Source organism: Oreochromis aureus, linkage group 6 (genome assembly GCF_013358895.1).
Source record: "Oreochromis aureus strain Israel breed Guangdong linkage group 6, ZZ_aureus, whole genome shotgun sequence".
Lineage (NCBI taxonomy): Eukaryota > Metazoa > Chordata > Actinopteri > Cichliformes > Cichlidae > Oreochromis > Oreochromis aureus.
Genome location: NC_052947.1, coordinates 34651350 through 34767732, shown reverse-complemented (window position 1 = coordinate 34767732; position 116383 = coordinate 34651350). Strand labels below are relative to the sequence as shown.

At 39.9% G+C, this 116383-nt stretch overlaps 8 protein-coding genes across 16 annotated transcripts; 7 read left to right on the top strand and 1 right to left on the bottom strand.

Annotated features, from left to right (window-relative positions):
* The first annotated feature begins 34139 nt into the window (after positions 1 to 34139).
* On the top strand, positions 34140 to 40441 carry ptger1a (prostaglandin E receptor 1a (subtype EP1)). Its single transcript, XM_031752892.2, has 3 exons — positions 34140 to 34482; positions 36177 to 37087; positions 39331 to 40441. The coding sequence occupies exons 2-3, from the start codon at positions 36218 to 36220 to the stop codon at positions 39598 to 39600; spliced, it is 1140 nt and encodes a 379-aa protein (XP_031608752.1). The 5' UTR covers positions 34140 to 34482; positions 36177 to 36217; the 3' UTR covers positions 39601 to 40441.
* A 2775-nt stretch (positions 40442 to 43216) lies between these two features.
* LOC116331509 (interleukin enhancer-binding factor 3-like) lies at positions 43217 to 55551 on the top strand. 2 transcript variants are annotated; one of them, XM_031754227.2, is made up of 20 exons: positions 43217 to 43370; positions 43777 to 43920; positions 45138 to 45249; positions 45912 to 46105; positions 46251 to 46419; positions 46531 to 46699; positions 48571 to 48662; positions 49082 to 49177; positions 49293 to 49404; positions 49494 to 49591; positions 49681 to 49789; positions 49893 to 50033; positions 50457 to 50647; positions 50899 to 51018; positions 51142 to 51273; positions 52616 to 52774; positions 52875 to 53004; positions 53113 to 53151; positions 54424 to 54735; positions 54846 to 55551. In XM_031754227.2, the coding sequence occupies exons 2-20, from the start codon at positions 43808 to 43810 to the stop codon at positions 54950 to 54952; spliced, it is 2595 nt and encodes an 864-aa protein (XP_031610087.1). In that variant the 5' UTR covers positions 43217 to 43370; positions 43777 to 43807; the 3' UTR covers positions 54953 to 55551. The 2 variants fall into 2 exon arrangements, with proteins under 2 accessions (XP_031610087.1, XP_031610096.1); XM_031754236.2 differs by having other exon boundaries at positions 43227 to 43370; positions 43753 to 43920.
* A 1458-nt stretch (positions 55552 to 57009) lies between these two features.
* Positions 57010 to 59455, top strand: acp5a (acid phosphatase 5a, tartrate resistant). Of its 2 annotated transcripts, none has more exons than XM_031754214.2 (6): positions 57010 to 57033; positions 57535 to 57625; positions 57708 to 57907; positions 57998 to 58122; positions 58218 to 58563; positions 58656 to 59455. In XM_031754214.2, exons 2-6 carry the CDS (start codon positions 57535 to 57537, stop codon positions 58893 to 58895), a joined length of 1002 nt encoding a protein of 333 aa, XP_031610074.1. In that variant the 5' UTR covers positions 57010 to 57033; the 3' UTR covers positions 58896 to 59455. The 2 variants fall into 2 exon arrangements, with proteins under 2 accessions (XP_031610074.1, XP_031610066.1); XM_031754206.2 differs by lacking the exon at positions 57010 to 57033 and adding an exon at positions 57320 to 57387.
* A 6237-nt stretch (positions 59456 to 65692) lies between these two features.
* On the top strand, positions 65693 to 68351 carry LOC120440653. Its single transcript, XM_039613516.1, has 7 exons — positions 65693 to 65743; positions 66867 to 66950; positions 67141 to 67187; positions 67467 to 67611; positions 67709 to 67785; positions 68010 to 68100; positions 68238 to 68351. The coding sequence occupies exons 1-7, from the start codon at positions 65693 to 65695 to the stop codon at positions 68349 to 68351; spliced, it is 609 nt and encodes a 202-aa protein (XP_039469450.1).
* A 6650-nt stretch (positions 68352 to 75001) lies between these two features.
* Positions 75002 to 77755, top strand: syce2 (synaptonemal complex central element protein 2). 4 transcript variants are annotated; one of them, XM_031752874.2, is made up of 5 exons: positions 75002 to 75167; positions 75643 to 75751; positions 76563 to 76642; positions 77103 to 77217; positions 77329 to 77755. In XM_031752874.2, the coding sequence occupies exons 2-5, from the start codon at positions 75677 to 75679 to the stop codon at positions 77509 to 77511; spliced, it is 453 nt and encodes a 150-aa protein (XP_031608734.1). In that variant the 5' UTR covers positions 75002 to 75167; positions 75643 to 75676; the 3' UTR covers positions 77512 to 77755. The 4 variants fall into 4 exon arrangements, with proteins under 4 accessions (XP_031608734.1, XP_039468946.1, XP_039468947.1 ...); XM_039613012.1 differs by having other exon boundaries at positions 75002 to 75253; XM_039613013.1 differs by having other exon boundaries at positions 75003 to 75318.
* A 173-nt stretch (positions 77756 to 77928) lies between these two features.
* LOC116330517 (glutaryl-CoA dehydrogenase, mitochondrial-like) lies at positions 77929 to 81719 on the bottom strand. Its single transcript, XM_039613011.1, has 12 exons — positions 81339 to 81719; positions 80922 to 81030; positions 80695 to 80727; positions 80432 to 80572; positions 80203 to 80265; positions 79917 to 80087; positions 79689 to 79818; positions 79196 to 79412; positions 78993 to 79096; positions 78747 to 78872; positions 78453 to 78613; positions 77929 to 78251 (listed from the first exon to the last, which is right to left on the bottom strand). Exons 2-12 carry the CDS (start codon positions 81022 to 81024, stop codon positions 78178 to 78180), a joined length of 1323 nt encoding a protein of 440 aa, XP_039468945.1. The 5' UTR covers positions 81025 to 81030; positions 81339 to 81719; the 3' UTR covers positions 77929 to 78177.
* Positions 81720 to 83126: 1407 nt separating this feature from the next.
* Positions 83127 to 104777, top strand: slc44a2 (solute carrier family 44 member 2). Of its 3 annotated transcripts, none has more exons than XM_031754186.2 (22): positions 83127 to 83317; positions 93286 to 93334; positions 93443 to 93516; positions 94787 to 94871; positions 95724 to 95808; positions 95912 to 96031; positions 96126 to 96186; positions 96272 to 96398; positions 98145 to 98228; positions 98382 to 98494; positions 98574 to 98705; positions 98792 to 98891; positions 99577 to 99669; positions 99803 to 99887; positions 100063 to 100325; positions 100519 to 100613; positions 100794 to 100897; positions 100989 to 101062; positions 101164 to 101234; positions 101340 to 101428; positions 101516 to 101600; positions 101846 to 103977. In XM_031754186.2, the coding sequence occupies exons 1-22, from the start codon at positions 83281 to 83283 to the stop codon at positions 102346 to 102348; spliced, it is 2529 nt and encodes an 842-aa protein (XP_031610046.1). In that variant the 5' UTR covers positions 83127 to 83280; the 3' UTR covers positions 102349 to 103977. The 3 variants fall into 3 exon arrangements, with proteins under 3 accessions (XP_031610046.1, XP_031610027.1, XP_031610037.1); XM_031754167.2 differs by lacking the exon at positions 101846 to 103977 and adding an exon at positions 103984 to 104777 and having other exon boundaries at positions 83130 to 83317; XM_031754177.2 differs by lacking the exons at positions 83127 to 83317; positions 101846 to 103977 and adding exons at positions 89997 to 90216; positions 103984 to 104777.
* A 1044-nt stretch (positions 104778 to 105821) lies between these two features.
* LOC116330504 (coiled-coil domain-containing protein 151-like) lies at positions 105822 to 114960 on the top strand. Of its 2 annotated transcripts, XM_031752855.2 has the most exons (13): positions 105823 to 106005; positions 106229 to 106350; positions 107656 to 107733; positions 108438 to 108629; positions 108760 to 108861; positions 109805 to 109930; positions 110295 to 110417; positions 110731 to 110874; positions 110955 to 111115; positions 111662 to 111818; positions 111951 to 112100; positions 114455 to 114542; positions 114625 to 114960. In XM_031752855.2, the coding sequence occupies exons 1-13, from the start codon at positions 105942 to 105944 to the stop codon at positions 114756 to 114758; spliced, it is 1641 nt and encodes a 546-aa protein (XP_031608715.1). In that variant the 5' UTR covers positions 105823 to 105941; the 3' UTR covers positions 114759 to 114960. The 2 variants fall into 2 exon arrangements, with proteins under 2 accessions (XP_031608719.1, XP_031608715.1); XM_031752859.2 differs by lacking the exon at positions 107656 to 107733 and having other exon boundaries at positions 105822 to 106005.
* Positions 114961 to 116383: the final 1423 nt, after the last annotated feature.

Here is a 116383-nt window from a genome sequence, read left to right as displayed (position 1 = left end):
GTTTAATAAGGCTATCTGAAGACCAAAATGCAGAGACGCAGGGAGTCAGTGTGCAGAATACAAACAGAACCATTTATTAAGGCTGGATACAGGATACAGGATAAAGCAGGAAACAACAGACTGCAATACAACAAAAAACAGAAACAAACTGAAACAAACAACAAAAAACAGAAACAAAGAAGCAGAAACAGGTGGAGAACTAAACACAGCTGAAACTAACCAAGGATGACAAGACAAGGAAGGTAAAACTAGGAACAAGACATGGAAGATAACAGCTACCAAAATAGAACAAGAAGTGACACATCAGAGAAACGCTTAACAGAGACGGAGACTTAACAGGATCCAAGGGAAAACAGGATAAACTGAAACTCAAGGAACCCCCAAAAAGTTAATTCTGTTCATCTGGACGTAGCGTTTTTAGTGGGAGAAACGTTTAGTCTGAAGTGACTTCTTCAGTCTCAGGTGGCTGCAGGTTTCCCCAACCTTAAACATAAACATTGCATTTGCATTTACATTACTGAGGAACAATGGACTGTGAGGTCAGTTTCTTGATTATTAATATGCAAATTGTCATGACCATTGATCAACAACCACTGATCAAAGCCCATTAATCCATGAACAATGACCATTGAGCCATGGCTATGAGTAACATTCACAGAGAGTTAGGGAATGGCTGCAATCACAGCATTGTACGATGATGAAAGATGTACCCTTAGGCCCCCTCCTTGATTCAGAGATGGTCTTTCCCTTTTCACGTAAATGGCCTCCTTGACTCATCTGGACAGTTGATTCTGTCCAGATGCACAGAAACAACTTTTTAAGATTTCCTTAACGTGATGATTGAGCATGCATCATGAAACTCAAGGCTTTGAATATAAACTCTAACAATGAAATAGAAACGTCACTGTGAAACACAACAAAAATGAAAATAAGAAAATCTAAACTGAGAAAATAACCCTAAAGAAACCAACCAGACAATCTGTAACATAATGAGAACACAAAATTCAAAAAGAACTCAAAACAAAACCTTGCAAAACCAAGGGTCCATGACACCTGTAATGTCACAACATTTTGAAAACTACAAAGGACAGATGATTAAAAATCGGATGAGTCAAATGGAAGACTCCAAAAAACAGGTTCAACAAGGTGGCAAAAGAGTTCAACAAGGTAAACATCACCAAAGGAAACAGGCAGGTTCAAAATCCAGAGTCAAGCAGCAAGCTGGAACATTCAGTTAGAAGAAAAAACTTCTGGACTGCTTAACATGTGATGTAAAGACGCTCTAAGAGGGGATGAAAAAGGTCTAATCCCAATGCAGCCTGTAACCGTGTTTGCTTCATTAGTGTATTAGTGTTAAACGGTCCCCTACACTGGATGCTGTTCTATATTAAAAAGTGTTAAGTGGATATGTTAAGTCCTCCAGTGTGTTGGTGCAGTGCCTGTTTTGTGTCCGATATAAAGGAAAGTCCACACAGTAAAAGATACAAGTCCCATGTGTTTTTTTCAGAACCGGGTCCTTTTATAGAAAATAAAATAACTAGTGCTGTCAGCGTTAATCTCGTTAAAATGACGTTAACGCCATAACCGCATTAATGCAGCAAATCTATGTTAGCGAGTTACCACGGATCGCCCTGTGCGTGGGGCTGGACAGCATCAACATGTTAACGAGCTAACCGCGCTAACACGACTTTGGTAAGCTACAAAGCCGCACTGCTTGATGGATTGTCGGAGCATTACGGCTACTGTAGTCAGGAGCCTCGCGGAGTAAAACGTACTGTGCTTCAACTTAATATTATCGTATTGTGTGTGTATAAGGACCACAAATGGCACCTGTTAAAATCTGTACGTTAACGAGCTAACTGTGCTAATGCGTTGACACCATGCAGCCCCACACACGGATGATCCGCACTAACTCGCTAATGGAGATTTGCCGCGTTAATGTGGTTATGATGTTAACGTCATTTTAACGAGATTAACGCTGACAGCACTAAAAATAACTTAAGATCCTTTTTCTGTTTGAGAAAGGCAAAGGTATCCTAAAGCTTGCTGCTTATATCCCTCCCCTACATGTTAATTAAGTAGTAAAATAATCCAACACCGCACCAGCTGCAGTGTTGACTCTACACCAAGTTACACTTGTCACAGAGCGGGAGGGTGTATGGTATGGACTGGAATTGGGCCACAGACTATAAACACACAGAAGGATGGCAATTAGGCACATGTGCAACACATTAGAATAGGAGAAAGCAATCTTCCTGGTGGGAAACACAGGAGGACAAAAACTGGAGGATCTGAAACCAGAGGAGTGCAGCGGTGTTGGGTAATAATAGAAATAAAGGAAAAGAACCATAATTTACGATGGAAATAGTGTCTGACTCCGAGACAGACAGACAGCTGATTATTTTAACTTCACAGGTGCAGCTGACATGTGTCAAGTAGACTTTTTAAAAAAGATTTAAATACAGCATTGTGCTAAAAGTCTGTGACTAAAACAAAATATCCCACAATGAAAATTTGGCAGCCTTGCCAGCTGAAGACCTTAAAAACAGCATTGTTCTTATAAGTAATATATATGTAGCAATCTCATATCATCACATCATGATGCTGCCTCACATAACTGTTCAGTGAGTTCATAACTGGCTCCTGTATAATGTGAAACTACTTATGACTGGTTGAAACTAGTTAATGATATTAACCATGGATGTACTACTGAAGTTAATGATTGCTTACATGAGAGAAGATGAATGTGTATCATATAAAAATATGCACTCTTCCTTCCAATGGCAAAACTGTTTGCATGCAGTTTTCTGCCTTGACAACCTCAGGCATACAGTGTCAACATGAGGAGAAACTGAAAGCATCTGCACTTTTAGGCTAAAGTATCTAAGACAGGATTGGACCACTTAGTGCAACAGATATGGATTGATACATCTGTTGTGAATTGCTAGCGCAGCCTTTTAGGTTGTCAGCACTTCCATTTAAGTTTTAAAGCAAGTGGCAATACTGTTTCTCAAGAGGGATCTGTGGGACATCTAATGGGTTTCCAAGTAATAACTTGGATATCCAGCAAATGTAGGCCAGGAAACAAACTATATTTCCTTACTGGTTTTACCGGCAAAGTCTAAAAGTTTATTCAACTGTTTCAATAAAAAAAACACTAATTTAGATTCCAGATGTTTTAATAAAATCAACTAGAGCAAGTAAAAACAGAGGTAGCTCACAATTGGCTGCACAGCTCATTTCCTCTTCTCGCTGGTCATTTTAAGGGTGAGGCATAACCTGTATTTCAAGTTAATGGATATGTACAACATGAAGACTCAAACACTGAAAACCAGTGCTCTGAGATGGGCCTAAGTTCAAAGGAAAAGAGATTTAGTCCAGCCAGACTTGCTAATGGTACGCAGATGCAGATTAGTCAATTGTTCAACAGTCTGCTGAATGTCATAGCCAAGGTTTTCCAGCACTAGTTCTTTGGAACTATACTTTGGAACTATTTGGTATTTATTTCAACCTTTCCCTGATGACAACTGTAAGAGGGCTACAGATGTGGTGGAGGAAACGCACTTGGAGACAGGAATTCTCATTATTTACAAATGCTGATAACAAGGCAGCTCAGGTATACAAAAACACAAAAGCATAACAAAGAAATTCTACTTAACACAAGTCTCTTCTCACAAATACACAAGTGTATTTGTGATGTTTAAAAGACTATCGCTCTGTGTTAGCCAGTTAGTAAGCTCCAAATCCCCCCTATTTTAAAAATGTTTGGACCACGCCACTTCCTGATTGATAGTCTGGACCTTGAGGATGGCAACAACCTCCAAGCATTTTGGTGATACTAATAATTTAAATAACTTTGCAATAATAAATTATTTTGGATGCGTGAGCCCACTGTTTAGTTATATTTATAGTATGATTAGTATGACATGAATTCTGTAAAATTACAGCAAGTATATATCACATTTATTCTAGCTAAGTCTCAAAGCAAACCAATGAAGGATGGCCCACAGCAGCATTAGCCTCACATTCACAACTAAAACAACTCTGTTTTGCCTACTAGATGTAATAGAGCAATAGAAACTGCCATTCTAGTGCGCACACTTAGTCACCTAGAGGTCATGAGTTACCTCCTGATAACACAGAAAACATTAAGACACATTTTATTTGAAACTTAACAGACAGAGTTGAAAGAAATAAGTCACCGCTGTATGCTGACCGTCTCTGCTGCACGAGCCTCCGGTCATGAGGAGTTTATAATTGCCAGTGCCAGCACCGTGTTCACTTAACATGAATTTGCCTGGTTTAGTTCAGTTTTCTTTCAAAAGCAGTATAAATCAGCACTTGACCTACTTTGAACTGGCATGAACATATCTGAAAATTGCCAACAGATGTCTGACAGGAACTATAACTGTTGTCACGCATACATAAATATCTTATTACTAAATATTTGTTATTACATGTAATAACACTGTTGGACAAACTGGCTTTTTAAATGTAAGCTTAAAACAGAACTGTCACCATCATACAACTCTTATGTTCACCATCCATCCATCTGTTTAATCACTTATCCAGGGTAGGCTAGTATACACCATGGACAGACCAGTAGTCCGTCAAGTCCATCACAGCCATAGACTGAATAAAATAAAATTTCTTTCTTTCATAACTATGAAATCTAAACCAGAACTCTGCATTTAAAAATAAATGATTTAGGCTGCTTCTTCATGGTAGTTGTGGTGTTTGAAATTATTTCCTTTCTTACGGCATGGACACATTTAACACGGTAACATTGACTGCATGAGAATTCAGTATGAGAAATTCTAACAGAGAAATCTTTAAGTGACAGAAAGTTGGCACCAGTCAAGTCACTCTTCATAAAACTTTGTCTTTCCTTTGTTCTCAGTATTAAGGCTGAGTTCTTTTCTTTTTGCGCTTTTCTTTTAAATTTTCCTTTCTTCTTCTTCCATTTATTGCCAAATGACAATTTTATTTACACACACACTCGGCTCATTTGTTTTGCTTCTGTTTTTAGAGAAAAAAAAAAATCCAAGAATCATTTTATTTCTTCACTAAATTTAATCTGCAATATGTAAATATGTTGGGAGGAAAGAACAGCCATTACATATCCAATAATTTAATCTTTAATATTAGGAAGCAATAGCCACACTTTTACACAATAACTATATACTTCAGCAAAGTATGTACATGTACTGTAAGCTGAGAATACTAGAATGTATTTTTATTTTACATAAAATAAATATTTTAAATATTTTACAATACAAATATTTTACAATACATTTAAATTAGATTATAAGTGACACTATTAGGAATTATCAAAGGTTTTATATATATTTTAACAAAAAAGCACATTATGGGCTGAGGGACTTGTGTGGTTGTGCTGTAGCTAAACAAATACGCTTACCTCCTGTCAAAACAGACAGAAAAAGGGAAGGTCATCTCATGTTGGGTTAAAAATGTGCAACTGAAGCGTCCTTTGAAATGTTGCCAAATGATACAAAGTACTCATAAAAAACATCCATAAGCTTCCTTAACGTCAAAGTAGCTAAAATGAGGGTAAATCAGACACTGCTAGTACTCCTGATTTGTACCCCTGAAGACCCTACTTTTACAGTTAAAAAAAATGGCTGTGATTTTAGACAACTTTAAAAGCTCTGTTGTTTTTTAAGGTGGAATCTTTTATAGACCTGCAGGTAGTCATGCATGCTTTTCACTTCATGTAGACTTGACTCATGAAAGTTTGGTAGGTTATTTTTAATATTTCACGTCTTGCACATCTGCAGATGGTACAAAATGCAGCAGCCTGTCTTTTAATAATTTTAGCCTCCAACCAGATGCTTCTTGTGGTTACCTAACAGGAGGATCATGCTTTTCAGGTTGCCGCCATAAAGCTTGAAGCATGAAGCAATTTACTGCTTTTTATCAGATAAGCCAAAATATTGTCTACTTTTAAATCAATCCTTTAGACCTGCTGTTTCCAGCAGACATTTGGTCCAGCTTGAGTTGAGACTTTTTTTTTTTTTATCCTGCTATGAGTAAGCAATAACTTACTTATTAACTATTATTTGTGCCCATTGTTTGAGATAGTCAGTGTGTTTTTCTGTGTGTGTTTGTGTTTTTAGATAGCCTTTTTTTCCTAAAAGTTATGCGGCACTGCTGTAGTTTTGAAATAAGGTCTTGAAGTACACTTTGACTTGACTTGATCACATACACGGTGAAAGGTCAAACAGAGGCCAGCCTCAGGTGCTGTTGACTCTTAAATACTTCAGATGTGTTATATATTCACATTAGTGAATCAAGATGATCAAGAAATCCCAAATTTCATATTTAACAGTGTTTAAACTATTATCCATTATAATATTTATGACTGACATCTGCTCTCAGTATGTGCAAAATGTGAAAAATCCACACTCTTGCCCAGATCTTGTAAAAAATACTTAGCTTACATGTTATTGATTCCAGATGATTCAAAGTCTGGATTCTCATTCATTCTTTAATCAAAAGGCTGTAATATATTAAGAAAAACTCACATTTCTGTTTGAGTACTATATTTATATTGAGCTATGGGAGAAAGTATGTCTGAAATTCAGTGTTGGGGAGTAACGGAATACATGTACCGCCGTTACGTATTCAGAATACAAAATATGAGTAACTGTATTCCGTTACAGTTACCGTTTAAAAAGGTGGTATTCAGAATACAGTTACTTTGGTGAAATAAATGGAATACACGGCGGTACTTCCCTGTTTCATATTGTCGCGGGTCAGGACTGTTTAGGTTTGTTTGACAGCTACGTAATGTTGTTCCAGGCGGCAGCGTTACGGTTGCCATGGTTACATAGTGACGCGCTCTCTCTCTGCGTGTTTCCTGGGTGAGAGAGCGCTTTTTTGTTGTTGTTGTTGTGCTAAGCTAATAGACAGAATGCTACAGGCATAGCTCTAAAGCATGTAGCCTGATGGGCAGTGTAGTCCGTGCTGCAGGAGAATGGACTGCCATACACGTTATGTGTCTGTGAGCGAGGGAGGAGAGAAAGGAAAAGTCCGAGCTGTCACGGAGCAAAAACGGGAGCTGGAAGCATGTAAATATAATAATAACCACTGCAGCCAAGAAGAGTGCCTGAGGAGCCCATTTGTAAGTAAGCTATTAAGACTCAACTGTACACTGTGTTCGTGTTTTCCTCCGGAAACAATAAGGTCCGTTGGAGCAGCCTTTCAACGCCTCTCTCTGTCTCCCACAAGCAAAGTTGACCCAGACAACAAAGTAAGCTAGTTTTCGCTACCAGCCCGACACGAACCCGACGTATTAGCCAGAGGTCCCTTTACTACGTTTCGGACCTTCAGTAACAGTAATAAATCACAGCAATAGTACATTCACGTAGTTGTAAACAGCATGATAATATATTAAGTATTCCAAAGTATTCAGAATACGTTACCCTCATTGAGTAACGTAACGGAATACGTTACAGAATACATTTTGGGGCATGTATTCAGTATTCTGTAGTGGAATACATTTTAAAAGTAACCTTCCCAACACTGCTGAAATTGAATTTTAGTTAACTTTTTTTCATTTATTGCTTTTACAGTAATTCCTTCTGATGTCTAACAGATGCAAATTGAGCTCAAACTACTTTTTAACCCCGTAAAATGTGTGCCGTAGTGCCCTAACATGGATAAAGCTGTGACAGTATGTGGTTATGAAAAGCGGCTGTTTGTGCCAAACATGTGGTTTTGGTTCAGTGTATGAGGACACGGGGCCATTCAAACATGCACTCATGCGCTGTTAACACACCATGCGTACAAGCAGGAGTTGTGGAGACCTTGCTATTTTACTGCATTTCACTTAGTTTGTCAGTTTATTGTGTAAATAAGAAAAACTTACAGAATTCAAGCTGCAGTGTTTCCAATGCAATAAGAGGAAATTACAATATAGGTCACAAAGTCAAGTCGCTCTTTTATGCCAACTACATTTCATGGCCAGCAGCTCTGTCTCTACCCAACTCTCCCATGTTTGTGAAATTGCGCTGTAAGGAGTGATGTAATGTGCTTCTTTTAATGCCCTTGTATCTAAAAGTAGTGCTATCATTACCATCCATATTTTTCCATCAAGCTTCATCCTCAGATATTTACTGCAGATATTGTAGCAGACGTCCACCTACACAGAACAAGCTCCATGTTACTAAGTGGAAAATTCCACATCAACACATCCATCAGAAAAATGTTGTTCAAGCACAGCCAAAAATCAGACTGCTGGGATTTATGTGCATTTTTGGCTGCATATGTCAATGAATATGTTTGTGTATTTATTTGTGCAGTGCGCACGTGTATCTATAAAGCCAGCTCACCCAAAGCATATTTATAATCATGTTTAGTTGCTTATGACTAAAAGCCTTGTGTGATATTTGGTCTCTCAGTGTTTCATTAACAACACAGGACTATGAACCGTGAATATATACAAACAGTGAGACATGCAATAATCACACCAAAACATTAAAACCATTAACAGCTGTGAACTTCCATTTTTAAGCTGGCAATGAAAGTATTAGTGATCCATGTCATTTCTCCTAATGATTCACATACCATAATCAGCTACAGTATCTTACATGAGCTTTTAAAACCCTTATTGGTCCAGTTATTTTTCTAATACTTATTCTTTTGAAGTGCAGGAGCTTCTGAAAGATGTGTACCGGTGCTGTGTTTCTCAAATGCCACTCCACAGTTTTATATTTGTCTAAGAGGAACCGACTGGAAGAAAATGTGTGATACCATCATATCAGTTTGAGCCCACGCTGTAAAGATGCTGTGGAAACGAGGCTCGGTGATGAGCCCTTGATCCTCCATAAAGCCTTGTGAAAGGGTGGAACAATGACTGACCTCTCCTGGCTCTCATCCCAGCTGTTAGAGAAGAGAAAATAAACAGACTCCTCAGGACAGACCCTGTAATCAGAAACGGTGTTTGTCTTTCTGGGCAAACCGTAAAGTGTTGATTTAGTTGCCTGCATTTGCAATCCGTTTGTTGGACACAGTGAAAAGCTCGGAAATTCAAATTTTATCGTGTTATTGATGAATTTCCAAAATACCTCTTTTTTACTTTTGTGATTTTTATTTTATTTTAATTTTTTTTATTATGGTGCAAATTGAATTATCTACATACAAGCAAGTTGGTACAGAAGACAAACTGCACCGCCCAGCAGCATGACTGTTAAGCCTTGCAAATCTAAATGTATTTTTTTCTATTAAAGTGACTTCAAATCCACATCTTTTTAATTACTTTATAAATATCAGGATAAGGGTAAGGTAAGTTTGTATGAACCTGTAAATCTATAAGAGATTTATTTATCTTTATTTTTTTTTATTAAGAACATACGATCATTAACAAAGGCTGACATACTTCACAGCAGTACATTCTATTTGAAGAAAAAAAGTAAATAGATAAGGGACAAACAAAACTACCATAGCCCCCCGACCCCCTCTCTAAATCATAATGTATACATTAAAATTTACTTTAACAGTTCCATTTAATGCAAACATTTAGGAGGCAAAATCAAGTAAAATAGAATAAAGATACATAAGTAAAAGCTGTAAACAAACCAGAAAAAAGTAGCACCGATCAGTCCATCAAATCTAATTGTGTTAGAAAATTCAAAAAGCGAATCCATGTCTGCCCAAACTCTGTTCATTTCCCCTGTGCTAAATGGAGGATTTTTTCGGGAGTGCAGTATGATGACAGCTCGTTAATCCAGTGTTTCTGGGTTGGAAGCGCTGTTGATTACCAGTTTTTTAAGTATACACATCTTTGCTACAGTAGATGCAAGCAACACAAAGTATCTCATCCAGATCTTCGGATCAGAGTTCAAATGATATCCACACACCTCTGAGGTTATTGTGATCACAACGTTCCAGTAGGACTGTAACTGCACACAACTCCAAAGCCTATGAACAAGATCCCCAACAGACATTTTACACCTTTTGAACTGGTCAGAGATACCATCTCTCAGTTTACTCAGTCTATATGAAGTGTAATATTCAGTGAATAATATTAACTGTGTTGAGTAGATACCAATCCTGTCTGAGATGAATTTAGCAAACTGCTCCAATTACCGTCTTCATATGTGCTATTTAAGTCTAATTCCCACTTGATTTTTTTGAACAATTATCATAGGCTGGTAAATTGTCAGTGACAATTTTATAAATACAAGAAGTAAGGCCTTTTGTGGAGTTGTGTTTGGTATCTAACAAGAGTGTCTGAAGTATGATTTCCTCTGGTTTATTTGGGAATGTCCCTAATGTTTGGCTCCTGACCCAATGTCTAATCTGTAGGCATTTAAAAAGATTATGTCTGTGTTGACTATAGAATTCGGATAGCTGTCTGAAGCTAGTAAACATATTATTAGTATATAGGTCTCCAGCTGAACTAATGTCTTTCCTCACCCAGGTTTGTAATATAGCATCTGCTAAAGCTGCAGCGATATTGGGGTTGTCTTTAAGTGGTGTGCTGACAAACAGCTGTACATCTAGGCCCAAGGCGGAGTGTGACTGCTGCCATGCATCGTAAGTAGCTAAAATAAAAGGGTTTAAAGGTTAATGTGGCAAGCTGCTTTTTAGAGCTGAGATAGGGGATAATTGCTAATGGTATTGACTTTAATTCCTGATTTATTTATCTTTTCAAAAGAACTATCTTTTGTTTTAACCTCTTTATGAGGGTTTTATTGCTGAGATCTCATGTTTATAAAGAGGAAAAGTGTTTGTTTTCAGGATTCTACCCTGACAGGATTAATAAATGGTCAGATGGAGTCATGGAGCAACAGATGGCCCGGAAAAGCTAGAATTGATTTTAAAGTAAATGACTTACACTGCTTTAAATAGTTATTTTAAAATGATCAGTATTTCAGTTTAGTGCTGGATTTTCCTAAATTTGCAAATTTCATATTTCATACATAGATGACATGCTTTGCTATAATAAAAATGAACAAACATTAAGGAACCTCTTTTAAGAGGCAATAACCTAATGTTAAACCTTTGGCTAGAAAGAAAGGCTCACGTGTTGAAAGACTACCTATACATCCGTACATACATACTTAGTCGGACTAAGGAACAGGATCGTGCTTTCAAGCCCCTCATTATCGAGCGGCCTATCCAAAAATTGGTGGTTCTTGTTCAAAGGGAATAATAATGAACATGTTAATTTCTGAGATGAACTGACATAAATGATGTAACATTCCAAGTGACAACTGATCTACGATGGTCTGTACACCTTTGTTGAACTGGTTCATTTTTTGTTGTCAAGAATCATGTATGATTCACTTAGTTTGGTAATCATAGCATGATTGGTGGGAGTGTAATGAACCGCTGGTCAGCTCTATAACTTGTCATTACTGGAGTTGTTAGCTGTGTGCGCAGTAGCGTTAATCACGGACATGCTCATAGGCGTGCCCTGTATAGAGCAGTCTGTGGTGCACAGGAATAAGCTGCATGACGCCTTTGTAAGTTCCAATAATGCCTTGATAAAATTCAGTGTTAGGTCTGTTTGATGAGGAGAAATGTTTCCAGTCTGTACAGTTAAAGGTGCAAATATCTAAGTTCAGTATTAATAAGTTGAAGCCACCACTCAACCCATTTGAGTTCAGATATATACACATACAGGGCAGGTGCACCAAGCTAAAAAAAAAAAATTAAAAATGTTTTCCTCCATTGAAGAAACAGACAAATCTACAGAGACACAACAGCCCAGGTCCTGCTCCAGAGAGTGAAGACTAACAAAAAATGGGCAGGAGATGCATTAACAGGAAGCCAAGAAAAATGAGAGGTCATTTAGGAGGGCTTATGAGTCCTGGAAGGAGTTAACAAGAGGGATTTGACCGAAACTAAAAGGTTTTTGCTCAACAGAAGACCTTATTAGAACACAAATTGACATTAAGGCTAAAGAAGCATTAGTGCATCAACTGTATGAGCCTATCTGCCGTAATCATACATCTACTCCAGATGTTGTCGAGAGAATGGATGTGTGTGTTGCCCTAACAACAGAAATTTGTGATCTTATTAGTAAATGACTAGAAAATATAGATAAGACCTTTAATGACAGGCTCAAGAAGGAGCATGTAAGGATGATAATAAGTAAGGAAGAGCATGGATCTGTTTTTGGGGAAAACTGAAACAGAAACAGTTTTTTCAGAGCATTCAGATTCTCAGGCTCAGATTCATACTCCAGAGCCACCTCTATGTCTTCTAGCAAACATGTGAATGCAGAAACTGACCTTGCAGCTAAACTAGAACAGGCAATAGCAATGCAACAAATACATGAACAGCAAGCAAAGTTGAGTAGCCTAGCATGAATGGAAAATCAAAGAAGCACAAATGATTGCAGAAATTACAGTAAAAGTAGAGGAAGAGAGAAATAAACTGCAACAGCTACAAGCAGAAAATGAGGTAAAAGTAGCAGCAGCAAGAGTGAGAGCTTACAACAACTGCAATAGATTGGAAGCAATGTTCCCTCTAAGCTGCGCACGTGCGCAATTGCGCACTGCTGGCACGGTCTCTGCGCACAGAAAATCTGCGTTGCGCACAAAAAAATCTAACCTGAATTGAAATTAAAATTAAAACTTTAACAATTCTGTTTTGCAGTGTTAGTCAGTGAGTGACTGGCTGCTCCTGTATGGGAATAGAACGATGCCACCTTATCCTATAGTCCAGCCAATAATGCGATTCACATTCGTATATACGCAGCCAATCAACGTCGCTGACAGGCTATGACAGCGTGCCGACACCGGTGTTTTAGCTAGCAAAGCGGCGTGGCTGATGTGCAGTGAAGCCACATTAATGACAACGTGTACAACCATTGGAGATGTGAGCAGGACAGATGGAAAAAGTGTGGACTTTATACCAGTTTTTAAATTGTGTTGATAGGCCACGTAAAACCAGAGTTATGATAAAAATATATGCAATGTTTGGTTTTCTTCCTGAATACTATCGTTATTTATATTTACTGCGGGAAGAAACGGTAAAAACGGCGTTTTATAAGGAAAACGCTCGAAAGCACTCTCCGCCTGTGAGCAAAAACAAAACCAAAAACCCCCCACCCTTTCCTATTGGTCGAAAAAAGTACCGTGTCGACCAATCAAAAAATGATATGGCAACGTGGCATCTAGTTGTTAAGAAACGGGGGGAAGTTTTAGGAGTGACGGCGGTGCTTTGATATGTGAGAGATTTGAGACGTTTAGCGCAAATCTTGTGTAGTTAGTGTGTAGTGTAGTCAATAGTTTTGTTGGTGTGTCAGAACAATGAGGTGGCTGCTGAATGTTACAGGTGTTACAGGAGTGATACATCTCCTGTTGTCAGGCCTGCAGGTATCAGGCTGTTGTTCTCCTTTATCTCATAGTGGACAGAAATTATTTTTTGGAGTGGCACAAATAATTTGTGTGGCATCAGATTTGATGCAGAACAGCTGATTGTTTTGTAAATAGTTTGAAATGTTTATTTAAAAACGCCTTGGCTGCATTAAAAAAAAAAATAGCTGCAAAAAGCTTTGTTGTTTGCCAAACTGAGTTACTTTTTTGAAGTAGTAACTATATAATTAATTGCCCAGCATTGGTCATTATATACTGTATTTGGCAGACAGAGAGTTACAGGACTCTCCCAGACCACAGACTCATAATAATACAAGTCAGAGCTTTATAAAAAATAAAAAAAAGAAAGAAAGAAAGTTGTGTTTTCAAAATTGGAGTTAAAGTTATTTTTACTTCCAATAGTGTTAACATACTACACAGGTCATGAACAAGATTTTTTAAATTTTCATTGTAAGTGGGCTAAAGCAGTTAATTAAAAGTAGTCTAACATAAATGTAAATGCTGTAATTTGATTATTTTAATAAACCATGTAACTTGGATGGATTAGATGCTGGCGTGACCACAGTGCACACGTCTGATGTCGCTCACAGTGGTCCAAGGGATCGCTCAGGGAGTTTGTGTGTTCGCTCAGACACATGAAAAATTAGAGGGAACATTGATTGGAAGGCTTTAAGGATGAGGCAGATGACCAATCACAGCCTTCCATCTAAACCCATTGATCCCACAGGCCAAACCATTTCAACCTCAATGTGCACCACCTGAGATTTTGTGAAAGCAGGAGGAGGTCAGCCTAACACAGGAGCTTACAAACTTCTCTTCAACCGTCTGCCTGCACCTGAACCCAAGGTGTTCACTGGTAAACCTTTAAAGTTTATAGACTGGAAGATATCTTTATGGCATTGATTGGCCACAAAACCCCTCCCTGCAGGAGAAAAACGTTGTACTTGAAAAGTTATCTTCCAGGTAAGGCGCAGTGGAAGCATTCTTCTATCAAAACTCAGAAGACACATATTAGGCTGCCTTGGAGATTCTTCAGGAGAGTCACAGAAGTTCATTTGTGAAAACCATCTTTGCTTTAGTTGTTCAAAAAGGGTCACACTAGTAAAGAATGCAAGAGAAGGCACACATGCACTATATGTAGTCGAAGCCATCCAACCTTATTGCACATAGAGAGAAATGAGGGAGCCAGTGAAATGTCAAAGTGATTCCCCATCTGAAGGAAATGAGACAAAGGAAGTCCACAATGTCATGTCGCACACATTGACAAGATACTTCTCTGCTACATCTAGTATTGTTCCGGTTTTTGTGTCATTGGCAGCAGACCCCCACAGAGAGATTCTCACATATGCTCTGCTTGACACACAGAGTGACTCAACTTTCATCTTGGGAGATCTGGACTCTGCACTAAATGTGAAGACTCAGCCAGTACAGTTAAAGTTCAGTATACTGACATAGGCAGTCATAGTGAAGTTGCTTGTGGATTGCAAGTTCATGGGTTCAACAGTGAGTTGCATGTTCAACTACGCCAGGTATACACAAGTGATTCCATCCCAGCTGATAAGTCTGACATTCCTACAAAGGATACTGCACTTTAGTGGCCACACCCAGGGCAACTGGCAAAAAAAGCTACAGCCACTTCAAGACTGTTAAGTGGGACCTTTGATTGGCTACGATTGCCCATCAGCACTGCTTCATCTAGAAATAATTGCAGGATCAGAAAATCAGCCTTTTGCTCAAAGAAAAGTGCTTGGATGGAGCATCATAGAATGGGATCTATGTCCTACCCAACAGCCTTTGTGAGTTAAAATAATGCCTTAATAAAATCCACTGTTAAGTCTGTTTCTAACATAAGGTATGCTACTGTGTTTGCATCATGAGATATCTGTAAACTCTCTCGTTCTATACTTACGTTGAATGCATCCATTTGCTATTTTTAGCTCAAACATGTGTGTCACTCAAGCTAGCAGCGCTCCATGAGAAAGGGACCAAATTTTTAAGTGTTCACGGGAGTTTGCCCCCTTGGCAAGCGGAACAAGGTATGTGATGTGATGTTATATTTTATTTGATTAACCTGTGAAGCACCTTGATGCAGTTTAAAACACCATTTGTTGTTTTATTTAATCAGTGACTGAATGTACATCTCAGAAGTACTTATTTTTGAATTTACCTGACTTAATTTAAACTCATTTTTTGTTATTGTTTATCGGTAAAGCATAATTTAAAAGTGTGAGTAGCAATTTTTTCTTATTTTGTAGTTTTCACGGTGCTCCATGATGCCCAGAGAATGAGCGTATGTGTTTTGATTAGGAGAATAAATTGCAGCACCTGTTAGAGACTCTTCTGTCATTGTTGATGCCAGGCGCTGCTACACTTACCTACATATATACATACATCTATCTATCAGGTAGGATACATCATGAGCAGACAGCCAGTCTCTCAAACAAATACTGGTTTGTTTTTATATAAATCCCCCATCAACTTGCTTTTAGATGAGTTACAGATGCTTTACAAGCTTATAAAAACAAGTGCTTGAAATTGTATTATCCTATGTCGTATTCATCATCTCTTGGTTTTCTGTAAATGTTATATGGGGTGTTAAAGAATTTATTCCTGCTATTAAGGATAAATGTCCTTTAATCCTAGAGATGAGTTTTGACCTTTATTAGAGTCATGAGACAAATTACCTGACAGTAGAAAAAGGTCAGACAGCACAATAACTGTCAGCAGTATTACGATTATGTGTGAGCTGGCAGGTTACTTTTGCTGTGTCACCAGGTACAGCCTGTACCAAACTATGCTGAGCAAGGTCAGTGTCGTGAAAGCAGTTATCTCTCAGCCAACACAGTGTCCTGCAGCATCACACAGCTGTGGGCGGCCTGCACTAAATCTGCCACACACTTCAGTACTCTCATCCCTGCGTAACCACTCAAGCGGAAGACAAATGAAGGAAAAGTGAAGGAGGAGCTTCTTATACAAACAGCTTCCCGATCCACCACAGCAGTGTGGAACAATATTGGCCCATTTAAAGGTATTACTGCTGGTCCTTGAGTTCAATACTTTGATCTGAGAAAGCATGTTTTTATCAACAGCTCTGCAATAACACTTGAGTTAATATGTATCCTATTGATTTAAAGCTTTAGTCTGCAGAGCACTGCCACCCACAGACATTTCATCACCACTGTGACACTGATGGCAAAACGGAAATGAAATGGGGGGAGGGGGAGGGGGCCGGAACGAAGAAAGATGGATGGCTTTAACATTTCAACCCACCCACAGCGGTAACGTTTCATATTAGTACTAGCAATGTAAATCTTCACCTCAGCATGAAGAACATCTAAAAAAGTAATAATGTATAATTAAGGTCTCTGTGTATATGCATAGAGAGATATCTGATGTCCATCACGGTAGCCAACAAAGTTCAAAGCAATGAAGCGACTGCATTTATATTTGCAAACAAGAGCAGTCCTGTGACTCCGAATTGGATAAATTATTACGAAAATTAATTGATGGATGAAAAAATAAAAAATTAGTTTATGTAAATGATCACATTTTTTTCCACATTAAATCAGGGTGGTCAAAAATTTTCTTCATCAGTCTAGTCACATATCTTACACAGTTCATTTGTGCCAGATGAAAGTTGAAAGAAAGATGAAAGAATGCACGAGAACAAGAACTGCCAATTGGCAAGACAGTGCAGAGTCCAACAATGGAGACCATCCAGCATTTATTATAAGGTAAATAGGAGCTTAATGTGTCTTTGTGAGTCTGTTTTAGAAGTCAGAATATTAAAAAAATGACAAAACAGAGACTACTTGTGCTCGTTTTGTTTCTGTCATTTAACTTTGTAAATGTTAAAGCCTTGAGGCCGACTCCATTTGTCTGCGTTAAATGGCGTTTCTGTCCTCTCAGCTTCAATTGTTGAATATTTTGTGCTGATAAAATGCTTCTGAGAACCGAGCAAACAGTAAATAGTGACAAACATTACTGAACAAGCTATCACAAGAGTGATAGCTTGGTATTTTTCAAATTAAGAGATCTTTAGTGGAGACTGTTAGGGTTCTTTAGCAAAAATTCGGGGGGGGGGGGCTCTAATCAGTATTTATCACTTATGTTATAAATAATCTGACACCACCCACAACAGTGCATGAACTCCACTCTGTTACATTGCCACACAAGGCTGCAACATCAAAATAAGCACATAATGCTAGTGGAAGTTATTCAAATCTTAGTCATATTTAGGGCTAGACTAGCAACAGTTGATTATTTAGCATTATCCATCCATCCATTCGCTTCCCCTTATCCAGGGGACGCGGGGGGTGGAGCCTATCCCAGCTGTCATAGGGCGAGAGGTGGGGTACACCCTGGACAGGTCGCCAGTCTGTCACAGGGCTAACACACAGGGACAGACAACCATTTGCACTCACATTCACACCCATGGGCAATTTAGATTTTTCAATTAACCTATCCCCACAAAGTGCATGTCTTTGGACTGTGGGAGGAAGCCGGAGTACCCAGGGAGACATGGGGAGAACATGCAAACTCCACACAGAAAGACCCTGGCCTGATGGCGGAATTGAACTCAGGGCCTTCTTGCTGTGAGGCAACAGTGCTAACCAATGTGCCACCGTGCTGCATTTAGCATTATATTTAATTGTTATTATCTGACACACCTCTGTCTCGCTTGTTTCCTCTCTTTGTTTTCATTGTGATGCTTTCCAAGCTGTCATTACTTTTGTTACGCAGGATCATATGCAGTGTTGGTCAAGTTACTTGAAAAAAGTAATTAGTTACTAATTACGGATTATTTCTCTAAAAAGTAATCCCATTAGTTTACTGATTACTTATTTTCAAAAGTAATTAGTTACTTCATTACTTAGTTACTTTTAGAAAACATGATACACAACCTGATTACTTTATAAAGCAATAGGCCTTTCAGCCCAATTCTATTTTTTTCTGCATGTTCCAGCATATAAAATATACACTCACTCTTTCAAATAGATGCAAGTAAAAAACAGCAAAAAATAAATAAAAGTAAAGATTCAGCAGCAGGATCTTCAGTGGATGCTAATGTTTGTGTCACTTTTTAATGGAACCAAAATTAAAGTTCACTAGCTGGGCCCATGTCCTCATTTTAGGTTTGACAGCGTTTTAGTAGGTAAAAGTGAAAACTTTGACACGAATTGAGCTGCGGTTTGGGGAAGGCCTCGAAGGGGGCTGGCGATGGCTCCCGGGCCTGGCAGATCCCCATGCACTAAATAGAAATGAAGAAGTTAAAGAATTGAGAACAAGGAGGCAGGGAGGGTGGGGAACGTAAAGGAGAATGAACAGCTTGCAGAGCTGGGCGAACCTATATAGATGAGATCCGGAAGGAGCATGTTTGGAGGCGTGGTCCTGCTCCTGAAATTCCGATACATAATCTCCAATAATGGTGGTACTTACAAGCTTTAAATGCTGCATGGTCGTACTCTCTCCCACACTCCATATTATGCTTTGTTGATCTACACATGTCTGATGCTACCACAGACGTCAAATGTTCCTACGTCATTGTCACGAGACACTCTCACAAACAACATTACTTTTTTTGCTATAGTAATCCCTTACTTTACTCGTTACTTGAAAAAAGTAATCAGAGTGCCCATCCCTGATCATATGTGATACTTGCAATGGAAGAGAGTCAGCTACTGTCATTGCAAACTTTCTACATTGCCACTGCTGTAGTTGAAAGTTTGTCCAACCTCAGAGCCCCCCTCCCCCATTGGCCTGTGACCCTAAACAGTTGCCTGACTTGCCTGGTATCAAGCAGGGCCTCCTTTTAATTTAAAATACAGAGCTACATCCAGGAAATAATTGGAATTAAAGGCAAGGTTATGTATAGATTTAACAAGATATAACACTTTAATTAGGAAGCTATTTGTCAGTACTGAGAACAACAAAGGTTGTTTCTGCCCTGCTTTAACTTCTTATGCTAGGGTTGGCTAACAATCTCTGGACTCTACCTTCAAAATACACAGATGTTGGCCATTACTGCATCAGGAATCCTGCTACCTACCTAATCAGCTGTGACTAAGCAGGAGATTACGCATACACTCATAAAATTGAACTTACACCCAGCTGCCACCATTAGATCTTTTCCAAAGAATCACTTCTCTGTCCAACAAATTGCCAACCACCCATATTAATAATAATACTTGTCTTCTGAGCTTCATTGGAAATAATAGATTGAGCCAACAAGATTTTAATCAGTTCAGGGTTATTTAGAAAGTTTTATCATGACCTCAACATGTACTATTGCATGGCAGTGAATAAGTTAAAAAAAAATATAGTATTCTATAAGCAAATATCTGGATTTAATCTAAATAAAATTAAAGTAACATCACCAGTATTTCAAAACTATAGTGAGTAATGCCATCATCTGTTAAGAATTAACAGTGACGTTGTTTCTGAATAAAGACGACTTAAAGACTAGCTGGCTCTCCAGGTAAAAGGTTAATGTCTGTTTGTGTGTGGGACGGTAGGTGATGAGCACTTGCATCACAGTTTCCTTTTAATAGTATCTCTGCTAATTAGCAGGCTGCGGCTCTTAAACCTTGCACCAGTGCAGATGCACTTTAATTACCTCATCCTCGCTTTTATTCACACTGACAAGAGCTCTCATTAATCACTACACAAAAGCAAGGGCTTCATTTTTATTTCCCCAGACATCAGCAAGACCGCTTAGCTCTCAGCCCACATAGTGCGATGGTGGGTGCTGCTGTCTGGGATTAGATCATTCAGATATGTCGAGTCTCCTTGCAAAGTTTCTACATCTTCACCCAGCTGCTACATTGTTTTTTAAATTCAGTAATTGAAGTGGTCCTGAAATAGAAACTTGGAACGTATTGCCCTTCACATTAGAATTTATGTTTTTCAATGTCAGTCATGCATTTAAAATTTCTGTCTAGGAACATAACCATCCAACCAGCCATGTCGACACAGCTGGAGGTAGACAGTCCTCTTTAAGATTCATTCAGAGTATGGGTTTATTTGGCAGGGACAGAGATCTGATGTAGGCCATTAGACGTCGACTGGGGAAACTGTCATTTTCTTTCCTCTATGAAAAAGATTTAAGAGGGAAAAGCCCACAAAAATGTTACAGTCTTTGCAAGGATAACAGGAAGGAAGCTATAAGAATTTCTCTTCTTGGATTGAGATTCAGCTGAACTGAAGTCTTTTCTTTATAAAAAGGTCACTGCGTTCTTCTTGTGTTCACTGAGAATTTACTGCATGAACATTCACAGAACAATTTAGGGAGCTCAGAGTGCTCTGTACATCACCAAATATGATTTTTTTTTAACCACAAAACCTCTGAAAACAGCAGATGATCACATTTATAACTAATACACTTTTTTAACAAAATGGGAATAAGCCCTATTCAGAAAACTTAGCAACGACAAAGTGAATAAGGGAAAAATCAGATATTTAAAGAACAGGTGTCTCAAGCAAGCCAACCAGTAAAGACAGTGCTTGTACTTGGCAAATCTTGGTTGTAAAAGGCTGTATTGCTAAAACAGCATATGTGTGTGGTTGGATAGCTTTGAAGTTATAATGTTCCAGTATTGGGTAGCATGGTGGAACAGTGGTTAGCACTCTTGTTTCTCTGTGTTAGCCCTGCGTCAGGTTGGCGCCCTGTGCAGGACGTATCCCGCCTCTTACCCTATGGTAGCTAAGGTTCCATTAACTCTGTTCTTTCTTTTAATTTATACAAATCTGTACCATATCTTTCTTTCCTGAATAAACCAAATTTTTACAGGCTCATATTTTGGCTTTGTCAGTATACAGTAAATGTAATATATACTCACCTGCCACTGTTAGGTGTTTGGACCCTCATTCTTGGCATGAAGATTGCCTTCTTTCTTTAGCAAATTTACCAATTGGGTCATCTTTTTTGGTTGACCATTTACTATGAAGATCTATAAATCGCCCATCACAACCACGAAGTTCAGTTTTCCCAGTTTGCCAAACTTGTTGGCCAGACAGACTGTATATGTGAACTAACAGGAGTTTAATGGGCTTAGAAATATCACTTTCCCTTTTTGTTTTTACCTTGATTCAAGGTTAGATGGATCCATAGATATTTGAATTACTGTTGCCTCCCTATCAATTTGAACCTCTTTTTTTCTGTAAAACCTGGAGATGGTTATGTGAGAAAATCCCAGTTGGTCAGAAAATTTCAGAGGATCCCCTCCTACCTTTTCATCTTTCTTCCCCAGTCCTGTTTGAAGTTCAGGAGGCTGTTTTTGTGGCTAATTGCACTGAGATGCTGACATGTAATTTCTGATTAGATATTTGTGTTAATGAGCATTTCAGCAAAGTCGTCAGTGCTTGTTGGGTAGAGAAAGGTTTGAATCTGCAGAAGCATTTTTGACGTTTCGACTCTCCAGTGGCTGAGCCAACAAAGCTCTAATGAAAGCATATACATGGTGGATTTTGAGGCAAGAGATCTGATGTAAATTTGATTTGAAGAACTTCAAACAAGTCAAACTTTTAAATGAAAATCCCATACTTCAGCAAAATGTGTTTTTGAATATGCAGATTGTTATGTTTTTAATTAAAATAATCCTGGATTGCTTTACAAAAATATTATGTATTGTTGTTGGTTACAGTACAAAACAGTGCGTTGACTAGTTAACATTTACTCTCCCTTAAACAAATAAATGATTCTTTTATTTTATGCACTGAGAATGTCTTGCTAAATCCAGCTTGGAAAAAACATAACAGTTCAAGGCCAAATGTGGACAATGGCATCTGTTTTAAATCTACAAATATTTGGTCTGAGTCACAGTCTGCAATGTCTAAACAAAACACCTAGCATAATGAATGCAGAGTACTCCAGGTTCTTGAGCTTCATGCATTCATTTGAGACTGTCATGCCATTGTCCTTTCACATAGTGTCACAATGGAGTTATTCTGTATTGCTGAGGAAATCGAGGCTCAAATTGACCAAACTACTGAAGTTCTTATGCCATATGGTCTTTTCAATGAATCACTGCAACTGCATTTGTACAGACCTAACAACTATATCTGTCTACAAATTTGTTTTTCCCTTAAAACATGAAGTATTAGGAAACCTATCTATTAGGAAAGCTTGCTATTGCCTTTACACTGTATGCGGTTCAACAATAAAACCACACAATTAGTGTCTTTCCCCCCAAATTCTGACCTTGACCTTGAAATCTGCATCACATGACTGATTGTATTTTATCTCAGAACACTGATTACTATGAGTTCTTCTTAATGTTTATCCATGCTGGAAACCGAAAAATCAACCATAATGATCATGATACTATTACACTGCCCAGAGCAGATGTCATCTGTTATTATCTGTGGATCCTACAAGACTGGGATTTTCTATTTCTCCTGGCATAATCAGCACCGTCTCCCGTCTTTACAGAGTTCAAGACATGCAGCAGGCAAAACAGTAACCAAATATTAGAAATTGCTTCTGGGTTCCAGTCTGACAATCTGACAGTGTGTTGTTGTTGTTGTTTTTTAACAATTTGCACTGCAAGGAGTGTGTGCTACATCAGAGAAAAGTAGTTGAAATTGTTTCTCTCTTTGACAGCGTGTTTGTCTTTTCTTCTCCCAGCTGAATATTTTCATGCAAACATTCCACTGTTCAGTTTTTGGCCAGACGGATAATGTGTGGCTTTCCACTCATAGCAGCAAAGAATTCCCATAAATATAATAAAACTGAGGAATGCACCCACATCATGGACACCTTTGCCCCACTGAATATGTTTGCATGATATCACAATGCTTGATTAAAGCTAGCACAGTATAATTGTGCAAAGTGCTGTGATAGAGGGGAATGTTCTTGATGTTAAAACAAAAACTGCAAATCACTTTTCTAAACCCGTAAAACTCCTGTCAGTTCACATGTTCAGGCTCTATAAACAACATGGTGGTTGTGGTGGGCGATTTGTGTGTCTTCATGCCAAGAAGATAGAAATTTTTTCTGCATATGCAACACTAGATTTTCTTTTTCTTCCATATTGCATGTTAAAGGATAAAGGCCTTTGTAACCTCTGGAGAGCATTTCTATCTCCCAGTGCTTCAAACAAAAGATCAGGTATGCAGTGAGTGAGTTTTTTCTCTTTGCGGTGAATGTAAGGGTGTAGAAGGAGCCTCAAAGCCATAAACCTCAGACTTAGTATTGGACAAGCCAGTGGACTGCAGAGGCCAAATGGCATATTTTGTAGTAATTCGTGAAGAAAATGGAGGCAACACGGTCTCCTTTAAGAGGTAGGATAAAAAACGTGTATGGCAGCCAAGCGCTCGATTGTTGCGCTCTCTAAGTGGGCACTGGTAAAGGAAAAGGATCAGACCTAAATTATTTAGTCCAAGACCAACATAAATAATTAAATCTCCTAACAAGATAAAGGAAGCCAAAAAAATATAAAACAATCTAGTTTAGAATTAACATCTTTATGTGCCATTGTTATGTCTCTGTTCTATCAAATAGTGAATTTCTTTCTGTTGGATTTAACAAAAAAAATAAAACTAGCTTAAGTGATCTATCTACCTATCTGGGTGGAGTTTCTCCTTCACACCTGCTGTGTGTTAACTCATTGACCCGTGGTATTTAAGCACTGGCTGGTACTGCTACTCTCTGCCCTCCATCTGGACTCTGTGAACAACGTCAGAGGCAAAGACAATTTTCATGTAGAAAATTCATCAAATAAAGAAAACAAATGTTAAGGAAAGTGTGGTGATTAGGTCAAGTACATGATAACATAAAGTATACTGACCGTGGTTCATGAAGAGCAGTAACATTGAGCTATCCATCTGACTGGCTAAAGTGGGTTTTATAGTCCTCCAATTGTGTCTGTTCACTTACACCTTTTGGGAAAAATGTGCATAAGTGCAAAAGAAAAAGGATTAAAAGCACAGACAGAGGCTGCAGTTGACACTTTTCATTATTTTATTGTGTCCTGTAACTTCACTCTCCTTTCCGTCTTGCGGAGCAACAGCAACACAACCAAGAGTGGCCCGTGGATGGTTGGAGCACATGCTTTGTCCCTTGCCTTCATCTGACAACAGAGCTAACTGCAGGCAGACTTCAGTGTCTCTAAAAAGTTTTTGTGTTTTTTCAGTTTGTATACCTGCTTTCTTGACTGTTCTTCAGTTGCCCAGCCAAAATCAGAGTGATTGCACTGTTTTCTGGGACTCCTGTTGCTTCAAGGAGTGTCACAGACACTTCCAGTTACACTTACCTGGGCCATCCAGCCGGTCACTGCTCCTGCAAAGAAAAACACTGCAATACTACAACAACAGGGAACTCATCAGAGGCTGGATCCACTGAATCGCACTATTCAATCAGTGAATTTGAAATTGCCACAACCCTCTGTCTCTAAAACCCCAGTTCAGCCCAATGTAGTGGAAACCTGGTTTTGTTCCCTAGCTGCCTCCCTGTGTGTGCAACCCCTGTGTATACACGTGAGCTGGGTTACTGCAGGGGTTTTCTGTCGAAGTGGCCTTTATTGTTCAGTCATACACCCCGTGGCTTCTCTAACGACTACTCAAAGATTTCTTATGTTGTGGGTTTGCTTAATGATCGAGCTCTTCAGTGAGCTGAGTCTTATTTAATTAGCAGCTCAAATGAGTCATCTACATAAGTTTGTAAGGCGTTTACGAGAATGTTTGATCAGCTAGATGGTTTTTTAATTTATATCAGAGAAATACTGTCACTGAGTTCACAATTGAATTGTGTCTGGGACAAAGACACTAAAAATGGCTTTCCATCATTCCTTAAATAATCAGCTTAAAGATGAACTAGCTTTATAGGATGAGCCAGCATCTCTGAAAGACTTAAGATCTCTAACCATAAGAACCGATAGTCAGCTCTGTGGCACAACCTGAGAAAAAAACTTCAAATCCAGGATTCCTCAGGTGAAGTTTAGAGTTCAGCACTTCAAGCTCCTCATCTGAACATCCGGAGGAATTGATGCAGCTTGGTCGGCCTAAACTCACACCAGAGGAATGGCAGTGAAAGATCGAGGCTAAACTTTGTATTTAGTGCAGTCAGCCGGTGTCAGTGGTCACAAAACTTATGCCCACCAGTAAAAGTGGGGTTACTGGTGGGCAGGTCAGAGTTAAACTCACCTCCCCCAGTGTTGCTACCTACCACCGTATGTTTCAGTCAAGAAGATTTGACTTTCCAAGCCCTTGTTGATTCCACTGGAGAACTAATCCTGCTTGATGACCAATTGTGGCTCCATCCATCCATCCATCCATCCATCCATCCATCCATCCATCCATCCATCCATCCATCCATCCATCCATCCATCCATCCATCCATCCATCCACCCATCCATCCATCCACCCATCCATCCATCCATCTTCTTCTCCGGTGGGTGCTGGGTTTTTGGAAGACCACATTTAATACACCTTTATAATATCATGTGGTGTCTGTTTGGATTAACTCACTCAGCTGCAGCCCTCCAAGCTTTGGTAAATGACTTTTTTAAGGATTTTCTGAACATCTTTGTGTTTCTTGATGACATTCTAGAAAAAACTAGAATGCCATGTCATTAAGGCTTTGCAAAAGTTACTGGAAAAGAGACTGTATGTGAAGGCAAAGAGATGTGAATTTCACACTTCTTTAGTATCATTTTTGAGTTATATTCTCAAGAGTGGGCAGGTGAAAACAGACCCGAAGAAAGTCAAATCCATGACCAAAGGGCCCACTCCAACCACTTGGAAACAATTACAGCACTTTATGGGCTTTGCCAATTTCTATTGCCAATTCATCAAAAACTATAACCAGGTAGCAGCACTTCTAACTCAGCTCACTTCTACCTCCAGAGCCTTTGCTTCATCTCCAGAAACTGAATGCGCTGATCAGTTTCTCTTATTTCATGGACAGACTCAGTTGTCATTGACAGGTTCTTAAAAGTAATGCATTTCTTAGCCTTGCCTAAACTTCCCACAGTTACCATAACAAACCAACAGTCAGTTCAACATGTTTTCAGGTTGGATGGAATTCACTCAGACATTATTTCTGTCAAATGACAAAGATTCATCTCTCAGGTTTGGAGGGCTTTCTGTGATGCACTATGATTCAAAGTTAGTTTAGTTTCTGGTTTTCATCTACAATCCAGTGGCAAGACACAGATCAAATCAGCCAGTGAGTAAATCAGGAGGATTTGCTGATTGGCTTGGGGCTGCCTTGCATTGTGTTGTTTCTTCCAACCCACCTATGTGAAGCTCACAACTGCCCCTGACTGAGTATGCCCATAATCTACTGATCTCAACAGCTAATGGATTATCTCCTTTTGAGGTATCTTTAGGTTACCAGCCACCACTGTTCCTGGCTCAAGGAGGAGACTTGGCTGTTTCCTCCATCCAGCACCACCTACGCTGCTGCCACCATGTATGGAAACAAAATAAAGCCACACTCCTCAGAACAGCTGACCAGAACCACCATTTGGCGGACACATGGAGGACCCCGGAGCCACAGTGCATTCCAGGTCAGAATGTTAGGCTCTCCTCCAAAGTCCTTAATCAAACCGTCTCCCGTTCGTCTCAATTTGCCTGCTTCTATGAGAATTTGTCCCACTTTCTCCATTTCTCAAATCATACCAGTCACTTCTGTTTTGGCAACCCTCATATTGGCAAATCCCTAAGGACCTGTGAGGAGGCATTCATTATCCTGAGAAAATATTTCCTGCTGACCTTTATCACATTATTTCTCCTCAAGCTTTAAAAAACATTTTTTTCTTTGCAGACAAAAAATTATAACAGAAGACAGGGGTATGATGCAACCAAGGATGCCACAATGCCTTAATTTTTATGTGTTTATTTTGATGGGCACTTTTGACCCTGTCATGATCCTGGGTCATTTTGACCCAGCGTTTTGTGTTTCCTTGAAGTTCATTTTGTGCCTCGTGTGTATTCTGATTTGGTATTCTGTGTCCTCCCCTTGTGCCCTGTTCGTGTTCTGGATTTCCTGTCTTATTCTGAAGGTCGGTGTCTGTTGTCATCGTGTTCAGCTTGTCTCCTCAGGTCGTCTTGTGTATTAGAATCAGCTGTGCTCCCACCTGTATGTCATTACCTGGTCTCCTTGTTTGTGTGTGTATATATAGTGGGTGTCAGTCTGTGCCTGTTGTCGGCTCGTCTGCATTTGTCTGTGTAGTCTGCGTTTCTCTGTGTCATCTGCGTCATCCGTGTATCTCTGCGTCTCTCTGCATTCTCCAGTTCATATGACTTCAGGTTTGCTCTTTAGTTTATCCCAGTTTAGGTCTTCTTCAGTTATTTGTCATCCCTCACTGCCTGTTTGCCACCCTGCCACTCTGTAAATAAACGCTCACTCATATCATCAGTCGCTTGCTTGCATTTTGGGTCCTCATTCATCCACAACACGACTGCTGCCCCAGCCGTGACAGTACGAGCCGACCAAACATGGACCCAGCAGCATCCGCGCCCTCCCAGGAGTTTCGGGAGGAGGTAATCGACTCTGTCTCACGATTGGTCAATCTGTGGCTCGAACATGAGGGAGAGGAATTACACCGCGCTGTAGAAGCCAGGCTACAGCACTTAATCTCTGCTCACCCCTGGCTACTGGACTCTCTTCATCCGCTCGCACAGGACTTCATTCTGAACGAGCTTCACCTTCACCCTTCAACCGCTACCGCTTCCCAACCCAGCCCGGCGGCGAATGTTTTGCTCTGCCCACCGGGAATCTGCGGCCCGCCCACGGATGTGGAATTACCCGGCGGTCGGTGCTATCCCCAAGAAGGAAGCGACGTTCACGCCACCGACGCCCATCGCCACAGCCGGACCCCGAGACTTCTGAATTGCCGGCTGTGGTGAGTAAAAGAGACAATAACCACGAACCTTCCAATTTAAGGACTGTTTATTCTGGGGCCGTTTTCTGTGCCGCCAGTAAGGACTATGGTGTTTTCCCTGGCTCACCTGCAACTCTGGATTATAAGAATGTGTTTCCAGGAGCTCACTTAGCTGCCCAGCCTCCAGGAGCTCACTTAGCTGCCCAGCCTCCAGGAGCTCACTTAGCTGCCCAGCCTCCAGGAGCTCACTTAGCTGCCCAGCTTCCAGGAGCTCACTTAGCTGCCCAGCCTCCAGGAGCTCACTTAGCCGCACGGCAGCCACAAGCTCAGTTAGCCGCTCAGTCGTCACCTCCATCACATTCTGCCTCACAACCCATAGCTCTGTCACTACCACAGCCAGACTTACTGCAAACGATGTTAGAATCCATAGCCCAGTCAATAGCTCAGTTGGTAAAAGAATCATCTGCCTTACCATCAGCTCAGTCTCCTACTTCGCCACCATTGTTGTTCAACCTTTACTTCAGTCACCCTCAGATCAGCCACCTATTCAGTCGTCATCTTCACCTACTCCTCCTGTACAACAAGCGAAGCCAATCCAACCTGAAAAGAACTGTTTTTCATCTGTTCGGTCTAAGCAGAGAGACAAACCACACAATATTGTAGTCAGTCCTCTAAAGCTGGTCATTTCAGAGACTGTGACGCACTTCAGGGCCTCCCCAGAGGCTGAGTTTCAGCCCTCAGCCCACTCTGGACCCCTGAAGGCTAAGACTCCAGCTGAGGACTGCACCCAGCTGTCGCTGCCTGAGCAGGGTCAGTGCTCCGCGCAGCTGCAGTCAGCCCTATGTGTGCCAGGGGCCCCTGTGCCCGCTGGTTCTGTGACCATATCCGCTGGGGGTTCTGGAGAGCCCGGCCAGCCCATTCTCGTCTCCGCTGGGGGTTCTGGAGAGCCCGGCCAGCCCATTCTCGTCTCCGCTGGGGGTTCTGGAGAGCCCGGCCAGCCCGTCCTCATGTCCACTGGGGGTTCTGGAGAGCCCGGCCAGCCCATTCTCGTCTCCGCTGGAGGGTCCGAGGGACCGCTCCGGCCTCCTGTCTCCGCTGGAGGGCCCGAGGAGCCCGTCCAGCAGCCTGCCTCGTCAGCTGGAGGGTCCGAGGGACCGCTCCGGCCTCCTGTCTCCGCTGGAGGGCCCGAGGAGCCCGTCCAGCAACCTGCCTCGTCAGCTGGGGGTCCGAGGGACCGCTCCGGCCTCCTGTCTCCGCTGGAGGGCCCGAGCCCGTCCCAGCCTCCTGCCTTGTCAGCTGGAGGGCCCGAGGAGCCCGTCCAGCCTCCTGCCTTGTCAGCTGGGGGTCTTGGAGGACCCAGCCAGCACATCCTCATGTCTACTGACGGTTCCGAGGAGACCGTTCAGCCACCACCTGCAACCTCCACATCCTCGTCTGCAGCATCCTCGTCTGCAGCATCCTCGCCTGCAGCGCCTGCAGCATCCTCGCCAGCTGCAGCCTCCGAGCCTTCATCCTCGCCAGCTGCAGCCTCCGAGCCTTCATCCTCGCCAGCTGCAGCCTCCGAGCCTTCATCCTCACCAGCTGCAGCCTCCGCGCCTTCATCCTCGCCGCCTGGTCCGGCCTCAGCATCTGTTCCTGCCTCAGCATCTGTTCCTGCCTCGCCGCCTGGTCCGGCCTCAGCATCTGTTCCTGCCTCGCCGCCTGGTCCGGCCTCAGCATCTGTTCCTGCCTCGCCGCCTGGTCCGCCCTCAGCATCTGTTCCTGCCTCGCCGCCTGGTCCGGCCTCAGCATCTGTTCCTGCCTCGCCGCCTGGTCCGGCCTCAGCATCTGTTCCTGCCTCGCCGCCTGGTCCGGCCTCAGCATCTGTTCCTGCCTCGCCGCCTGGTCCGGCCTCAGCATCTGTTCCTGCCTCGCCGCCTGGTCCGGCCTCAGCATCTGTTCCTGCCTCGCCGCCTGGTCCGGCTTCAGCATCTGTTCCTGCCTCGCCTGGTCCAGCTCCGGCTGCAGCCTCCGAGTCAGCCTCAGCCTCGTCAAGCTCCGGCTGCAGCCTCCGAGTCAGCCTCAGCCTCGTCAAGCTCCGGCTGCAGCCTCCGAGTCAGCCTCAGCCTCGTCAACACTGCCATCAGAGCCAGCTCGCCCTGTGCCACCTCATCCTTGTTGGCCGCTTTCCAGGCCTCTAAGCTGGCATCATGGCCGTCGAGGGCGGCCTCCTGAAAGAACACGCCGCCACCGCTGGCTTCGCGGCCAACCTCCGGACCTGCTCTGCCGTTGCCGTGTGCACGGTCGGCCGCCTGAACTGTTTCCCCGTCGCCGCCGTTGCCGTGTGCACGGTCGGCCGCCTGAACTGTTTCCCCGTCGCCGCCGTTGCCGTGTGCACGGTCGGCCGCCTGAACTGTTTCCACTTCGCCGCCGTTGCCGTGTGCACGGACGGCCCCCTGAACTGTTTCCGCCGCGCCCGTTGCCGTGTGCACGGACGGCCCCTGAACTGTTTCCACCGCCACCGCTGCCTTCCGCGCGGTCGGCTTTTGGATTTGTGTCGCCAACGTGGCCGGCCTCCGGAGGTGAACTGTTTCAGACTCCTGAGTTGTCAGCCTCCGGGCCGGCCTCCTGAACTGTGTTTTGGGACCCTGTTCGAGGACTCCAGTGCGTGTATGTTGTGTTTTGGACAATCCATTCAGTTCGCTGGAGTTTGTTTTTGTTTGGTTTTGGTCCCTCTGTCCTGGACCCCCCGCCGCCCGCCCTGGGTTGGTCGTCTGTTTTTGTTTTGGGCTGTCTGGAGCCAGCCCTTGGAGGGGGGGTGCTGTCATGATCCTGGGTCATTTTGACCCAGCGTTTTGTGTTTCCTTGAAGTTCATTTTGTGCCTCGTGTGTATTCTGATTTGGTATTCTGTGTCCTCCCCTTGTGCCCTGTTCGTGTTCTGGATTTCCTGTCTTATTCTGAAGGTCGGTGTCTGTTGTCATCGTGTTCAGCTTGTCTCCTCAGGTCGTCTTGTGTATTAGAATCAGCTGTGCTCCCACCTGTATGTCATTACCTGGTCTCCTTGTTTGTGTGTGTGTATATATAGTGGGTGTCAGTCTGTGCCTGTTGTCGGCTCGTCTGTGTAGTCTGCGTTTCTCTGTGTCATCTGCGTCATCCGTGTATCTCTGCGTCTCTCTGCATTCTCCAGTTCATATGACTTCAGGTTTGCTCTTTAGTTTATCCCAGTTTAGGTCTTCTTCAGTTATTTGTCATCCCTCACTGCCTGTTTGCCACCCTGCCACTCTGTAAATAAACGCTCACTCATATCGTCAGTCGCTTGCTTGCATTTTGGGTCCTCATTCATCCACAACACGACTGCTGCCCCAGCCGTGACAGACCCTATTTAAGAGTCGACAGCAAAAGAGGTTAAAGAGAGGTGGGTATTTTCATGAAACATCTCTGTATGGGTACATGTGATTCTGAATACAAAACTTCAAACCACAGGGATCCAAAAGAGCGCATACAGTTTCGCTTTGCATTTAAACATTAATAATAATTACCGGATAGCCTTCATATTTTTTACACAAGGATGAACCCAAATGACATTAGTTCAGTTTAATTCAATTCAGTTTTATTTATATAGCACCAACTTACAACAACAGTTATTTCAACACACTTTATATTGTGAGACCAAACAAATGGAGTACCCAAACATACAATTTTGCTCTTTGTATGTGTGTTTGTCATTGAGAGAGAGAGAGAGAGAGAGAGAATGTGAGAGAGAGAGAGAATGTGAGTGTATTTGTATAAGTGTTTGTCATGAAACATACTTAAGAATGAGAGTGAGAGACTGCAACAACAACAATGCCCCCTCAAAAGCCAGAGGTTAACAGTGAAGACATGGGAAGCCCCAGCTGTCCGTGTCCCACCTAAGAAAACCCAAAACCCAAGGCCACACATGCCGATGACGATTGAGCGCTCAACTCAGAAGGGGGAAGAGAAAGGTCCCGGACAGAGCCGAGGGCAAGAATGCCAAGGGACTGCAGGCAGCGAGAAGCTGACCCCAGCACAAGCCGAGGACAGAGCCCCGTATGCTTCAGTATTAAGAACTAATGATGCTTAATAGTGAAACCTCTGAAAGGCAGAGTAGAGATCTTTACTGATGTAAATAATGTTAGCTGACTGTAATGGAGTGGTGGAGGTGTTCTGATATTTACAGTTCACAGGTAGAGCTCTTGATTTACTCCAGTTAAATCTATGAGCAGGATTTTCACCAGAAGAGAGTTTTGTGAGTTCCCAAGGAAAAGTAATAGCATTGTCAGCATATGGGCATATGATTTTGTCGGATTGGTGCTGCTAGTGGTTCAATGAAAAGGACAAAAAGCGAGGGGGAAAGTGGGCAGGCCTGTCTGATGCCCCTCATTAGATTAAAGCCTTGCAAATTAAGGTTATTTGTCCTAACACATGCATTTGGATACCTGTGTTTTGATCCATTTCTTGAAGAATGTACCAAATCCAAACTTGTGTAAAACTGCAAATAAAAATTTGTCTAACGAGACAACTGTGGTTTCTGATTTGTTGATTGTGGAGCAATGATCTATTGCATTAAATAGTCTATGTGTATTGTTTGCTAAGTGCCTACGCTTGATTAAACCTGTTCAATCACAATGCATTATGAGTGGAGTAATTTCACCTGCTCAGGTGAAATTAACTCCTAGAGGGTGATTTTTGGACTTCTGCTATTTGCATCAATGTGTGTCAGTGTGAAATAAACCAAGTCAAGGGTAAAATATAGGTGGTACCAGTGACCATCTTTCTGTTGGAATGAGGCAGCTAGCAGCCTGGTCCACCTTGCGTCATGAATCCACTTGCACCAGTCTTTCCTAGAGGAAAATGTTTTTCATCTGCATAAACAAGAAAAAAAGTATGAAATTTCTTGGATCTTGTCTTGGATCATAAATCAACTCAATTTTATGCCTGTTTTAGAAACCTCTTTGAGACTGGGCTTCTTTTTCAAGATGTAATCCCATCTAATAGATGTTTTGATATTTTCTGCACATTTAGACCTTTAAGACTCTCGCCAGTGCCTTCCTCCAGGTGTCTTGATTTAATTTTTTTAAAGGAAAAAAACAAAATGAAAACAATTTACATGTCAGTGCCCATCTCTGCTCTTTCCTGTGAATCAGCAGCCAATCTCTAATGTTGCTTTTACTCGGTTTCCAAACCAAAATGTGTGCTAGTGTGCTCCAGCTTCCATGCCAGGACCTTGTAAAATTCAAACAAACATGGCCACCTGGCTCCAGTATGTACTACAGGAAAATTGTCAATCAAGCAGAATACATTTTTCCTTTACACAACTGCAGAAACCCTCAGTACTAACACCAGGGTCCTTGAGGAACATCTGTTTTTTTCTAGAGCGTGAATATAGCTTTTCCATACTAAACTGTCTAAACTACAACTGCAAAACAAACACCTTCACATGTATCCTCATCTTTTTTTAAAACATTTTTTTTTTTATTTAATTGTTTTTTTTTAAATTATTTCTAGATAAACGTCAGCCCTTTGCTCCTGAACACTGAGGTCATTTATTGGAATTACTGAAATAGAAGGCCCTTCTGAGGACGGACTGATATCCACCATGTACTGGACAACTGATACCTCAGCAGAGGTTATTTTGAGCTCAGAGTTACGCATTAAACTGCAAAAATAAATAAATTAATAGTGCAGCCTATGGAACCGAATCTGTTCCGATCGATTCATTTACCGAAGAGCAAAGAGCTGAAAAGTGTCTTCATTTCAAACTGATTACAGCAAATAAAGCTTTATTAACTATTTCGAGACCAACATTTTGAAGTTTACAGGGAAGTTAAAACTATGACAGCAAAAAAAAAGGCAAACTTTTTTCTTTTTTTAATGGTTTTTTTCCCTTCTCTTTTTTTCGAGAAATGTCGGTGACACGTTAAGTGACGCAAGGTTGCGCTCACTGGTCGTGCAGGTAATGTAAACAGGCTGCAGGGAAAGTGCAGCACAGGGGTGAGACGGACTTGACTCGGGGGCGAACAGCAGAGACGCCCACACAGACTGGAGGACACCGCGCTATAAAAATGTGAGTCAGTATTTCAGCGTCAGTGGGGATCCTTTAAAAGCCACAATGAAATAGACAGGAGCGTTAAGCAATGGAAAAAACTCCGCGACGGACATCGCTGCAGTGGAGTTTGTCGAAAGGAAACATGACTTCTAATGAAAACAGATCTTTTCTTCTGTTTCTGGATTTCTTTGGATTATCCTTATGAATCACAAAGATAAACCAGCTGGACTTATAAGATATCTAAACAACTGTCGAGTGGTAAGTAATTTCTTCCATTTAAATAATAATAATGATGAAGAAGAGGAGTAATAAAAAGAACCCAAATAAGTCTTTGTTCATTTTATATGTATTAATATTGCTTTGTTAATATCTGTATTTCTGGTTTCTTATTTAGTGAAAATGTGAACGTTTCTGAAAATATACAGATAAGTTCTCATAGATTTAACAAAGTGGTGAGAAGAAATTGTGTTGGACGTGTAATAGGGTGTGTTGTGGTGCAGAAAAGCAGCTTACTTGTTGTCTCTGGGCTATGTGGAAGTCTGAAACAGTAGGCAGGAGACAGCCCTAAAAATTAATATTTCTTTCTGGTAGAAACTGGATCCAGTAATTGTTTTAATTAGTTTAAATTAGGGCAATTACTGTTACTGTTTAGACACCAAAAACGAGGTATAAGGATTCTCTGTGTTAAAATGTATGTGATTATGAAATGAAGCATCTTGAACAGTGAGCTGAATAATGCTCAGCTCTGATTTCCCCCAATATTTAGTCTTTTGTTTGTGTTGCTGGGAGTTCTGTTCTGTTTATCTATTTTTGACCTCCAAACTAAACCTACCACTTTGATTAACAAAGCACTGCAGCCCTGACAGCTGCCTCAGTAGCCTCTACTTGCTGTCTGTTATCCTGTGTCCTTTCATTGCTCAAGTGTGTTTGGACACCCACAAGGTGACCAGCTGTCAGGTTGGGTTCAAAAAGGAATATTTACAAATCAAAAAGAAGAAGAAGAAGAAGAACTTAAACATTTGTCATCTATTAAATATATGTATAAAAGATTGAAAAAAATGTTCCTGCCTATGATAAATAATTATAAGTACATTTATAAGATATTTGTGTGTCATACTACTATTAAAGTTCTCTCCTTTGCACTTCTTTCACATACGTCCACCTGAATCATACTCAGTTATAAAAGGAAAAGAGCCATATTTGTGGGGAACGCTTCACAAGAACAACAATAGATGTGAAAACAATAATTTCCTTCTTTTCTTTCTTGTAGTGTTTTTGAATCTTTTAAATGTCAGCAGCCCTGAAATCTTAAAAGATGACCCTTAAAGGATGTCAAGTAATGTTTGGTTTCTAGAGCAGCTTTAGTGCTTCTTGTCAGTGATTCTTTAGCCAGAGAAAGAGATGAACGCATTTCTTCTGAAAGCTATTGTCTCTTTTGGCGTTTTAACAATCTGCCAATATCTAATAGCCTACACTCTAAGGCCTGTGGCTAAAGGACCACCTGACCTGGCACTGTCCCCCACTCAGTAAGATAAAACATATTTACGGTTGTAACCGTACTGCATTTTGTGCCCCAGAGTTCAATCCTGTGTTTCAGTGCAGCCACCATGCCTCATTACAAGGCAGCCACGTCTCCCTGTTTATGCTTCGAGGCAGGAATTCTGTTCACAAATAAAACCGTTAGTCTCATGTTCCCCCCACCTGGTTGGTTTTTGTGTCCTCCTGTGCCATCTCATTTAAATCAACAAATCTGGAAACACTATTGTAGATGTTTGGTTGGGTTGGGATTTTCTGCATTCATTTTTTCCAGGATATTTCCTGAACTTTTATTTGTATTTGTGTGAATAGTTATTACAGTTTTTGTTAAATCAACTCATCAATATCATTTTACACTGATCAACAGCAGCTTAAGAGTGCTTTATAAATAAATATGCCTTTTCTCTCTCCTGTAGCCTCGCCTAAATATGGACCTCACAACTTTCAGAGTTCAGAGATGTTAGCTTTGAGCCACTACAACTCCTCAGCCTCCCTGCTTCTCCCTCATGTGGCTAATGACAGTGGAGGGAAGGTGGAGGTCAGGGCTGCTGTTGAAGGGCTGTCACATCATGAAAACCTCACCTTTGAGGAGCCTACCGCTGGTGGAGCCTTCATTGTCATATTGTCCATGACGCTGGGCATCATCTCCAACATTGTGGCCCTCTTCATCCTGGTTAATGCTTACTCCCTTCAGCGCCGGCGCTCCAAAGCTACATTCCTTCTGTTTGCCACGTCACTGGTGATTACAGACTCTATTGGCCATGTGATTCCTGGTGCCCTGGTTCTCCGACTCTACCTCTCTGGAGCTGCAAGGCCTCAGTTTGTCAACTCCTCTGATGGGATGTGCCAGTTCCTCGGTGGCAGCATGGTGTTCTTCGGACTATGCCCTCTCTTCATGGGCTGTGCCATGGCTGCCGAGCGCTGCCTGGGTGTTACTAAACCACTGCTGCACTCATCTTTGGTCACAAAAACACGTGCAAAAATTTGTCTTTCTGTCATCTGGCTGGCAGCCTTAAGTGTGGCGTTGCTACCCTGCTTTCAGCTGGGTTCCTACACCTATCAAGAACCAGGGACCTGGTGTTTCATCAAAGTGCTCAGTGACACTAAGGAGGTGGATGTGGCATTTGTAGTATTGTTCTCTGGACTTGGGCTGACCTCGCTAGCTGTGGCGCTGGTTTGTAACACCATCAGTGGACTGACACTGGTCCTCGCCCGGCTCAGGAGGCAGCCTGGCTCCCATCACTCAGCCAAGTCCCACGACATAGAGATGGTGGTGCAGCTGGTTGGAATAATGGTCACCTCATGTATCTGTTGGAGCCCTCTGCTGGTGAGTGTCAGGAAGTACAAGGTTCAGAAAGAAAAGTCAGTAAGATGGTAGACTTCACCTGTTGTCTAAAAATAAAAAAAGAAAGAGCTCTTACGCATCAAATGTTCTCTCACACAGATGTTTCCACTTAGGTTGGCTGATTAGCGACACTCTGAGCATGCTTGTCTTCATGCCCATACTGTGCTTTATTAACTCGCGTCAGTTTTGTTGCAGCTGTTAGATCACAACAGCTTTACAGCTCTCTTACTCATTCTGGCAGTTCACCACAAGAGGATTTTTAGCCAGCATGTTTGAAAGCACCTATGTGGTGGTTATGCAGTATTTTTACTCCTCACATTTGTGGAGATTTTCAAGTTATGTCACATAGTGCAACTGTGAGATTAGGAGCAAACTGAGAATTCTGGTTAAAAGCTGTGAAGTTTAAAGTAATGTTTAAAGTCACACCGCATTAGCACAGAAAGGCTTTCAACTTTTTTTCCCCTTTGTCAGAATTCCCCATCCCCCCCAAAAAAATGAGGTGATTTGAAATAAACAACAGGATCAGTGCTGACAAAGACAAATAACCCCAAAAAGTTGAGTCCAGATGAACAGAATCAACTTTTTGGGATTTCCTTACCTGGATGATTGATTATGCATCAAGACAAAGAAAAATATTTTTAAAAAGTAAATACATTTAGCAAATTGATTGCAAAAAGTAGAAATTATAACTCATCACTTCAACTCCCATTTATTTAAGTATAAAAAAATGAAATTACAGAAAAGTGAGATGAGCGTAAAACAATATGCAGTGAAAACAAATTTACTCAGAATAAATCAGCACAGGATGTTCCAGGTGACTGTGACCTCTCTGATTTTATAATCAGTTCTGAGTCCTGCGTGCATAAAGTGAAGGTTGAAAGAATCTCCTGTCCAAATGACCTTTGTGTCTGTAAAAACAAAACAAAACATTAAATTCTTATTAAACACATTTCTGAAGAGAACTGGATCACATTACACAGCTGGATCATTATGGGATCAAATGTCAGACAGGGAACAACAACTGCTAAATTAAAGAGTAAGTGCTCTTACTTCGTGTAAGTCAATCACATCACTTTGTTTAAAGATCAAGTTCAGTTAAGAAAACAAAAAAAAATGTGCAAACAGAGACTGAAACAAAAATTTGGTCAGAAAGAAGGAACGCATATTTAAAAAGTGCGTCACATGCATAATAACAGAGGGGTTTTGCACGCTATCAAGGGTTTGTATAAGATTAGCAGAAAATGAAAATGGGAAAGTATCTCTCAAGTTAGACCTGCCAACAAACTCTAGTTTACATCTCAAGGAACAGCAGCAGTCCAAGAATTCTTGCTCAAGCTTTCATGCAGCCACTCAAGTGAACTGTGCAGCAGTCCTCAAGGACAAAACAACACACACAGCTGGTATCTGGTTTGTATCATATTAACAAGCTTACAATATGTTTTTTAATTTGGCGAATTCAGTTTACTCAGATTGTCATTTGCTTGACTGACTCACGTAAAGATTCAGCCAAATTCTGTTTTACTAAAGTGAAATTACTTCCATCGGTTGCTTACATCCTTCCATTTTCTTAACTGTTTATCCAAATTGGGGTTTTGTGTGGGGCTCGAGCCTATGCCACCTGACAGAAGTCAGGGTGCACCTCGGACAGGTCACCAGTGACAGGCACGGTGACACACCAGCTTTGTTATTTCTTGGTCAAAAATCAGCACATTGCTGATAGTTACATATCAGTAGCGTGCAAATGTATAGTAATGTAATGTAAGAAGGCACGGGTGTTACTTTTGTGCACAAAGATATATGAAGCAGAAAGTTTTTTGTCTTATGATACCTGCATGTATTCAGAGAATTTGTGCTATCATTATTAAATAAATGATAAATACAAGTGATCTCATGACATTGCTCTCCCTAAGATGATTGCATATTATAGATTTCACTAATTAAAAGTATTGGTATCAAAGCTGAAGATTTTAATACTAGGTATTAGGCGCAATGCAGTCCAGCTACTCAGAAATAAAACTTTTACTCCTGCAGTCTCTACTTTCAAGTATCAATAAGAGGTTAGTACGACTATAGCCAGACCTTATAAAGTAATGTCACTGTATCTATGACACTAAGGACGGCAGGGTTGCATTCTATTTTTATAAAAATGTGTTTTGCTATTCTTTTGATATAATGTTTTTACTTTTTCATTTTAATAACTGCAGTTTTATGTTTCATGTCTGCAGATCTTTGGCCTGATGTCCGCAATTCACTCCTACACGGGAACCATTGGACACAGCTTGTCATACTATGAAACCCTGATGGTGATGGGAGTGAGGCTGGCCACGTGGAACCAGATCCTCGACCCCTGGGTCTACATCCTGTTGCGCCGCACCGTACTCCGCAAAATCTACCTCATCGCTAAGTGCCAGGCAGGCCTGAGGGGTACTATTTTGGGCCGTTGGGAGCCGTCCTCTTTTCCTAGCTCAGAGAAGAATGATGTAGATCAAGTCTGATCTGAGAGAAAGGCTGACATAGTAATTTGTGGATATATTTTGTTACCAGGTCAGTGAGCATATGAAGAACTCAGCAAAGATCTTTATAAAGAAAGGCCAGCAGAAGAGCAGGATGTTTGAAAACACCTCCGTGGCTTTTAAACCTTCTTTAAAAAAAAAGTGCTTCTTGGATTTAATCATCATTTCTCTTTCTCACACCATCAAAGTTTACCCTGAGTTCATGGTCTTGACCTTATAAATGAAAGCTAGCTAATGCTATGATTTTGCACAAAATATACACTTTTCTACTGTTTACCTGCATTGAGTGAACATTCCTTGTTATTATACTTTCATAAGGAAACTCAAAGAGAACGATTTAGGCCACATACGGCTACAGTACTAACCACGCTTTGTCCGGAGAAGCTCAAAGTTTTGCAGGAGTGCCACTTATACAGGGACTACATACAGTATTGCATTGATTTATTTGTACTCAGTTCTATCTGCTTTTAAAGACATGAATTGCACAGTTGGCATGCCTTTATTGTATGGTTGCAAAAGGTTGCAAAAGAAATCAGTTGTACTGGTTTTAACAATCAGAGGGAGCACCGTACTAAACCCAGAAGTATTTAGAGCGTATTCTAATGCGAAGTATTCTGCTGAATGTATTTCATTAAGGAATGTTAATATTCAAATACTGTGGAGTTTATGTATGTTTATATGCTCTATGTGTGCTTATATATTTCTTTTTGTGAAATAAAGTAAGAGGTTATAACGTAATACTTGAATTATACACTCAGTTTCCTGAGTGTGTGTAAAGACTGAATGTAAATAAAAAACAATTCAATGTGATTTTATTCCAGAACTTTGTATTCATTTTTTTCACTAAGCTAGAAACAGAATCTTTTAGCTGTTAAAAAATGTTGTACTCTACTATCATACAGATGTCTGTGACATCAGTGTTTATTATTATTATTATTATTATTATTATTATTATTAGTTCACCTACAACCACAAAAAAGTTTTGATCGATGCCTTTTTATTTTGTCCTAGAAACGTCTCTAATTACCTAGAAGATCTCGACTACTTGCTATTTCCAATTTGCTTCTTCATTATTAGGGATAATGTCAAATATTACTGCAAAATGTTAAATAAATGAATTTTGATATTTATTTAACCTCCCGTAAAGCTTTCAGTCCAATCATAATAGGTTTTGCCATCCAATTTTGGTGAGTGGACATGCCCTATTTACCCTTTCTTATTTAAGCTCATCACAGGATCTGGACTGGTTATATTGTGGGGTACAGAGCAGGTAAAATAATGCAATCATGATCATGTTATTTGCAAGTTTGTTTTTTCATTTACCCATACAGTGATTAACAAAATTATTAGACCACATAAAACAAGAAAACATGAATATTTTCTGAATCTGTCAATAACTAAAAGTCATATTGATGTTTATTAGGGAAAAAAACACACTAAATTCATGTTGTAATACCTAAATTTGACCTGGCACACTGGACTTCTCTGAAAAGTCTGAAACCAATCCAGCATACTGTTCAACAACAAAAATAATAATAATTTTTTTTTTGTTCATGAGTCCAAGTAAATAACTGTAATTTGGCATTTCAATAAAAAAAAAATAATTTGTTTTATTTTATTTTAATTTTGTTTTTTTGTTTTTTTGTGGAACAGTAAATTTAAAAATTACATGGATAACCAAAATATTTTTTATTTTTGCATAAAAATATCATTTTGATTAAAGAGCTTGTACAGATGGATTAACATTACAGAAATAATCTTTATGGAAATTACCAAATTTTAAAATATTAATTTAGGGCAGTTGAACCTTACATTGGATGGTGGTCTAATAATTTTGTTAAGCACTGTATGCAATGTAGGACACTGATACAAATTCTACTTCTTTTTTGTTTTTTGTGTATGCATTTCTAAATTAAATACAGTTAAATTTATGTGCCTGAAATAAAATAAAATACTGACCTACATTAAAATGGATCTCAAACAACAGAATCATTTACAAGAACCATTTAGGTTAAGTTCAAACAGAAAAATTGGACCAAATATTTGTTTTTAAGTGTACTGGATCATCTTTCCAACCATTTTCTAAATCACTTTTCCAGCTTTGGGTTGCGGCGAGGGGCTGGAGCCTATGCAGCTGTCATAGAGCAAAAGGCACGGAAAAACCTGGACTGATCGCAGTTGTATCAGATCATTTAAAACTAAAATATAATCAGCATCATAAATAGAAAAAATAGATTAAGCAGTTTTTAACATATTTATTCCTATTTGTTCTCCAAAATATCAGCAGCTGACATCATTGCATTATATCTTTGTTAACATGAAGTCAGGACCAAAGTCTAACCAGATTGCGTAATGCAAACTGGTGAAAGCTGACATATTACAAAAAGAGAAATAGCAATAGCAGAAGAATATGATGTGAAAAGGTTAGAGTAGTAACTGTGTGATGTAATGTTCCTCCATGGATATTTTCAGTGTTAGATGTGGACTTCAATCACACAGAAGAGAAAATGGATTCAAAAAAAGAGAGATGGTCTGAGTTTATGTAAAGAGGATTTACTTTAATAATATACAAATATTTACTTGGGATGATCAGGGGAGTGAATATCTATGAACATATACAACTGAGTTTGATCGCTATATTGAAAAATAATTCACGTAGAGCAGTTAGTTGCAATAATTTTTGGTTTGTAACAGATAGAAGAGGCAAGGCCCAAGAGGCTGAGATCCCAGAGCCATAAGTAGACGCTGAGATCATCATATTCCACTTAGAATGTTTTTCCTCAAATAGTTAGGTCTCAACAAATGGGTGGGTCAAGCTCCCAAAAACCCTCTACAATGAAATATAAACAGCAATGCATAATGAACTTCAAGAGAAGAAATACTGATGAACTAATGGATGACAGTCAAGCGATACCATAATGGAAAACTGGGAGACAGTGAAGGATTTGTGACAGAAGAAGTGGTATGCAGCTTTTCCACAGAGGATTATCTACCTCCTTCCCCTCTGCATTCTCCTCCTGTTGCCTTTGTCCAGTCCATCCTCTGTCCCTCCTCTGAGTATTCAAGATTCAAGGTTTTTATTGTCAATACAACAATATACAGCATATCAACATGCCATTTCACCCCTCGCTAAATTTAAGTCAAATTAAAAAGATAAAAAGGTACTACTACTAACTATATATATGTATAATAAACAAAGACAGGACAAGAGACAATACAAAGTGGTCATGTGCAATTACAGTAAAGTGAGACTATTGTACAGTAGGTATTGAATACCAGGTTCAAGTTATCCTCAGGATATTGTAGACAAGACAGGACGAAGACGTGCAAATATACTATAATGTGACGTGTTCAATAACTATGTGACTGAGGTGTGCAAATAAGCATATTGTTCCAAGGATTTCTGGAATGTCCAACATGGAACGTGTCCAAACCATCACAACCTTCTTGTAAGTCGTCCTTTTTACTCTTGCATTTACTTTGCACTTATTTATTTATTCGTTTATTCATTCAGTTAGTTAGTTAGTTAGTTAGTTAGTTAGTTATGACATGACGCACACTCCGGTACACCAGGCGGCGGTATACACCTAAACACGGTAATGTGCGACCCGCCATTAAACTCGGAGAAGACGAAGCGAAACTTCACCGGGGTGACCGATCCTGCGCAGGCCTGGCTCATCTCAAACTAGCCTAACATCCTAAAGCTAACAACGTTAAGGGACCTACACCTGTTTACTGGCCCGTTGACAGAGGTGAGCTCTAAAGACATAATCGAAATTTAATGCCACGTTATTAGCACTGACATTCTGGCTGACTTCACCTAGCTTGCTAGCATCCAGTCGCTGTAAACATAGGCTAATTGGCTGCCTTGACTTATGTAGATGGAATTATGGGAGTGAGAGACCAGGTTTTTTTTTTAGTTATTATTGTTATTATTATTATTATTATTATTATTGTAAATGTATTTAGTTTGCTGTGAGCATTGTTATTGCATCCTAACCACATGTCTCAGCCTGCAGCGTAACAAGTGTACCGCTTAGTTAACGTTAGCATATACATGGATAATGTCAAATCATCTGCTGCTTTATTGTGGTTGTTATTACACAGCCAATTGTCTGCTAACTGTTGTAACAGTGGTGTATACTTGGGGGCGCACAGGTGGTAGCTTGGGTCCTGCAATCGTGACAGCATGGCGGCCACTGCAGCGCCAGTGTGGGACGAGCACCAGGCATACGAGGAGCTGCTGTACTGGGACAGCCTGATACAACAGGGACACCGCCTCCATCCGCATGATTTCGACAGGTACACGCACAGCATGCATGGTCCTGAATAAAAGATGCACGAAAGCTGGTATTTGCATAGTACACTCTGTACTTTTCATTAAAATACAGCAACAGGTTCTGTTCAAAGAAAAAAAAAAACTAATGAAATAAACAAAACACAAACTATGAAGAATAATCTCTTGAAGACTGAAAAGTCTCTTTCAGACAGACAGCTCATGTTCAAGGAATTGATTCACTGCAAGCACAGAGTTCAATTAGGTTCACTCACATGTTGCCACGATTGGCCTGTGTTCACATTGTGCTTAAACATCTGACCGGAGTATGCTTCAGATTTGTCTGTGCATCTCATTGCCTCTCTCACTTTCTTGAACACACACACTTTTTAAAGGCACAATATAGGGAGTTTCATGACTTTATGTATTTTGTTGTTTGTTTTGTTTGAGGTAAGTCTTCTCTTAAATGGCTTTTAGATCTGTCAAATAACAAAGCAATCAAGGCCGCTGTTGTTGAGGAAATATCTGAGTTTCATGTTTGGGCACAGTTTACACTCATCACATACTGGCACTTTGTGGACTTTGGGGGGTCAAACATACTCGAGCACTGTACGGAGTGTGCCTGGTGTGATTATTTACAGTTTACAGACCTGCATTTTACCTAGTTCTAAAATGTGAAAAATAAAAAAAGAATACAATTTTTAAAAAATAAATTTTTAATCTAAGGTTAGTTTGAGTCTGGGACACAGAGTTTTAGACTTTAAATTCTAGGCTCAGTCCCTCCAAATATGCCTCCTATAAAATTGTGAGAGGCGAGTAAACATCCCTCCCGTGCACGTAGGTATTGATTGAGTGTTTGGGATGTCACGCAAGGAGAATGAGGCACATTATGTGTCTATGATGCGGTACAGTTCGACTTGTCTGCTGGAACAAGTCTGCAGCCTTTGAACAGCTCTGTCAGATAATGAGGAATAGATTTGTTTTCCAGTAACCTAAATGCTTGTTATTGTTGTGCTGAAAACAACCTTTATTGCTCTATGGAAAGAAATCAGATTGAAGCATTTTGTTGTTATTATCATTGAAGCATACTGAGTAGATCAACTGTTTAAAAATTTAAGAGCCAACACATTAACAAGAATATGTTTCTTGGTCCTGTGAAATAAATTATGTCACTTGACGCATCTCTTCTAACTTGAGCTCTGAAACTTTTCTTCATATGTTCTCAAATTCTTTTGTCTTGCAGATATGAGGAGTTGCGTTACTGGTACGACTGTCTGTGCTATGAAGAGGAGCTGAGACAGTACCATGACTACATTGCTGCTATCGAGCATATCGAGGATAAACGTTATCGTGAGGTTGGTTCTGTTTTGCCTGCTAAATAGATAACACTAGATAATCACAGGGTTTCTACTCCATTGTATTACAAACCCTGCAGCTTTCCATGTCTAAGTTTAGCAGAGGTTAACGATTAAATATTATTTAGTGTTGTCCTTCTGGTATTTCTATGATTATATACACACAACCTTTTCTTAATTCTAAAGTCTTTTTTAGTCGTGACAATATAACAGGAGAGTATTGTCTCATGAATATCTTGTGATGTTAAGTTACAGTATTAAACCCCCACTTTGGTCACAGTAGCCGCCAGGTCCAACAACTTCCCTGGTGGAAACCCTGAATTCACAGAACGTGTAGTATTTTTCCATCCCCATTTTGTTTCCCTTTGTTCTGCAAAAACATTGCTGTTCCTCTTGAAAGCTGTCGCCTGTTTATTTTTCCTTTTTTTAAATCACAGACTTCCTATTACCGCTATTATTCTATTATTATACTTCTTCATATGTCTTCACTGGAATATATCAGCAGCAGTAAAACATAGATTTTAAAAAATGGCTTTAATGAATCCTAACACTTACCTGTCATGAAATAATATTACAGTATGAAGTAATTATACATTTACTGTCATCTGCAGTGTGTTTCTTCCAGTATGAACTTTGTCTTTATTTATTTTTTTCTATTTAAGGAATCTGCAGCAACTCACACACAGGCGGGCCCATATGATCGCTACGTGTTGGCCAAACACTCTGAAGTGTACCCCTCAACAGAGGAGTTGGAGGCAGTACAGACAATCGTCTCCCATGTGGAGTGCGCTCTCAAGACTGTATCTGACCAGATGGATGCTCCAAAAGATGATGAAGCAAATACAGAAGCACAGAGGTAAGCGAAAATAGCCTGCAATGCTTTTAAAAGGATATCTGCAAGCTTTTAAAATAAATAAAAAGAACTGCTTTTCTTTTAATATAAATAATTTAATTGGTAATTTTTATTTTATTTTATTTTTTTTGCACCTCTCAACTGAAAGTGAGGACTCACAAGCGCGTGTGCTGCGTGGGGTTATGCGAGTTGGTTTGGTGGCTAAGGGACTCCTTCTGAAGGGGGACAAGAACGTGGAGCTGGTGCTGCTTTGTTCCAACAAGCCTACAGTTGCTCTGCTGAAACAAGTGGCCGAGAAACTCTCTGCACAATTGGAGGTAGAAATGAGTTCCTGCAGCATACTTTAAAAACACATGTCATATATTTTGACTTGGATTATTTTAATCCGGGTTTAACCGTCTTAATTATTTGTTCTCTTTTTTTAATAGACTATTTCACCTGAGACATATACAGTCAGCCAGTGTCCAGGAGATGCAGCCATTGTTGTTACGAGCACCAAGGAGTCAGTTCTGACTCTAATTATCCACCTGACATCACCTCTTGTCAGGACAGTGCAAGAGAGTGAAACTGCTGAAGAAGAAGCAGAAGAAGAAGAAGGTGCGTATGTCGGCCCAGCCCTGATCTGTGTTGTCGGTATGCAGGCGCTGTACTGCTCCACTGATTTATTAATCTGCACTGACTGTTTGAAGTCAAACCAGTTGTCCCATCTCATTAAAACTCGGTGGAGCTTGTACAGTGACCGTGTCAGACTGATGCCAGTGAACATTGACTCTTTGCTCGCTCGAGAGTCCTTTTCGTCGTTTTTGTGGCAAACTGACGTATGCAGGACATTTCCTCTGTAGTCACTGATGCATCCTGCTCATGTTGTTAGTGACAGTGCCTCAGTCATTTAAAACAACAACAAAAAAAAACTTGTATATTCTTGTTGTTTTCATGTTTCAAGTGAAGGCTTTTTTAAGAATAACAAGTTCAAGCGCGCATGCATGATCCTTGATGCTGAACATGTGTTTGGAACTAGCTGCAGCAAAACTGATCAGCTGTTGCCTATCTTAGGATGATTTACATTATAAGGCAAAAAAAATGACATAAATCATTGTTCAGGTGAATATTTTGGTTGGTGTAGTGTTTGGAAGCTCCTGTGTTAATTAGCGTTAGCTGCATTTATCTGATAGTCTAAAGTTTATTTGAATTTCAGGGGGAGCCTCAGACTGAGAACCATATCAGTCACAGTGCAGTTTTAGTCCATTTTAATACACTATACACTGGGACTGCACATTTAAAAATCCTGCAATATTAGTAATAAAACTATTAGACTAGATAATTATTGGAGCTGTTACATCCTGGAGGATTATTAATGCCTAATCATTGTTGGATCAAACCATATTTACTCTGTTTTAAGAAAACAATCATTTTAGGCAAAGGTGTAATTTAAGGTCAAGGTTTGGACAAATTAAATGTGCAATTTAATATTTTTAAAACTTTAAGATGTGTTTGTTAAATGCCACAGTGATTAAAATCCTTGCTAATATCATGCACCCCTGATGAAAATGCATATTATCAACTTAAATTCAGTCAACTCCACTCAACTCAACATAGTCCAAGCAGAGTTGTACATAGTATATTGTCCAAATATGATTATCAGCCTTGTTAAGTGAGCAGATATTTATTTCCGAAAACATATTTACTGTTGCATATTTACAGTGGCAGAGATTGATCTTGTTGATCTTTCACATCAATTCTAGGGGTAATAAATACTAACAAAAAATCCTGGCATAGGCTACTGCACAAATTATTTGTCTTTAACATCAGCATTGGCATAGATTATCAGCCGGTGTATCCCTAGCTGTATAATGTAGAACAAATGAGCTAAAACTTGTCCAAAGCTGGTATTTTTTTTTGTTTGTTTGTTTTGTTGTTGTTGAGGTTGTTTTATTTTTATTTTTTTAATATAGCCAGTCTGTCATAAAGCCTTTTTTTAGGCCACTTTTTTTCTGAGAGATTCATCAGTTTTGCTGCAGCGTAGGGCAGACGTAAAGCTTCTTAAATGCTTGTGATTTACAACTGATTACCTTTTAGTTTGTCAAGTTTTTTAGGAACGCTGGACCTTTGACCAACTGGACACACTGTCTCAGGAGGGGGGAGAAGCAACAAACCCAATCCCAGTGGCTCAGGGGAGGGGGTATTTGATGTAGTGCAGTGCATATATTTTAATGCTGTGCAATGTTATGAATAAATACTACAGCTGTTTCTGACAGTCTTCTTATTTCCACATACACTTGTGGAAAAGATAATTGGGATCTCTTTTAGCAGACCTTTATGGTTGCTGGGACAAAGCGTGTCTTTGTTAAACCCCCTTTCCCTGCTGCTGGTTGTTTGCTGGTTTTTGTTTGCTACTCCCTGAGCTGCAAGACAGAGCCAACCCCCTTGGTCAAACTGTACCTTTTCTTCTTACCCCACCTCGTCAATAGAAACGCGAACAGTCAACGATCCGCCGGACGTTCTGGACAGGCAGCAATGCCTAACTGCCTTGGCGTCTCTCCGCCACGCCAAGTGGTTCCAGGTTTGCATTCACGTCCTTACTTGTACATCAGGTTGAACTGTTTTCCTTGAGTGATCTTTTATTTTCTGTCCATTTAGAGGACCGTAACAGTTTTTGCTCTCAGTTTTTGTTCATATTGTTAATGATCTTTATAAAATATCGAAATTAATGCTCATCTATACCAGTGACAGAAGTGGATAAATCATTGGTATCGACATGAGTACATACCTTGAGACTGAGCTCTCTCGATTTCAACCTCAAAGGTCATAAATGGCTAACATAGCTTGAATAAGTTTTACCTACTGTTGATTTGGAGAAGGCTCAGTACTTATTTTACTTATTGTTTGGGTTGTTTTGTTTTTGTTTGTTTGAAATCTCAGAAAGGATTCCATCACAGACAGAAGCTCTGCTAACTGAATGGGCTTTGTTTCTGCCTCCAGGCAAAAGTTAACACCCTGAATTCTGCCGTCGTTGTGATCCGAATCATGAGGGACTTGTGTAACCGCGTTCCCACCTGGACGCCACTCTCAGGATGGGTGAGGAAACTCTTGGTGCATCTATTCCGACAGCAGCAAAGCGGAGATTTGTGTTTAAGTCATTTTAGCTGCTTTCATCCTGAAGTGTCGGTTTTGTCTTGTTGTCTCCACATAGCCACTTGAACTGCTAGTGGAGAAGGCTATTGGTACATCTGAGAGATCGCTGGGAGCGGGCGAGGCCCTCCGCAGGGTTTTGGAGTGCGTAGCCTCCGGAATACTTATGGAAGGTGTGATTTTATTTGAGTTGTGAAACTTGCATGAAAGTTTATACACTGAGCTGACATTCATGCACCAGTTGAATGGCATTTGTGCACAGATGGCCCTGGGATTAAAGATCCTTGTGAAAAGGAAGCTGTTGATGCCATAGACTATTTGACTAGGCAGCAGTGTGAAGACATCACACAGAGTGCTCAGGTAAGGTGAGCCTGTAGAAGCACCCACACACATGTACACCTTTATAATTAAATCAACAAATTGGTGCATAACTTCGATGTTTTTCTTAGTTTGCCTTGAGGCTGTGTGCATTTGGACAGATGCACAAAGTGTTGGGGATGGACTCTAAACCTCTGAGGTCACGCAAATCGCTGGGAGCAAATTACAGAGATGGCATGGGTAGGCTATTATTCTTTTTATTTTTTTTCCTGTATTTGAAAAATCAACACCACTTCCATTAAATCTCCTTCTTCTTTTTTTTCTTTTTTTAAAATAACTGTAGCCCAGATACCACCTGTTGGACAACTGAACCTGCCAGCTAAGAGACCTTTCACAGACGTCGACACAGGAGAAGAAGAGACACACTTCAACAGCAAACAGAGAAAGTTTCTCAAGTTCCAAAAGCGCTTTCAGAAGAAATCCTGTGAGTAATGAATGTCAGAGGGCTGAATATTGACAAATTATTCACTGTAACACAAAAAATACTGATGTAAAATCCCTTTGATCTTTAACTGTATGACAAAACAGACCTGGTATTGTGGAATAAATATTCTGTATGTTTACATACATGAACATGCTTTTCTTTTGGCCATAATATTTCATTCTGATTTTCCCAATCATTATAACTGCTATTAAAAGTTATATTTACTTTTTTAAATCTTCTGGTGTCCTTGGACAGAATATTTAAGTCGCATAAGCTGAGTAGTGCTGGGAAAATGACAACTTTGTGACCCCTATGCTAATGTGACATTTGTCTTTTACTCTTTATGCTCACTTCTGTAGCCTTATTTTTCTGTGTGTTCTTCCCAAAATGAATCTGTTTGCTCATTTTGTTTTTTCCTTATAGTCACCGATGATCTTACCATGAATGCCGTGATGCGTCTGAACCAGTACAGACCTGGCCTGGAGTACAGACTTACATCTCAGACTGGCCCAGTTCACGAGCCGGTCTTTACAATGGCTGTCGATCTAAATGGAAAGACATACGAGGCAACGGGGCCTTCCAAACGTGCCGCTAAGCTTAATGTAGCCACAAAGGTAATGGTGTTTGTTATCTACACAAGCTGACTTTTATTATAAAAACTCATTACTATGTTCTTCTTGGTTACTTTTTGGCTGCCCTGATCGACTAGTTACTGTTTATTGATTGGTTCCATAAATTTTGCAAATTGATTGTTTGTTTAAGTGCAGCCTAACTTGTAAGTTTGAATATTTGTAAAGTCAAACTGGGCAAAGAAATCGATTTTGTTTTATGTGTCTTATAATATTTTGACTTTCATGTTTCACAGGTACTGCAAGATCTCGGTCTTCCCACAAGTTCTGAATCTAAGTCAGAGCCCAGTAGTGAAAATGAAGGAAGCCAGGAATCAGTTAAAGCTGCTGCACCGACCTCTTCTACAACTGAAGATGTATGTCGTTGAGCTCTCTTTGGACAAATGCATTGCTTACAAATGCATCCTAAAAGTTCCCACAGAGAGAAAAACTTGTGCATTTCACCACTGTTTTTTCTTATGTCTGCTTGCTGTGAACAGACTGGTCAGGGTCCAATCTTAACAAAAAATGGCAAGAACCCTGTGATGGAGCTGAACGAGAAGCGCCGCAGCCTGAAATACGAGCTGTCAGCAGAGACGGGTGGCTCCCATGAAAAGTGCTTTGTCATGGAGGTGAGTCAGCAGTGTTGTATACGGCAAACAGAAATCAGGTGTAAAGTGAGCACTGCACTGTATAGCAGCTTTGATGTCTTGCGCTTTGTAAAAGGCAACTGTAGAGCCAAGTAAAGATTTCTGTATTTGTGTTTAATCCGTTAAAGCCATTCTAGTATTTTAAGCCCCATGTGGGTGGGATTATTACAGAAAGATAAGATAAGATAAGATAAGATGGCCTTTATTAGTCCCACAGGTGGGAAATTTGTTTTGTTACAGCAAAAGTGCAAAGTTATGTAGCAGAAATTAGAAAACACTGGAATGCAATAAAATAAAATAAAATAAAATAAAATACTATATACAATAGAATAGAATAATATATACAATAGAATAAAATAGAAATACAAATAGTATATACAACTGAGTAGGAAAATACAAAAACACAACTTCGTCAGAAGAAGAATTGCACGTATAGCAGTCTTATTGCACATGTGTGGGTTTGTGTGTTTGATCAGCTGCAAAAGTCTTTATTGTAGAGTCTGACAGCAGTGGGGAGGAAAGACCTGCGAAATCTCTCCGTCCCACACCGTGGGTGCCGCAGTCTCCCACTGAAGGAGCTGCTCAGTGCTGTCACAGTCTCATGCATGGGGTGGGAGATGTTGTCCAACAGGGATGACAGCTTAGCCACCATTCTCCTGTCACTCACCACCTCCACTGGGTCCAGAGGGCATCCTAGAACAGAGCTGGCCCTTCGGATCAGCCTGTTCAGTCTCTTCCTGTCCCCAGCAGAGATGCTGCCCCCCCAGCAGACCACACCATAAAAGATGGCTGAGGCCACCACAGAGTCATAGAAGGTCTTCAGGAGTGGGCCCTCCACTCCAAACGACCTGAGTCTCCGAAGCAGGTACAGCCTGCTCTGCCCTTTCCTGTAGAGGGCGTCTGAGTTATGAGTCCAGTCCAGTTGAAGAACACAGGTTGACAGGATTCTTCCCAAAATTAACAGCATATGGTCTGTAATAGATGTTTAAACTCGGCAGGATAAACCCAAACTAATAAACATCCATAAATCAGAGGATACATTAGAGTTACTTTAATGAGCTGTTAGGCTGTGCGGGTGTGACAGGTGATTGATGGCTCTACACTCACTAAAATGCTAATGTTATACTATGCTACACATGTGGAGGTTCAGCAGAACACTGTAGCTGTGTTTTTGCACTGCTGCTCAAAAGAATAGACACGGCATGCACAACACACATTCTCCATCTCCTCTTCCAGCAGGAGTCACTCTCTGTCTATAAATGCTGTGACATGCTTCATGCTTCATAAAATCCTAAAATCTTTTCTCTTCATTTCTGTCTCACAGGTGGAAGTTGATGGGCAGAAGTTCAAAGGAAGAGGCTCCAACAAGAAGGAAGCAAAGGCCTACGCTGCCCTCGCTGCTTTAGAGAAGCTGTTCCCAGATGACAGTGGAGTTTCAAATAACAGAAATCCCTCAAAGAAGAAGGTCACCTACACTGACATGGTAATGTATCCAACTGGTGAGCTGTAAAATGCACAATTCAAGTAATTTAACTATTAGGCTGTTTCAAAATGACATTTTTCTCACGTTTTCTTTTTGACAGCACATCCCAGGATTCGGCACCATCCGTGGCATCCCTTCAGACTCAGGGTCCCGTGGCTGGGGTCCCCACAGAGGGGGTCGGGGCAGAGGTCGAGGCAAGCAGTTTCCAGCAGGACCCAGCTATAATAAGAGTAAAAAGCTTTACACTATTTATGAGTCAATTTAATCAACGTAGGAAACCTTTAAACCTGTAAATAGAGTTTGCACTAAATGGTGCTTTCTTTCCTTTGTTTTAAAAGCCAACTACAGTTATGAGAGCAGCACTGGCACAGGCTATCGTAAGTATCTGAATGTCTGTTAGCTTTATGCACACTTTATGTTAGGATGTGTGTGTGTATTTGGTTTTACGTGTTTTTGTGATGTACACTTTCTTAAAATAAGGCTTAAATGTCATGCAGAAGCTTTGCTGATCCGTTGAAAGGCATAAGATGCCTATATTTTTAAAAAGATTACAGTTATATGTGATGGATATATGTGATGATGCATGCAATAACAAGGCTAAAAGACCTTTCTTAAAAAAAAATATATATATATATATGTTTACCAAAATTTAAAACTTCTAGGTAAACATTCAAAGATGGATTTCATTTATTTATCCTTGTCACAAAAAGTTGATTCTGTTCTTCTGGGTGTAGCTTTTTCAGTTGGAGAAATGTTTCAGCACTAATCCAAGTGACTTCTTCAGTCTCAGCTCACTGCAGCTTTCCAACCCAGTACGTTTGCATAATGACTGAAACTAGCACCACTGGCGAAAAATGGGCTGGAGGTCAGTTTCTTGATCATTAATATGCAAATTGACATGACCATTGATCAGCAAACATGGAGGAGTGATAATTGGTCAATGGCCATTCACAGAGAGTTGGGGATTGGCTGCAGTCACAGTGTTGTAAGATGGTGCCCTTTGGCCCCCTGCTTGATTCAGAGGTCTTTCCCTTTTCATGTAAATGGCCTCCTTGACTCCCCGCTCAAACCAGTGTTCCCCAGTGTATAAATCATGGCAATGGCTTAACAGCGTACGCTAAATTACTGTGGTTGTGCCGGGGGACCCGATACTTGGGTTGAAAGCCACAGAGATGAGGTCTCAGCCGTTCCGATACTTCTGACACATAAGGGATCACTAAAGGTTTTCACTTAGGTAACAGTCGTTCTTCTTCTCTTCTGGATTGCCTGGAGCTTTCTTTAGGTGCCCTCCCACCTTTGACAAATGTCCAGCTGGGATAACGACTTTCACTCAGGGCTTTCTTCGTATGATGTTTTTCTGCTTCCCTGCTACGCTATGTCCAGATGAACAGGATCAGCTTTTTGGGATTCCCTTACCTGGATGATTGAGCATGCATCAAGATATTTTTCTTTATGTGTGTGGTGGGGTTTTGTTTGTTTGTTTCTTTTTTAAACTTGAACATGTGTGAACTGTCTTGGTTCTATGATTTAATGAGGTGCAAATAGATCAACAGTCACTTGTAGTTGTCGTCAGTTGCAGCTCTAAGTTCGTGTCTTTTAAGAAAATGGCACTTACCTCTCATTTACCTCTCGTTTCTCTTATCTTACAGATAAATTATATGGCAATAATGGAGCCACTGCCACAGCCAAAAGTACTGGCCCCACCACCTCAGCCTACGGCACCTTTTACCCCGAGAGCACCACGATCACGTACTCATCCCCACCCGTCTCCAGCTCCAACACCAGCACCACGAAGGAAGAAAGCTACCAGTCGATGCCGCCTCCTGCTGATCAGGAGAGTCCATACAGCTATGGCTACGGAGATGAGAAGAGGAAGATGCTGACCCAAGGTGGAGACTACTCTATGTACAGCACTGCTTACCCCAGCTCTGTCACCGGGGGACAGAGTTATAATAATTATGGCAAGTTCCATTTGTATTTCTTACAGTAACTTCCCTCTTCTCCTATTTCTTTATATTTAATCTTGATTTTTACATATAAATGATCTGGGGTTATAAATCTTTTTTCACAGGCTGGGGAAACCAGTCGTCCTGGGGGAATCAGGGGTACAGCATGTACCAGGGATTTGGAGGACACACCCAGGGCTCATACTCTGGATACGGCGACATGAATTACTGATCATAACATCACTGGTGCTTTTTATTATGCTTACATGACTCCTTTTTTCCTCATGTCTTGGCTGCTCCAAGCAAAGCTATAAGGAAGAATAGGCCTGTTTCCCAGCTCTGAGCTCCTGCAGATGCAGACGCATTTCCTCAAGGTGGGATTTAAGCAGTTCAGAGTTCCTCTGTGATGGCGGAGGGGGAGGGGAAAGAGTGCAGGGAAGCATGTCAGCGTAATGAATTATGCAGTCTTTCTCACCTTGATGATTAGGAATCATCCTGAGGCACTTCTCTTAAAAAGAAATGCTGGTGTTTTCTCTGAAACTGGAATTCTGCTGATCTTGTTTGATACTCTTCACCTCAGTTGTCAGTTCTTTTGACAAACCAGTAAACCAGTTTTGAGTTACGTTTCTTTTATCTGCACCCTTCATCACGTCAATGTTGACATGAGTGTTACGTTGGGTTGTTTTGTCTTTTTTTAAAATGTAGTGTACTGGTTCTGTATCAGTATAATTTTTTTTATGTAAAGCTGCTTGTTGTTTTAAACTGAAGTCCTTTCTGTCTCATAAAAATGCTCTAATCCTTGTACAAATAAATATTTTATTTTGGAGCTGAGTTTCTGACCATCAGTTTCATAATTACAGACATTGCAGAGATCTTGTTAATGTGATTGTTGACATTTTAAGAGCTTCATCTTATTCAGCTGTGTTCAGAGAAGTGTCGCTATTGACATAATTGTGAATGTGAAGCTGTTCAGAATTGGGAAACGTAACCTTCGTCTTTGATGAGACACATGAAACGATGTTTTTCACATCAGTGTTACTGAGTTTGTTCCGCAAAGTGCTGCAAATGATTTGTGCATGCACAGCCAGACTGCTGTGAATGCAGCACAAGCATACAGCAGCCACGCGCTCCCTACCTGCGCTGCTATCAAAGCTGACAGGAACCCTCACTGACCCATAATTAGACCAGTGTAGTTGAAGTAATTTGCAAATTTAAAGCACATTTTGCAAGCTTGATCCAATATTAGCCCTCCCAGTGAAATTTGATAAAGATTAAAGGAGTGGACAAGTGGAAACTCCAGAGATGAGGGTTTGCTGATTGTGTCAGCAAAAAAAAACTGAAGAACAGCAAATTATAGTAGCAGTAACACTCATCTTGTGTTTTTGTTTTGGCAAATGAATATCACTCAAAAACAAGTTTAGGGAATTGAGCTCTGTGACCGCACTAAAAGGAGAACGGCATACTTTTTTTTGCATTAGCATTGTGAACTGTGACACCTCTGGGTGCAACAATTCCAGTAATGTCGTTCAGTTTTTCTTGATATACGCTTCACATACTTTAACTGGGTTTCTGTAAAGTTCTTTGAATGTGACAAGTTATTTACAGCACTGTAAAAAAGTCTTCAACCCCTTTTTTGTTGGATATTTGTAAGACTTGCGTGTTTCAGATCAAGCAAATTCAAGATAAGCTCAGTTTTCAGGTGATGATCGTCATGTATTACAGGAAAAAAGACTCAAACCAAAATGAATTAACTGGGATTAACCACATTTTTTGGAAAGCATTGTTAGTCAGTGTTTTCAGTCGTTAAGCAAATGTAGTGTTTGTAAAGTGGGGAAAGCTGCTGTCAGCTGAAACTGGTGTCATTTGAATGGGTGATCAAACATTTCAAGCAGTGAAAATGCAACATCCAGATGAAGAGAATCAACTTTTTTTGGTTCATGTTTAATGCTGCAAGACTACATTCAGCAAGACCACAAATTTGACCCATTATTTTACTGAACTTAGTGCTTTACGTGTTATTTTGATGTTATTCAAAAAGAAGGAAGCAAAAGACGGAAAGAAAACAAGCAAAACAGGAAAATCAGTGAATAATATTGAAGTGGAAAACGTGGAGTCTGGACACTAGCTATATTAAACACAATAGATCACATGTGGCCCTTATGACCTTCTAGTCAGTGTCTGAGTAATGATCATGCCTCTCCAGCGTGTCCCGGGGCTGGTCCTCCTGCATCCTCTCCTCCAGGATTGCTGATAAAAGGCGAGGGGGGACGATCACTCTGAGGGTGGAGAGTGTCCCAACAGATCCCATCAGCCGTGAGTGTTTTGTCTTTGACAACATTATCTCTGCACATTGACACCTATTCTTTACACATGAGCTGTCCCCCCCCCCCCCCCAATCAATCAGGCAGCACTTCAAACTGTTGTTGTGGCGTCTCTGTTGAGGGTCTTTTCATCTGTTTAATTATGTAGACGTTTGACCTTTGTCTCACACACACACGGTTTCTTTGATTGGTTTCTATTTACTCCAGCTGAGGTATGTCAGCTTTAGGCTGCAGCCAATCACAAGTCACCTTTAGGAGTACAAAAAACATAACTGAGGGACTTGTTGCATAGCGTAGTGGGAGGCAGAGAGAGAGAGAGAGAGAGAGCGAAGCTTAGAGTCACATGGTAGGTTGTGGTTTGCTTTACTGTTTCATGTTCCTTTTTTTGCTTTCGCAGGTGCTGACTTTCATTTCTGTGGCGTTACATCTTGTGACTGAGCCGAGTTTAAATTTGCCGTTAACTTAAATTCCAATGCTTTGTTTGTCTTTGAAGATGGCAGTCACTATTTTATCCATCTTGATTGCTGCCATCCCTGTGGCCTACTGCTATCCAACTGCCTTCCAAAACCTGGAGGAAAGTCGCAGTGAGTATTACGCCACACTGACTTTCATGAGCTTACTTTCCTTCTAACAATCAGAGGTACTAATATTGTTTTCCTCTTACAGGCAACAGAACCTCCATTAAGTTTCTGGCTGTGGGCGACTGGGGTGGCGTGCCTTATCCCCCCTACATCACTGCTGTGCAGAAGGCCACAGCTCAAGAAATGAGCAAAATAGCAGACCAGATGGGAGCTGATTTTGTTCTTGCTCTGGGTGATAACTTCTACTACAAAGGTGTGAACACTGTGGATTCTCCTCGGTTTAAGGTGAGTAGAATAAATGTGGTGTTAAAAACAACACTTTATTTTATAACTGTGTATTGAAAGCAGTAATCATATTTTCTTTCTTCCTATCAGGAAACTTTTGAATCTGTGTACACTGCAAAGTCCCTCCAAGTCCCTTGGTATGTGATCGCTGGCAATCACGACCACGCAGGGAATGTCAAAGCCCAGATCGAGTACAGCAGCAGATCTAACAGATGGTAAGGGGCTGAATATAAAGTTTGGATGTTTCAAAGTTTTAAGCTTTTAGGAACTACTTAGTTAAGCTTTGATGCCTCTTCATTACCTTTGATAGGAAATTCCCCTCTTACTACTATGAGCTGAACTTCCGCATTCCCAACACCGGGAAGACTCTGACCATCATCATGCTTGACACTGTGATGCTTTGCGGTAACTCTGACGACAATTCGGACAAGAAGCCAAGTGGACCCCTGAATGAATTGGATGCCAATCGACAGCTGGCTTGGCTGCAAGAGAGACTGGCTCTGTCCAAGGCGGACTTCCTGTTGGTGGCAGGCCACTACCCTGTTTGGTCTGTGTCCGAGCACGGCCCCACCAAGTGTCTGGTGCAAAGCCTCCGACCACTGCTCATCAAATACAAGGTCACTGCTTACCTCTGCGGCCATGACCACAACTTGCAGGTTGGTTCAGGAAGGCTATTTTTAACATTTGATATAAATCTGCATAGCTACTCTTACAGCTGCGATGGCTTTTCCTCTTCTTTCTCCCACAGTACCTCGAAGAGTCTGATATAGGCTATGTGGTTAGCGGTGCTGGAAACTTCCTGGATCCTGACACGCGCCACTGGCACCATGTTCCCAAAGGTTCTCTGAAGTTTTTCACCGGCAAGGCTTCAACACTGGGAGGATTCATCCATGCAGAAGTGACAAAGGACAAGATGACCGTGACTTTCTACCAGGCTAAAGGCACTTCTCTCTATCGCACAGTTCTCTCGCAAAGAGATCTTGAATAGACTGATGAGCAGGAACAGCTATATACGGTGTAATCTGCAGCGTAAGTGTGAAATCAAGTAATGAGTCTTGATCTTGGTTGTTTTAAAAAAATCTTTGGCATTAAAAGAATCATATGGTTTTAAATGTGACTTTATGCTACTGTAAAATAAACAGTGCCTTTAAGGCACATTAAGGAATGTCCCTTGTCAGCTTGTGATTGCAGTCTTGTGACTTGTGGCTGCAGGTCCCAGATGTTGTCTTTTCTCTTTACTTGATAAAAGGAACTCCATCTGTCCTGAACTTGTGGAAATGTGGTTGTGGTGCTTGAATTTCTTACTCTGCAAGTGCATCTGAATTTATGATTTTCAACACAAATGAGAAATTAGAGAAGGCATTGAATGATTTGGGGGCTTACACTGATGTCTGATACCTGTCAGGTCTTTAATTCAATACCAAGAGTTAGGAAATGTACACATTTTATTCTGCATAAGAAAGCATTATATCAATATCAATGCATTGGTGGGGTATGCACCAAAAGAAAGGCACTTTTTTTTGCAAATAAAAGACATATTGTGACGAATTTAGAGTTGATTTATTCATCTGTTACATGTGTGCCACAAACAGCACTTCATCACATGGAGATTTAATACTGATGAGGCTGGCTGTTGCTGAAGGACAGGAGAGGTCAAGACTTTCGCAGGGTGAGCTCTTTTGTCTGTGACAGAGAACCACCTGGCCTCAGCAGAGGATCAGGCTGGACGACAGCAGATTGGCAGTGACTGTGATCTGGATAAATTCAGCCAGCCAATGACAGTTAACCTGGGAAGGAAGCAGAGACTGACAACAGGCTGGTTTTTATTTTTTCTCCCTTCGTCTGCTGATATATTAAAAAAAATTCAAAAATCTGTTTCATATAAAAAAGTTATGACAATCTTACATTTTTATTCTCCATTGTCAAAATATGTTCACCCATCGCTTTCAGAAACAACAACAGCCAAGGACTATAATTTCTTCTACATGATGTAATGCCACAAGCATTTTTACCTTAAGCATGGCCTTGCCTTAACTACACCGAGGCTATTACAGGGCCGGTGAGTGTTATCCTGATCCAATTGGGATGAGTTAAAGTCCACTAGTGTCATGCATCGTCAGAGTGAGAGCGAGACTCACCAAGTGAGTCAATGCTGATAAGAAGTCAGTTGAGGGTAAGCCATCACCTGAGGATAGAGGACTGCCAAGGATCACTTAACCCTGACTTATTTAAATCCACTGTAGACCAAAAGAAAACCTGGCTGAGGTACATGTCAGGTCAGACACTAAAGATTAGATAGTTTCTAAAGTTCCTGTAAGTGAGTCAATCTACTGATCTTTCACATCTAGTGGATGCCTGCATGTTCTAGCAGTACATCAGCAGCAGTTAAAATTCAGGTTTTAAGTGGCTATCATACATATTTTCAGAAAAAATGAATGATGAATGAATGGAAAAAAGCACTAAAAAGGCTCAATTTAGCAGATAAAGTCACAAATATCTTCTTTAAGAGACCAAAATACAGCTTAAAGTTCTTAAATCTAATTTCAAGAAAACTGATCCGCCCTCTGCTGCTGCAAAGTTCGTTCGGTTAGTTAGTTAGGTTTGTTGCCACTGACACCACTGAAATAGAAGAGAGCACAAAATGTGAGATTAATAAGAAGAAAAAGAAAATCATTGATTTGATTTAAAACAAAAGGAAAAAAGGTTTTAAAAATGTCCACTGGGGGAGATAAAAGGAACTTTATTCTTAATTGTCTGGAATTTTTTTTTTAAAATCTATGTATTTAGTGAAATAGAAATAGCTGTCTCATCAAATAGCTGTTTGAGTTGTCTTGAGAAGCGTTTGTGTGTTTTATCATTTATTTTGCCATATTACCACCTCTTCTACATGAAACCTTATCAACCTGCACATCTGCAATGCTCAGCTCCACATCTGTGCATTCATTTTCCCTTCAAGCAAAAGCAAACATCAGTCGTTGTGTTTAAAAAAATCATAGAAATTTTAACCCTCTGTGCCTCTGTCACACAAAACCCTTTCAGAGAGCTCAATCCTGGGTCACTTAATCAGATCATTCCCTCTCCCCATTAATCTCTGGCTCTTTACTTCCTGCTTCTGCTCTTGACCCCTCTCTCCCCTGGAAGCCATTGAAGATCTTCAGTCATTTGTCTCACACAAGATTTGGAAGTTCATACACTGAGAATGGCCCGATGCTGTCCGATTATCTAATTCCACAGCTCAAAAGTAATAAAGGGACACTGTATTAAAGGCTAAGCCGCTCATCTAATCTTCTCTCCGTAATCTCCACCCCTCACTGAATGCTGACCTCCGGGTTTCACAGATGGAATGAGCAATGTGAACTCAATGAGTGTTCCCCCTGAGATATAAAAAAAGACCATGTTAATACTAATTTTGCCAGCAAAGTTGGAGTAATCTCCTTTTTAGGTACAGGCCTGGAGCTTAAAAGGGGAAAAATGACCAGAGTAATATGAATGAAAGTGCTGACAGCGTGCAAATATGTGTGTGTGTTGTCACAGCCTCCATGTGCTTTTAATATCCACGGATTTTCCCGGCCAATACGCTGCTTAAAATGACCCCTGAAATCTGTCATTTGGTGTTGTATAACCATGTTTTTGTAATGCCAACAAGCAAAAAAAAAAAAAAAAAAAAAAAAGCATCCCTTCTGCAGATGTTCATTACATTACACATTGTTTTTTAGAATTTAAATAACAATCCATTCTAAATTCTTAGAAATAAAAACTTGTTTTATTTGTTGATGTTGCTTTTCTTAACCTCAATATCAAAGTGGAGATTATTGTTCTGTTTTTGTATTTTCCATTTTTTGAAGTAATCTTCACATCTTTAGAAAGCATCACACAGTCACCTTAAAGAGGTCACACTAATCGAATCAACCTCACCCTATTAATTAGCGAGTTCAGCCTATCCTCCTAAGGCTCAGAATATATTTAGTATAGGAATAAGTCTGTGTTAGCAAATAGACTAAGCACCAATATTCACCACATGAATTCAGCACAAACACCTTCAAGGTGCAGCTCTCTTTATTATTTCTCTTTAGGTATTTAAATTTTGTGAATAAACTTTGTGATATTATTAACAGTTGTTAATAAAAGCTTTAAGACATGATATTAACTGAAGTTGACATGCTTTAATGACCCTTTGCCTTTGCTCAAATCTATCTTAGCTATGGACTTTATCCAAATAACAGTGACAGTTCAGGATGACGTGACAACTGGCAGGAGAAAAAGGTATAATCATGACGCTAACTTGGCACAAATCCACAACAAGTGAAGGCTGTCAAACAAAGTATCACAGGCTCTGCATGAGCTCAGGACTGCAGAAATGTGCAGTAGTCTGTTTCCGTGTTGGTCAAAGACACATCAGCTGCTCCAAGAGAAGGAAATCCATCCATGCAAACTGGCCTTGTGAGTCAACCTGTGTATTTCCAGACAGATAGGGGGACCCTGGGGCAGGTTTGTAAAGGTGTTTCAGACATGACAAAAAGGAGCTAAAGAAGCTCAGCAGAAGAAGGTTGAGATCCTGTCTCAGATCCTTTGTGTTCTTCAGGCATCACTCTCCTTCGGGATTGGTCGACCGTGAGAAGGGCTGCCCAGACTGATGGAGCTGGGGAAAAATGACGGGATGTAGTGGGAGACAGCCATCAAAGGGCTGGGCAGCGGGCTCTCATGCTCGGGCGTCATAGGGATGATGATGTCATCTTGGTCCCACACATGGAAGGCATTTGGGTGGGAGTGAGTGAGGGCAGGTGGCATGTGGTGAGGGCTGACTCCCTCCACCTCTCCATCTTTCGTTAGCTCCTCTTCAATTGGTCCCAGCAAACAGTCTATAGATGGACAAAGAAGCAGGGATAAGAACAAAATTATTGACCTTTACTGTCCTATAATTTACATCTGAAACACCCCAAATTCAGTCTGCACAGCAGTAAAAGGCAAAACGAGTAACCTCGGGTTCTTTAAGAAATAAACTAATAAATAAAACGGTAAACTAGCAAACAGCATGCTCATAATTGCATTGCGCATAGACAATGATGTCAGAAAACCTCAGCTGCAACTCCACCAAACCAGACACTTTGGTAATGACCATAATCATAATGTTTCTGTTCTAGTGATAATAGTTTGCAGTCTCTTCACTGTGTGTTTAGCAGTCCTTTAAAAATAGCAGTGGGTTGTGTTTTAAAAAGGATACAGCCTGGTCCCAGTACAGGGATCTCCAAGGTGAAAGGATTTAAGGTTGTTTTTGGACTATTAACACAAACTACTCCAACTACTACATCACATTAGCAAACACCACAGTACATCACTTTATTCCAATTTTAAAAAAAAATTAAAATATGGTCTTGTGTATAAAAAATTTCAGATCGTTGGAGTGAGCTGCTACCTCGGATAGAATAGATTACCTGTTATATCCAGCATGAGGTCTTTGATGAGATGACCCACAATAGCGTAAGCTACAGCAACCACGACCAGGGCGGCCACCAGAAGGTAGAGGACAGATTTGGGCAGCTGGATGAGATCTCTGGGAGGAGGCTTGTACTCCTTATAGAGAGGCTCGTCATTGTAAACCAAATACTGAAATGATGGCCCTCCTTCTTCTGTGTAGTTAAAACTGTCCATATTCCCAGATTAGCAGCCTCCACTTCCACCACAGAGAAGCAGTTATTCCATTGCATATATAATTTGCCTTCTTGCTGAGACGTCACTCCCAACAGTTTACAGGAGGAGTGTCAAAATCTACATCTGTTATCATTTCAAATCCAGTCAAGGAGTAAATTTACCCACCTGCCAAGACCATGTGTTTGCTGCTTGCAGATTTAACACATGTGGATCCCTCCAGCTCCAGCTCATATTTCTACCCAGCTTATTCTTTAATTTGCATTATGATGCATGTTGTTATCATCGGTTCATCCTCCAGTAAAGCAAAAAATCAGGATATCAGCCTCTGTGCTGCCTCCTGCGTACTGCAATCTCTGTTCTGAAATAATCCAGACTATGACCAGCAGCAGAGCAAGAGAGAGAGACAGAGAGAGATGAAGGGAGGGATTAAGCTCCAAATCACAGCAGCGATCAATCAACTCCTCATCCCATCCCAATCCCAGCCCACAGAATGACAGAGCACCTAATCCACAACTATCTTGTAAGTGCTTACTCAGCTATAATACTCACTTACTATTAAACCCATTCCCACAAATCCATACATATGAAGAGCATCCCAGTGAAAAGCTCAGACAAACAAGCTTCCTAAAGGTGTTTAACTGTTACTATTAGTTTGCAGTTTTCTTCTGAATAAAAAAAAAATACAAAATGTAAAAAATGAACCTATGTCTTGTGAAAAAGTACATAAAAAAAGGAGTTTTCTTTGTACGGCCTTTTAACGGGAAGTTGTCTGAATGACAGCTTGGGACACTATTAGCAATATCTAAACCAGCTTAATGAGGTCATCACCTGGAAAGGTCTAAATTTAAAAAGCTGGGCCTTCTTAAACATTACCTAATGAAACTGCTTGCCTTCTTTTGAGCTCATGAGCTGTGTTGCTCATCTTGGTCATGTTGGTGCAATATTATTGGAACATCCACTTGGTTTTTCAGTAAAGAAAAACTGCAGTGATCCATGTGCGAGCCAGTCAATCTAATGTAATATGCAAAGACCTGTTGTTTTCAAGTGCAGCTGCAAAAACTTTGCAGTTAAAGCACAAAACACATCCAAATATCAGTTGTAGGAAAAAAGCTTAACTCACTCACTCACTCACTGCAAGAAGACCACCACTTCTGGAAGCTGATGGAAAGAATGTGAATTTTAGTTCAAACTTTTTCTTCTAAGCCAAATAAAAGTCAATTTACATACATGAGAAATATACATAATATCAGTTCAGACTATTGAATACTCAGTGCACTTAGGCATGTAGAGATGATCAAGGTGACCTGCTGAAGTTCAGTGGGGTGGCTGTTCCTCAGGAGGTGGAGCAGGTCATCTGCCTGTCCGAAGTTGGGTGCTCTGATTTTCTTAAGATGATGCAAAAAGGATTTAACATAACCATACTTGATGATACACGCTCATTTACATGATACATGGTTAAAAAACTGTTTGCCTCTGTCCTATCTCATCACACTTGATCACCATTGAACCTGGATTAAATGGGAGTGGAGACAGTGGCAAGTAGCGTTACAACTCCCTCTTGTGCTGACAAGTTGCAATAGCACCAAAAACATCAAACGGCTCTAACACCAGGCAGAAGTTTGAAAATGTCAGAAACTGCTGATCTATTTGAATTTCATCACATTTCCCCATCTACAGAGTTTATAGATAATGGTCCAAAAAAGGAAGTATCCAGTGAGTGGCAGTTCTCTGGCTCTCTTCTTCTCTACCTTGTTGATATCAGAAGAAAATTGAAAATGCATCATATCTGAATGCACATAAACATAAAACCTTGAAATCTGGACAACAGAAGACTAGAAAAATATTGCCTGACCTGATGAATCGCGTTTTCTGCTTAGACATTTACTGGTATTTACTTTGCAACGTTGGTCCCCTTGAAACACCGCAGTCTATATTGTTGCCAATATGTCCATTCTTCATCCATTTTCTAATGGCTGCTTCCACAGGTAAAATAAGCCATGTCACAAACCTCAGATCATCTCAAACTGGTTTCTTAAAGGTGACAATGAGCTTACGGTTCTCAAATGGCCTTCACAGTCAGCGGATCTCAGTCTAATAAACCACCTTTGGGTTGAGGTGGGATGGGAGATTCACATCATGTATGTGCAGCTGAGAAATGTGCAGCAACTCTATGATGTCATCATGTCAGTATGCGGAATGTTTCCAGCAGTGGCGGTCCTAGCCTGTTTGGCGCCCTGGGCGAACACTCCCTCCTAATTTTGCACTCCAGTATGAACACCCATCCCTCAACCAGAGGATCACCACAACATAACCTAATAGACCTACACCTTAGTTCACAGATTAACTTTGTCTAGGGTGTATTTCTGGGATTTCACACAACCCAGGATTCAAATCATGAATACATAATGGGCTTGAATTTACAACATTATGAATGAAATGTGCTCTATTTGGAAGCAGCAGGTCTCCCTCCCCTTTCGACGGGTTGTGTGTGAGACTTTAAATCATCAAACTGTAAATTATAAATTTTAAATTGTTATTGATCCCTTTACCCCGAGTCCTAAAGTGTATATTTATTTTCTTACTCTACTATATTTATTGTTCGTTTATTTGCACTGCTGTAACTGGAGCCTCGTCGTCTCGTCTCTCTATATACTGGACTGTATGTAGCGGAGATGACAATAAAGTTTACTTTGACTTCAGCAGCGCGCAGGCGCACCGAGGGCTCTCGCGCTCAGTTTTCCTGTATAGAATTTCGAAAAAACATCGGTGCAAATTATAAGTCTGTATCATAATGTCCGGTGTTTTCGTGTTTGTTGTTTTGTTTTTATTTTGTTTTATTTTGCGAGTTGGTTATTAGATGCTGCTCCAGCCAGCCAGAGAATCCCCGCCGCCCCCCTCTCCTGCCTGCCTGTGCCGCAAGCAGCAGGCGCACCTCGCAAACGGAGGGCGCCCTTACTCCCAGCAAATGGGCGCTAGAAAACCGATCGGTGCCTATGACATTCCCAATATGCGCTGGCTGCCGTCGGGGCAGCATGAGTACGAGCATTTTTTTTTTTGCCGATGCCCGTGATGCCGCCCCCCATCACGATGCCGCCCCGGGCAACCGCCCGTGTCGCCCGTATCTAAAACCGCTACTGATGAGATCCAAATATATGCCAATGTCAACACATGTTCATGTTGATGAGGTTTACTGAACAAATTTGAATCATCACAACAACCAAAATGTTAGCAACACATTATAAAGTTTATTATTATCACTATGGTAACCATGTTTATGTTTGTTACCTGCTAACTCAAACACATTCTGTAGGTGTCACATTTTGAGGACTGTAAGTTCACACACTTTCAGACTTTTGCAAACCGGAGTTGGAGATTGCAGAGAGAAGGCGAAGTGTTTTGTAAAAACTTTACAAGTTCTACGGATTATTTGCTCAAACAGCAAAAGTGCAAACATGTTTTGCTGGACTCTAAGAAGAAGAAAGGCACAGCCTGATTTGTCATGTTTTTTTAATATTTTAAAAAAAATACTGTTTTTGTGCAGCATTTCTTATTAAATCACATGCTGTTTGATTTATTTGAAACAGATAATAAAGGAGGATACTGTGGGTGTTGGAGAGGACCCACTGAAAAAGTACGATCTTTGCTCTCTGTCACATTTTTACTATGTTTAAAATTATGTTTATGTATACATTTATAAATACACATATAAACATGCATGCACAGTTTTCTCATTTGAAAGTAAATATTTGTCTGAATATTTGAGCTGAATCAGTTTTTACTGTGTAAGTTGTAGATTTGTTCCCTCTGTGGAGTCCACAGCTTTATGTAGTCGTTTTAGCTGACTTTCTTGAGGCACTGAGGGCAGTTTGAGTGCATTACAGCAGACTGATCTTCTCTGTTATCTTTCCAGTGTGAGTGCACGAAAGGATCTCACAGATGAACATGTGGCCCCTGACACTCCAGCCACCTCTTCTGCGCCAGTCTCACCTCCAGCTGAGGCTCAGACGAACAAATCAAAGAAGGCTTCCTGGTGGCGCAGATGGCTTTTTTGTGAGGTGAGTTTACCACTGCAGAGAATAAGCTCTGAACAAACAAACGGTGCAGGAATTTGTGCATCATTTGTTTTTAACTGGATTTATTTGTAACTGGCAGAAAAAGTCAAAGGTTTTTCCCAAAAATGAAAACAAGGCAGAAGACACGGTCGTGCCACCTTCTGAACCCCAACAGAGGTACGATATTATTTTACTGTCTGAACAAGTTCTGCTGGTACTCCTTCCTTCTTGGATCATGAAGGAGAATCTTTTGTGTTTTGTCCAGTGTTAACCCCGTCAGCCAGTCTGAGGATGTTTTGGTCCTTTTACTGTGTTCCTATTTAAAGCTGATTGATTGCTTTGTGTTTCTTCTCCTGTAATTTCATCACTGTGATTGCACTGTTTGTGTCTTTCTATAACAGTGCCATCAGCACTGAAAAATGTGAAGTCAAGGACGTTGGCGTCCAGACAGAGGTTTCCTGCCCTCCCAACTCGCTGCTGTTTTTCTGCACGGTACGTTCTACAGAGCCGAGTGTGACACGTGAACAGATGTTATAGGAACATGTGGAGTCTGAATGTTAGGATTGACACTCAAATTCTCATTATGTCATCCATTTTGGTTGAACTAACTGGTGATGTGTTCCTCAAAGAAAAAGGTGACCTTAGATGATGAGCCGCGTTGTCCTGAAGTCAATGAGAGAGATGAGCCAGTTTCCAGGCCGTGTACCCCAGCAGGTCACGGTGGGAGCCAGGGGCCATGCTAAGAGACCACGTCACACACTGCTGACTAACATACGATGACGAGTTTCGTCAATGATGAGCAGCGGCAGAGAACAGCTTACCTGCTGTTCTATGAAAACAGGTGATTTCTCCCATCAAACAGTTGGATTGTAAATGGTAAATGGTAAATGGCCTGTATTTGTATAGTGCTTTACTAGTCCCTAAGGACCCCAAAGCGCTTTACATCCATCCATTCACACACACATTCACACACTGGTGATGGCAAGCTACATTGTAGCCTCAGCCACCCTGGGGCGCACTGACAGAGGCGAGGCTGCCGAACACTGGCGCCACCGGGCCCTCTGACCCTGGATTGTGTTGGATACTGTTGTTTATATAAGATTTTATTGTAATGTATAGTATATAAGACTTTTATTTTATTTGTATCTTTTATGTTTATGTTGTTTAGTGTACACCGAGGGCCGTGGGAGCGTTGCAATTACAAATTCTTGTGTATGACCTGTCCATATGTTTTTTTGACAAAAAGATGACTTTGAATTTGAGCATGTCCGTGCAAATACTCAGTTTATGTTCAAACATGATTTTGTTCTTTTAATTTGCTCAATGACAAAGTTAGGATTTAGTTTAAGGAATGGCTGATTGCAGATTCCTGTTAGAAAACAAGTGTGTTGCATTTATGCAGTGGTTACTATGGTGGCACTTTAGGTGCAAGTGTTGCAACCACTGTAAATGTGACACCATCACCAAAAAATGTTATAAAATCAGAAGAAGAAAGAGAACTCTAATATGATAGCTACACACCAGCTGGACCATTATAACAACATCGCATCACATGAGTAACTTCACCGTGATGAGACTTCAAGGACTCAAGAATGTTCATACAGTGAGGATAAATCATGTTTTTATTATTTATTATGAAAAAGACACAATATAGATACATAAAATGCAGCAGGAGCTGCAACAGCTAACATGTCAGTTAATTTGACACGTTGATTTATTTATAATTTCTTTTTCTCTCTTAGCTTTTCAGCTCCACATTTTTGCCATTTCTTCCACACTCAACTCTTTTCTACAAGGTGAGCGCACAGTGAAGGAAGGGGAGGGCTGATGGCATTAAGAGATTTGATTGGGCAATCTAGGGGCCAGTTAGTTCTTCCCTTTGGTGAAAGCTGGGCTGTTCAGTTCAGCATGGTACAGCTCAAAGATTCTGCAACATCAAACCCTCTGTCTGCTAATATTACATCACCTGGGCTGAGGCAGTCCAGGTAACAGTTTCTATTTTTGTTTTTAAACTTTAGATATAAACAAAACAAGAAAAGTAACATTTATCACTCCATCTCGATTCATTTTCATGTCATAAGTGTTAGCAACAGTTCTAGAAAAGGAGAAGTTTGTTCCAGTTTGCAGAAATGTTATTACAAATGTTCAAACTACTGCACTGTAAAATCTAAGTAGTTCCCAGAAGTCAAAAAAACTATGCAAACTCATTGCCTCCAGAAAAATTGAGTGCAGTTTACTTAAGATGACTGTTAGGACAACTTCTTCACTGCAAGTATGCAGTACTAAGAATAACAATTTGTGGTAACCTGATTATGATTCAAAATGAATAATTAACAACACTTCTTGTAATGGTGTTAAAATCAGGACAACTTTTATTTTCAAATGCAAAAAGTAAAAGAAAATCAGCCAACATACTGGACACATATAATTGTCAATATAATTGTTTGTTGTTCTGCTGAACAATAACAATTATACTGTCATCATTGTTACAGAGATTGAAACTTTATTGATAATTTGTCCAGGTAAAAAATGCCCTCCCACAAATGTCATGTGACAACCTCATTGGCTTACAGAGTTTTGACATCACCCACATTTAGAATCTTACCACCACTTTGATCCTTTGATCCTTTGATCCTAAAAACCCTTAAATAGGAGTGAGACACAACAACTTTTAGTCTGTTATTCGCAGCATTTACGTTTGCAGCATTCAAACGCTCACCAGAGAAGCCTTTTTTGGATCCTTTTCAGAGTCACTGTTCACTGTTTACAGATTCTAACATGTCTCCGAAAAAACACAACAAAAGAGAAATAGTAAAGCCCAGCGCTCCTCTTTGCGATCAAGAGGACAATATTCAAGTACAGAAGATGTGCTTGGAAGAAATGGATGAGAAAAATCTCAGGGAGAATCACAATACGCGACACCCGCCCCAGCCAGAGTACATCTATTACGTCTGGCAAAGTTTTTTTGAACAACGAGCGGAGATTATGTTGCTGAGAGAAGAATATGAGAGAAGGACTGCTGAAGTACATAGATTGTTCAGCCAGCTTGTTGAAAAGGAAGATATTCAAAAGGAGAAAGAAATGGAAGTCCTAGACATGCGCGGCGGAGGATCTTTGAGCTCCAAGCAAAGCTTAATAAAGCTCAAGAAAAACCAACAGAAGAAGTCCTCCAACAGAAGAAAAAAACGAGCAGGACAAGGACAAAAAGATTCAGGAGTTGCAAGTAAAGCTTGACGAAGCTTTGCAAAAAAATAAAGAAATCCTCCAAGAAAGAAACAACTGGTCATAAAACTCCAAGGCACAGAGATAAATCACAAAGTGCTGAAAGGAAGGGTTGAGTTTCTTCAAAAGAAAGGGCAACAGACCATGAAACAGGAAGATACGGATTGCAAGCTTCAGGACATGGAGAAACACAACAAAGGCTTGCAAATAAAGCTCGATGAAGCTCTGCAAAAAATAAAGAACTCCTCCAAGAAAAAGAGCAAATGGACGTAAAGCAGCGCAAACTCCAAGGCATGGAGGAAAAGTACAAAGCGCTTCAGGCAAGGCATGATAAAACACTGAACAAGAATAAAGAGTTGCTTCAAGAAAAAAAGCAACAAGAAATTAAACAGAAAGAAATGGACTGCAAGCTTGAAGACGTGGAGGAAAAATACACAGCGCTGAAAATAAAGCTCGATAAAACAGTGCAAAGAAATAAGGATTTCAAACAAGAGAAAGAACAGCAAGACATGAAAGAGAAAGATCTGGATTGCGAGCTTCAGAACATCAAGAAACACAACAAAGGTTTGCAAGTAATGCTTGATGAAGCTCTGCAAAAAAATAAAGAAATCCTTGAAGAGAAAGAAAAGCTGGACATAAAGCAGAGAGACATGCAGTGCCAACTCCAAGGCATGCAGGAAAAATACGGAGCGCAGCAGGTAAAGCTTGATGAAACACTGCAGAAATATCAAGAGCTGCTTCAAGACAAAGAACAACGGGAAATAAAGCAGAAAGAAGAAAAACAAACTCTCCAGGACTTTGAGAGGAAAAACCAAAAACTGCAAGAACGTTATAACAAAATGAACAACAAAACAACTGAACTGGAGGGGAAAAGAAAACACTGCAAAAAACAATGCTCAGACATGCAGAGCAAGCTCAGTGACATGCTGAGAAAAAACACAGAACTTGAGGAACTTTCCAACAACTTGAAGTGCAAAAACACTGAGGTGCAGATGTTAAAGCAGCAACTAGAGAAAACAAACAAAGACCTGCAGTGTACACTTCAACAAATCGAGAGAAGTCAGCAGCTAGAAGACACGCACAACAAATTAGAACAGTGTTATACAGAGATGCACAAGGCAAAGCTAATGCAGGAGGCAAAATGTAACGAACTGAAAGAAAGGCTGGAAGAAAAACAAGCCAAATTAGAAGAAGTGGAGAAAACATGCAGGAAACTTGAGAAGGAAAATACACAAATGATCGATGAGTTAAGAACCCTCATCCTAGAGAAAAAAGTGCTCGTGGAAAAGCTCCTGGAAAAGAAGAAAAAACGCTTCCGTTTCTTCTGGAGGAGGGACACTCCTGCTTTTTCTACGTTTTCTACGTTTTCTGCTGCTGATGTCACCTCGTCTTCCTCCACCTCTGTTCCATCGTAATTTTCACCTCTCCAATCCTGTCCCCTCCCTTTCCCACCTGACACCTCTCCTCCCTATTTCCCTTTAACCCCTAACACCTGTCCCATCTCCCTCCCTCTCTCTCTTTTCACCCTCACCCCCCAACCAGTCCCGACAGTTGACTGCCCCCTCTAGAGCCTGGTTCTGTCATAGGTTTCTTCCTTTAAAGGGAGTTTTTCCTATCCACTGTCGCACCTAGTGCTTGCTCAGAGGGGATTGTTGGGGTTTTCTGTCCTCTATCTCTTTCCTGTTTTCTATCCCTTTAATTTACCCTCTTCTTAACCCCCCTCTATTTCCTCAATAATTTAATAATAAACACAATTGGCTGCATTTTAAATGTGTCTGAACAATGTCTTCATTCAAGAATGAATTGTCTTTGTCATGGACTCGTGTATTGTGTGTTTTCCTCGGGTTGGTGATTCTCACGGTCGTTCAGCCCAGGAGTCCAGTGTTTTAGTGTTTTAATCACATTTAGTGTTACATTTTAGATCACCATAATAGGATATCCACAATTTAGGATTCAGGCATTTGTTTTAGTTCAATATCGTAATCATTCTATGATTGAGGAATTTTACAGAACCTTCAGTCAGCAGCAATAACTTCAATTCATTGACATTTGCAAGCATTCCTTTATACACAGCATTTCAGTCAGGTTGAGGTCTGGACTTCCATGCTGTAGATTTGCTGCTGTGCTTGGGGTCATGATCCTGTTGCATGGCCTAATTTAGGAAGCTTTAGCTGTCGGACAGATGGCCTCACATTTGACTCTAGAAAACTCTGGCATACAGAGGATTTTGTCGACTGCAAGGTGCCTATCTCTTGTGGCTGCAGAACAAGTTTAAATCAAAAAATTATCCACTGCCACTGCTATGAATCCTGGGATAGGGTGGGCCACGAGGGATACACCCGAATCATCGTTGAAATCCAGGTAAAAGGAGGATGCATTTGTGGGTCACATTTGGAGCAGCCTTTGTCGCCTGGCTGTCACGTAATCGGCTGTTAAAGGCAGCCTCCAAATCACAAAACAACCACAATGGACCAAAGTGCCTTACAGAAGATTAAATAGATAAAAACAAATAGAAAGAAAAACCACAGAAAAGGAGAAGGATAAATTAAAAAACATATAAATTACACATATTTAACAAACATGATTTCTTAGTTTGGAACATTTCTCAGTCACCTTGCAATCATGGGTTCTCAGTCACCTCGGGCACTTCCATTACAGAAGTACTAATTTTACCCTCCTGAAAATGTAGCTATAATTCAGGAAGGTAAAAAAAAAGAACAGTGATTTAATCTATTTGGATTTATCTTTTTAAGTTAAATATTTCTGTGCTTTCATCATCTTACAATCCGGTGATTGCAGCCATTCCCCAAATCTCTGTGAATGGTAACCATGTCCTTTGATCAATGGTCATTGATCAATGATCATTCAAATTTGCATTGTAATGATCAAGGAACTGACCTACCAACCCATTGTTCATTCAGTGGTGCTAGTTTGAGTCATTGTGCAAATGTACTGTTTATAAGGTTGGGGTAACATGCAGTCAGCTGAGACTGAAGAAGTCACTTGGAAGAGTGATGAAACGTTTCTCCCACTGAAAACATTACGTCCAGCTGAACAGAATCAACATTTTGGGATTCCCTTACCTGGTTGATTAAGCATGCATAAAGATACTTCTGTTCTAAAACTTTTGTACATACAAAATAATATGACAGGACTTGAAGGAAAGTAACACATTTACTCTCATTTAGGGCGACTGAGGCTGGATCAGATGAGTTTTCCACCTACCTTATGTCCTCATAACTGGTGGTAATGGACAGCATGTTGCCTTATCAGCACTGGGGTCTTTTGTTTGATAGTTCCACAGTGCCGTGATGAAGTACCATACCCCTCTGCTCTTTCCATTACAGGGAATGTCTAGAAAGCACAAACCTTTAATAATCACAGCTGAGATCATAAAGTGTAATTATCCTTCCTTCCTTTCCTTCTGCCTTCCTCCCTTTCCTTCTTCCTTCCTCTTAAGCACTTAAGGGTTGCTGGAGAGGGGGTTGAAGACTATCCCAGCTGCCATAATGTAAAACTCAGGGTACACACTTGACAGTTCACCGCTCAGAATCACATTCCCAATAGATGATTGTAATTCCCCAAAGAATAGACAATTAACCTAAAAAAGGAGTTGTTGGACTGTGAGAGGGAGCCGGAGCACCCTCAGAGAACACAACATGCAAACAGCAGCAAGCACATTTACATGCACAACCTTCTTGCATTGTGTATTGTTTTGTTTTTTTTACGTTATAATTTAAAACAAATCCCTTAATTAAATTAGTGAGTTTAAGTCCCAGATTTCAGTTTATCGGACATTAGCTACATTTAATAAGAAGATATGAAAGTACCTTGTTATCAATTCATTTTATTCCTAGTTAGTTTTCAGGGAGTTTTCTTTACTTAATTGAAGTTAGTTTTTTTATTCTGTGAAAATATTTAATTTAAACTATATCTTTTGTTTCTGACTGTTTTGTTAATCATTTTATATGGTTAAGCGTTTGTAAGAAATATGACAAATACGTCAGTTTTTAAAGTCGGTTAACTCTCAGTTATCCAGACGTCTCAGTTTCAATAAATATGTGTATCTAAGATGCTTTTTCTAGTATTAGGATATTCTAAAACTAAAGTATATACATAAATTAAGCCACTTCGACTATTTTTGTTTGTAGGATCATTTCAGATGGTTGTTGTTTTATTGTTGTTTTATTAATTTATGACAGTTAATTAAAACTTAACCAGTAGTTTCATTTAGTTTAACTATAATAACCTTGCTTTTATATATACAAAATTATAATCATAAGTCAGTGGGTGTGGAGTGTGGTTTACTGTTGCTTTACCAGTCTCAACTTTTCGAGGTATCTGGGAACATCTCCCCGTTTAACCATTAATTGCAGACACACATGATATATACATTCTGTGGTTTTACCACAATAATGTTCAAGTAAGTATGGTTGAATAGGTTTTAGTAGAAAAACCGCCGGATTATGACTCTAGCTTTAACTCTAGGTAGGTAGCAGTTAGCCGTTGGCTAGTGTAAAGCATTATTTGTGTAGCAGTTTTGGGCTAAAGGGATGCTGGTTAACCTATTCTGATAGCTAGATTATAGCCCTTGTATATTACTGTATATGACCAACTGAATAATGTCATATGTATGTAATATAGAGCTTTTTTTTGTATATTTGCTTATTGTAATAAGCAAATATGCTTATTGTAATAAGCAAATATGCCTGTAAGTAAGCTAGCTTTACAGACTAGGCTAACTAGCTATATACTTTTGCTAATTACTGTATTTTAAACTTTTTGTAATGGTGTGATTTTTTCCCCGTGCAGCTCAGATTTAGCTTTGCAGAGTCAACAGACCCAAATGGATTTTGGCTTTGAGGACATACCATCAAATTTTCAGTACACTCCCAAGAAAGGGTGTGAAGTCTCACGGATGGTAATGTGTATTCTCTTAATACAAGAATAAAAACAATAATGGCAGATTTAGATAAGGTGACAAAGATTAGGTGCCGTTATGATTAAAAACACTATATGAAAAAAAATAATGGTCGACAGGTGACAAATCAAGCACCTAGCTGTGAAATCTTTCTTCATTTGTGAAAGGATGGGTCATTGCTACTGTTGCAACAAGTCAGTTTGTAAAATTTCCTCCCTACTAGACATTCAGTGATCAGCTGTTAAGTGTTATTATTGCAAAGTGGATGCATCTAGGATCAGCCATTTACTAGGTAAAGTTGCAGAATAGGGTATAGGGCATAATTTGTAAAGGTTTTGACTCAGTAAGAGGTTCAAACCAACTCTGGTTTTAATATCAGCACAAAAACTGTTCACTGGGAGCTTCTTGGCGTGGGTTCCCGTGGATGAACAGCTCCTGCAGGTGTAATGTGTAGGTGCCCCAGTGTTTCTGTGCATACAGTGTATTCCAGGAGGGGCCAGTATCACCACACTGCTTAAACACCTAAGACTAACACTTTACAGGCAGCTTTTTCCTTTAACAGTGGGATATCTTTTGAACGGTACTGGTCCATCCCTCAAATTGAGCTCTAAGGAGGAAGGTACTGTAGCCTAGTGCCTTAATTAATCTGAGATTTCCCTTTGGGTGATTGATGATTATACAGATTAAACTATACTTTCAGTTCTTACTGAAATTCAGAGCATCTGCAGCATTAGGTCTCCATGATTAATGTTTCTTATACAGCTGATTAAAGTAGAATAATTTCTTTGTTTCATTATGTTTGATGAGGCAGACAGAAGACACAGACTGTGATTCATCAAGGGGGGAATCTTCAAGTGTGAGCGTGACTGAGATTCAAGAGCACCATAGCAGGTAGATCAGTCACCTTTACTCACCCAGCTGTGTAATGTTGGGAACGTTACTTTAAGATCATTTGTATTTTTCCTCAAAAAATAAGTGCTTCTGTACTTAAAGGTTTAATTTACTGTATATTTAATGCAGTTGTGAAATAAATGGGTGGAAGAACCATGGACTGCTTTGTCTGGCAAATAAACAAAGTTTCCAATTTACAGTAGTTATGAATTTATTGGTTACATTAAGTTACTAAACTAAAATAATTCCTGCCCAGTGTGATGAAAAAGAGTGAGTGAAGGAGAGTGCAGCCCTTAAATTATCAGTAAGACAGGATTTCACTTATATGCTAAAAGAACCAATCTGTGATGCGGGGTAGAGGACAGATCATTAGGTAAAGTAAGTGGGGAAAAGGTTAATTAAATAGGAATCTTAACTTCAATAAGGCAACGGGTTTTAATCTAATCTACATTTGTTGTAGCTCAAGGACAGATGATATCAGCAGAAAGGCGCAGGAATCGGTGGAAAAGATTAACCAAAGCCGCATCAGTAACCAGAAAATGATAGACAGCTTTCAGGAGAAGTTGGTAGAAAAGGTACAAAATTAATTTTATGCATTTGGTTGGAGTTAGTAGCAGATGCTCGGCTTTCATGTCTACAAAGGTTCTGACCATCTCTGATCTGTTCTGATCCTTTCCATCTATCAGGTGACAGATTTGTGCATGCAGATGAAGGAGCACATGTACAGGGTCTATGAAGAGAACAGTGACAAGATGCAGGTGAATCTGCAGGAGCTGCAGGAGGTGCTGGAGAGCTGCACAAAGTTCAGTCATGAGCTGCTGGAAGCCAACAGAGCCCTGGCATGTCTCCGTGAAGGAGACATGCCATGAGATTATAATTTCTATCTGAAGTTAATCGTATTGTGAACTCATTAAGTTATTCAGAATTAGTAAATATATTGAGTGTAATGTTCAGTGTTTTGCTTCCTCTTTCTCTTGGTTGCTTATAGGACAATAGTTCTGCTTAACACTGATGGCTTCAGTCCAGGGATAGAAAAGTTCAATACATGTTTTCTCTCTCTTTTGTTTTAACATCAGTTGATTTAGTAAATAAAATGACAACAAACAAGCAAAATATTCTAAATTATTTGTGATTTAGCATTTATGTATTGTTATAAACTGTTGTCTTTACAGTGATCCCAGTGTGGGATTCTTTAGATTGAAATCAACCAATGTGACATGAAAACATTTGAGAATTCAAGACACATTATTTAGGGTCTTCAATTAAAATACACTCACATCTTCCTGTTTATTTCAAGCCATTTATTTACATGCATTGTCATCATAAATATCTCAGCTGGACCGTAAGCTATGTTAGGTTGACCTTTAATATTCACCTAAACGAGGCAGTAATATATTGCTTCCCCCAGTATGCTATAACTGTGAATATGATGAGGTGTTTGTGATGTATCCCACCAGGAATTGCTCTTAATATGAGGTAAATTAGTTGCAAAGTTCATCACTCCAAGTTAGTTTGAAGAAGATAGTGGAGATCATTTAGTTTTCCACAGTGAAAGACTGAAGTCCAGTAATCGCTCTGCCCAGGATCAATGCATGAATATCATGGGTTCCTTTAAAGAAAGTAGCGAAAAGGAAAAAAGGTCATAAGTTGTTTTCAAATACAAAAAATATCTCAAAAACAGTATAATACAGTTTAACAAGTAAACCAACAAGATTCAGTCGCTAATCTGTACATTTCTGACATCTAGTGGTAGACATATGTAACTTCTACTGAGTTTAAAAGCCTTTTCATTACTTTTAATTTTGCCTACCCTCATATGTATTGACAGCCTCCAAGTTCATGGCGTGACGGATGATGTGGTACTCATCCGAGATGCCGTTTCCTCCCAGCATGTCTCTGGCTTGTCTGGCAATATCCAGTGCCTTGCCACAGCTATTTCTCTTCAGCATGGAGATCATCTCCGGTGCTGCCCTATAAAGATGAGGAAGAAAAAACAAAAGAAAAAGTTCTTTAGTTGTTTTTTTTGTTTGTTTTTTGCGGGGGAGGGGCAGTAGAACAGCAAACAATAAAGCAGGCGGTGACACATGTGAAAGACAGCCCTCACTTCTTCTCATCAATAAGCCTTCCCAGGTGCAGGCATGACTGCAGCCCAATGGTGATCTCTGTTAGCATGTCAGCCATTTTCTTCTGCATCAGCTGGTTCCTGGCCAGTGGCACACCAAATTGGATTCTGTTTGGAGGATAGAAAGGTATGAGCCACGTGCGGGGAAAATGGTAATATGGATCTCTTTTCTCTCGATTTTTATGTCTGCCATGTTTTTGGGCAATGTCTGCGAACACAGTCGTGTACCTGTCCAGAGTGTACTGTCGAGCAGCGTGAAAGCAGAATTCAGCTGCTCCCAGAGCTCCCCAGGCAATACCATACCGGGCATTGTTCAGACAACCAAAAGGACCCTGTATACAAAGACAACAACAAAAATTTAAGCTACTAATATTCATACGAGCTGTAAAAATGAAGTTTGCCAAACTTCATTAGGTAAAGCATTAACTTACACCGAGGCCAGAGACTTTGGGCAGCAGGTTCTCCTCAGGAACTTCTACTTCATCCATCAGGATCATGCCAGTGGCAGATGCCCTCAGAGAAAATTTGCCCTCAATCTTGGGGGTGGAAAAGCCCTTCATGCCACGCTCCAAGATGAAACCCCGCACTCTCCCATCCTCACACTTCGCCCAGATTACTGCAATGTCTGCCACAGGAGAGTTTGTGATCCTAGGAAAAGATGTGGGAAAGTCAGTGTATTTGATTATTTAGGTATTTAAGTAATTTAGTTTCAAAGAAAGCAGCAGGCTTTGTCAGCAGGTCTAACTTATTACACGTTTACTTCTATATGATTAGTCATCAAATGGCAGACCTATTGTGTCCTCAGTATGGGGATCCACATAGTTCCAAGTTATATAAATTTATACAGGTCTGTGCTCCATTGTCTTATTTTTACTCCATGCAAGTTTCAAATCAATGAATCTTGTTCTATATGTGTCTATCTACCAGGTCTTAGCGCCACTGATGGTGAAGGTACCACTCGATGGGTTGTACTTGGCCTTTGTCTCCATACTGCTGGGATCACTGCCATGATTTGGTTCTGTCAAACCAAAGCAACCTATGATTTCTCCCCGAGCTGCAGAACAAATGAACACACACCACAGAAATAAGATAGATTTTAGCCCTTTACAAATTTTAAATGTCAAGTACAAGAGGAGATAATGTCACACTTACCAAGCCGGGGCAGGTACTTCTCCTTCTGGGCCGCTGTGCCATACGCATTAATCGGGTGCATGACCAGTGAAGACTGAACGCTCATTACAGACCGATATCCACTGTCCACCCTCTCAACCTCTCTGGCAATCAAACCATATGCCACGTAACTCGTACCTGCACAACCATACCCTGTAGTGTAAAGAAAAAAAAAACAACTTAAACAAGTAAGTCTAATCAGTGAAATATAACAAAAAGCAGGAAAAAAGGAGGGAGGGGGAGCATTAGTTTTTTCTGTTTGTTTTACCTTTAATAGTTGGGCCTAGGACTCCCAACTCTCCCATCTCTGAGACAATCTCACGGTGAAAATCTGTAGCATGGTGCATGTTAGAAAATAAGAAAATGACGAATATTTAGATGAGATTAATTTTACACACCTCAATGTAAAGGTGGATTAAAAGCCAGAAACTGAATTTTTCTGAATTATTCACGGTGTGCACAGTCTGAACCAAACATACTAATCCTGCTTAACTCACGTTCGTGTCTGTTGGCCATAAGGACACGCGGCATGAGTTTTTCCTGGCAGTAGTCCCGAAACGAGTCCCGGATCATGATCTCTTCCTCCGTCAGCTGACCCTCCAGGTCGAGAGCATCCCGCCAGCTGAATGCCACCTTGGCTGAGCGCCAGAACATTAACACACACACACATTCACTATGATTACATCACTATAATAGAACATATGAAGAAATCTGAGCCGATTGGATTCAGCTCATTAAGATTCACTTCAAAGTATCTTACCTGGCTTTGCCGGCTTTTTGGCTTCTTCAGCACCTAAAGGATGTAAATTTAAAGTGTTGTTGATCATCTGAGACAAATATAGAAAACATATTCATGTTTTTCCAGCTCTTATGTGTGCTTTCTTTTTCAGCACAACTAAACATGGCATTTCCTACCTCAAGACACCTTATAGACTGTGATTCCAAACTTTACCTCACCTTCCTGTGTATCTAAAATATGAGTCGTACCTTTTTGTGCTGCAACCACTGTGCCCTGAGCTCTGGATGAGGTCACAGCCACGGACATACGGCTGTTGGAGAGCAGACGTGTGAAGGCACTTCTGAGAGCCATTTTACTAAAGGGCGCAAAATAAAAGTAAATGCATATTAGTGTGTACACCTCACAGTTGTTGACACATTATTACGCAATAAGTGCAAGTTGTAGCAAAGTTACTTTTTGTGTTTGGGTATTATTATATTATCTTATTATATAAGGGGCAAACTTTGATGTGTAGTTTTTATTTGGGTTAAACAAATATGTTAAAAAAATGTTTCATCAGACATTTCCTTATAACCTGTGTAAAATACTTAACACATTTCTCCTTAAAGCATGCCACATACATCAAGATTAACTTATCCAAACAAAATACTTTACTGTAGCCTACCTTTTTTTCCCCTCTCAGGTGGGTGATCAGATTATAAGATGACTTTTCGATGGCGATATGAGCTGTGAAAAGTTGCTTAAGTAATAGCGCTACCGGTGAAACGTCACAGGTTTACGTAAAGTGTAACACGGGAAGACTTTTCCGCCATGATAGATGAGGCAAAACACTGAGCCAACGCATGACCGTAAAAGTAGTGCAACTCGTGAACATAACGCAACGGAGCTTGAAGAGCCTTTTGCGCTTGTAACAGATTTTATAACATAAGTGCGGGAAGTTTGAATATTGGAGGTGTTTGAGGCTGCTCCTACGCTATTTTTACACATGTGTGCGAAGTTTCAGCAGGTCTGCGGGCTGAATTTGGCACATATTTACGCACTCAAAATGGCGTGTGTGGCTGGATGGATGAGTTTGGGGTGTGGAAGGTGTTGGCCCAGCCTTCAAGCTCATTGGCCAGTAAAATGAGCCATGTGCAGAATGTTGACCCTGTACTGCAGTTTTACAAGTGGCAAGAAGCACATGTGTAGGTTACACTGTAGCTTTTAAGTTTGGGTAATATAAAGAAGGAAGGCAAAGAAATGAATCTGTAAAATGTAAATGTGCATCTGTAAATGTTTTTGGTGTTTTTCCTGCTCACAGAAAAAAGCCAATTAAATGAAATCTCAACCTATATATTTACAAATTTTAAAAAGAAAGAAATACCAGTGAGCTTTGTAAAATGTTGGATATTACAGTTGATTTGTTTGGCATGCTGGACTACAAAGCAATAAAGAACATCCTCGCGGTTTTCATAAGTAACCTGATAACGTGTCAAACGCTTTAATTATTTATTGTTTTCCTGGCAAACCTTTACATGACACTTTTGTAACCAAAGGTTGGTGCCTATTATGCAATTACAGTCTTTCCAAACTGTTCGTCTTTCAATCATTATTTAATCTTTCCAAGAATGTGAAAATTGGTTTTGTGTAACACAGCATATCTGTAATGTCAATACCTCCCGCGTGGAGCAGAGAAACAGCAGGCCAGCAGTTTTGCCAGTGATGCCCTTCTACCTTTACCCTTCTGATGAAAATGTGTTTCCAGGTCATAGTATCTTCCTGGTATCCGTGGGTTTCCTACTCCACTTTTCTATGAGCTTGAGTCTCCCATGTTATGAGTCAGTAAATGGTAATAATTATCTTACTTATTTCTTAGTAAAACATAATTTCTCAGACTACACGACTTAGCTGCGGTGGTGGAAGAAGAATCATTTACTAGGTTAAAGAGAATTTTCTCTTCATAGAGCCACACAGATTTGCACATTTAAGCCACGTTTACTTGTAAACACAGAGACTGAGGGTACTGTATTGACAAATTAGGATGTTCTGTTGGTGGCAGCCTCCCAGTTGATACTTTTTTCTTTTAAAGAGAAGATTGCAGATAAAATTTCACATTTTTATGGGGCACAAAGTTTCATTAATTTGAGGTAAATTTGACAAAAATGTATTTTTGATCACCGTGCTCTTTGTATGCGTCTTCTTTGGGAAGTAGTTCTCTTCGAATCTCAGCAAACGATGTAATGATGTCGAGACAAAATAAATAACTTAAAATAACTCCCGTATTATGTAATCGCGAAATAATGGTCTTTCTAAACGCGTTATGTTCTTTAAAAGCACATTGGTCTTTAAATTCTACACATTCCATTGCACAGGCTTTGTGCTCGTCAGGGTAATCCTGAGTGGCTGCAGCAGCTGTCGGTCAGCAGGCCCCGGTCTCTCATTGGCTGGCTCTCCTTTCCGTTAGACTGGAATGCGCTTTGCTCCAATTTGGCTTGGGATGGTCTCCGTCTTCAGTCTGCTGTGTGGCTGTTGCAGTCGGACACTGTTATTGATGTTTTTTTGCCTCGACATTTCCATGGAAACTGTCCTGGGTTAGGTCTGATCAGCAGCAAGCAGCAGTGCGTGAGAATGGAGATGGAGGAGAAAAACCCGGACCCCAAATACGGTAAGAACAGTTTGTTTTACGGCTTTCTCTTCGATCTTTCTTTGTTTTTTCTTTAAACGGGGGAAGAAATGGAAACAATGACTGCAATGGATGGATGGGTGTGGACCTCATGCAGATCTGGAGCTATCCACATCTTCAGCAACCGGACTATTTTTTTTCCCGATTTATCTTTAAACTCCTAGAAAACGTCCTTTAAGTTGCATTTAATTATTCAGTTTGCATTACACAGCGGGTGAAGAATACGTACTATAAATGGGTCGTTTGTTTGTCATTTAATTACAGCCTGTATAACAAACTAAATATAGCTAAAAAAAAATTGAACAAAAACTCAACGTAGTTAATTATTGCTCTTTCGGTTAATTAGGGGTAAAAAACCGAACTAGGTTGCCGTGTTTTTCCTTATTAGGCTTTATATGGAGGCGATTCTGTACTGCAGGAACACACAGAAACAGAGCACAGTGGAGAAGGAGAGCACATATGCTGTCTCCTGGGCTCCATAACCATTTGGTATTTTGTAGATTGACATATGGCTGCTTCATCCACAGATGCACACAGCCTTTTGCAAACATCCATTTCACAGATGTTCACAGCTTTTGTCTATTTATTACATTTTCGTACACTTAGTGAGGAAAAATCATCTTCTATATCAGCCAAATGTATGACTCATTGCAGATTATTATGTGCCACACATGCATTTTTTCCACCACCAACAAGTTAGCAGCCCACAGCAGCCTGGCGTGGTCTGGGCAGGGTTGTTATTCATATGGACTGTTGAGTCATGAAGTTTTTGTAACCACTGTTATTCTTTCTTTAATACTCCATGTCTACATTATTACATGAAAGGTTGTTCTTAGAAGGCTAAAAACCAAAGCACAATCCTCATGCATTGGGAAAACAGGCCTAATACTGCCTTACTATTGAGCTATTCCTTATTTCACAATGCAAATTGAAATGTTAAATCCACATCTTCTCCAGTCAACTCCCACAGTGGGCCATTTCCTTGTGGTTTTCTTGTTGCTATACAGTGATCTGTTTTCCTCAACTGCCCTCTCCCATGACTCAAAGGTCAAAGACCATAAGCCATTTAAACTCAAGATAAAGGTTTATATGACACCAATGTACAATACACATTTCAGCTCCTTAAAGTTTTTATTAGCAGTTTCAGTTTAAGCTGTAAGCAGTCACTGGCTTCTTACTACTATTGCCACATTTCCTCCATGTCTACGAAGGTGTGCGTGTTTGCAGGCAGGCCACAACCCGCTCTGCCTCGCCTGTGTTCAGCCTTGTCTGTACTACCCACTCAACAGATTTAGGCAAGCGATTTCCAGTCAGTATCAAGCTGGAAAATAAAAACAAACACACACACATACAGCTCTGTACACACACAGAGATGCCGCTGCCAATATTTGTCATTTTTGATGATCATTGATTTAGTTGGTTTTAGAAAATCTGCTTTTTCTTGAAGTCAAAAGTAGCAACTCTGAGGAGTAACAAGAAACAGCGATCAAAGCCAGTGGATGACAGATTTATGTAGCTCCTTAAAAACAGACTTTAATATGTTTCCTTGTTCCACTGACCTCATTAGTGGCTTCAGGAAAAGTATTTCCAGCAGTTACAGCTGCTTGGCACAGAAGGAAACAGTTTTACACAGAGTAGCTTCTGTCCTGTATTGTAATGATGTTCAATGACTCTGCGTGCCTGGAATATAAAGATAAAAATTTCAGGGATAAGCGCTGATGTGATGAGATATATTCAGAATGTCTCCTTGCGTGTGCAGTCTGTGAGCGTACATACAATCATGCGCAACCACAGTAGCCACTATCCCATTAAGGTAGGCAGGGAAAGGTTCATCTGATAACCCCTTTGGGCCCATTAGCGCATCATCAGTCATGACATCATCTCTCCCTTAAACACGCACACAAGCAAATACACACACAGAGTCACACACAGTACAATACAACTAAAGGCTGGATCATTGGCAGATGCTTTTAACCCGTTACTGACCTGAACCTGAGATCTGAAGGGCCTTATACATTTTCACAGCCTAGGTCCTGTGTAATGAAGTACCTGAGGACATCCGGTTACCAAAGTGAAAAAAAATATATGTATGTAGGGCTGCTCGATTCTGGCAAAAATGATAATCACGATTATTTTCACTGAAATTGAGATCTCGATTATTTGACGATATTTATTTAACAATAACAATGTATTGAATAATGGCTTTAAAGATTGTCAAAAATAATATAAAATAGTGTGCAAATACTGATTACAGTGCAAATGTTTGCAATATAAAAATAAATGAAAAATGTAAACATCTATGTTTAGTGAACTTCAAAATACTGCACAATATTTGATCCACGTCTGACTCCATGAAACCCATAATGTTTCCACCAATGTTCCTCTAATTTTTCATGTGTCTGAGCGAACACACAAACTCCCTGAGCGATCCCTTGGACCACTGTGAGCGACATCAGACGTGTGCACTGTGGTCACGCCAGCATCTAATCCATCCAAGTTACATGGTTTATTAAAATAATCAAACTACAGCACTTACATTTATGTTAGACTACTTTTAATTAACTGCTTTAGCCCACTTACAATGAAAATTTAAAAAATCTTGTTCATGACCTGTGTAGTATGTTAACACTATTGGAAGTAAAAATAACTTTAACTCCAATTTTGAAAACACAACTTTCTTTCTTTCTTTTTTTTTTCATAAAGCTCTGACTTGTATTATTATGAGTCTGTGGTCTGGGAGAGAGTCCTGTAACTCTCTGTCTGCCAAATACAGTATATAATGACCAATGCTGGGCAATTAATTATATAGTTACTACTTCAAAAAAGTAACTCAGTTTAGCAAACAAAGTTTTTTGCAGCTATTTATTTTTTTTAATGCAGCCAAGGCGTTTTTTTAAATAAACATTTCAAACTATTTACAGAACAATCAGCTGTTCTGCATCAAATCTGATGCCACACAAATTATTTGTGCCACTCCAAAAAATAATTTCTGTCCACTATGAGATAAAGGAGAACAACAGCCTGATACCTGCAGGCCTGACAACAGGAGATGTATCACTCCTGTAACACCTGTAACATTCAGCAGCCGCCTCATTGTTCTGACCATTGACTGTAGAAAACACAGTCAATGGTTCTGACACACAACAAAACTATTGACTACACTACACACTAACTACACAAGATTTGCGCTAAACGTCTCAAATCTCTCACATCTCAGAACACCGCCGTCACTCCTAAAACTTCCCCCCGTTTCTTAACAACTAGATGCTACGTTGCCATATCATTTTTTGATTGGTCGACACGGTACTTTTTTCGACCAATAGGAAAGGGTGGGGTTCTTTGGTTTTGTTTTTGCTCACAGGCGGAGAGTGCTTTCGAGCGTTTTCCTTATAAAACGCCGTTTTTACCGTTTCTTCCCGCAGTAAATATAAATAACGATAGTATTCAGGAAGAAAACCAAACATTGCAGATATTTTTATCATAACTCTGGTCTTACGTGGCCTATCAACACAATTTAAAAACTGGTATAAAGTCCACACTTTTTCCATCTGTCCTGCTCACATCTCCAATGGTTGTACACGTTGTCATTAATGTGGCTTCACTGCACATCAGCCACGCCGCTTTGCCAGCTAAAACACCGGTGTCGGCACATAAGGACGCTGTCGTAGCCTGTCAACGACGTTGATTGGCTGCGTATATACGAATGTGAATCGCATTATTGGCTGGACTATAGGATAAGGTGGCATCGTTCTAATCCCATACAGGAGCAGCCAGTCACTTACTGACTAACACTGCTAAAACAAAATTGTTAAAGTTTTAATTTTAATTTCAATTCAGGTTAGATTTTTTTTGTGCGCAACGCAGATTTTCTGTGCGCAGAGACCGTGCCAGCAGTGCGCAATTGCGCACGTGCGCAGCTTAGAGGGGACATTGGTTTCCACACCACTGTCTTTTCAACCAACGGCATTCTTTCTTCAGCAGCCATTATCCTCTCCTCTCCAAATAACTTCTGCTTAGCTTTCTGAGCTTCCCTCGGGTCGCAGAGAGGTGCGCTCGATTTGCCACACGGCTCAGTCATTTTTAATGATCGTTGAAAACCCAGATCGTAATCTAGATTAAAATTCGATTAATTGAGCAGCCCTATATGTATGTATTTTTAACCTTTTAAAAAAATGTGTTTAAGGTGGCAGACTGACATCACTAAACGTATTTGGTATTAATTTTGCCAATTACATAAACGAACAAGACGACTTACACGATTTTTGGCAGCCTGAACACAACAACAAGAAGAACAAATCTGCTCGCATGCTTTTCAGTACAATCAGAGATTGTTTTATGGACAAAACAGGCAAAGAGCCGCCTGTTCCTCCAGCTCTAATGGAGCTGTGTCTCACATTCACAGATGGCCCTACAAATGAAAGGCTGAAGGGAGAATCTCTTAATGTTTATCTTCAGAAGAGAGACAGAGGAAACTTTGTAGTGATGGCAGACTGTGCGGGGTAAAACTAAAAAACAACAATAATAAATGCTGGAGAAGAAATATCTAAACACTCTGTTATTTATTTATTTATTGCAACTCTTTTCTTTTACAGTATTCTTGCCCAGAATGAATATTCTTACACCAGTAGCTTTATAACAGTTTGGTAGTTTGATCTCTGGTCCATGGCTTAGCGGCTCTGCTTTCATTGGTAAATTTATGAATGAGAAACACACTGTAAAGTGTGTTGTAGATCCTAATAAAGGTTGAAAAGGTGCTAAGTATGTGTAGATCATTCAAAATTATGTCTCCAGTGGCCCCTACTCATTTCGTTTGAAGAGAAAAGGCGAATCTACTACTACTGTTCTTAGAAAAAAAATCGATGTACGTCACTGCTAATACAGGTTAAAATGCTTGATTCATAAGAACAAGGCTGATTTTTGTGGTCATGTCTATTTGCAGATGATGCCAAGATACAATGTTATGCCCAAGGCTAAAGTCACCCTTCATTTGTTTATATTTTGCTAGAAAAATGAGAAATGGGTGTAGCAAATTATCGAAACATCTGCAAACATTCATAGGGATACAGTATGTAAGGCAAAAACAGAACTTGCACCATTCTCATGGGTTTGAAAGTTAATATTTGACATAATGGCCTTTATTCTTCAGCGCACTCTGAACTCTCTTATGCCTGCATTCTTGTAATTACTTAAAATAGCTCAGGGTCAGATACATCTCTCAGGTCTTGTGTCAGGTCTTTGCTGGATTTTTTGGCTAATTCTTAAGGACATGACTTTCAGATAGTGTGCATCTGCTGTAGATGCTTTTTAAGCCTGCCACTTTATTTGTCTGTTTCTTTTCATCCTCTTTTTGTCAAGTTTCCTCTCATTTTTAAAAGACTGAGATATTTCAAGTCTCAAGTTAAGACTAGACTAAAAGTAAGTTCAACACAAAACAAAACAGCAAACATGTTTAAAATGACCCAATACGTGATCACATGAGAAGCTGTGCCAGAGTCTCAGAATGTGTAAATTCAATGCTAAAATCCCATCCGGCCATCAGCTTTGAACTGAGAACCTCTTTGCTTTGAAACAACCACAAGGTTTCACACATTGCACCACCAGTGGTTAGCAAAGTGGACTGGTTAGCTTTGAGAATATTTCACAAAGGTGGATTCGTTAACCTGTAACCCAGGAACTCAACTAGTGGTGTAAGTTTTACCATTATATTATTTTATTATTTTATATTATTAGTGTATTTTACCATTATATTGCTATTTATGAAGAAAAAAATGTAATCAAATGTACTGAGAATGTTTTAAGGTTGTTTTTTTTTATTTCAGATAAACTTCCTGTGAAATTAATAGTTTAGCTAAGACTTTATGTTCTGACTGCACCAGTCTGAGAGTGTTTAAAGAATGTTGTCAAGTTTCAGTTCATAAAATGTTCCCACACTGTTACAATCTAACACTGAGTGTGTATTTGAGGTCTGAGATGAAACATTGTTTCATTACGCGATTCTGAAACTGTTTTCTTAATGTTGCACTGAGAATGTTTTTCCACTGTAATCTGTCACATGCCAGCAGAGGTGGTCATGTGCCACCAGAGTGGGATGGCGTTATCTCTGATGTGCTTATCAGCTCATTGCTGTGTATATGTCAGACATGCACAGTGCATCAACATTTGCCATTGGATGACAGTGGTTATGATGGCTTTGTTCATTGTTCCGTTTGAAACCACTGAGAGGGGGGTGCACTCAGAATGCTGTAACAAACTGATAAATCGAAACAGAAAGCGGTCAAGTCGGCTAAAGTTTTACGAACAAACGACACAGTAGCTCAGGGGTGAGAAAAATTTTTTAGAGGTGGCAGTGCAGCTGCAGCACATGCAGACACACTCTGTAAAACACAGCTTATCTTGTTCATTCAGTGAACTGAGCTGAAGCCTGGAATAACCATTATGTTGTTCGGGTTAAAGACTGTTTGGATGTGAGAACAAGCACCTGCAACTGAAGCAAACACTCTCTGCAGCGAGATGTGTAAAACTAGCACATTTTAGTCTTTAGTCATGTTTTTGGCAGCTTTGGCAGTTATCAGGCGCCACAAGTCTCTGTTTATTTTGATATCCTGTCTCAATTTTCCCATCAATACTTTTTTGCTTCAATTGAGCTGACACAGCTTTTGCAAGGAGGAAACCCACAGAGTAAAAGAGGGAATTGGAGGTGAAGGCAGAGCTTTGAAATCTAAAATAAGGAAGTGAAGAGTAAGCACGCAAGCACTGTTATACAGGAAGGATCTTTAAAGAAACAACAGCAGAACACAGAACACTGAGACGTATCTGTAAAACCATCTGTAACACAAACTGAGAGCAAAACAGCAACGGAATGACAAAATATGATGGAAAAGGTAATACGCCACCCTGCATTTCTTACAAAACTGTGACTGAACGTCTTTTTGATAAACTTGTGAGATTGTTGTGTAATGGCTCTAATTGTGATGGCTAATGTACTGCTTCACTGCTAATAGGCATAGTTTGTCTCAGACAACGTGACGCTCTTTGGTCGTTCCTCCATTGTGTGAGGAGAGCATGTGTGTTTAAGTTCTGTATGTGTGCGTGTGTGCAAGGGAGAGTGTATTGTTTCCTCGGTAAGTGTAATGCAGTTAGAAGAAACAGCTGGGCTTGGCTCTAGTGCTCAGCCCATTGTTTGTGCTATAGATCCTTTAATAAAAGTATCTGTTTTTAAAAAAAATGTTAAAAACTGCTCAACTATAGATTTTAGGAAAAAAGGAGTAGGCCTGGTTGACGCTAACAGCAACAGGTCAGTATGAGTGACACATCACAGAGTCTGACATCAGTTCATATTTTAACAGGATGTAGCTTGTGTTTATTAGTGAGAAGTCTTTTCTCACTGTTTCTCAAAAACGTTGGCTTACACTTTTGGCTTCATTTCACTGTAACCAACGTGGGTTTGGTTGATGCTTCTCTCCCCTGTTGAGTATGAGATGTTTCCATGACGGCTGGCGATGTCCACAGGGAGCTCCCACTGTCACCGGGGAGCCATTTTGTGGGTTGCTAGGCATGACGGTCAGGCAGAAGAATCCTTTTGTTCTGTAGAAGTCACTACATGAACTCACTCTAATGAAATACTCCCTTGTACACATATATACATTCCACATAACAGCATTTTCTGCAACACTTTGGCCTGCAGCCTACCTGTAAATGTGTAGTAAATGTAGTGATTATTATTTCGTAGCTAGTTTCACTTTGGTTTAAACACCAGAGGCAGTGACAGCTATATTTTTGAATGCCTAGTTTTTTCTTATTGTCCAAATTTCATTTATTTATTTCACTTATTTCTTTTTGTGTAAAAATGTACCAAAAGCTGCGCACGTAAAGCAGCGTACGTCTTTCTCTTTTTCTCTCTTTTGTTTTTGTTTTGGTTCTTTTTTTTTTCTTTTTTTGCATTTCCACAGTAGACGGCACCGATACAGACAGGAAATGTGGTGAGAGACAAAGGGGGAGGATGTGCAACATGACTCCATTAAAAGGGCGCGCCTGTCATAAGTGTTTTTACCATAAGGCCAAAAAAGTGTTTAGCAGCTTTACTGAACACTTAGACAGGAAAGCTGCTCAACACAAAATAGGAAGCTTTTTTCATTACAATTATGACATATGCTATGTCAGTCATAGATAGTGCTATATTTAAAAAGAAGGCCCTTTCCTGATTTTTTGCATATTTGATGCCAAAGCTGTCAGAGCAGTCAGATTGCTTATTTTCCAGTCAGCAGTCCAAGACCCATATAATCAATCTGGTATTATTTTAAACATTAAATGCAGCAGATACAAATTACTGAGAAACAAGACTGTGCAACATTTTTGCTTCACCGGGAGTTTTTAATACTATGCTTTCAGCAAAAAAGAAATATGAAGACAAGACACGACAATGAAGGTTAAAAGGGGTCAATTGTTAAATGTGAAAAATAATGACCTGTGACTCAGGCTGGCTGTTGAAGGTTAGGATGGAGTGTTGCAGAAGAAGGAGGCATGTGAGCTGTTAAACTAATAAGCCAAGAAAGGAGGATAAATCTTGACATATTATGCTTGCTCCCAGCTGCATATTTTATGCGCTTTATTAGAGTAGCTTTGCATGATTCATTGCTTCAAATAATGCTTATTTATAATTTTTTATCTTACACTGGAGGCATACCCTCTGTTTGTCCTTTGCCAGAAACAAGCTCTCTTACCTATTAATAAAGTAGTAGTAATGCAGTATGTACTATTTTACAGAGAAAAAAGGGAAAATTAGAATAGGTCCCCTTTAAAAATCACATTAACAGAAGTAAACACATCTAAGAGGGCCTAGATATCTGAGTGAAACTCCCTGGTAGCTGAAGAGGCCGATGAGTGATGGGATGCAGATGTGCAAGTTGTTGAGGTGCCTCACCCACATGGGCGAGGCAAACTCACAAACACAGAGACGTACACAGGGGACAAGAAACACAGGGAATGGGAGGCAAATGGAAAGACGGGAGTCTTGGTGAAGACCATAAAATATTTATGAAAAATCATTATGGACTCTCAAAATAGCTGTAAATTATATATTATTTTTCTCTCATGCAAAATGTATCTTATATACTTTATTCACAATCCAAAAGCAAAGCCCAACAAGGTAATTGTATGCCTGTGTTATTAACTTTTAATACACGTTTGGTGGTGTAGTTGTACTGCCCCTTATCAAAATGATTTCTAAAAATGAATTCCAAGAAAATTTAAATTAAAAATAACCATGCCCTTAAAAGCTGTTAATTGTATAATTAATATAGACAGTGTATTCCAGATACATACTGTTGTACAAGTACACTGTTATACTGTGAAATTATATTCAGCTGTATCTCCCAGCTCTTTCAACTTGTGTCTGTCTCAGATAGATGACCGGTCAGCGTCAGAGCTGACCTGACTGTTGTCTATTCATCCATCGGGTCACCAGTCCAGTGCAGGGATAACACAGAAACAGCCTTTCACACTCACATTTACACCTACACCAACTTTAGAATCACCAGTTAACCAAACCACACTGTGGACTGTGGGAGAAAGCCAAGGCACCCCGAGAAAATCAGTTCAAACACAGTGAGAACATGAACTCCACGCAGAAAAGCCCCAGGCGGCCAGTTTTGAACGCAGGATGTTTTTCTCTTTGTTGTGATTGAACAGAGTTAACCACTGCACCACTGTGCTCAACTACAAACAGCAGATGTGGTTTACATTTTGAAAGACGACCATTAATCGAAGAATGTCTCTGAAATGAGAACAAATTGCGTCTGAAAGGAAACCTCAGGTTTCATTTCCCCAGGTTTAATTTTGGGATCAGTTCACCGCAGCCTTTATCAAGTATCAAGAGATTGAAAGCCAATCGAATCAAATCAAATTTCTAATAACAGGCATTAGTAAACCTGATGATCTGTTTCTATCCACAGGGGAGTCCAGAAAGTTTGATCCAAACTTCAAAGGACCGATCCACAACAGGTGAGACGTCTGCTTTGATTACTGGTGATCTTTTGCTGTCGGCTGTACATAGCAGACTTTAATGGCAACATTTTGCACCTGCTTTCCTTTCCTCTTTTCTTTCCTCAGGGGCTGCACAGATATCCTCTGCTGTATCCTCTTCATCTTAGCCTTGCTGGGGTACTTTGCTGTGGGTATCATTGGTAAGACTGATCTCTCATCACTATAGTGTGTGCTGAGCATTATTTATATTTAGGTTGTTGTGTTTTTTTTCCATACAAAATTTGTGCATGGGTGGTGTCTAATTTTGTTTATCAGAAGTGGGAAGTGAGGCACTACCTTGGGAGGAGTGAGACAAACTTTATTAACATGTAGTCCAAGCCGTGTGAAAATGCCTGGCATCAAGTGTTTTTACAGTAGCCAGTCTACATAAGCCAAGGTATAAATAAAATAGTTTCTGACTGGTTGTAATTCTACTGCCTCAAAGAAGGAAGTAAACATCCTGTTCAACATCTCTGTGCAGCTCTCCTCCATTGTGAGGTTTGATGAGACAGAAAGCTAATTATGAGCTCGAAACCAGAATAAACAAGTGAGAGTGAGTTTTCCTAAGGTTTTCTCATCATTAGGCACCACAGAGGTAACACTACCAATAACGGCTCCCAGCTACTTGCATTTTGGAAACACTTTAACTTGTGAAAATTCAGCCATTGGCAAAGTTATTTAGGTCAAAACACCTGCCCGTTTATCGTGCATCACGCGCACTGATTACTGCACACACTACAACATCTGTTTGCAAAGTAATTATTTGCATCATCTGCGACTTGAAGTCTTGCACATCGGCTACATTCCCTCCACCCGACCACAAGCCCCCACTACAACCAATACCTTTGAAAAGCAACATAAGTGGCCATCAGTTTTCAAGCAAAACATACAATGTACATTTACCGCTAAATTCTGTTTCATAACACATATTTCCAAACCTCACAGGACTTATCTAGTAATTTATTAGTGACTTCATAAACAGACTGCAGCTTAGGAAATCCAGGAAATGCCTCAGACACCACCCAGTGGAAGGAAAGATAGCTGAAGCCAAAGTTAGATGAAATAGATAACCGTTACACAACATGTTTTATTTTTATGTTATGACTTACACTGAGGATCACTCCAGTCTGTCCCACACTCTGTGTATGCTGTCAAGGCTGGAAGGTGTTTACACATTAAAGTCACAATACTGTGTATGTCTACTTTTCTCAGTCTTTCTTTTTAACTCCTTCATGAGGCCGTTGTCTAATTTAAGACCAGGACCCTTTTAAAACTCAGACTCAGACTTTAATTCAGAAATTTTCATATATCTGAATTTCTAAATGTATTGGAAGATGTTTATTTTATTTAAGCATGAAATAAAAGGAGCGTGCTCGTGAGGAATTTAAGATGGTATTTTATGTTTTTTACTTCCTGTTGTTCTCTTTGCAGCCTGGTCTCAGGGGGACCCCAGGAAAGTGATTTATCCCACAGACAGCAGAGGTCAGTTCTGCGGACAAGCTGGGACACCTCTGGAGTAAGTTACAGTGTAAAAGAGCATTTGTGTTCTTGATAACCTTCTATAATCGGATGATCTTAAGCAAGATAATACTATAATAACAACAATAAAAATAATTGCTTTAATCTCATACTCTTTATTTAGTGAGTACATTTATTTATGATGAATGCAGGTGGTCACAACAGTTAAATAAATGTTCAAAGTTACTTGTGTGGCCACTTTGATCAACACAGGCCACTGTAGCAAGCAGCAAATGCAATTATTTTACAAGTAATATGGCCTGTTTTACTAACAGCACACCCAAGGATTTGTTTGGAGGAAATACTGGTACTTCATTTGCATGTTACTCAGCCTGAATCATGAAATAATTGCAAGAAATTTCAAATTTTCTATTCTAATTCTAACTGGAGAGTTTATTGAATCTTCTCAAGTGTTGAGCAGGCGGGCGGCCCGGGTTCCAGTCCAACCCGCAGCCCCCTCTGCCGCATGTCTTCCCCTCTCTCTCTGCCCCTGCTTTCCTGTCCTCTCTTCACTGTGTCTATCAAATAAAAGTTGAAAAAGGCCCAAAACAAAAAACATTATTTTTAGCAACATTGTGATGAGGTTTTTCCCCTGGCACAGAGGAAAAAATCAGGCATTCTTTTGTAGATACACTAATCGATAGTGAAATCCAACAGGTGACCAGGAAACAAAACAAAACCACAAAAGATGATGATCACAGTTGCAGAAGAAACAAAGTTCCCTAAAACACATTGGATAAAATAGGAGTTCAAATCAAGACTTCAGAAACCATAGAGTTAGATTACAATGATTGCATCCTTATCGTCTATGAAGACCTAATAACATTGTCATTTCACTGTGACACAACAGGAAGAAACCACTTCTGTTCTACTTCAACATCCTGAAATGTGCCAGCCCTCTGGTGCTGCTGGAGTTTCAGTGTCCCACCACACAGGTCAGAAGCGGCACTCACTTTATTTTAAGTTGTTCTCAGGCTACTCTAAAGTGTTCAAGTTACGCCGTTAAATGTTAATGTCTTTGTTGTTTTGTGTGTCCAGTTATGCGTGGAAAGCTGTCCTAATAGGCATCTTACATTGATAAAAGCCAAGGTAGGAAATAAAGATGACCAGGAATACTACAAAAAATACTGCAAGGAAGACGTGGACTTCACTGGACTGGTAAGCATTCAAATAATTTGATTATTTGTATTGTACACATGTTTTAAGTGGTTCTACTAAATGTGGAGTAAATGAACTGTTTTCCATTATTCAGAGTCCGCCACAGATCCTTAAAGATGGCTTGTGTCCTGCTATGCTGATGCCCAGTAAAGCCTGTAAGTAAGATTCTCTGTGTTAAACTGTTTTAAAGGACTTTTGTTTCTGCAGGTAGTGAAACTAATAAAACCCCTCCCTCCACAGTCACGCGCCGGTGCCTTCCTGCTTTGGCAACATTAAAAGGTGGTGTTGTGGTGGTGGGCAACGAGACGACTTTCGATGATGGCAATAGTGGCACTGTCAATGCCAGTGATGTGCTGGAGGCATCAAAGTGAGTGTTTTTCATTGTATAGCAACATGTATGTGCAGCATGTTACTATTTTATGTTGTCCTAAACCCATAAATCATAAACAACAAAGTGTGTGAAATGAGTTTGACCAAATCAAACTTTTTTTCATATTTGTGTTGGAAACGCACTTCTTTGTTCATTCAATTTAATGTTTGATTAGCTATCAGAAAATACTTGGTAGCTAGTTTGATGATTAATTCATTAATTCAATATCTGCTGGCCTTAAGCTGTAAGCGTAACACTCTTTCAGCCCTGTCCAACCGCTGTTTAGTGAATGATTGCTTGTTTTCAATGACCTTGGCACTTATCATGCTAGACATGAGGCATATCAGCTTATCAGCCCCCCTTCACATCTCACTGCAGTGACTCTGGCTAAAGCCTCTGTGTGCTTCACTTCTGCTCTATTTGTGTTTACCTCAGAGGGTCCTTGTGTTACTGTTTTCCTTCTTGCTCTCACTGCAGGGAGGTTTTCAGTGCTCCCTGTATGTTATTCATGAAGATGATGAGTAATACTTCCTGTTATTTTCTTGCAGCAGACAGCTTCCTAGAGCTGGATAGCTTCAAGCTTCAATACTAAATTGTATATGGCATATTCTATTGTGAGAAGTGTAGAAGTGTAGAGCAACTTAATGTTATTTGTTTATGTCAGATATATTGTCATATAAATTTATAACTTAATTATTTTGTCTGGTGACAGCTATGCTTGATTTATTAATCTTAGTCTATTAGTTCCTCAGTATAGGTGTCTAAAGCTAACAAAAGGTTATTGGACAGCTAACTTTAAATGTTGAATATTCAAACATCACTGGAACACAGGAAGTGGTGTAAAATCCAGATCATAAATGACCTAGCATGAGATCATCAGGTAGTGATTCATCAGCATAGCAAACAGTACAGACAATAGCTAGGAGAAGGGTCCAAAACTACTGAGTCCATGCACAAAAGAACACACAAGGAATTCCCTTGAACAAAATAAAGCAAAGTCCTGTGAAATATAACAAGAAATAACTGAACAAAACCCCAAACGTCCTTTTAGCCTCTGATGAAGGTCAGTCAACCTTTAGAGGAAGCTTTCTGTCTCTTAAACCTTTTTAACCTATGGGTAGTCACTCTAAAGTCATATCATGTCAGGGTAACACTACTAAATGAAGTTAGTGTTTAGCTGTGTGTAGCTGGCAAAGCAGTCCTCTTCATTGTTTCAGTACGTTTTTACAGACAGCTGCAGAATGGTGGTAAACTGAAAAGACAAAATGTTTCTGAAAATGTGTTAAAATAGCAGAGAGCTTATGAGGAGATATATTTCAGTAATTGATCGGCTCATGTGGACATGTGCAGAGGAGACAAAGTGGATACATTGGGCAAAGGATGTCAAATATAGAGCTGCTAGGCTGAAGAAAAAGAGGAAGAGGCCTCAAACAAGGTTAATGGAGGTAATGAAGGATGATATGAAGATGGTTGGTGTGACAGAAGAGATAGGGAGGCAGATCCACTGTGGTGACCTGTAAAGGGAGCAGCTGAAAGAAAAAGCAGAAGAAGAAGATCAGTTTGTTTACATGACTATTTTTGACTTTTTGAGTAACCTTTTCTTATATTTTGTGACTTTTAGGGCTCTATACAACATGTGGTTCTTTTAAAGCATCCGTTCTCTAATAAACACAATATTTCTAATATGACAGTTGTAAGGATTATATATGGCCATGTTTTTAGGCTCATTTCATTTTGTTACAGGAAGTCAAACATAGCTGTGGAAGCTCGTCAGGTCGCTATGAGAATCTTTGAGGACTACACTCATTCTTGGCATTGGATATTACTGTAAGTCTCCCTACTCTCTGCTATCACAGTAATAGACTAAATGTTCAATCACAGAACTAGATAACTTATAAATTAGGATATAAAACCAGAATATATAGACAAAACACCTTCATCACCAAGTCATTAACCATAATATGTGTCCAACCTCTCCAGCGGTCTGGTGATAGCCATGGTCGTCAGCTTGATTTTCATCGTCCTGCTGCGATTCTTGGCTGGCATCATGGTCTGGATCATGATTATTTTGGTTATCCTAGTCATTGGTTATGGTAAGTCCTTAGCTTCTGACAAAGTTAAAGATTGTTCTGACTGAAAAGAAGGTCAGCCAATTAACTTGTCCATTTTTAGGCATTTTCCACTGTTACATGGAGTTTGCCAGCTTGAAGGGTGAGCCTGGTGCTGATGTCACCATCCGTGACCTGGGCCTGCAGACGGACTTCTCTGTCTACCTGCAGATCAGGCAGACATGGCTGGCTTTCAGTAAGCACAGACACACTTTCATTCTTTAGCATGTCTGTGGATGAAGACTTGACAAATCCCATTAATCTGTTGTGTTCTGTTCGCAGTGATTATCCTGGCTATTGTGGAGTTCATTATCATCCTGCTACTCATCTTCCTCAGGAAGAGAATCCTGATTGCCATTGCCCTCATCAAAGAGGCCAGCAGGTCAGTGTGAAATGTGATTTACACCAGGATCTCCCTGTTCTGTTCTCCAGGTTAAAATTGAAAAATAACCAGATCTGCTCACATATTTTAAAAGTTAGGAGTAGATCTGACAACAATGCAGTATAATGGATTCAGATGAGAATTATCCCTCGCTGTTTTGATCTTACAGTATGCAGCTTTAATGTTGCACACCTCATCTTTAGCCTGGCATGACTAGAAATCAGATGACATTTAATGAGTTTAAATGCCAGCTGTTACGCTAGAGTACGCCTGTCTAGTGTTAAACAGCTGAGAGAAAACAGAGACAAAATTAACCACCAGTGGGTGAATGTAGCAGAGTACGTCACTGCTTAAGAATCAGATATTTCCTTTATGACAAACCTGAAGACTAAATATAGCTCAGCGGACATGCATTCATAAGATGTGCATGAAGTATTTCTGTCCCAGCAAGTGTTAGGCAATAATATGCAAATGCTGTAATTATAGCTGGCGCTAAAAGACTCATTGCATTTGTTTCCTTAATAATAAAACATCATTGTAAATCAGCGTTACCTCTCCTGCTATACAGTATTACAGTCCTAAAACGAATGTATTAAAAAAAATGTGTTGGACACATGTAACATATTTTGTGTGAATTTTGACATGATGTTTGTTTTTAAAAAATGCATGCCATTTTCTTTGTCAGAGCTGTTGGCCACGTTATGTCATCGCTGTTCTACCCACTGCTGACCTTTGCCCTTCTGGCTGTGGTGATCGCTTACTGGGCCATTACTGCTGTGTATCCTTTCAGTTGTCTATGATAATCAAAGATAATCCAAACCTAATTGTCTCCTTTCATCACGGTAGCAGGTATAGCATGACTTTTAAGCAAGGATGTACTTTGCATTCTTCTCCTTGACATGTCTGAACAGCTTCTTATCCACCTCTAATGAGCAGGTGTATAAAGTTTTCAACACCTCTAACTGCTCATTCTCACGACAGACCTGTAACCCCAAGGTATGCTTCTAAATGTCACTTTTCTGTTAAATTAGCCCGCTAAAGATATTGTAGGTGGAAAGGTGGCAAAGTTTTTGGTTGGAAAGAAACACCCGTTTACCTGCACAGCATCATAGATCACAGAATGAATGATGTCTTACAATATGCCCCTTCTCTCTCTTTCTCTTGTTCAAAGACATTCAACTCCTCCAATGCATCACTTGCGTGTCCAGATGCAGAGTGCCTGTTTGCTTTCTATGGTGGTGAGACACTCTACCATAAATACCTCATCCTCTTTCAGTTCTACAACGTCTTCCTTTTCTTTTGGTGTGCAAACTTTGTGACGGCCTTGGGCCAAGTCACTCTGTCGGGTGCATTTGCATCATATTATTGGGCCTTCAAGAAGCCTGAGGATATCCCTGCCTACCCCATCTTCGCCTCTCTTGGAAGAGCCCTAAGGTTAGAAAGTACATTGTTAATAATAACAGTTTTTGTTTTGTAGAATTGTTTTAGCGCAGCTTGAAAGTCTTACACAGTAAGAAAGCTACAAAGCTGACAGGAAGTTGTTTTCTCCAAAATGTTTAAACTTTTGTTACCCTAAGATATATTGACTGATGCTCACAACTAACCTCTGTTTCCTTGTGCTGATTAGGTACCACACAGGGTCTCTGGCGTTTGGCTCTCTCATCCTGTCTTTAGTCCAAGTTATCAGGGTCCTTTTGGAGTATCTGGATCACAAGTTAAAAGGTGAGCTATAACATGTTGCATTTGCCTTTTGGTCTCTGTTTATTGTCTTATAATTAAAGTCTGTGTTTATATGCATTTACATTGTTGATACAGATTGTTAAATATACATGCAAAGTGCAAGCTTGTGTCGTACCAAAGTACTTGATTCTTATGTTGTCATAAACTGTTCCTGCTTCTAAGGTGCTCAAAACAAATTTGCTAAGTTTCTGCTAAGCTGCTTGAAGTGCTGCTTCTGGTGTCTGGAGAAATGTATCAAGTTCCTGAACAGAAATGCATACATCATGGTGAGTTCCTGTAACTGGACACAGCTGCCTGACAGACCGTCTCAACCGTTAAAGCACTTCACAATCATCTTTTTAAATTTTTTTCCTCTAGATTGCAATCTATGGAAAAAACTTCTGCACCGCAGCTCGAGATGCCTTTTTCCTTCTCATGAGAAACATTATTCGGTGAGATTTCATTATATAGACACCATTATTGTTATTTATTTTATTTGCTATTTGCTATTCTTAGTGTGTTTTAATTCAACACACTCTCATATTCTGCACAGGGTGGCTGTTTTAGATAAAGTGACCGACTTCCTGCTGTTCCTTGGGAAGCTCCTTATTGTTGGCATTGTTGGTAAGAGAGTTTTTTTTTTTTTTAATTTTATTTTTAGATCCAACTGCAGAGAGAAAAGTCTGCCTTTCTAGTGTAGTTCTACTAATTCACCTTTTTCCTGCATAGGGATTTTCTCTTTCTTCTTCTTCTCCGGAAGAATCAAAGCTGTAGAGCAGGCTGCTCCATCTCTCAACTACTATTGGGTCCCAATACTGGTAGGCACAATTATATCAATAAGGTTTGGTGTTAGTCTTCAGTTTGTCTGTGGCCATTTAATGACATGTGTGACTTTCTTCTCTTAGACAGTGGTAGTGGGATCCTACCTCATCGCCCATGGCTTCTTCAGTGTGTATGCTATGTGTGTGGACACACTTTTCCTCTGCTTCTGTGAGTAATTTTTGCCAAATATCCACATTTTCTCTCTTCCTTTTTTATAAACAGCTGTCTAAATGTGAGCTGCTGGGTTCGTCTTCTTCTGAACAAGTTTCTGACCTTTCTTCTCTTTCTCTCATTTTTCCTATTAATTTCACCTTACTTTAAACCCTACATGTTTCCGTTCTTTCACCTTTTCATTTTCCCCTTGATTTTCCATTAACCCATTCAAAAACACAACATACCCATGCACTTATAAGGTGAGGACTTGGAAAGAAATGACGGCTCTTCTGAAAGGCCTTACTTCATGTCCCCTGAGCTGCACGATATCCTCTCCAAATCAAAGCCGGTGGAGGAAGATCGCAATGGTGTTGAGCAGGCGGATGCTGCGAAACAAGTGGACGAAGTTAAAGTGGAGGAGGAAACACCTCTTCAGCAGCAGGATGGAGAAATACAGCTGAAAGAACAGACAGAGCTGAAGGGGGAAAATGAGGAGGAGCAAGCTTGGCAGTCAAAGATAGATTCTGACGAGTCAAAAGAGGAGAAGACGGAGGAACAAAAGATCAGTCTGGAAGATGAGACTGAAAGGAAAGAAGAACCAGAAGTGAAAGAGATGTCAGAAAAGCAGGAGTTGAAAGCGGAGGAAAAGGTGGAGGAGGTGTCCGCTGCACCTGTGGAGGCAGAGAAAGAGGAGACTGGTGAAAAGAATGAGGAAAAAGAGGAGACTAAGGAAGAAAAACCTTCATCTGGACCACAGGAGTAGATGTTGCAAACCACCTGAGGCTCAGAAAATCTCATAGAGCATAAAGAATGAAAGATGTGTAACTGCACCTTTGTGATATGGACCTGTTAAATGTACGCCATACAACAAGCTAAAGTTTCAGATTGCCTTGCTATGTGAGTATAGGAGGGATGTCCACCTGGAGAGGGTTGAAGGTTTGAAGCAGGTCAAAAGCCCAGTGCATCTCTGTAGCTTGAAAAAAAATACAAAACGCTCTCTTGTGTTGGTTTTAGAACAGTGTTGGTTTTTATATCGTGAAGATCTGTTGAACATTGTGAGTGCTGAACCTGTGCCTGATTACTGTCACTAATATTTGTTGTCTTAATGCTGTTAACAAATGCACTACAGATACACTTAAGTACCGTGTTTACAGTCAGAACAAACACATCTCAATCAAAGGTGAATCTCTTTCACTGTTTACAATAATACCAGCTGACGCCAAAATGTTAACAGACATATTTGATATACTGTATGAATATTGGATTTTTTTCCCCTATGGAACTTGTACATATACGGTAGTGTACATCTGTTATGTATTTTTTGGCTTCAGTCAAGTGGAGATCCTTGCAGAGAGGGGTTCCATATATTGTATTTCCACCTACTTGCCTTGGTATTTTGGACTGACGTAAGTGCTGTGATTGTGTCGCCATGATGAAGCCATCATGACCTCTCGGACTCTACGAAATCCCCAGTTTGTTTACTGATGCCTCCTGCCTTGCTCTGTCCCTCCCCTTAAATCTTTCTCTCTCTTTAAGCACTGCATGGTACTGACATGACCTTCTGAATGGTAACTAACATCTTAAGTCTCTGGATGCTTTTGTACCTTTTTCTTGTCACTTTGTGAAAGATCTAAATCGTTTTTCCACTAAATTTTCTGATGACATTCCGTCATTACTGCGTGTCAATCTTGATTAAAGGTGATTGTATTTTAATCGTAGTAGTTCAGAATTTCGAGTTTGGTTGGTGTTTCGAAGCAGGTGAGTTTTCATGTGAAATAAATCCCTGGCAATGATTTCACCTTTAAAGCACACAGCAACAAATTTTACATGCCAAAATCAGTTTGTATAAATTTCTCTTCTTCCTCCTTCTTAAAATAAGTATCACTTGAATAAATCTACAGTTGGGCTTTAGATACTTAAATCAGAATATATCTCTCTTTGTTATTAAGAGCATTTTCTTCACAATTGTTTCCCATTTATAGCTTGTGAGCTCTTAAAAGAAGTGGCATCGTGTATACATTGTGACCCTTAATCACATGCTATTGAATTTTGTGTGGAAGTTACTTGTGAACAGTTTGAACTAAGAGATACATGATGAGGTACATGAAGAAAGGAATGAGAAAAGTAATTAAAATAAACGATACATTGTAACCTAAATGTGCCTTTTCCCCTTTTTTTCCTTTTAGTCATGTCATTCTGGGTTTTTTAGGAGTATTTAAAGGATCCACCCACCTAATTAGATGATACTCAAAGCAATTTACTTAAGTACACCTTAGGGGGCTGTAAGATGAAACTGATGGCAGATAGACGATGCATAAATACAAGAAAGATAGATTACAGATCTGTGTTGGTGTGTGTGAGAAAATTGTTTCTCAACTCTCTCTTGTCCATGTCGCAGTGGAGGACCTGGAGCGCAATGATGGATCACAGGAGAGGCCGTATTTCATGTCACAGGACCTGCTCACACTCCTCAAGAAGTCTAATGAAGACTACAAATCAATGGACTAAGCCTCAGTTTGTATTCATGGGTGTATTATTCTGTGTGTGTGTGTGTGTGTGTGTGTGTGTGTGTGTGTGTGTGTGTCAAGTTAAAAGAACAAAAGGAGGAATTACAGTGCCATTTCATTTGTACATAAACAGTGTATTTGTATCTAACTGTCAAATCGGATTCATATATATTGTTTTTATGATATTACTCTTAATTATCTCTCTTTACCTGCATGCACAGGTTGAAATTTATTACAGAAGGAATATGGGAGCTGGAGTTACAGATGATAAGCCCTGTTGCCTTAAGAGCTATTGCTTTCTGTTTTATTGTATATTTTGGATTTTTTTTTATTGATTTTATGTCTGTATGGAAGTTTCAAAGGGTCCAGTTTATGGAAGATTGAGTAAAGCTGTGCTTTATTAGTTTAACTAAGCATATTGCACTGTTTAAAAATTAACTCACCAAAGCTTAACTGCAAGTGATTAAAAGCTTAGTATGATAACCAAAGAGATTACAAATGACCCAAGTGGTTTAACCTGGATATAGACTCAACATTTTAATAGCTTTGTCTTTATTCTTTTTTGTGTGTCATACATGCCACTGAAAATGAAACATGTTCATACTGTGTGAATTTTGACTTTGTAAAAGGTTTACATTGTCTTTCCTTTTGTATTCAACTAATAAATGTTGGTTTTGACATCGTCCTTTTTTGTTTTTATTGTTTTGTTGGTTTCTTTAAGCTTTTCTTTAACGTGGATTATCATTATGATTGATTTACTCAGTTCAGCTGTCCATTACTGTGTGTTGTTGCTTGATAATGTTGGCAAATAACAGTAATATTTACATAAAATGAAATAGCATATACAAAGTAATTTTATTTTTGTAAATATCTTTATCTTGGTAAAAACTACTACACTATAACAGGGAACAAGTTGAGAACCGTCTCTACGACGGCCGTCGAGCCGTTAAATCTCAGCATTCATTCTGAGGTACAGCAGCCCATACAACGTACAATATAATTAGAATAACTGTGAAAGTGTAATAATTCTACTAGGCTTGTGGGCTTTCGAGACAGAAAATACAGTAAAAAAAAAAAAAAAGAAAGAAGAAGAAGACAAGAATGCTCTGAAGATCCCCAACTTTCAGTCCCGTTGTTCTGACAAACCATCCTACTTTGGCAAAACGTCTTACCGTAAGTAGTTTATGCACATTTCTGCTGTCACAGAGTAATTCCAGCACCAATGTAAGTAGGTATGACGGTTTGCCACTTAACTTTGCCCATCAGAGTATGCTTGTAGCTCATATTCATAAAGCCAGGATGGTTTGCCACTTCATTTTACCCGTTAAAATATGCTTGTAGGTAACATTCACAAGGGTAGCATGGTTTGGCACTTAATTTTAGCCGTCAGAGTATGTTTCTAGCTCTTATTAACAAAGGTAGGATGATTTGCCACTGAACTTTAGCTGCTTCTAGTTCATATTCACAAAGGTAGGATGGTTCGCCACTGAATTTTAGCTATTAAAGTATGCTTCTAGCTCAGATTTAAAAAAGTAGGATGATTTGCCATTTAATGTTAGCTGTTAAAGTATGCTTGTAGGTGACATTCACAAAGGTAGGATGGTTTGGCACTTAATTTTACCCGTCAGAGTATTTTTCTAGCTAATATTCACAAAGGTAGGATGGTTCGCCACTTAATTTCGTGTTGTGCGCATGCGCAGAAACAACGGGTAGGATGGTTTGTCAAGTAGGATGGATTCCCAATGTACATGTTGCTAGGCAACATGTGCACGTAAAACATACCGGAATTTTGCGGTTAGCTCAAGCTAAAACGAAATACGGGATAATTTCTCTGTGCTAACTCACAAAAATGGCGGTCAGCGGCAGCATATCTGATCAGAAAGTGGAGCTTCAGCGTAAAATCAAACTTCTTGGTATGTTTGTTTGAAATGCAGCAGGGTGCCTTGATTTAATTTCATGCTAGTGGGCAGGGGTTAGCTGGAATCAGCCAGCTAACTGCCATATTTAGCGTAAATGAATATACATGAATTCTTAATGGCTTATAATTCATACAATTAAGTCGAATAAAATAAGCGGGTTGTTAAGTATAAAGTTACGGGTCGCATATTTCCATGCATTATTATATTTGTCCACTAGAGGGCGAAAGAACAGCATGTTATGAGAGGACTGAGGCCATCACCAGGAAACAAAAGGAGTTCATCCGTCAGCTGAGGCAGGAGAACAAGAACCTGCGTAAACAGCTGGCAGAAACTAAGGCTGTAAGTAAGGCGACCAGATCACAACAAATAAACACGGAACATGTTTTTAATTGTGGGGAAGTAGTCTCAAATTTGGATAAATCCAACTTACTGAAATAATAAAGGTTACAGATCAAGGTTAGGCACATTTTATTTCAATTTAGTTTTATTTATATAGCAACACATCACGAAAACAGTTGCCTCAAGGCACTTTATATTGCAAACTAACGACCCTAAAATAATATAGAAAAAACTCTAACAAGCAAACGACTCCCTACGAGCAAGTGCTTGGTGACAATAGCAAGGAAAAACCTCCTTTTAACAGAAGAAACCTCCAGCAGAGCCAGGCTAAAGGAGGGGTTGTGGTTCTGCCACAGCCACTTGATAGTGAGGGGAGGTAAGTAAAGAAGACACACTCTAAGCCTATTGCAGGGTAACTGAGGGAGGGTTCAGGGTCACCTAATCCAGACCTAACTATAAACTTTATCAAGAAGGAAAGTTTTAACCCTAGACTTAAAAGTAGAGAGGGTATGTCCATAGATTGGTACATCTCTTTTGAGCAACACCTGACATTAGGAAAATTAGGAAACTCACACACACCACAACTAATTATAAGTGGTTTTTTAGTGTTTATTTTTGCTTCATTTGCTTTTCTTTCAGGTAATTTATGTCAAGTCTGTATAGCTAGTGGTGACTTGCACTTGGGCATGGCTTTGGCAGCAAAATACAGGTTAATCGGCACTTTCAAAAAAATCATTTCTACTGGGTAAAAGTCAAACATTAGAAAAAAGTGTCCTGAAATGCAGTGTTTTAATAAATTAAAACAATCCATCCATCCGCTTCCGCTTATCCTTTTCAGGGTCGCGGGGGGCGCTGGAGCCTATCCCAGCTGTCATAGGGCGAGAGGCGGGGTACACCCTGGACAGGTCGCCAGTCTGTCGCAGGGCCAACACACAGGGACAGACAACCATTCACACTCACATTCACTCGCACATTCACACCTAGTGACAATTTCGATTATCCAATTAACCTATCCCCACAAGCTGCATGTCTTTGGACGGTGGGAGGAAGCCGGAGTACCCGGAGGGAACCCACGCAAACACGGGGAGAACATGCAAACTCCACACAGAAAGACCCTGGCCTGATGGTGGAATTGAACTCAGGACCTTCTTGCTGTGCGGCAACAGTGCTAACCACCGTGCTGCCTAAATTAAAACTAATCAAAATAAAAGACACAGAGACAAGAGATAAAAAATGCTTTACACTCCACACATGGAGTCATCCAGATCAAATGTGTTTCAGTCATTGTCATGTCTTTCCTCTTAGCGTGATGAACATATAATCAAAGTGGCCTTTCAAAAAAGAGATATGGAGGGGAAGGCCTTCTGCAACAGCACAGTGAAGGTGAGAGGAAGTCAGTGTACACATCATGAAAAAATAAAGTGCAATAAGATGGGAATTCCTATTATATATTAAATAGAAGAAAGTTTTCACAGCACTCTATTGATTTCTATAAACTAAGTACAATACATGATTCAGTAGCTTGTAGAACCACCTTTACATCATGCCTGTTTGCTGCTCTAGCTATACTCCATACTGGTACTCAGGTTGTTGCACTCTATTTATTTGTACTACCTATTACTTGTTATTCTGTTTCTTTTTATTCTGTTTCTTCGTTATGTTTCTTTCACTCTGGGACTGTGTGCGCGAATTTCGTTCCACCTCATGTAAACATGTGATGCGAATGACAACAAAGAATCCTTGAATCCTTTAGCAGAATTAGGTTAATGTCTTTTTGCTATTTTCTGACCAATGCACAGCGTGACCTCAGAATTAATTTGCATCTACTGCTAGGATGATTGCTGGACCAGCAAACTGACAAAACGTGTTTATATACAGGTGACCACATTTATTGATGATCAATTTATCATCAGTCAAGTGTGTGATTACTCATCCTCTTAATTCCACTAGAAAGTGGTGTACACAGTTTTTCACAACCCTGTGAAAACTTTCTTTTTCATTACTGTATATAGTGTCAGTAAATATAGTTTTATTGTGTGTTTTACTGACTGTACTGCATTCCTCACAAACACCTGTATGTTTTTCAGGAGGTCAATGAAACACTAAATGAACGAGTGCTGTTCAAGAGGAAGTGTATCAATGCCCTAAAACACACCAATGAGATCTACCAGTGCCGCTTCAATCAACTGAAGATGGAGTACCAGAGGCTGAAATCAGAGAGCAGCAGCGGTAAAGTATTCTCTGATGCTCGCACTTGGAAAAAAATGGACGATGCCATGGTAATTACCTCTCTGACCCCCCAAAAAATCTAATTGTCTTGGGATTACTTTTTGTTGTTTGTTGTGCTCATTTGCAGACTTGTGCAAATGACATAGATCACGATGACCAATGATTTGTGTTTATGTTTAGAAACTGCGGGCTCTGGAGAACGATCTGGAGAAAACCCAGTTTAAATGCATGGAAGCTAAGAACATCATGATTACCTATCTGAAATTCAAAAATCACTTACATGTAAGTCCAGCATGCGAGAAAATGTTTTGTCACGCTTAAACTTATCCTCATTTGATGTGATTTTTGTTAGAGAGTTTGTTAATTGTCCTATAATGGTTTGTCTCAGATATTTTTAAAACATCAGTAAATTTGTAGTGATTATTTTGCTATTCACGCTAGCTGTTAACGCTCCATTATGCATTAGCAGATGTCTGCATACAAGTGGAAGCACTCGAACATGAGCAGTGTTTTGTACACAGTCTATTATTCATTGCTGTTTGGCAGTTTTGCAGCAAGTAGTACATCTTCTCTGTACTCTGCGGTTGGTTGACTGTTATATGGGACTCTGTCTTGTCCCTGTTTATTCTTCAATTGACGTACTAGTTCTTGATTCCTGTTTTCCAACCGACAGTCAAATTTCTTTACATTTAAAGTTTCTTTTCCATTTTTTTTTGTGTGGTTTAATTAGAGACATGCGTTGTTACTACTGTAAGAGCAAGTGCGGTATATATAACTGCTGGCACACCCTCAAAACCCCCTTTGACAGAAATAGCAAGTGATCTGTCTGTTTATAGTGCAAAAAAACACACTGTTACGCACACAGGTGGAGATTTTAAATCCAGGTCAGGAATTTTTAAACCTGCTGAAAAACCCCATCAAAAACTACAAAATACATGTAAATGTAAATGTAATGTAAATCGATAAGTTCCTAATTTAAATACAATGTTAGCAATAAATAACAGCAACAATGGGACCTGACTGTTGAAAATCGTAAGGAATATATGATTAAAATATTTTTTTTTCTTTTTTTAATATTGTGTAAGTGCACATTTTGTCTTGATTTGGTTTTAATTTCTTGATCACAGTCAGGTAATCCAAATACTTCCTTTCTCTCACATGGACACCCTTATTTCTGGTTCTGTTTATTTCATATTCACTAACTTTTCCACCTTCACCACCTCAGGAGGAGAGTCTCACTTACAAGGGCCAGTTGGACTGTCTGGAAGCAGAAATCCTGAAGCAAAGAGAGGAGATGAATAGGCTGCAGATCACGAATAATGACCAACAGCTCTCCAAAGAAGCTACTAAGGTGACCTATAAGCTCCTGTGTGATGAGTTAAGAGCATACATGTTTCCAGATACAGTGTAAGAATTAGAATCCACTCCCTATTGCTCTCATAAGTCAGATGATTTGCTGGAATCATAAATTAGGAGGTATAACTCGGAAACACTAATACACTAGCCTTGTTACCTTATCTTATCTTGTGAAGATAAAATGAAATGATTGAGGATAACATGTCTGTCCACACTTTTCTCAGACACCTCCTTCTGGTCTATATTATAGGTAATAATAATACGATTCTGTCATACTAACATTCTGTTTGTTTCACTGTCTTCATTCAGGTTAAGTGAACTGAAACAAGTTTTTCAGCCATTCTTCTTGTTCTTTGCAGGATGAGTTGCAGAAGCGGGAGGAGCTGCTTTACAAGGACTGTAAGGAGAGGGCGCGTATAATAGCAAGTTACAGGAAAAAGGTTAAGGAATGCAAGGCCCAGGCTGAAAAAGTCAATATAAGGGTGAGAGCCATAGGGTGACGCATATTGTATTTACAGCTTGAGAATGTGTTGTTAACTGGCTCAGACTTTAGACAAAATGAAGACAGAGAATGATAAAAATGTATTACATTTTACTTACCGAGAAATGTATAGCTGTAATTATATCTGTGGTGGAATAAATGTATCGCTGCAAATAACTGGAGATTTTCGCAAGGAAGGAAAGCTAAAACAGAGCAGCCTAAACCTAATCCACAGTGAAGGCCTCCCTATTCTTTTGTAAAATAAAAATAAGGGAAGAAGAGTCATTTACATTTGGAATGAATAATACCTGCAGGATCAGATAACTCTGCCAGAAAAACCAGGCGGTGAGGCCCAGCACATCATCACCGGGATGGAAGAAGAAGATTTGAAAAAAATTTCTACTTTTGAGGAGGCCTTCAGGCGCATCAGCGAGACCACAGGTGTCACAGACATACAGGTATAAATGTTCCCACTGATTCTAGTACACACAGTGTAGTTGCTGTTATTCTTTTTTTCATCCATTCTGTGTTTGTGTAGGAGATACTGGAGTGCTTTAACTCTCAGGAGGAGACACACCAGCATCTGGTGAAACTGAAGGAGGAGAATGAGAAAGTCCTGCTGCAGCTGAAGGAAGAGAAGGAGCTTCTGAGCCAACAGTTTGAGGAGATGAAATATTCTAGACAGGCTAAACACTCTAGGTGAAGTATAGACATCTGCTTGAGAATGGTTGAAATATATTATTACTCTTGTGATAAAAACAAGAAAACACAAATATTTTAGAAATCTGTCAAGAACTTGTTTAAAACTAAAAATTATATTTAGTCAGATAAATATCATTTATAACTTATTCAGGGTAACTTATACAAAGGTTTGAGCCGGCACACTGGACATAAAAATATTTTTTATGTCCAGAAATGCAAGTAAATAACAGTAATTTGACATCTTAATCACAAATAATAATGTACTTTACTGATTTTTTTCAGATTGTTGTCCATGAAATTGAATATTCATGGATAACAACAAAAACTCAGGCATAAAATATGATTTTGGTTTTTACAAATACTGTTAATTTAGGGCAACTGAGGCACATAAAAATAAATTTGGTAAGCAATGTATTTAAATTTTAATGCAACAGCTATCACAGTGTCTGTCTGTATCACAGCATCAGATCTGTGAGGGCAAATTATATGTATATGTATAAAAATTGTTCTAAAGCCTCTGCTCTTTCTCTGTTGTTTCATTAGTGACCAGCAGGCCCTGCAGGAGTCTGAGCAGCACCTGCAGACTCAGCAGCAGAAGTGTGATGCAGCCAAAGAGCGACTGGATTGGCTCTTGAAGACTCTCCGCACTGCCCAAGCTGGAGTTGAGCACCTGGCCAACAAACTTCAACACATCTCACTGGTAATAACGATTTTAACCAGTCATAATATTAAAATAGCCAGTTTATCACTTATTCCTAATATTAAAATATTTTTTTCCCCTCGCACACAAAGTTTTTTAAGTGTTTATGTTTGTTAACTCATCTTCTTCAAGAGTGAGGACACAGTTCCTGAAGTGCATCCAGATTCTGATCACTTTGTTCTGGAGCTGATGGCCCAGTGTGAGAAGAAATTATTGTCACTGCACAAAGAACTTCAGGGGAAGGATGTGCCTGGTATATTGAAGGAGCTGGAAAAAAACAAGGTGAGACAAAGCCCTCAGTAGCAACACAGCTATTTTAAAGACAGGTTCTGAGCTGGATGGAATATAGAAAACATTGCTGACATTTGCAGAGGTAGTCCTAGCAAAGATGTAGTAGTCAGAGTGGGAAAGGCATGGGCACAACATTGATTACATTGCACATGGCGTCTCTATTAACAGAGAATGTTAGAACATTATACGTATATAATATAACACTTATGAACAGGTGTCTTTGAGGAGTTGAGAGTCACCCGATCAGAGCTATTAGCAGGAAAATGTTTGGCAACATTGTCAGACCACTTGTACGCTATAATTAGACTGTCACAGTTTGAAATTTAAACACTCTGTCTGAGCTTGAGCTTTCCACAGCTTACATAAAGCTGTGTAAAAGCTGCTGTGTAAAAGCTGCTGTGCTTTCTTTGCTTTACTTATCAGGATGGAAAGGTAACCATTAGAGGCACCTGAAGTGTTTGCTCTTGATTGAACACTCAACAGCACCTTCTCACTTTGAGAATATGAGATACAGAGCATATGACAGGAAACATGCAACAGTCTGCCTGACATTCAACCATGACATTGATAATATGGGTCACAGGTCCATTTTTAAATGGTACGATCTTTGTAACTGACGCAACTCTGAGCTGATAATTTGGAAATCAGTCCAGCCTTATTTGCCTGGCTGGTGCAGTTGAACATTACTTGGCTGTCCTTTGTACCTCTACTAAAGGAGAATATGAAGTGTGGCAAAGATCAGTCTGTTCATCTTAGCTTTTGCAATTTAATGTTGTAGACACACACATTAGCCTAGTAACCACTGCTAACACTTGGGCTATGTTAAGGATCATATTGGATGATATAAAACAAGTGGCTGGTATTATGTGATAAGGTGGTTAAATTTTAATTAGCTTTTAACTAAGTTATTCACTGTATTTAAAACGGCTGTAATGATTCATTGAGTAAATCAAATCATTTGATTACAAAAAAATTTTTTGAAAAATTGAAACAGCAACACTTGTTACTGCAATCATCATTAAAACATTTACTGAGAAAAAGCTGGCAGGAGTCCTTCATCAAACCATCAAATCAACAAGTGCAAGCAGACTACAGTACAAATGTATGTAAGCAGATGATCTCTTAACTCTAAGACAATGTTTAAATTAGGCATCTTGCTGAAAGCTGATGATAGCCATTCCATTTTCTGTCACAGTGATACCTGCAGCAAGCTATTTTGCAGATTTAAACAAATATAAAATATCAAATTATATTAGTTAAAATGTAGTAATATTTTTAAATAGAAAAAACATTTATTTTTGTTTTGTTTTTCTGCAGGCCAAAACTCTGAGCCACTGATCCGGTGCTCTTAGGCTGAGCTGAATTATTGTTAACATTAATTAAGATCATCTTCATCAACATAACATCTGTTTTCTGCAGCAGGAAACACTGCATCAAAGCACAGGCCAAACCTGAGAATGCTGATATGCTCACCACACTTAACCCTTTCATGTATGAATTATGACAACCTCAATCAGGATTTTTTTCTTAAGTATTTTTGATCATCTTTAGGCATGAAAAAAAGATTTTTGAACTTTGTTTTTTTAAACATGTTCTTTTTTTCAAAGAGTTTTTTTTTACATGTCCAGGTGGACAACTGATGTATATGGAGTGACACGTCAGTGTCCAGTGTAGTGGTTTATGTGCAAGTATACCATCAACACTGACACAAATACAAGAAAACAGCCTTTGGGGTTAAACATGCAGACACATGCACAAAAGCACATACACACAAACACACACCAAATGTACCTCATCCAAGAGGTATCAAAATCTTCTGTGATCTTCTTTTTTCTTTTTTTTTCTTTTCCAAAAAGAAAGATTAAAGATTAATTTATTTTAATGCCTTAGTTTGGTTGTCTGTATACCATAATTATATATACCATAATTTATTGGCAACCTGTTAAGAACGTGGACTTGGATGTTTTATTTATCAGGGTACAACCTTAGCAGCCTTTCACCCTATGATAGCTGCGATCTTACAGGGGAGTATCCCTTTATTTATCAATTGAATAATTTTGGGAGGTGACTTGCAAGGTTACAGAAATGTTGTACTCATTGTTCCCCCTGGTGATATAAAAAACAGAAAAGGATGCATGTGTTTAGTGTTGCACACCTGTAGAGAATGAAACTATAATCGTTATGTTGCAATCTTTGTATCTCTACACCCTGAAGAAGGCACAAGCCAGTAAATGTATTGCTTTAAATGTGAGCAGAGCTTATGACTCACAGATTTTTAATGGAATTTGAGATTTTTAGTATTTAAAAAATACAGCTTAATTTCTGACTTGATGTTTCTTTATTAGTTGTACATAAGAAGTGAAGAAAAACTGTCAGAGTACATCACCGGAGCCAAACCACCTGTGGATCAAGCACATGACCCCCTCCATGACAGTAAGTTGGTATCATTTTACACACAAACAGTAATGACTGCACACTGTCTACATCCCTACTTACTTCACCGCTCCTGTTGCAGAGAATGAGACTGACGAGGACGAAGCGAAGGTCATCACACGTGAAGCGCTGAAGCTTCAGTCTCAGCTAATCACTGACTCCAACTCCAAGAGAAAGACCAAGATGAAGATGTTGAAGAAGAAGGGCAAGTTATAATCCGACAACACAATCTTCAATGTCTCCCAAAAACATGAAATATAAAATGGGATGATTGTGCCCAAGATTTTCCACTACAATTGTTTCACCTCTGTAATTGTTATTTTGTGTCTTAGCCGGTGCTATAAAGATATTTAGTATACAATAAATGAAAACATGTATTTTAACAGTATAAGAGTATTAAATGATTTTCATAAATTGATGCTTCGTGTCTATACTTATTGTGTAACTGGGTTTGTTTTGGCAATAGTCAGGTGTCACTGTTGCACCAACACATTCTACCCCACCTCTGCTTTTTGAGCTCACATTTCACCCTGAGCCTTCCTGGAAGCCAATGAAAAAATACTGTTTTTAGTTTTTATTCTTTTTACCATAACTCCCTGTATAGTGTGTGGAATAGAACCCAGTAACTAGCAACTAATTAGTTGTTAGTGTTGTTATTTTCCTGTTGATAGAAACCAATCCACAACCAATGAATGTTGTCAGTTTTATCTAACAAACCCAATGTATAGTAGCCTGCGGTGTACTGTAAGCCTATACTTGTGACGAATCCAGCCTTTATTCATGCTTGAATTACATCAATCTTGCTTTGTCCTGCTATAAGTTACAGATGTGAATAGGAACCCTCCCTGAAGTGCACACACCTGAACTATTTCTGCAACGGCTGGCATCTCAGACAGTGTTTGCTGCTTCTCTTCTCAACCACTTGTATGTTTGTGGGAGCATATGGTTGAGTAGACTGAACAATAAATCTCCATACCAACATGTCAGATAATAACCACAGTGAATGTCTTAGTGTTTTGCACAGGGCTAGGTCAGCAACAGTGATTGAATGACGTACCAAAAGCAACCAGAAAGACAACTCTGTGCTGTGAACAAGAGCTCTCTGAGCAAATCCCTGGAGCACAGTTATTAGGTTTTTGTGTGTATGCATGTGTGTGCTCCAAAAAAGGTTAGAATAAGGACAACTGTGATAAAACATTGTCTCAAGCATGGCTCAGGTTGTGTTCATTTTCTAAGTGTCGCTCAAGTTTTGTGACTGCTTGTTCATGTCTTTTTTAATCCATTGCTCTCTAAAACCAAGTTTATCTACATTTCAGTATATTTTATGCGGGAATAGAAGCTGTTAGAGCTTATATGAAGTTTGGAAGATAATATAAAGGGGATTTTGTGATACTGGAAACAAAATAAATCTGACTTAGAGCGTAGCTTAACTATCTGAATGCATATTTGATCCCAGCACAATCATGCAATTAGTACTAAGCCTCTGTTTGTTGTTATGGGTGGACTAATAAAAGCTCCTGAGAACATTTATTTAGAGTTTTTTCACAGACTTATGCACTTTGAGTTCATCTGAAATAATATATTAGCCTATACCTACAGTTATTGTTATGTACTGGAATTTCTATAGCACTTCTCTGGTCTTACCGACCACAAAAAGCACTTTAGCTACTAATCACAATTTAACCATACATTCCCACAGTGCTTTATTCTACATTCACTGTTCAAAAACATTAAAGGAACACGGAGAAGGGCATTGGTTTAGTTCACTAGGATATGCAGTAACACAGAGAAATACACTAGATCTCAGTGGGGGAAAAAATCACAATGGATATCTGTACTGA

Coding starts and splice junctions, on each gene's coding strand:
- ptger1a (XM_031752892.2), top strand. CDS start 36,218: ATGTTAGCTTTGAGCCACTACAACTCCTCAGCCTCCCTGCTTCTCCCT. Junction 37,088..39,330: donor TCTGTTGGAGCCCTCTGCTG/GTGAGTGTCAGG, acceptor TCATGTCTGCAG/ATCTTTGGCCTGATGTCCGC.
- LOC116331509 (XM_031754227.2), top strand. CDS start 43,808: ATGGCGGCCACTGCAGCGCCAGTGTGGGACGAGCACCAGGCATACGAG. Junction 45,250..45,911: donor AGGATAAACGTTATCGTGAG/GTTGGTTCTGTT, acceptor TTTCTATTTAAG/GAATCTGCAGCAACTCACAC. Junction 49,592..49,680: donor ACATCACACAGAGTGCTCAG/GTAAGGTGAGCC, acceptor TGTTTTTCTTAG/TTTGCCTTGAGGCTGTGTGC.
- acp5a (XM_031754206.2), top strand. Junction 57,908..57,997: donor TGGATTCTCCTCGGTTTAAG/GTGAGTAGAATA, acceptor TCTTCCTATCAG/GAAACTTTTGAATCTGTGTA. Junction 58,564..58,655: donor GCCATGACCACAACTTGCAG/GTTGGTTCAGGA, acceptor TTTCTCCCACAG/TACCTCGAAGAGTCTGATAT.
- LOC120440653 (XM_039613516.1), top strand. CDS start 65,693: ATGTATGTGCAGCTGAGAAATGTGCAGCAACTCTATGATGTCATCATG. Junction 66,951..67,140: donor TGCAGAGAGAAGGCGAAGTG/TTTTGTAAAAAC, acceptor TATTTGAAACAG/ATAATAAAGGAGGATACTGT. Junction 67,188..67,466: donor GGAGAGGACCCACTGAAAAA/GTACGATCTTTG, acceptor TTATCTTTCCAG/TGTGAGTGCACGAAAGGATC.
- syce2 (XM_039613012.1), top strand. CDS start 75,213: ATGATATATACATTCTGTGGTTTTACCACAATAATGTTCAA. Junction 75,752..76,562: donor GGTGTGAAGTCTCACGGATG/GTAATGTGTATT, acceptor TTGATGAGGCAG/ACAGAAGACACAGACTGTGA. Junction 76,643..77,102: donor ATTCAAGAGCACCATAGCAG/GTAGATCAGTCA, acceptor CATTTGTTGTAG/CTCAAGGACAGATGATATCA.
- LOC116330517 (XM_039613011.1), bottom strand. CDS start 81,024: ATGGCTCTCAGAAGTGCCTTCACACGTCTGCTCTCCAACAGCCGTATG. Junction 78,873..78,992: donor CGACAGTACACTCTGGACAG/GTACACGACTGT, acceptor TCCTCCAAACAG/AATCCAATTTGGTGTGCCAC. Junction 78,614..78,746: donor AGGCTTATTGATGAGAAGAA/GTGAGGGCTGTC, acceptor TCATCTTTATAG/GGCAGCACCGGAGATGATCT.
- slc44a2 (XM_031754186.2), top strand. CDS start 83,281: ATGGAGATGGAGGAGAAAAACCCGGACCCCAAATACG. Junction 95,809..95,911: donor TTCAGTGTCCCACCACACAG/GTCAGAAGCGGC, acceptor TTGTGTGTCCAG/TTATGCGTGGAAAGCTGTCC. Junction 100,898..100,988: donor ACAGAAATGCATACATCATG/GTGAGTTCCTGT, acceptor TTTTTCCTCTAG/ATTGCAATCTATGGAAAAAA.
- LOC116330504 (XM_031752855.2), top strand. CDS start 105,942: ATGGCGGTCAGCGGCAGCATATCTGATCAGAAAGTGGAGCTTCAGCGT. Junction 111,116..111,661: donor AGACAGGCTAAACACTCTAG/GTGAAGTATAGA, acceptor TTGTTTCATTAG/TGACCAGCAGGCCCTGCAGG. Junction 114,543..114,624: donor ACATGACCCCCTCCATGACA/GTAAGTTGGTAT, acceptor CTCCTGTTGCAG/AGAATGAGACTGACGAGGAC.